At 47.3% G+C, this 144,179-nt stretch overlaps 1 protein-coding gene across 1 annotated transcript; it reads left to right on the top strand.

The window, feature by feature from the left end:
- Window positions 1–63,258: 63,258 nt before the first annotated feature.
- Window positions 63,259–132,061, top strand: TCEA2 (transcription elongation factor A2). Its single transcript, XM_082271556.1, has 10 exons — window positions 63,259–63,471; window positions 75,575–75,637; window positions 76,820–76,925; window positions 79,091–79,151; window positions 79,274–79,413; window positions 87,213–87,269; window positions 91,525–91,679; window positions 93,690–93,836; window positions 95,117–95,188; window positions 131,741–132,061. The coding sequence occupies exons 1-10, from the start codon at window positions 63,397–63,399 to the stop codon at window positions 131,747–131,749; spliced, it is 885 nt and encodes a 294-aa protein (XP_082127682.1). The 5' UTR covers window positions 63,259–63,396; the 3' UTR covers window positions 131,750–132,061.
- The last annotated feature ends 12,118 nt before the right edge of the window (window positions 132,062–144,179 follow it).

The raw sequence follows: 144,179 nt of genomic DNA, 5'->3' as shown, positions 1-144,179 counted from the left end.
ACACTTAAAGCGGTAGTTCCAGTCTTTCTTTTATTTTTTTTCTAAAACACACCCTCACAATGGTCACAGCTTACATAATCCATTCCGACTTATGTAGTAAATGTGGTCTTTTTTTGGTATATAATTATGAAATTTACTCACAGTATTCTCTCTAACAAGCATTGTTCCATCTTTAGTATGGGCATCTGAAGCCTGCTTGTAGCTCCTTTCCGGAATACAGTGCTGCTGGCTACCCAGCATGCACCTCCGGATCTTACGCATGGGCAGCCCGTACAAAGTGCGGCTCTCTCATTGAAATACCGCAGTGCTAGGCTGCCCATTGAAGCTGCTCCTGGGATTGATGACACTTACATCCCAGGAGCCAGCGGGTGGAGGGATATGACGTACCTCGCCACGGCGCAGTACAGCGGAGGTGGACCTATTTATGTGCAAAAAAAGTAACATGCTTTGTAAAAAAAAATAAAAAATTCTGATCATTAATGTCACTGTGATCAGCAAAGCCGGGGGGGTTGGGCGAACTTTAAAAATTGGGTGGAACTCCGCTTTAAATTCCCAACTTATCCTTTCCATCACTGGTATATGGTAATAGAGAATAAGTTGGATGGTCCTACCCAGGGCTTTTTTTCTTACAAAATAGGTAATAGGTGCAGGAACTCAACCACAAACCCCAAACCCCCCCCCCCCCCACACACACACACAAAAACTGCATCAAAAAGTTGGTGTGGTCATATTTCATTAACCTCCCTGGCGGTATGATTCTTTTGGATTTTAGGTGCTGAAAGCGGTACCATTATTTTGCATGTAATTCTTGTGAATGAGCAGCCCAAACATACGTGTATATATATATATATATATATATATATATAATGTATACAGTTGGTTTGGGCTGCTCATTCACAAGAATTACGTATATATATATATATAGGTATATATATATATATATATATATATATATATATACGTATATACGTATATATATATATATATATACTGTATATATATATATATATATATATATATACATATATTTACATAAAAAGTACAGTAAAACTGCAGGAAAGGGCACTGGGGGGCAATGTAATGTGATTTTATTTTATTTTGAATGGTATCAGTGTGTTTGGTGTGTTTTACATTTGAATTTGCCGCCGGTTCCACCCCCCGGCGGACGCCACGTCGCCGGAGATGGAAGCCGAGGCTCGCAGACGATCGGGAAGAAGCTCCGCCGCCGCATACCGCCCGCATTCTTCGCTGGATCCCGGAGAAAAGGTAAGTAAAACCTCTTCCAGGATCCAGCGATCTTCCTAGCGGTACCCCGAGTGTGGCTCGGGGTTACCGCTTTTGGCTCTAAAATCTAACCCCGAGTCACGCTCGGGAATACCGCTAGGAAGGTTAACAGTGGATGGGTCTTAAAAGGGCATTAAATACCAGTAGTGGAATACATACATAGTGCGGAGTTCAGAGGTGCTCTACGTATAGAGTTCGGGGGTGCATCGCACACAGAGTGTAGAGTTCGGGGGTGCGCTATGTACAGATTGTAGAGTTCAGGGGTGCACTACACACAGAGTGCAGAGTTCGGGGGTGCGCTATGAACAGAGTGTAGAGTTCAGAGGCGCACTACACACAGAGTGCAGAGTTCGGGGTGCGCTATGTACAGAGTGTAGAGTTCAGAGGTGCGCTATACACAGAGTGCAGAGTTCGGGGGTGCGCTATGTACAGACTGTAGATTTCAGAGGTGCACTACGCACAGAGTGCAGAGTTCGGGGGTGCGCTATGTACAGAGTGTAGAGTTTGGGGGGTGCGCTATGTACAGAGTGTAGAGTTCAGAGGTGCTCTACACACAGAGTGCAGAGTTTGGGGGTGCGCTATGTACAGAGTGTAGAGTTCGGGGTTGTGCTATATACAGAGTGTAGAGTTCAGAGGTGCTCTACACACAGAGTGCAGAGCTCGGGTGTGCGCTATGTACAGAGTGTAGAGTTCAGGGGTGCACTACACACAGAGTGCAGAGTTCAGCCTTCTTCCACAGCTACTTACTTCTGCATCCCCCATCCACATCTCACTTTCACCCCTCTTCTTCAGCTCTAACCTCTGCATGCAACCACTCCTCATCTTCTCCCCACCTCCTTAAAAGGGAAGTATGGGTATTTTTTTTTATTGTAGAAACATACTTTCCTAGGTTGATACAGCATTGTTCCCATGCTGCATCTGTCCCCTTCCGGCTCTAACACTGAGAACTGAGTGATCAAACACCGCGGATCGCTCGGTTCTGACAGCTCCCTGAGCAGAGAGCTGGTGACTGTCAGTCATCTGCTCTCTGCTCTGCCCCCACACACACGCTGGGCTGTGGAGGGGGCAGGAGCAAGCGGCTCGCTGGGAGGCTGAGCCGGGAGCCAGTCCAGGCATGTGGGCAGATCCCCACCATATGGTCGCAATCTTTTCTGAGCCTGGACTGGCTCAGTGACGTCAGCCGACAGTGGGCTTCAGCCCTCTGTCCGTTGAAAACGGGTCACAGGAGTGCAGCAGCTGGGACTTTTTACTTTTCTTCACCAGGAATCATTAATGCATGTCTGTGGCTGGAGCAGTGCAGCCTTTTTACAGGACATCAGAGCGCCCCAGGGGGCAATTGCCCCTCTGCCCCCTGTCCCAGTCCTCCTCTTACCTTGATGGGAAAGAGGGTACGGAGGGCTGCAAAAGCAACCCAAGTCTATATGTTGAGGACAGAAAACAGAATGTTGTAAGTAGAGAGTAGGCCACAATCTGTATAGTCGCCTTGTCCTATGGTGTTGTGGGTGTGAAGCCACAATCCATTATATGCTTCCATGAAGCCCAAGGAAAAGGCTTTTATCCATAACCTCTAATTAGCAAGCATTCTATGATAACTAATCAGAATTGTGCATTTTTATTTTTTTCCTGACTAGCTGTTTCCGTTGTGAGGCAGCCAATCCCAAATCAGTCAAAAAAGTTAAAACAAAAGACAAGGGGGTGATCTGCACCCTTGTTGAGCGTTAACTCAACTGGAAGCATGAGAAGCCTATGGCAAGGTGTGGCTTCATCCCATACACACATTGTGGGATGCGATTTAGCTGCGCAGTAAATTATTTCCCAGCGCTCCTATTTAGTTTATGTAGAAGAAGCTAGAAGGCTCTTCCCTACTTTTAACACATCGGAGGACAACAACAAAAACTTGATTTTTCTAAGCCATCTGATCACTATTAACTGATGGTAGGCAGGGTGTGCCGCAGGGGAGCCAGACCATCAAATTGTAGACCAATATAATTAGATACAGTCACTGCCTTATGTGTCTGTGACATCAAATAGTTACCCGTTACTTAGTGCCCCAAAAATATTTTAAGGGGACCAAACTTTGAAATGATTTCTGCTACAATATACTGTACATAGATTCCATTTAAAATTGACAATCAGATTTTAGCCAGTAGAGGGTGCAACAAAGTCAATGTACCCGATTCCACTAAAGGAGATGTTAACCAGGGCTGATTGTACTTGTTACAGATTTTGTAGCTCGTAAGGGATGCTGGGGGTCATAGTTCCTCAACAGATTCTGGCTCATAGTTTGCCACGGCCTCACAATAATCATCTTGTGAAGAAAAGCCAGAAAGCCAATGCTAAAGTAGACCTAGAAAATGGGAAATTCACTTATGTATTTCTTGGAAAGTCCTCACATCATTTTAACCACTTAAGCCCCGGAAGATTTTACCCCCTTCCTGACCAGGGGGTTTTTTGCGATTTTTTACTGCGTGACTTTAACGGACAATTGTGCGGTCGTGCGACGCTGTACCTAAACTAATTTGACGTCCTTTTTTCCCACAAACAGAGCTTTCTTTTGGTGGTATTTGATCACCTGTGCGATTTTTTGATCATGCGCTATAAACAAAAAAAGAGCGTAAATTTTGCAAAAATAACAATATTTTTTATATGAAATTCCCCCAAAAAAAATGTAAAAATCAACATTTTTTAACATTTTCGGCCAATTTGTTTTATGCTACATATGTTTGGTAAAAAAAATCGCAAAAAGCGTGTTTTGATTGGTTTGCGCAAAAGTTATCGCGTTTATTTACAAAGGGAAAGATTTTTGTCATTTTTGGCGTTTTTTTTAAACGAGTAATGGTGGCGATCTGCGATTTTTTTTGCGGGACTGCGACATTGCGGGACAGATCAGACCCTTGACTGACATTTTTGACACTTTTGGGGTTACCAGTGACATTACTGCAGTAATCAGTGCTATACATATGCACCGTTACTGTAAAAATGACACTGGCAGGGAAGGGGTTAACTGTATTGGAGAGGGAGGGGTTAAGTGTGTCCTAGGGGCGTGCTTCTAACTGTGATTGGACATGGCTACTGGTGTAAGAACAGAGATCAACGGTCCTACATAGTAGAACCGTCTGATCTCCATTTTTACACATGGGAGAATGACAGGCGGCTTTGTTTACATTAGCCGCCTGCCTTTCTCCCTTCCCGGCGAACGATCGCGAGTGACCAGCGGACATCGGGTCCGCCGGTCACACGCACGGACTTCTTAGGGAACGAGCCGGGGCGGCCGCTCGCTCGCCCGCTATTGGCTCACAAGCCGGTGACAGGCTAGTGACGTATATATACGTCACTTTGCCTGCCCGGGGCTGACCACCGCAGTATATGTACTTGCGACGGTCGGCAAGTGGTTAAAATTCAACTGCCATTTTTCCAATGTCACGCACTGTGTGAAAACTAAAATCAGGCTTACAGGTGATGTGCTAGCTTTGTGAATTGATGGATGGAGGAAAGATGGACTCAGGTGGGTTTAGAGGTTGGAGAGACAGCTCAGGGTGGCATGGCCAATGTCACGTTGGCTACTAACTACTATAGGCAGCAGGTAGAGTAATGGCACAGAGTCTGCATTATTACAGTGCCTTGAAAAAGTATTCATACCCCTTGAATATTTCCACATTTTGTCATGTTACAACCAAAACATAAATGTATTTTATTGGGATTTTATGTGATAGACCAACACAAAAGTGGCACATAATTGTGAAGTGGAAGGAGAATGATCAATATTTTCAAAATGTTTTACAAATAAATATGTGAAAAGTGTGGCATGTATTTGTATTCCCCCCCCCTGGAGTCAATACTTTGTAGAACTCCCTTTCCCTGCAATTACAGCTGCAAGTCTTTTTGGGGATGTCTCTACCAGCTTTGCACATCTAGAGAGTGAAATTTTTGCCCATTCTTCTTTGCAAAATATCACAAGCTCTGTCAGATTGGATGGAGAGCGTCTGTGAACAGCAATTTTCAAGTCTTGCCACAGATTCTCAATTGGATTTAGGTCTGAACTTTGACTGGGCCATTCTAACACATGAATATGCTTTGATCTAAACCAGGGGTCTCCAAACTATGGCCCTCCAGTTGTTTAGGAACTACAATTCCCATCATGCTCAGTCGTATCTGTGAATGTCAGAGTTTTACAGTGCCTTATGGGACATGAAGTTCCGCAACAGCTAGAGGACCGTAGTTTGGAGATCCCTGATCTAAACCATTCCATTGTAGCTCTGGCTGTATGTTTCGGGTCGTTGTCCTGCTGGAAGGTGAACCTACGCCCCAGTTTCAAGTCTTTTGCAGACTCCAACAGGTTTTCTTCTAAGATTGCCCTGTATTTGGCTCTATCCATCTTCCCATCAACTCTGACCAGATTCCCTGTCCCTGCTGAAGAAAATCATCCCCATAACATGGCGCTGCCACCACCATGTTTCACAGTGAGGATGGTGTGTTCAGGGTGATGTGCAGTGTTAGTTTTCCACCACACATAGCGTTTTGCTTTTAGGCCAAAAAGTTACATTTCGGTGTCATCTGACCAGAGCACCTTCTTCCACGTTTGCTGTGTCCCCCACATGGCTTCTCGCAAACTGAAAAACAGGACTTCTTATGGCTTTCTTTCAACAATGGCTTTCTTCTTGTCACTCTTCCATAAAGGGCAGATTTGTGGAGCGCACGACTAATAGTTGTCCTGTGGACAGATTCTCCCACCTGAGCTGTGGATCTCTGCAGCTCCTCCAGAGTTACCATGGGCCTCTTGGCTGCTTCTCTGATGAATGCTCTCCTTGCCCGGCCGGTCAGTTTAGGTGGACGGCCATGTCTTGGTAGGTTGGCAGTAGTGCCATACTCTTTCCATTCTCAGATGATGGATTGAACAGCACTCCGTGAGATGTTCAAAGCTTGGGATATTTTTTTTATAACCTAATCCTGCTTTAAACTTCTCCACAACTTTATCCCTGACCTGTCTGGTGTGTTTCTTGGCCTTCATGATGCTGTTTGGTCACTAAGGATCTCTAACAAACCTCTGGGGGCTTTGCAGAACAGTTGTATTTATACCAAGAATAAATTAAATACATTTACGTTTTTTTGGTTGTAACATGAAAAAATAGATGAATCACAAGCACATGGATATTACTAGGAAAAACGTTTTGACTGTTTATTTAGCTGTTTGGCTAAATGACCATTTGAAATAAATACACATTATCTTTCTTCCTGCAAAACAACAGGCTACAATTGCCAAATATGCTCCAGACAGTGCGAAACGCATTGACAGTGTACAAAGGATAGTGATCCATGGCAGCCAATGGGGTTAGAGTACAATTCTGTCTGGTCGCTATGAGTTATTACACTTGGCCTTACTATATTTGCATGCATGAACCCATTAGCATGGAGCCGAGTTTTTTTGCATGTGGCAGTGACAGATCCTGTACACATAATAACATGAGGAAGGGTGAGTCATGAAACGGGGGGTGGTAAAGGGAGGGGTGGGGGATTATAAAAAATTAACCTCACAATCTGGAATCAATTTTTTTAGGGAAAGAAAGAAATTTAGAAGGAACCAAAAATAAAAACACACTAAAGAATGGCACAATTCAACACATATATGTAAAATATAGACAGTGATGCGAACTGCAGTCACCCCTAGGACTTCATCCTTCACTGACCTAAAGCTTAATTGGTTGCTGCCATTTACAGTGCTGGGCTAATCATTATTGCCCTATCATAATGTCCAATGTGACCTTTATCTCTTATGACCAATTTCTTGTGCTGTTTTGGAATGGTGAGGATGTTGGAGGTGTCACAAGCAACATATTTAAACCTCCCAACACTTGCGGATTCTGGATGATAAGGTGAGGCTAGTTTTCTCATGTAGGCAGGGCCAGTGCTACCTATAGGCAAGGTAGGCACCAGCCTAGAGTGCACATCAGTTGGGGGTGCCGCCGCCTTCTGTGCCCTGCAGCAGGCTGTGCTCCCGGTAGCTGCTGGCAGAGCAAGAAAAAAGAAGTAGGCAGGTGGGTGGTCTTCAGGAGGGCGGAGCGGTGGGTGGATGCAGATGTGCTGGGATCGGTCGGGGCCCACTGTCATGCAGGCTCCAGCTACAATTAGGTTTGACAGAGTGCACCCGGCCGTGTGGGGGGTCAGGCGGGGGGGGGGGGGGGGGGGTGACAGCAGAGGGTTTATGGAAGAGAAGGAAGAAGAGGAGGAGGTCAGGGTGAAAGATCCCCCTCTCCCGCTCTGTACTGCATGTGCCCCCAGAGATCTTCTGCATGCCTGGGTCATAGCTTACCCTCCTGGCACCAGATACACATTTACAATATCTGGTGGAGCAACTGCATGACTGGTGCCCCCCTCCTTTCCCGCTGCCCCCCTCCTGTGCTGCTGCCTCCCTTATGTGACACTGCTCCCCTCCTGTCCTGCTGCCTCCTCTTGTCCTGCTGTCCCCTCCTGTCACACTGCCCCCCTTGTGCCACACTGCCCCCCTCCTGTCCCATTGCCCCCTCCTGTCATGTTGCCCCCCTCTTGTGCCGCTGCCATCTCATGTCCCACTGCCCCCTCTTGTGCCGTTGCCCCCTCCTGTCACACTGCCCCCCTCCTGTCCCACTGCCCCCTTTTTGTGCCACTCCCCCCTCCTTTCACACTGCTGAAATACCCCTCTCCTGTCAAACTGCCCTCCTGTAACAATGCATGACTTGTGCCCCCTCCTGTCCCGCTGACCTCTCCTGTCCCGGTGCCCCCCCTCCTGTCCCACTGCCTCCCTCCTGTCCTGCTGCTTCTCTTATGTGACACTGCTCCCCTCCTGTCCTGCTGCCTCCCTCTTGTCCTGCTGCCCCCTCCTGTCACACTGCCCCCCTCATGTCACATTGCCCACCTTGTGTCCCACTGCCCCCTCCTGTCATGCTGCCCCCCTCCTGTGCCCCCTCATGTCCCACTGCCCGCTTCTTTTGCCACTGCCCCCTCCTGTCCCACTGCCCCCCTCCTGTGCTTCTGCCCCCTCCTGTCTTACTGCCCCTCCTGTCCTGCTGCCCCCTCTTGTGCCGCTGCCCCCTCCTGTCACACTGCCCCCCTCCTGTCCTACTGCCCCTCCTGTCCCACTGCCCCCTCCTGTCCCACTGTCCCCTCTTGTCCCACAGCCCCCCTTTTGTCCCACTCCCCCCCTCCTTTCACACTGCCCAGATACCCCTCTCCTGTCAAACTGCTCTCCTGTAACAATGGTGGGTGTGGTAGAAGTATGGTGTGGGGGGGTGCTGGATGGACATGGGGTGAGGGCAGCAAAAAGCACTTTCGCCTAAGTAAAACAATCCTTGCACCCGTCCTGCATGTAGTTATTTTTATGTTAGAGCCATCCTTTTTTTTTTAACAGAACACAGGTAAACTTTGATGTTTGTATTAAGGTTTAGATGCTACAATGAAACTTGTTATCAGGGTTTCTCAACCAGAATTCCATGGAGCCCTAGGGTTCCTCCAGAGGTTGCTAGGGGTTCCTGGAGCAATGAGCACTCACTGAGTTCCCACTGACACCATTGATCTTTCTCACTATCTGTATTCTTCCCAATGACCACAAGCGTAAGGAGCATTCTTCCCGTTATTAGCAGGGGTTCCCCGAGACCAGAAATTTATTTCAAAGGTTCTTCTATGTTGAAAAGGTTGAGAAAGACTGCTTTATATATACATCCCTGCATCTGCGTTCATGGGTGGATTTTTGGTGTCTAATTATTTTCTTATACAAATAGAACCTGCATGATGGTGCGCACCGTGTCATTGTTAATGCCCACTTTCTCCACCATCAATTGTAGTGTCAGACGCCGATCTCGTGCCAGCATTTGTCGCACTCGCTCGTTCTTGTCTGGGAATCTGCTTGTCGGTGGCTGACCTGAACATGGCTCATCCTCAGTCACTTCCTTCCCATTGCAAAAGCATTTGAAGCAGTCGTAAACACATTTTCTGCTCACAGTTTCCGTCCCGTACACTTGCACCAACATTTCATGCGTCTTCGTCGCTGTTTTCCCCAATTTGTAGCAGGACGTGATGTTCATTCAATGCTCCATTGCACTGTGACCCTACCTCCCACACTGACTACCAGGGCTGTCTTTAATATCGATTGGAACCTGGGCAAATATTTTCTTGGGCTGTCCCAAATTCACTAAACAACTATTTGCAGGCAATGCGGGCTCAAAGGGCAGCTGCTTTGGGTCCCACAACAATGACTGGGCCCCAGGCAGCTGCCCCTTTTACCCTGTGTTAAAGATGGCCATGCTGACTACGTTCGACTGCCCACAACGGGTTTACCCTGGTGGTCATGTGTGCCGCTAGGTGGTGCTTCTTGAGGTGTCTCTGGATAGCCATGCGCATGCGCACGCACCTGGCCCATGTTGCCGTTAAGATATCGGGCCATTCACCAAAAGTTTTAGACACATCCCATATGGAAGAAAAATATATTTACAATATATTTAGGGAAAAAATGTTCAAAATATATTGAATATGGCAAAAATTGTAGCATTTCAAATATATTTCCAATATATTTGAGAAAAATAAATTAAGAATGTTTTTTTAAAATATATTTTAAATATATTTTTCTTCCATGTGGGATTAGCCATATGCTATTGGGATGGTCTGGGAATACATCAGCCCATTGTTTGAATCTCATGCTTTTCCCCCATTCCAGCACAGCTTTTGGAATTAAATACCACTTGATAGGTGGGGGTTTTTAATCCTATGCCCCCTTTAAAGAGGAAGTAAACCCTCCTCTGACACTTTTACCTATAGTTAAGCCTATGATAAGGCTTACCTATAGGTACTGTAAATATCTCCTAAACATGTACCGTTTAGGAGATATTTACCTCACATGCAGTCAGTGACGTCACTGGCGCATGCGCTCTGAAGGAACGGCCGCTGGTGCCGTTTCTTCAGAGACCCGTGCCGTGACTGTCGGCTCCCGCGCGCGCGTGCACGGGAGTGACATCACCGCGGCTCCGGCCAATCAGATGGCCGGATGCCGCGATCCCGGAAGACGGGCGACTGGACATGTCGCCCGTCATAGAGGTGAGCGGACGGCACGGCGGGGGCTCGTTCTAAGGTAAGTATTTCATAATGAGCTAGTATGCGATGCATACTAGCTCATTATGTGTTTCTCTTTCAGCTTGTAAAAAAAAAAAAAAAAAATTAACAGAGTTTACAACCTCTTTAAGTTTATTTTTCATTATGTTCTCCCTTATATCTGTAGCACCGTCCTAGGTAGGTGCTAGTGAGTAAGTAAAGTTTTGAGCTCTGTCTGCTTACCAGAGGAGCTGCAGGTAAATCTATATTGTCCTCTGCCTACCAGAGAGCAGGGTCTATTAGGGAGGTCTGCTCACTGTGCTCAGTATGCGATTCATTCAGTCTGAAGAGTGTTTCACACTGGTCCAATAGGGAGGCATGTTAGAAAGTGGGAGGAAACCTGACGAATGGGTGCATAGGCTGTTGATACAGTCCTGATGATTGGCAGAGGGCAGGTCGCCTCGGTGCATGCTGGGATACTGTATAAAAAGCCAGGAGCACATGTCTCTCTCCTTTATGATTTTGTATTTGAAATACCTTTAATAAACGTTTTATACAAAAAAAAAAAAGACCGTAAATCTATCTCATAGATTGTAGACGCTATAACTTTTGCGCAAACCAATCAATATACGCTTATTAGGATTTTTTTTTTTACCCAAAATATGTAGCAGAATACATATTGGCCTAAATTAATGAAAAAATTTGATTAAAAAAATAAATAAATAATTGGGGGGTATGTTATGTTTTATAGCAGAAAGTAAAAAAAATATATATTTTTTTTTTTTTTCAAAATTGTCGCTCTTTTTTTGTTTATAGCGCAAAAAAATAAAAACCACTGAGGTGATCAAATACCACCAAAAGAAAGCTCTATTTGTTGTAAAAAAAGGACATCAATTTTTTTTGGGTACAGCGTCGCAATTGTCAGTTAAAGTAACGCAGTGCCGTAGCACAAAAAATGGCCTGGTCACGAAGGGGGGTAAAACCTTCCGGAGCTGAAGTGGTTAAAGTGTACGTCCAATCAAAACTTTTTTTTTTTTTTTTAGTAGGAGAGTTTAAAATGCTTATCAGCTATTTATTGCTGTTTCTGTCCCTGTTGCTGATTTTCCCTCACCTTCTGCCTGATAAAATCGCTGACACTAAAGAGAAGAAATCTCCAGAACAAAACTTGGCAGGGGGTCTAATCCTTCCTTTGAAAAAAAAAAAAAGTTTTGGCTTGTCATACTCGTTGATATCACCCAGTGCTTCCAAGGACAAATCCCCACCAAGTGGGGCTCTCCCTGGCAGTTGGGCGCAGTTGGCAGGCTACAAGGTCCATGTGTCGTGGGATATAAATACGACTTCGGACGCCTTTGAGGACACAATAGTAACAGTTGCAGAGAGAATGGACGGATCTGCGTTCCCCTCCTCCCCCATTGTGGCTACAAATAGCTGTTAGTATCGGTGTCATGTGTACATGTGCCTAGAGTGTAGTGTATACCTGATGTAAGTGTCTCTTATCTTACACATACCTCTCCAGCCTTCCTTCCATACCATTCAGCTTTTGTGTCTAGAATGCCTCTAAAAAAAGATCCCATAAGTGCCTGTCCATTTTCCTGCTGCCCCCCCTATTGTGAGCTGCTGGCTATTGTGTCTCTGTATTACTCCGTCTTTTAATAGTCCACCGTGTCCACGGCTCCTACAAGAGCTACCGCTCATAGACATGAATGTAAACCGTTTATTGCCTGCTTGAGCAATGATCTCATGCCCATAGCTGGCCATGCAAGCTTACAATCTGATTGTAGAAAACTAATGAAAAATGACAGTGTAACACTCAGTAGCGCTGTGAAAAACAACAATTATTTAACAATAAAAACAAATGTGCCATAGAATAAAGTCCATATAATATGAAAACACCCGGTGCTGTCCTTGGTATTGATAATGTGCCAAAAACCCTCTTTAAACCATAAAAATAGTGAAGTCTTCCTTATGCAAAGTCCACTTCCAACACCGTCTCACGTGCAAAAAGTGATCCCACTCCCCTTGGATGTGAACTCACCAGCTACTAATGCCTTCCACTCTCATGATCGCCAAACCAGCTATAATCAAACAGCTCCGAGGTAGATGCTCCATACAATATAATGGGTCAGAAAGCACACCAAACCCCTAGGATATAATAGAAATCTGTTGTTAAAGTGCAGTTAACCCACAGAAAAACTGCAAGAACACTGCACTGCACCCACAGCGTATCAGTATTAAAGCAGCCTAATAGTTGTTAGCCCTGTTATAGGGGCTAATTTGCCCATATAGATGTTATTGTACCCATTCAGATACTACTGTATCCATATAGGTACTATTGTACCCATATAGATATATCTGTACCAATGTAGATGCTATTGTACCCATATAGATACTACTGTACCCATATAGATACGATTGTACCCATATAGATACTTCTGTACTCATATAGATGCTATTCTACCCATATAGATACTACTGTACCCATATAGATACTATTGTACCCATTTAGATACTACTTTACCCATATAGATGCTGTTGTACCCATATAGATACTTCTGTACCCATATAGATGCTATTGTACCCATATAGATACTTCTGTACCCATATAGATGCTATTGTACCCATATAGATACTACTGTACCCATATAGATGCTATTGTACCCATTTAGATACTACTGTACCCATATAGATGCTATTGTACCCATATAGATACTACTGTACCCATATAGATGCTATTGTACCCATGTAGATACTACTGTACCCATATAGATGCTATTGTACCCATATAGATACTTCTGTACTCATATAGATGCTATTGTACATATATAGATACGGTACTACTGTACCCATATAGATGCTATTGTACCCATATAGATACTTCTATACCCATATAGATGCTATTGTACCCATATAGATACTACTGTACCCATATAGATGCTATTGTACCCATATAGATACTTCTGTACCCATATAAATGCTATTGTACCCATAAAGATACTTCTGTACCCATATAGATGCTATTGTACCCATATAGATACTTCTGTACCCATATAGATATTTTTGTACCCATATAGATACTATAGTACCCATATAGATGCTATTGTGCATTTACTGTATATGGGCACAATAGCATCTTTATGGGCAGAATAGCATTTATAAGGGTACAATAGCATCTATATGGGTACAATAGCATCCATATGGGCACAATAGTATCTATATGGGTACATTGGTATCTATTTGGGCACAATAGCATCTATATGGGCAGAATAGCATCTATAAGGGTACAATAGCATCTATATGGGTACAACACCCTCTACATGGGCAAAATAGCATATATATATATATATGAGTACATTAGTATCTATATGGGTACAATAGTATCTTTATGAGCACAACAGCATCTATTTGGGCATAAAAGCAGCTTTACGGGCGCAATGGCATCTTTGTGCTATTGTGCCCATATAGCTGCTGTTGTGCTCATATAGATGCTATTGTACCCATATAGATAGATACTAATATACCCATATAGATACTATTGTACCCATATAGATAGATACTAATGTACCCATATAGATACTATTTGTACCCATATAGATGCTATGGTGCTCATATAGATACAAACCCAATTCCAAAAAAGTTGGGACACTGTACAAATTGTGAGTAAGAAAGGAATGGACTAATTTACAAATCTCATAATCTTATATTTTATTCACAATATAATATAGATAACATATCAAATGTTGAAAGTGAGACATTTTGAAATGTCATGCCAAATATTGGCTCATTTTGGATTTCATGAGAGCTACACATTCCAAAAAAGTTGGGACAGGTAGCAATAAGAGGCCTGGAAAAGTTAAATGTACATATAAGGAACAACTGGAGGACCAATTTGCAACTTATTAGATCAATTGGCAACATGATTGGGTATAAAAAGAGCCTCTCAGGGTGGCAGTGTCTTTCAGAAGTCAAGATGGGCAGAGGATCACCAATTCCCCCAATGCTGCAGTGAAAAATAGTGGAGCAATATCAGAAAGGGGTTTCTCAGAGAAAAATTGCAAAGAGTTTGAAGTTATCATCATCTACAGTGCATAATATCATCCAAAGATTCTGAGAATCTGGAACAATCTCTGTGCGTAAGGGTCAAGGCCAGAAAACCATACTGGATGGCGGTGATCTTCGGGCCCTTAGACGGCACTGCATCACATACAGGAATGCTACTGTAATGGAAATCACAACATGGGCTCAGGAATACTTCCAGAAAACATTGTCGGTGAACACAATCCACTGTGCCATTCGCCGTTGCCGGCTAAAACTCTATAGGCCAAAAAAGAAGCAATATCTAAATATGATCCAGAAGCGCAGGCATTTTCTCTGGACCAAGGCTCATTTAAAATGGACTGCGGCAAAGTGGAAAACTGTTCTGTGGCCAGACGAATCAAAATTTGAAGTTCTTTTTGGAAAACTGGGAAGCCATATCATCCGGACTAAAGAGGACAAGGACAAGCCAAGTTGTTCTCAGCGCTCAGTTCAGAAGCCTGCATCTCTGATGGTATGGGGTTGCATGAGTGCGTGTGGCATGGGCAGCTTACACATCTGGAAAGGCACCATCAATGCTGAAAGGTTTATCCAAGTTCTAGAACAACATATGCTCCCATCCGTCGTCTCTTTCAGGGACGACCTTGCATTTTCCAACATGACAATGCCAGCCCACATACTGCATCAATTACATCATCATGGCTGCGTAGAAGAAGGATCCTGGTACTGAAATGGCCAGCCTGCAGTCCAGATCTTTCACCCATAGAAAACATTTAAAGTAAAGAGGAAGATGCAACAAAGAAGACCTAAGACAGTTGAGCATCTAGAAGCCTGTATGGGACAACATTCCTATTCCTAAACTTGAGCAACTTGCCCATATACAGTAGATAGTTAGTGTATCCATATAGATGCTGTTGTGCCCATATTGATACTAGTGTATCCATATAGATGCTGCTGTGCCCATATAGATGCTCTTGTACCCATATAGATGATGTTGTTCCCATATAGATACTAGTTTATCCATATAGATGATGTTGTTCCCATATTGAAACTAGTTTATCCATATAGATGCCGTTGTGCCCAAATTGATACTAGTGTATCCATGTAGATGCTGTTGTGCTCATATAGATACTATTGTACCCATATAGATGATGTTGTGCCCCTATTGATACTAATGTATCCATATAGATGCCGCTGTGCCCCTATTGATACTAGTGTACCCATATAGATGATGTTGTGCCCATATAGCTACTATTGTGCACTTAAAATGCTATTGTGTCCAGTGTCCAGAGTACTTATGCCAAGTGACACTGACCTTGCAGTGGTACTACATGCTGTGGATCCCAGGAATAAGAGGCGGAGTGCTGTTGGCATCACTCCACCTGACATTCCTGCCAAAACGTTAACTGCTGCCTTAGAGGCACTCCTACCTCCACAGCGGGCATTACACGCCTGGAAGTAATTCCTCGACTTCCCCTGCACCTCCATCTATGTAACAGCAGGTCAGAAAGCCCAGGCTGTCTACCAGTATCTGGCCGTAATCGACTGGTAGATGGCGGTCCATGGGTTGCCAACCCAGGTTTTATACAAAGTCACAGTTTGCCAACTCCACTGTAATCAGGCAGCCACAGGTGCTGTGGTTGCCTGAGCACAATAGTCCAAGCACAAGAATAAACGGGGCGCTGGATTCAGATTTTCTATGGGTCACTGAAATTGTCACTGGGAACACTGGCTCTGGTTTGGCAGCACTCGACAAAACAGGGATTTCTTTCAGAAACAGGGAAAGGACCCAGAATTGAGAATACACATGCAGTGGCAAGAAAAGCTATTTGAACCCCTTGGAATTCACAGTTTGTCTGAAAAAAAAGTGCTGGAGGAAAATGTAAGTGAACCCATAGACTAATTACTTCAATGGAAACTATCTGGAGTCAGTAGTTTGCACACCTCGAGTCCAATAATAAAATGAGTTTGGAGGTGTGGTTGGTTTAGAGTTACTTTGATTGCTAAAAGACACTCAAACATTTTAAGATTACTGTTCATAAGAAGCATCAGCTGATGGGAACTATGCCTCCCAAAAAAGGAGCTCTCTGAAGACATATGAGCAAGAGTAGTTGATCTGCATTAGGCTTGAAAGGGATATGAAGCAATCTCAAATATTTTGGCATCTCTCAGTCGACAGTTAGACAAATTGTCAATAAATGGAGGCAGTTTAGTCCTGTGGCTAACCTTTCTAGAAGTCGGCGCCCAGCCAAGATAACTCCCAAGGCACAACGCAGAATCCTGAGAGGTAAAGAAGAACCCACAAATGAAAGCTATAGGCTTGAAGACATTATTTGAACTGGCAAACATCCACCATACGTAAGTCTTTGATCAGGCAGGGTTTCCATGGCAGAACACCACAGGGGAAGTCATCTAAAAAAAACCCAGTGCTGCAAACCTGAAGATTGGCAAAGGGCACCTTGGCAAACTGCAACGAAACTGAGAAAATGTAAAAATGTATTGTAGACTGATGAAACAAAAATTGAATTGTTTTGAAGGAACACTCAGCAGTAGGGTGGGATCAGCGTGACAGATCACTTCCGCCATCTTGGAATGCAGGCAGGGGCCGACTGGCAACTTTCGGCCCAGGGGGCAAATACAAACCAGAGGCCCATGGTGCAACGATTCGGCCCCCCTCCCACTCTCCCTCTTCCTGGCCTCCTCCTGACCCTCAATCCAGGCTGAAGCTCCGCTCCAGGTACTCTCTACTCACGGGAGAATCCGGGTTCCCGTCGTGACCAGCAGGGGGCAGTTGGGGGGAGCTGTGACAGCTTAGTTGGGGCTGGACAGGGGAGGAGAGTCTCCAGTGGGGCATGGCACCGGCCTCTGCTCAGACACAGTTTACACAAGGGATCCTCAAACTACGGCCCTCCAGCTGTTGCGGGAATACACATCCCATGAGGCATTGTAAAACTCTGACATTTACAGACATGACTATGCATGATGGGAATTGTAGTTCCTGAACAACTGGAGGGCCATAGTTTGAAGACCCTTGGTTTAAACCATCCATGCTGGGGTGGAGGCCTGCGCTCTGTCCTTATTTTCAACCTGCACTCAGCGGTGGGGAATAGGTCAGTGGTGTCAACTAGGTCAGCGTTGGGGACTAGGTCAGCAATAGGGACTAGGTCAGCGGTGGGGACTTGGCCAGCGGTGGGGACAAGGTCAGCGGTGGGGACTTGACCAACGGTGGGGACTAGGTCAGTGGTGGGGACTAGGTCAGTGGTGGGGACTAGGTCAGCGGTGGGAACTAGGCCAGCGGTGGGGACTAGGTCAGCGGTGCGAACTAGGTCAGCGGTGGGGACTTTTTACTTCTCTTCACCAGAAATTCTTTAGGCGTGTCTGTGGCAGAAGGGCGGCCCAGGGGGCAATTGCCCCTCTGCCCCCTCGCCCAGTCCTCCCCTGAACGCAGGTGGAACGCAAACCAGTGTCCCTGCAATACAAGACGAGCTTGTTTAACTGCAACATCTGCAAGTGTTTTTTATTTATGCGCAAGAAATAAAAATGTCAAAGTACTACACTATGAAGGGCCTTTGCCTTTCCTGTACTTTATACCTCACCTCATTGGAGTTAAGTACCTGATTGGATTGGATCGCTAGTGGGGAGCTTGATCTACATGAGAGACTATCTCCTAATAATCCTATGAGCTTTACATGTTTGTATCTGGTGAGTAGGAAATGTACCTGATGGTGGTGGAAGAGAGCACAAACCACGAATTATTGTGTAGAGGAACCAGAGAAGATCTCTGCAACTCCGGTTTTTGCACTATTTTGAGCACTTTGGTGTAATATGGACAATTTGTATCATTGTCAATTTTAACTCACAAAGGTAACACTGTTTTTCATATTGTTCATTTTAACGTTTCAGGCTTATATTGCCTTACAACCAGCTGCTTCACATTTAAATATTTTTAATTAATTTTTATGTTTATTACTCTGCATATATAATTTTTTCACAAATATTTGACACTGTTTGAGTTTGCACACATTGTGAGATAATTTGTCAAATTTATCTGGAGTGGGCAGGTACAGGTTAAAAACTACACCTTTTTTGTCGCGTTCATTTTCACTCAGCACTGTGTCTGGTGAAAAAAAGGCACAGCTTACCAACATCAAAACATCATCCCAACTGTGAAATATGGTGGGAGCTTACTTTGCTGCCTCCGGGGCTGAACCACTTGCCATCATCGAAAGGAAGAAAAAATTCCAAAGTTTACCAAAATATCCTACGGGTTTACATATTTTGTCTTGTCACTGTACTTGAGGATCATAAAACCTTCGCTGCATTTACTTACACCGGTGTAACCTGCCTTCCTGAAACTGTTTCATGCAGTAAATCACAGTGCAGATTTACTTATCTGGCATCTGCTTACCTGAGTCTGTTTAAGCAAAGTTCCTAAACCCTGATAAATTGCTTTGGATTTTTTAAAATTCTTTGAATCAATTTTATCATTAAAAATCGTGGACATTTGTTTGGTATTTTCGTTCCACTGTATGTATATGAGTGTGATAGCTGGTGTTCTGCCGAAAAACTCCAACTTGCCAAGATCTCCAACTACGTCACTTCCGGTGACTTTCCAGCAGCAATAATTGGAGATTTCGGCGAGTTGGTGTTTTTCAGAACACCGGCGGCGTATAGACTACGGTACACGCTATAATGAGTGGACATTATTACTCCGCCAGCTAGTAGCCAACAACATGGCTGCCTCCAAGGCGGCGACAACTTTTTTCTGCTTACCCATTGTTCTGTCAAAACAGCCAACTCATCGTGTACCATAGTGCAGTGGTGTAAAATTGGGCGCCCCCCTCCTAGGTAAATTTGCCCCACCCTTTCCTGTTTAATGGTAGTGACTCCTTCCAAAATTGACGGACTACAAGTCCCAGCATGAACCCCTGAGATCTCATGAGAGAGGGGGTTGAGAGAGAGAGAGAGGGGGTGAGAGAGAGAAAGAGAGAGGGGGGGTTAGAGAGAGAGAGGGGGGGGTGAGAGAGAGAAAGAGAGAGGGGGTTAGAGAGAAAGAGAGGTGGTAGGAGAGAGAGAGAGGGGGAGGGAGAGAGAGAGGGGGGTGGGGGACAGAGGGGTGAGAGAGGGAGAGAGAGGGAGAGGGGGGAGGTGGGAGAGAGAAAGGATGGGGAGAGAATGAGAGGGTGGTGGGGGAGAGGGGGTGAGAGAGAGAGAGAGAGAGAGGGGGGGTGAGAGAGAGAAAGAGAGAGGGGGTTAGAGAGAGAGAGAGGTGGTAGGAGAGAGAGGGGGAGGGAGAGAGAGAGGGGGGTGGGGGACAGAGGGATGAGAGAGGGAGAGGGGGGAGGTGGGAGAGAGAAAGGATGGGGAGAGAATGAGAGGGTGGTGGGGGAGAGGGGGTGAGAGAGAGAGGGGGGGTGAGAGAGAGAAAGAGAGAGGGGGGGTGGGAGAGAGAGAGATAAGGGGTGGGGGAGAGAGGGGTGAGAGAGGGGTGAGAGAGGGAGAGGGGGTGGGAGAGAGAAAGGATGGTGAGAGAATGAGAGGGTGGTGGGAGAGAGGGGGGTGAGAGAGAGGAGGGGAGAGGGGGGTGGGAGAGAGAGAGAGGGGGGAGAGAGGGGGGAGAGAGAGGGGGGAGGGAGTGAGGGGGTGGTAGAGAGAGAGTGGTGGGTAAGGGGAGTTGAGAGAGAGAGAGAGTGGGGTGGGAGAAAGGGGGGGTGAGTGAGGGAGGGCTGGAAGAAAGAGAGGGGGTGGGAGACCCCTCAGCCCTGCCTGCAGTCCCTCCTGTGCCCTCTTTGTGACAAGGGGCCCAACTTGGCAGCTGCTTTGGGCCCCACGATCACTAAGCACGAGTTTTTCTGTGAAAACACCAACTGGTCGAAATCTCTAATTATTGCTGCTGGAGAGTCACCGGCAGTGACGTGGTTGGAGATTTTGGCGAGTTGGGTTTTTTGGCAGAACACTGTCAGTTGATATTCCTCCATGCACGCTGTTAGAGAGGATGGGTAGATTTGCCTTCATTCAGCAATAGAGCTGTGTCATTTCAGGCGGTCCGTTCTCATCCGATCTCCCCATAGAGGACAGCGGGGATCTGACAGCTCCATCTCTGCACACAGAGCGTAGATGGAGCTGTCATCCGCTTGCTAAGTGGGGATTGGCGGATCGATCACCCGCTGAGCAGAATGGACTCCGTCGGGCGGTGCGCTGTGTAAAACAGGCCTTATTTAATTTTTGGTGCAATGACTATGAATATTATTATTATACAGGATTTATATAGCGCGAACAGTTTGCGCAGCGCTTTACAATACAAGGGAAGACCATACAGTTACAATACAATTCAATACAGAAGGAATTAGCAGGCCCTGCTCCTTAGAGCTTACAATCTAGAAGGGATGACTAGGATACTTTGTGACCCTGATTGATCACAGTGTAATAGGAACTGCTAGATATTTGCAGTAATAGCTGATTCACTGTTTCGGACTGTGACATTATTAGACATAGACAGCCTGGGGTCATGTGAACGACAGATAGGTCAGCGGTCCTGGCACGGCCTAGCCAGGATGCTGCAGCCACAATGGCCCCCCACAAAAGGGAGAAAACGTCCCTTTCAGGCCGGTTCCTGGAACTGTCCCTCTTCTTGGCCCGTGTCCCCTCTGTCCCCTCTCCTCCCGGCTTTTCCTGACTTCCTGCGATATCAGTGAGAGTTAGCTGGGAATGTCAGGGACGTGTGCCTGGGAGGGGGGTGCCGACTAGTAAAATTAATAAATGGAGCCCACTCCCCCCCCCCCATTCCTCCTCTGGCGTCTCCGGCCCCAGGAGTGCAATTGGTGTCCCCGCTGGCGGCCAGGGAGGCTTGTATAATGTCCCTGCGTGTGATGGAGACAGGGCAGGAAGTGTGGGAGCCTCGTGTGAGATCTGGGGGGTTCCCAGCTTCCCACAGACCCCCCTCCAGACAGAGGACTGGCCGCAGGAAACGTAGACACACACACCAAGCACATGTCAGGCAGAGGGGGACGCCTTCCTGACAGGGAGAGGGGAGGATGTAGGGAGGGAGAGATGGCAAAAAGCTGAGATAGAGAGCCGTTAAAGTGTACCTGTCATATATACTGTATATATGCTGGCCTACTTCACACAGCTACCATCCGTTCCAATTTCTTTAACATAAATCTACACAGATATAGTGCTACACCCGCAGGAGCCACTTCTTCCTCATAGACAGTGCAGAGGCAGCCAGGCACACAGCAACTGTCCATTCACTCTGGCTCAATGATCACTCAAGGCACTGGTCTCCAAACTGCAGCCCGTGGGCCGGATGAGATCTTTTGCTTGCCTTAGCCCTTGGGGCACCATGCCATCCACTGACACTGGTGATGAGGCACTATTCCTCCCACTGATACCAAGGATGGGGCACCATTCCTTCCACATACACCAATGATGGGACTCCATTCCTCCCACTGACACCAATGATGGGGCACTATTCCTTCCACATACACCAATGATGGGACTCCATTCCTCCCACTGACACCAATGATGGGGCACTATTCCTCCCACAGATACCATTGATGGGGCACTATTCCTTCCACAGATACCATTGATGGGGCACTATTCCTCCCACTGACACCAATGATGGGGCACTATTCCTCCCACTGACACCAATGATGGGGCACTATTCCTCCCACTGACACCAATGATGGGGCACTATTCCTCCCACTGACACCAATGATGGGGCACTATTCCTCCCACTGACACCAGTGATGGGGCACTATTCCTCCCACTGACACCAATAATGGGGCACTATTCCTCCCACAGATACCATTGATGGGGCACTATTCCTTCCACAGATACCATTGATGGGGCACTATTCCTCCCACTGACACCAATGATAGGGCACTATTCCTCCCACTGACACCAGTGATGGGGCACTATTCCTCCCACTGACACCAATGATGGGGCACTATTCCTCCCACTGACACCAATGATGGGGCACTATTCCTCCCACTGACACCAATGATGGGGCACTATTCCTCCCACTGACACCAGTGATGGGGCACTATTCCTCCCACTGACACCAGTGATGGGGCACTATTCCTCCCACTGACATCCATGATGGGGCACTATTCCTCCCACTGACACCAGTGATGGGGCACTATTTCTTCCACTGAAACCAATGATGGGGCACTATTCCTCCCACTGACACCAATGATGGGGCACTATTCCTCCCACTGACACCAATGATGGGGCACTATTCCTCCCACTGACACCAGTGATGGGGCACTATTCCTCCCACTGACACCAGTGATGGGGCACTATTCCTCCCACTGACACCAGTGATGGGGCACTATTCCTTCCACTGAAACCAATGATGGGGCACTATTCCTCCCACTGACACCAATGATGGGGCACTATTCCTCCCACTGACACCAATGATGGGGCACTATTCCTCCCACTGACACCAATGATGGGGCACTATTCCTCCCACTGACACCAGTGATGGGGCACTATTGATCTTTTATTGAAAAGAATCAAGCAACATATTTTATACAAAAGTAAAAAACATAACTATAGTACAATATTCCAACAGAAAACAAAGGAATACACATCCATGTGCAGAATATATACAATATATACATAATCCACTTCCAACATTTTTAGAAAACTATTTACATAAAGCAGCAGAGAGGGCCTAAGAGGCACAACCCATCACCTATGTATGCAGCCATTTATCAAAAACTGAGCATTAAGAAAAAATCTAGGGTGATAAGAGACAGAAAGCCACACCCGGGAAAGAGACTCCTGGCAGTCAGGGAGGCTTGAAACCCCTCCACGCCTTCAGCCAAGCCCTCTGACCCCACTTGTCTCTCTCAAGCGCCCGAATCTTCCCCACCTCATGCAGAATGTCACACACCACCACCTGAACAGGAAGGATTTTACGCCGAAGGGTGACCTGACACCGTGCGTTCCATGTGTAATAACGGACTACTAAACTAACTAAAAAAAGTGTATCCAAACAAAAGCCCCCACCAGTATTGAATGCTCCGTACACCCACTCAGCATAACCCAGCCTGGAGAGGAAAGGAACACCGAGGGCCCGCCCCACCTGTTTGTATACCTCTATGTTAAAAGGGCAACGAAGCAGAAAATGGTCCATAGTCTCCTCCTCACCTGTACATTCCTCCCGAGGACAACCACGATCCATCCCACTGCGGAATTTCAAATTGCCCCGAACATAGAGCCTCCCGTGGAAGCACAACCAGGCCAGATCCCTGAATTTAAGGGGGACTCTAGCCAAATTAATCAGTCTTAACCCTTCCCTCAAAATTGGGCCTGGGCAATCCCTTAAGGCCAGTGGGTCATGAAAGACTTCGCTCAAGACTCGGCTCATAAGGACTTTCCTCGGAGCGGATCTGAGATCTTCAGCCGACAGTCGCCACTGCCGCAGTAACTTCAGACACGGAGCGACATAGGCTGGGAGCTGACCACGATGACCCCTGAGATTCTTCACTTGGCCACCTTCTTCCCAAAGTCGCAGAAAAGGCCTAAACCAAGATCTAAACATGCCTGCCCATCCAGGAGGTTCCACTGCAAGCATACTACCAATGTTAAACTTGATAAATAGCAGTGAAAAGAAAAGAACGGGGTTGACCATACCTAAGCCACCCTCCCTCCTGGATAGATAGGTGACATTCCTCTTGATGGGGTTCAGTCTGTTCCCCCACAGCATCTGGAAGAACACACTATAGATCCTAGCATAGAGAGACACTGGCAAGATGCAGACAGGGCTGACATACAAGAAGATCGGTATCAGGTAAGTCTTAATCAGATCAACCCTTTCCCTCAGAGATAACTTCCATCTCTTCCAGCTGACCACTTTAGTATTGGCAACTTCCAGCCTGCCTTCCCAGTTTTTGAGGCCATAATCGCCAGGTCCAAATTCAATGCCTAATATCTTAATTTTTTCCTGGGGCACTGGAAAGGTGTCCGGGAGATCAAACCCCTCACCTTCCTTTCCCATCCAAAAAACTTCACTCTTGTCCTGATTGATCTTGGACCCTGATGCTTCAGAGTATCGTGATGTCAGAGAGACCACCTCCTCCGCTTCATCTGTCCCAGTGACAATCACTGACACATCATCCGCATAGGCAACAACCCTCAAAGGCGGCTCACCCGGGATTCCCACTGGTACCCCGCACAACATGCTGCTCTCTAGCCTCCTGATGAAGGGGTCGATTGCAAACACATAGAGCAGGGGACTCAGGGGGCAACCCTGGCGCACCCCAGAACCAACCTCAAAGGACTGTCCAACCCAACCATTAACAAGAGGGAAGCTTTCTGCCCCCTTATACAAGACTTTTAACCAATCGACAAAACCACCCGGCAGACCGTACTTACTAAAGAGCAACCACAGGTACTCATGGTTGACACGATCGAAAGCCTTTGCCTGATCCAATGCCAGTAAATACTTTCCCCAGCCTGCAGCCCTGCACTGCTCCAAGGCCTCCCGGACAGCTAAAACCGCTGTGAAGGTGCTCCTACCCTGGATCGAACAGTGCTGATGGCGAGAAAGCAAAGACTCTGCTACTGCCGATAGGCGCCAGAAAAGTATCTTCGCCAGCACCTTTCTATCGACATTGAGAAGGCTGATGGGGCGCCAATTCTCAATCATCGAAGGATCTTTACCTTTTGAAAGAAGAATCACAGCTGAGAGTCTCATGGAAGGGGGAAGCACCCCCTCAGCAAGACAACTGTTAAAAACCTCTACCAAATGTGGGGCCAGAATAGACTTAAAGGCTTTGTAAAACTCAGCCGTCAGACCATCCTGTCCAGGTGACTTTTTGATGGCAAGCTGTTCAATTGCCCTCGTCACCTCTTCAACTGTGATCTCTTCTGTCAAATTCATCAAAGGGACATCTCCACCATTTAGACCTGGAGTAGAGTCCAAAAAGCTTTCCATCTTGTCTCGGTCAAGCTCTTTCCTCCCAAGAAGTTCAGCATAAAAAGACCTCACAACCTCCAGGATCCCTGACCTGGACTTTGTCAAGGAACCTGTACTATCCTTAAGGCCAATGACCATCTTAACAGCTACACCCTGTTTGCAGTTCTGGTAAGGGTCAGGCGAGTGGTATTTCCCATAGTCCCGCTCCAGAACCAAAGAGGTATGCCGGTCATATTGACACTTCCTGAGGAGGATTTTCACTTCAGAGATTGCCCCAGGATCTCCTCCTCTCGAGACAAGAATATCCAGCTTCCTCTGCAAACGTTGGTAGGTCATGTATCTATTAAACTGTTTTTTATTGGCTAGGCCCCTGAAGAATCCAGCAATCCTCTTTTTGGTCAGCTCCCACCACTCAGCCTTGCTGCTACAAAAGTCCAGGATGGTCACCTGTGCCTGAAAGAATTCCTCAAAGGATTGTCTAATGTGTTCTTCCTCAAGGAGAGTCGAATTTAATCTCCAGATGCCTTTGCCCCTCTGAGGGAAGTCTGAAGCATTCAAGACCACAGATAGCATACAGTGATCAGAGAACTCCACTGCCTGCACCACTGGGGGTGAGAAAGCAGAGGCCTCCTTCAAAAAAAACCTATCTATCCTACTCTGACTATTACCTCGATGAAAGGTGAACCCTGTGTCATCCGGAAGGTGCTTAATGTGCACATCCACAAGACCAGCATCCCTAACCATACTATTTAAAAAAACGCTATCATATCCCAGCCTGTCATTGAAGTCCTTCCTGTCCTTGGGCCTAGTCACAGTATTAAAGTCACCTCCAAAAACCACTTGCCGGGATGTAAAAAGAAATGGCTTGATCCTTGTAAAAAGGCATTTCCTGTCCCACTTTGTGTGCGGCCCATAAACATTAATTAGGCGCAGGTCCTGCCCTCCCACAAGAACGTCTAAGACCATACATCTCCCAATCTCCACCTCAATAACCCGCCGGACAGTTACCATGCCGGTTTTAAACAACACCGCCACCCCGCCGTAAGGCTCGGCCGCAAGAGACCAGTAAGATGGACCATACCTCCACTCTCTCTTGGCCATATGAATATCTGCCAAGGAGGTGAGCCTAGTCTCCTGCAAAAATAAAATTTCAGCATCTAATTGGCTGAACAAAAAGAAGGCCATAGAACGAGCTCTTACCGACTTAATGCTGGCGACATTTATTGTCACCACTTTTAACGGAGGGGGAACCGCCATTTGGGTTATTGGGTGGATTGCTTCTTAGCTCCCCTCTGCTGCTCATCACCAGAAGCCTCTCTCTTTCTTGAGGCCTCCTCCAATTCCATTTCTGAATCAGAATTTTGCTCAGAAGAAGCTCCAGATGAGGATATATCCCATGCAGAAGCCCTAGAACGGTCGGGGACAGACACTGGGGCTTCCTGTCCCTGTTCCGTCCTCACTGCCTGTCTCTTCCGCCTCACAACCTTCCTTCTCTCCTCCAGGTACTGCAGGTCAGATTCAGAGATGTTATCTCTTGTTTTCTTCTTTTTTGAAGTCTTCACAGAAGACTTCTTTACAGAGGAAGCCGCAGCACCCTTTTTGGTACCTTCTACCACTCTTGGTGGGGGGGGACCTTCCCTTAAGTCAGACCTAGGAGGGGAAGACTCATGGGGCAAGACTGACTCGGGGGGCACGGACTTAGAAGGTTCTGACACAAGAGGAGCGGGTACAGTAGGCTGGGGGGACACAGAGACAGCCACAGAAGGAATACCTACAGACACAGGAGGGTTGGCCACAGAAACTGGGGAGGTATCCTGAACAGGACCAGGGGGGTCCGTCACCACAGAGGAGGATGATACACCAGGGGCCTCATCCTCCATCCTGTCCAGCCTCAACAGTTCATCTACTACCTCCTTCTCCATATTGTGCCAGGCCTCCGGACATCGGCTGTAGGGGTGGCCAAGGCGCAGGCACAGGTTGCACCTTATCGCCTGGGTACAGTCCCTGGCCACATGACCCTGTCCCCGACATACTGAACATATTACGGCTGAACAGGAGGAGCTAAAATGCCCCTTTTCTCCACAGCGGTGACATAGCTTTGGCTGACCAGGATAAAAAATAGTCATCCTATCCCTCCCTATGAAAGCCGAGGAGGGCAGGTGACGGACAACATTCCCATCCCTGGCCAACCTGACCGTTACTGACCAACCCCCAGTCCAGATGTCACGTTCATCAAGGATTTTTTCTAGCCTTGTCAAAACCTCACCATAGTTTCTTAACCAGACCTCTAGGTCCCGAGCAGGAACACTCTCATTATTGAGGATGATGGTTATTTTTTTAACCGTTGATCTCTGCGAAACAGCAACTGGTGCCAGATCTTCCCATTCGGGTCTTGACCTGCACCGAGCCTCATATCGTTCCCAGAACAGGTCAAGACCCTCTGGCCTGGTGAAGCTGATTGTGTACTCCCGGCTCCCAGCTACGTGTATTAGGGCATAAAGGTCATTCGCCCCAAAGCCCATCTCCAAAATCATATCCACCACCACACGCCGTGCTGGAGAGACTGCACCACCTTCCCATTTAAGTATAACAACATTACGTCTTGGACCCCCAGCAGAAGCCAGAGACCCAAGACCGGAACCAGGGGTGCTCAAAGTGGCAGTTTGTGGTGTAAATCTCTGCCTGGAAGCAGGGTTCCTCATTGGCTGCAGCCCTGGCTTAATAACATTACCAGGCGCAGAGCGTACCACCTGAGCAAAAGAAGGCTTATCAGGGCCAAGACCCCACACCGATGTAACTTTAGCTGGTACATTATTATTATTATCCTTATTATTAATTGCTTGTACTGAGCCAGCAGGATTTCCCATTACACAAACATTAGTATGATTATTCAGAACAGCTGTGTTGGAAGAAATGTCACAACAATCAGTATTCACTATCACAGTTTCTGCTGTAGTACCACAGGTGGCCTGATGCTGCAGTATAGAGTCCTGAACAACAGCTGTGACTGGACAAACAGCCTTGGGCTCAGCAAAAGGGGGGTTAATGGGTTGTTCAGGCTCTTGTAGTTCCTTTGCTGCAATGTCATTTTTTAAACACAGTTTTTCCTGCAAGGAAACATCAGCAGCTGAAATATTGCTGGATATAATATTACCAGCCTGGGTGTCATTGGGCAAAACATCCGCATTAACCAAGGTGTTAAATGGCACAAAAATAGTTTTATCAGTCACTTTTGACTTGCTTGGCTTTACCTTATCAGGCACATTATCAGGAAAGTTCTCCTCACCAAACACCAGCTGATCTCCCCGTACTGGAGACTCCACTGCCTGGATCACTGTCAGCATGCCTCCTGAGCCCTGAGAAGGCAACGGGCTGCTCACCTCACCTTGGGGGGGCAGGGGGTCAGAACTTGGGGTCCCCTCCTCCACCTCCATCTTTGCCATCCTTGCAAATCTGCGGTCATTGCAGAACTTTTCTTTAAAGGGCCCCTCTTTACCTTCCATCATGGCCACAATGGTTTCCTGGTGTTGAACCCGGACCTTTGCCAACTGGATTTCCGGATCCATAGATCCACGGTTGCGGCTGTGCAAACCTTCACGTTGCTTTCGCAGGCGTTTCAACTCTGCTCTCAGTTTGTAGAGCTGGTCTCTCTCCCTATTCAGGACCTTGATCCCGGCCACCACTCGCTCCCGAATGGACTCGGCATCCTCATCCTCACCAGGGGCAGAGAGATCCCCAGCCATGGCTTGTCCAGGAGCAGGTATGTCATCCATCAGCCCAGGGGATGGTTCAGAGCTTCCAGCAGGAGAGGCCCTGCTAGCCTGCATGGCCTCCCCAGATAGGGGCCAGCAGGGCTGGGAGAGATTTTACCGAACTCCCCTCTCACAGAAATCACCTGGAGCAGCTCCAGACACACAGCCAGAGAACCTTCCTGCAGCCACACCCGAAGCTGAATGTGGAAAACTACTCCTCCCACTGACACCAATGATGGGGCACTATTCCTCCCACTGACACCAATGATGGGGCACTATTCCTCCCACTGACACCAGTGATGGGGCACTATTCCTCCCACTGACACCAGTGATGGGGCACTATTCCTCCCACTGACACCAATGATGGGGCACTATTCCTCCCACTGACACCAGTGATGGGGCACTATTCCTTCCACTGAAACCAATGATGGGGCACTATTCCTCCCACTGACACCAATGATGGGGCACCATTCCTTCCACTATTATATAGCAGAATGTGAAAAATATTGTTTTTTTTTTTTTTCAGAATTGTCGCTCTTTTTTTTGTCTATAGCGCAAAAAATAAAAATCGCACAGGTGATCAAATTCCACCAAAAGCGTACAGCGCCGCACGACCGCACAAATTGTCCTTTAAAGTATCGCAGTGCAGAATCACAAAATATGGCCTGGTCAGGAAGGGGGAAAATCTTCCGGTCCAGAAGTGGTTAAGCTTCGACAAAAAAAGACAAAAACTAGAAGCTGATTGGTTTCTATGCAGAGCTGCGCCAGATTTTGCATTCTCCAGCTTTAGTAAATCAACCCCACTGTTTTGTGTTATAACCATATTTAGGGTGTAACATGAAACATGGTCGGATTTCCCAACCACACACGGATCTGTGAAGGGAAAGACTACAAGTCCCATCTGTCCCTGCAATAGGGGGACTCGCATATCTCGTCAGCACAGGTGCAGTGATACCACCACACTTGTAGTTCACTTTTTACTTCCTCCAGCCCCATAACAAAAGATTTATACCCCCTATACAGGTCTGGGGATAAACAATGCAGGAACCTGGGTACTGCACCCATGACGCATTCATTATCGTTGCAATGCTCTGCAGTTTTCATGGCAGCATTTTATAGAAAAAAATGTTTTTTGTAATAATTAATTGTTGGTGCATTTTACATGGTGCATTGGTGCATCAACCCTGCAAGGACTGCAGGGTTGATTTACTAAAACTGGAGAATGCAAAATTTGGCGCAGCTCTGCATAGAAACCAATCAGCTTCCAGGTTTTAACCCTCGTTCACATTGAACGCAGCTTTGAAATCATGCGACTTCATCACAATTTCAAAGCCACATTTCAGTCTGACTTTGGGGGGCGACTTAAACGTCATCTGTGCGGGTTCATGCACAGATGTCTATTGAAGTCGCCCCCGAAGTCCCCAAAAGTAGTGCAGGAACTACTTTTGGAAATCGGTGCGGCGCCAGAAAGTTGCCGTTGCACCGATTGGGACACTCCCATTGCATTGCAATTGACTGCGATTTGTCAAATCGCGCCAATGTAAATGGGGGCTTATTGTCAAAGCCTAACCACCTACCGACCGGTTGCCATGTATTTAATGCGGCAAAGGGGCGTTATTGCGCGAAATCACATACCTGTACGTCGTTTTATTCAATAGCCACTAGATGGCGCAATCAAGCCTCTGGAGGTGCGATCGCTCCGTGATTGGCTAGCGGGGATGTCAATCAGTGGGTCCGACAGACCCAATGTCCCCCAACCACCCTCAGTCATCCCCGGGAGAGGCAGAACAGCGCTCTGCCTATGTAAACAAGGCAGATCGACGTCCTGCAAGGGGACAAGATGGAGATTTTGTGTTCCTGCTAAGCAGGAACCCGATCTTTGTCTTCCCCCAGTCAGTGTAATCCCCCCCACAGTTAGTAAGCACCCTCTAGGGACACAGGTAACCCTTGATCACTCCTGATGTTACCCCATCCCTGCCAGTGACAGTGCATTTTTTTTAGCAACGATCACTGTATTGATATCACTGGTCCCCAAAAAGTGTCAAAAGTGTCAGTTAGGTGTCCGATTTGTCTGCCGCATGATCTCCGCCCTTACTAAATAAAATAAATAAAAATAAAAAAAATACAAATTCAATAAAAATATTGCATCGTTTGTAGACGCGGTATCTTTTACGAAAACCAATCAATATACACTTAATGGAATTTTTTTTACCAAAAATATGTAGCAAAACACAAATTGGCCTAAATTGATGAAAAAAAAAAAATTTTTTTAAATGTTTTTATTGGATATGTTTTATAGCAGAAAGTAAAAAATATTGTTTTTTTTTCTCAAAATTGTGGTCCTTTTTTTATTTATAGCGCAATTAAATAAAAAACGCAGAGGTGATCGAATACCGCCGAAAGAAAGCTCTATTTGTGGGGAAAAAAGGACGTGTCACTGGTCTGTCCGCTGCAATGTCGCAGTCCCGATAAAAATCGCAGATCGCCGCCATTACTAGTAAAAAAAAAATAAAGAAATAAAAATGACATAAATCTTTCCCGTAGTTTGTAGACGTGAATACTTTTGTGCAAGCCAATCAAAATACGTTTATTTATTTTTTTTTACCAAAAATATGTAGCAGAATACAAATTGGCCTAAAATGATGATAAAATTTGACTTTTACATTTTTTTTTTTTGGTAATGTTATATAGCAGAATAAACCAAATACAAAGTCACTGCCCTATGGATGCATAAAACCTAAAGTGCCGCTGTTCAAAAATTCTAGTAATTTTGCCCAAAAATATAGCGAAATAGGTGTGCTAAATAAAGTGCAAAAAAATGTATATAAAGTGTGTATTGTGCAAAAGTGCAAAACTTATACCAACTTTGCCATTTAAAGTGTGTATAGCAGAATGTGAAAAATATTGGTTTTTTTTTCCAGAATTGTCGCTCTTTTTTGTGATCAGAGGTGATCAAATACCACCAAAAAAAAAGATCTATTTGTGGGAAAAACAAGGACGTCAATTTTATTTGGGTACAGCGTTGCACGACCGCGCAATTGTCCGTTAAAATAACGCAGTGCCGAATCGCAAAAAATGGCCTGGTCATTAAGGGGGGAAATCTTCCAGGGCCAAAGTGGTTAATTGAACAAGCTGAAGATAGAAGCTGATTGGCTCCCATGCAGAGTTGCACCGCATTTTTCACTCTCCAGGTTTAGTAAATCCCCTCCAATGCCTTTAGGTGAGTTTTCTCCCACAATCCAGATTCATGCTGGTAGAATATCTCTTTCATATTGGCCTGTGTGTGTCTGTACATAGGTTGCGGGGACTGTAGAGTGTAAGCTCCTTGGGGGACACACACTGAACATGTCAGCATAGTATGAGCGGATGAAAGAAGATGCTCTGGGTTTGCATTGAACCATTATTCTATAACTGTACAGTATTATTAGGGGACAGATGTGGATTTCTCTCTTGTTAGCTAACAAAACTGAACATAGTGATTCCTTGTTTTAATAATCCCTTTCTGCACATAATTATAGAGACATAAGGGTCCCCCTCCACCTCCCCAGGGGCTTCTCCTTGGTGGGGGTAAGGGGGGGGGGGAGGATAAGCGCTGAAAGAGTCTCTCCGGGATCAGTCTGGGAGCCGCCTGACTCCGCTGGAGGTGCGGTTTCCTTAATATGAACCCCACCCAAGCCAGAGACGGCAGAAGAGAGGAGGGTGGCGGCTTTTCCCCCCTCTCTGCGTTTAACTCTTCCTCTGTGTCGCTGCAGTCCTTCACACTGAAAAATTTACTCAATACACTTATCATCATCTTGCTGATCCTTTCTCCTGCTGGTCATTGGCAGTCCTTATGTTTGCTTTTTCACAGAACTGTAAAAAAAAATGGCAGTTGGTTGTGTCTCTGACATGAAAATGACTGCTTACCCTCAGGGACCCTTTAGACCTCGCTGTCCTGGAGCATTTTTTGCACATTACCGTGCGTTGTATTCGTTTATAATGTGTTGGATTTAGCACAGTACATAAGAGTTCAGAGCCATTGGCCTTGCAGAGTTGGGGTCCTGGGGGTCCGTTCCCAGCAGGGACAATATTTGCATGGAGTTTGTTCTCCTGCATTTAAAGGCATACTCCATAGTTTGGAGCACGGAGTTGATTTACTAAAATTGGAGCGTGCAATATCTGGTGCAGCTGTGCATGGTAGCCAATCAGCTTCTAACTTCAGCCTGTTCAATTAACCAGTTCGCCTCCTGAAAGGTTTACCCCCAGGGGTGTTGCTAGGTGGGAAAAAGACCAGTGGCTTCAGCCTGAAGGTAAATTTGATAACCCCCTCCCACATTTTAAAGTAAGGCCAGCCCACGCTCCACCCAATGCCCCCCCTCACCCCTGCCCAATGCCCCACCATGCACAATGTCCAGTGCCCATCAATGCAGCCTCACCAATGCCCATCAGCTCAGCCTCACCAATCCCCATGAATGCAGCCTCACTAGTGCCATCAATGCAGCCCCAATAGTGCCCATCAATGCAGCCCCACCAGTGCCCATCAGCTCAGCCTCACCAGTGCCCATCAGCTCAGCCTCACCTGTGCCCATCAATGAAGCCTCATCAGTGCCCATAAATGCAGCCTCATCAGTGCCCATCAGTGCAGCCTTACCTGTGCCCATCAATGCAGCCTGGTCAATGTCCATCAGCTTAGCCTTGCCAGTGCCCATCAATGCATCCTCACTAGTGCTCATCTGCTCAGCCTCATCAATGCCCATCAATGCAGCCTCATCAGTGCCCATCAGCTTAGCCTCCCCAGTGCCCATCAATGCAGCATTATCAGTGTCCATCAGCTCAGCCTCACCAATGCCCATTAGTGCAGCCTCACCAGTGCCCATAAAATCATCAGTGCAGCCCGATCAGTGCCCATCAATGCAGCCTGATCAGTGCCCATCAGCTCAGCCTTACCTGTGCCCATCAATGCAGCCTGATCAGACAGTGCCCATTAGCTCAGCCTCACCAGTGCCCATCAGTGCAGCCTTGCCAGTGCCCATCAATGCAGCCTTGCCGATGCCCATCAATGCAGCCTGATCAGATAGTGCCCATCAGCTTAGCCTCACCCGTGCCCATCAGCACAGCCTTGCCAGTGCCCATTGAAGCAGCCATGCCAGTGCCCATCAGCGCAGCCTTGCCAGTACCAATCAGCGCAGCCTTGTCAGTGTCCATTAACGCAGCATTGCCAGTGCCTATTAGCGAAGCCTTGGCATTATATGGGGAGAGGAGAGCAGCCAGTTTACACTGAGCGGGGATCTTTCGCTTACCCGGCGCCATGCGGCCGTTGGCACACTAAGTCCCACCTCCTGGACCGGCTCCTATGATGGACGTTACATATCCTGGCATTGGACAAGTGAGACGTCCATCATAGGAGCCAGTCCAAGAGGCGGGACTTGGTATGACACTTGGCTGCACCGGGTAAGCGGGAAATCCCCGCTCTGTGTAAACCGGCAGTGGTGCTTGCCTTCCTCTTCAGAAGCAGCCCCAGGGCAGGCAGCCAATCCCCGGGTTCCCGGCCAACCCCAGGCCTTGGGACTCAGGGCTAATAATTGTCATTAGGGATAGAAGACCCGGGGCTTTTTGAGGGCTCACTCGGGGCTGTTGCCGGGTCAGCCCCCCCTACCGATGCCACTGTTTACCTCCCTTCATAACCAGGCCATTTTTTGCGATACGGCACTGTGATATGGTACTTTAACTGACAATTGTACGGCCGTGCGACGCTGAACATAAATAAAATTGATAAAAAATTAATAAAATTGATGTCCTTTTTCCCCCACAAATAGAGCGTCCTTTTGGTGGTATTTGATCACCTCTGCGGTTTTTATTTTTTGTACTATAAACAAAAAAAGACAATTTTGAAAAAAAAAAAAAAAAAATATTTTTTTTAATTTCTGCTATAAAACAAATTGAATAAAATAATTAAAAAATCTAATTCCTTCATCAATTTGCGCTGAAGAATGTATTCAATACACGGATCATCTTGCTGTCCCTCTAACCTGCTGGTCATTGGCAGTCCCTATGTTTGCTTTTCAGAGAGCGGGATAAAAAAATGTCAGTTGGTTGTGTCTCCGACGTGAAAATGGCTACTTACCCTTAGGGACCGTTGAGACCTCGCCGTCCTGATGCATTTTTTTTTTTTTTTTTTTTTTACATTAACGCACAGTGGTGTAGTGGTTAGCACTTTCACCTAGCAGCAAGAGGGTCGCTGGTTCGAATCCCAACCACGACACTACCTGCCTGGAGTTTGCATGTTCTCCCTGTGCCTGCGTGGGTTTCCTCCGGGTACTCCGGTTTCCTCCCACACTCCAAAGACATGCTGGTAGGTTAATTGGATCCTGTATAAAATTGACCCTACTATGTATGTATGTATGTATGTGAGTTAGGGACCTTAGATTGTACGCTCCTTGAGGGCAGGGAATGTACAATGCATATGTAAAGCACTGCGTAAATTGACAGCGCTATATAAGAACCTGAAATAAATAAATAAAAAACGTACATTGTAATAAAGCGGAGTTCCACCCAAAAGTGAAAACTCCACTTATCTGACTCCTCCCCCCCTCTGGTGCCACATTTGGCACCTTTCAGGGGGTGCGGATACCTGTTTTTGACTAAAAGTTCTGCCCTCCTCCTTTCCCTGCCACCGGGCCATTCAGAAAGTGCAGTGCGCTTCTCCCATGTGCAGTAGGGGAGCCGCTGAAAATGGCGGTGGCAGCACCTGAGAGCCGATGGAAACATCAGCTGGGGTGCCGACATCGCTGGATTCCAGGACAGGGAAGTATTTGTAGCTGCTGACTTTAAATTTTTTGCTGGGGGGGGGGGCGGAACTCTGCTTTAAAGTGGAGCTTTCGTCCTGCTAGATCACTTCAGGCTGGCCCCTTTTGCAGTCATAGTGATGTAAAACATTAACCACTTCAACTCCGGAAGATTTACCCCCCTTCCTGACCAGGCCATTTCTTTTTTTTGCGGCACTGCATTGCTTTAACTGACAATTGCGCGGTCGTGCGACGCTGTACCCAAAAGAAATGTACGTTCTTTTTTTCCCACAAATAGAGCTTTCTTTTGATGTTATTTGATCACCTCTGCAGTTTTTATTTTTTGCACTATAAACAAAAAAAGAGCAACATTGTTTAAAAAAAAAAAAAACAATATTTTTTACTTTCTGCTATAAAACACATCCAATAAAAAAATGTAAAACAACAAATTTCTTTATAAATTTAGGCCAATATATATTCTGCTACATAATTTTGGTAAAAAAAAAAAATCCCAATAAGCATATATTGATTGGCAAAAGTTATCGAGTATACAAACTATGGGAGATATATATTTTTTTATTGATTTTTACTAGTAATGGCGGCGATCAGCCACTTATAGCGGGACTGCGATATCGCGGCGGACAAATCGAACACCTATCTTACAACTTTAACACTTTTTTGGGGACCAGTGACATTAATACAGTGATCGGTGCTAAAAATATTCACTGTCACTGTACTAATGACACTGGCTGGGAAGGGGTTAAACATCAGGGAGCGATCAAAGGGTTAAATGTGTGCCTAGGGAGTGATTACTAATTGTGGGGGAGGTGCTTTTAATACTTGAAGACATGGATCGGAGTTCCTGCTTCACAGGATCCATGTCTTCTGTACTCACAGAATCACAGCGGGAGAGAGCCGCTGGCAGCGCGCTCGCGTCCAGATCCCAAAAGTGCAGAATCAGGTATATATATATATATATATATATATATATATATATACGTGATTCTGCACAGAGCGGCCACCCCGTAGCAGTAAATCTGCTATGAGGCGGTCGTATAGAGGTTAAAAATAACTGCTTATACTGCGTAAAATCCAGTAATACAATGGGGTTGATTTCCCACAGGTACTTTTGCTTGCACATGATTGGATAATAGAAATCAGCAGAGCTTCCCCTCAGATCTGGAGCAACTGCATTTGCAGTGCACAATATATTTTCTTTTAGTAAATCACCCTCCTTGTCTCACCTCGCTCTGCACATGCTCAGTTGCTCTCTATTTTTCGACACTGTGTCAAAAATCGGAGCCACTAGAGGCCGATCTGCTGACAGCCCAAAGATTTACTGCTGCTCAGGGGCTCTGGGCTTCATCAAAATGGCAGCCTCCGACAAGAAGAAGCAGGAACAATGCTTGAGGCTATTTGCAGCACACACTAATTATGGTAGTGTAATTATTAATGTGGAATGTATGCTCCTTGCTAAAGAACATTATTTTTTATCAAGCTGTTATGGGTAAAGTTTTGCTTTAACCAACTCCCGCCCGTTGTATAGTAAAATGACGGTGGACGGGATCCCCTCTTGTTCTGGGACGAGGTCATTTGACGTTGCCCCAGTGTCACCACTCTCGTGCGCTTGTGGGGGCATGCAGCGCAGCGACTTCGATCTTGGTAAGGAGCCGGTGACGCGGCTCTTTACCCATGTGATCAGCTGTGTCCAATCACAGCGGGTCACATGTAAACATGGAAGTGCCGTTTATCAGCTCTCCTTGCCTCACATTGACAGAGTGTGTAGCGAGGAGAGCCGATCAGCAGCAGGGGAGACCTGTACAGGTAATCAGGGCATCGATCATCAGTGCAACCCCAGAAGTGCCCATCAGTGACAACAATCAGTGCCCATCAGTGACACCAATCAGTGCCCATCAATGACGCCAGTCAGTGCTGCCTTTCAGTGCCCATCAGTGACACCAATTTGTGCCCATCAGTTATACCAATCAGTGACCATCAGTGATGTCAGTCAGTGCTGCCTTTCAGTGCCCATCAGTGCCTGCTCATCAATGACCATCAGTCCTGCCTATCTGTGCCGCCTATCAGTGTCCATCAGCTCCTTCCATTAGTGCTCATCAGTGCCGCATATCAGTCCCACCTATCAGTGTGGCATATTAGTGCCTCCCCACCAGAACCCTTCAGTGCCGCCTCATCAGTGCCTATCAGTGCAGCCTCATCAGTGCCTTCCTTAGTGCTCATCAGTGCCGCATATCAGGCCCACCTATCAGTGCGGCATATTAGTTCCTCCTCACCAGTGCCACCTCATCAGTGCCTATCAGTGCAGCCTCATAAGTGTCTTCTATTAGTGCTCATCAGTGCCGCATATCAGGCTTACCTATCAGTGCGGCATATTAGTGCCTCCTCACCAGTGCCACCTCATCAGTGCAGCCTCATCAGTGCCTTCTATTAGTGCTCATCAGTGCCGCATATCACTCCCACCTATCGGTGCGGCATATTAGTGCCTCCTCGCCAGTGCCCTTCAGTGCCGCCTCATCAGTGCCTATCAGTGCAGCCTCATCAGTGTCTTCTATTAGTGCTCATCAGTGCCGCATTTCAGGCCCACCTATCAGTGCGGCATATTAGTGCCTCCTCGCCAGGGCCACCTCATCAGTGCCTATCAGTGCAGCCTCATCAGTGTCTTCTATTAGTGCTCATCAGTGCCGCATATCAGGCCCACCTATCAGTGCGGCATATTAGTGCCTCCTCACCAGTGCCACCTAATCAGTGCCCTTTAGTGCCACCTCATCAGTGCCTATTAGTGCAGCCTCATCAGTGCACATCAGTAAAGGAGAAAAATTACTTATTTACGAAATCTACTGACAAAACCCGGCTGAGGCCGAGTCCAGAGTCAGACCCAGATAGTCCAGTTTTTGTGGACAGAACGAAAGCAGACTCCTGAATGTCCAGGATCCAACAGAACTCCCTCAGAGTTCGCAGAGCATTCTCCAGTAGTCCATCAAAGCAGTCGGAGACTCCGCTCGCAGAAGAAGATTGTCCAGGTACCGAGAAATCCCCCTGAAGCAGGGACACCACTACCATGAATGGACTCCATGAAGAACTTCTGTACTCGTACAAAGCAGCTTACGCCTTGAGGTCCAGAATTGGACGTACCTTGCCCTCCTTCCTGGGGACTGTAAAGAGATTTGAATAAAAACCCCTGAAAATGTTCCGAAGTCGGAACCGGAACAATCACCCTTTGATACCTAATGGTTAAGAAGAATCAGGAGCTAAATAGAGAAGAGGGGGACCTCACCACGGGCCACATCCGGGTATTGTACGAAAAGAATATATGCAGGCACCAAGTCCTGCTGATGATGGATTTTAAAGGAACTTACATACTCAGATATAGATAAAATGCCATTTATTGTACAAGTATATAAAAAAGACATACTCAACATCAAATGGTTAAAAACACATACACCACACATGTGTGTCACGTGTGGATTAATTGCAAACAGTGGCATACACACAAGACCTCTACAGATAGATATTACATAAGAGGTATACGATGGCATAGTGGTCGACGCGTTTCGCTTCATGCTTCCTCAAGACCAGCCACATAGTATGCCATATATAAGAATTATAAAACAAAATGTATTAATTTCGCATAAGAAAAACATACTTTATTTCCATTACTTATTTTAGTGATGTGCTATTTACAAACTACAATCAAAAAATCAACCTCCACATACCACATAAATCCAATGCGGTCATATACGCCTGGGGGGCACATGTGTGGTGTATGTGGTTTTTACCCATTTGATGTTGAGTATGTCTTTTTTATATATTTTGTACAATAAATGGAATTTTATTCATGTCTGAAGTATATGTAAGAATCAGGAGCTGTGTCCGTCAATGAACATCAGAGAAATTGATTTGACGGTAAGTCAAAAATCCCATTATCTACAAAATTTACTGACAAAAACTAAGAAAAAGGTTTTTTTTTTGTTTTTTTTTTACATTTTGGTGTTTTTTTTTTGCAAAAAAAAAAAAAAAACAGCAGTGATTAAAGCGGAGTTCCAGCCTAACCGCCCACTCACCTGTCCCACGGTCCAGCGATGCGCCGTCTTCTCCCTCTCTGCTCCGCGGCGCCGGCATCACTGATGTGGGCACCCGGCTGTGACAGTTTTCGGCTTCACAGCCGGGTACGCACTGCGCATGCGCGAGTTGCGCTATGCGTCGTGATTGGCCGGCAATCTTCTGGGACCTCTGACATGTCCCAGAAGATTGCAGGGAGGGAGGGGGAGAGGAGAACTTCCGCTCAGGGCGCCGCGGCGCTCCGAGCGGAAGTGGGAGCGGGTACCTGTCAGAACTAGGTACCCGCTCCCCCCCCCCCCCAAAAATGACATGCCAAATGTGGCATGTCAGGGGGTTAGGACTATTTAAAGCGGAAGTTCCACTTTTGGGTGGAACTCCGCTTTAAATACCACCAAAAGGAAGCTCTATTTGTGTGAAAACAATTGATAAAAGTTTAATTTGGGTACAGTGTAGCATGACCGCATTATTGTCATTCAAAGTGTGACAGCGCTGAAAGTTTGGCCTGGGTAGGAAGGGGGTAAAAGTGCCCGGTAATGAAGTGGTTATGGTGGTTGTAAACCGCAGTGTAAAAGAGAAAAATAGAGCAGCGCTGGCCATTCCTATTCCCAACAGTGACTGTCTATTGTCTCAGGGATAATGTGGTCTCATATACCATCTGTGTCAGAAAGCACACCTACACAGCCGTATACTGCTGAAGTACCTAAAAATATATATACAATGTGGAAATGACTGCAACGCGCTGGAATGTAAAGTTTAGACTTACCGTTGGCGGGAGGGGGCGCTAAAAACGCGTAGTTGAGACGCATTTGTAGCACCCACCATGCTGCAAAAGCAACAGACAGGGGTGTTCACATGCCCCGCATGAGATGCATCTCACCCACGGCAAACATTGTCTGGCATGCCAAGATTGAGGAAATGCATGTGTGGCAATTATGCAGGTAATACAGGAGGGAAGGGGGCATCACATCGCCTCCTCACCGCCTGTCAAATGGACCTGAAAAGCAGTGTGAGAGCAGATCACTTTTTATAGGTGCAGTGATTTAAACACAGGTCAGCTCTATACCAGTCCAAGGTATATTTTAGGGACCACGCTCTGAACTGTTGTAGCAGTGTTGTATCGCAGCACCGTGCTGTTTTTTTTTTTATTATGATAAAGCAGTGCAGAGAGGATGGTCCACAAAGCCCATTCACGCCACTCCGGTCTGTTACTGGGGGCTAGATCCATGGGATGTAAGCAGGGCTGCTGTTAGAAATCACAGGGCCCCGTACAGTAGGATGACCAGACGTCCCCGGTTTCCAGGGACATTCCCCGGATTGAGGACACTGTCCCCGGACCAAGTCTGTCCCCGGTTTTGTCCCCGGATTCAGGGCTGGATTAATGTAGACAGGGCATCCCATGCTGGCTGAGAAACAGCCTGGTGGCTCAGATGCAGACGCCCCCTGCTGGACGATAACACCTTCCTGTATGTTATGCAGTCCTGGGCCCAGGCTCTGTGTAATATGCAGTCCTGTGCCCAGGCTCTGTGTATTATGTAGTCCTGTGCCCAGTGCTCTGTGTATTATGTAGTCCTGTGCCCAGGCTCTGTGTATTATGTAGTCCTGTGCCCAGCGTTCTGTGTATTATGCAGTCCTGTGCCCAGCGCTCTGTTTATTATGCAGTCCTTTGCCCAGCGTTCTGTGTATTATGCAGTCCTGTGCCCAGTGCTCTGTGTATTATGTAGTCCTGTGCCCAGCGCTCTGTGTATTATGCAGTTCTGTGCCCAGCGCTCTGTGTATTATGCAGTCCTGTGCCCATTGCTCTGTGTAATATGCAGTCCTGTGCCCAGTGCTCTGTGTATTATGCAGTCCTGTGCCCAGCGCTCTGTGTATTATGAAGTCCTGTGCCCAGCGCTCTGTGTATTATGCAGTTCTGTGCTCAGCACTCTGTGTATTATGCAGACCTGTGTCCAGCGCTCTGTGTATTATGTAGTCCTGTGCCCAGTGCTCTGTGTATTATGCAGTCCTGTGCCCAGCGCTCTGTGTATTATGTAGTCCTGTGCCCAGGCTCTGTGTATTATGTAGTCCTGTGCCCAGTGCTCTGTGTATTATGTAGTCCTGTGCCCAGTGCTCTTTGTATTATGCAGTCCTGTGCCCAGCGCTCTGTGTATTATGCAGTCCTGTGCCCAGCGCTCTTTGTATTATGCAGTCCTGTACCCAGCGCTCTGTGTATTATGCAGTCCTGTTTCCAGCGCTCTGTGTATTATGTAGTCCTGTGCCCAGTGCTCTGTGTATTATGCAGTCCTGTGCCCAGCGCTCTGTGTATTATGCAGTCCTGTGCCCAGCGCTCTGTGTATTATGCAGTCCTGTGCCCAGGCTCTGTGTATTATGCAGTCCTGTGCCCAGCGCTCTGTGTATTATGCAGTCCTGTGCCCAGCGTTCTGTGTATTATGCAGTCCTGTGCCCAGCGTTCTGTGTATTATGCAGTCCTGTGCACAGTGCTCTGTGTATTATGTAGTCCTGTGCCCAGCGCTCTGTGTATTATGCAGTCCTGTGCCCAGCGTTCTGTGTATTATGCAGTCCTGTGCCCAGCGCTCTGTGTATTATGCAGTCCTGTGCCCAGCGCTCTGTGTATTATGCAGTCCTGTACCCAGCGCTCTGTGTATTATGCAGTCCTGTTTCCAGCGCTCTGTGTATTATGTAGTCCTGTGCCCAGTGCTCTGTGTATTATGCAGTCCTGTGCTCAGCGCTCTGTGTATTATGCAGTCCTGTGCCCAGCGCTCTGTGTTTTATGTAGTCCTGTGCCCAGGCTCTGTGTATTATGTAGTCCTGTGCCCAGTGCTCTGTGTATTATGCAGTCCTGTGCCCAGCGCTCTGTGTATTATGCAGTCCTGTGCCCAGCGTTCTGTGTATTATGCAGTCCTGTGCCCAGCGTTCTGTGTATTATGCAGTCCTGTGCCCAGCGCTCTGTGTATTATGAAGTCCTGTGCCCAGCGCTCTGTGTATTATGTAGTCCTGTGCCCAGCGCTCTGTGTATTATGCAGTTCTGTGCTCAGCGCTCTGTGTATTATGCAGACCTGTGCCCAGCGCTCTGTGTATTATGCAGTCCTGTACCCAGCTCTCTGTGTATTATGCAGTCCTGTTTCCAGCACTCTGTGTATTATGTAGTCCTGTGCCCAGTTCTCTGTGTATTATGCAGTCCTGTGCCCAGCGCTCTGTGTATTATGCAGTCCTGTGCCCAGCGCTCTGTGTATTATGCAGTCCTGTGCCCAGCGCTCTGTGTATTATGTAGTCCTGTGCCCAGGCTCTGTGTATTATGTAGTCCTGTGCCCAGTGCTCTGTGTATTATGTAGTCCTGTGCCCAGGCTCTGTGTATTATGTAGTCCTGTGCCCAGCGTTCTGTGTATTATGCAGTCCTGTGCCCAGCGCTCTGTTTATTATGCAGTCCTTTGCCCAGCGTTCTGTGTATTATGCAGTCCTGTGCCCAGTGCTCTGTGTATTATGTAGTCCTGTGCCCAGCGCTCTGTGTATTATGCAGTTCTGTGCCCAGCGCTCTGTGTATTATGCAGTCCTGTGCCCATTGCTCTGTGTAATATGCAGTCCTGTGCCCAGTGCTCTGTGTATTATGCAGTCCTGTGCCCAGCGCTCTGTGTATTATGAAGTCCTGTGCCCAGCGCTCTGTGTATTATGCAGTTCTGTGCTCAGCGCTCTGTGTATTATGCAGACCTGTGTCCAGCGCTCTGTGTATTATGTAGTCCTGTGCCCAGTGCTCTGTGTATTATGCAGTCCTGTGCCCAGCGCTCTGTGTATTATGTAGTCCTGTGCCCAGGCTCTGTGTATTATGTAGTCCTGTGCCCAGTGCTCTGTGTATTATGTAGTCCTGTGCCCAGTGCTCTTTGTATTATGCAGTCCTGTGCCCAGCGCTCTGTGTATTATGCAGTCCTGTGCCCAGCGCTCTTTGTATTATGCAGTCCTGTACCCAGCGCTCTGTGTATTATGCAGTCCTGTTTCCAGCGCTCTGTGTATTATGTAGTCCTGTGCCCAGTGCTCTGTGTATTATGCAGTCCTGTGCCCAGCGCTCTGTGTATTATGCAGTCCTGTGCCCAGCGCTCTGTGTATTATGCAGTCCTGTGCCCAGCGCTCTGTGTATTATGCAGTCCTGTGCCCAGCGCTCTGTGTATTATGCAGTCCTGTGCCCAGCGTTCTGTGTATTATGCAGTCCTGTGCCCAGCGTTCTGTGTATTATGCAGTCCTGTGCACAGTGCTCTGTGTATTATGTAGTCCTGTGCCCAGCGCTCTGTGTATTATGCAGTCCTGTGCCCAGCGTTCTGTGTATTATGCAGTCCTGTGCCCAGCGCTCTGTGTATTATGCAGTCCTGTGCCCAGCGCTCTGTGTATTATGCAGTCCTGTACCCAGCGCTCTGTGTATTATGCAATCCTGTTTCCAGCGCTCTGTGTATTATGTAGTCCTGTGCCCAGTGCTCTGTGTATTATGCAGTCCTGTGCTCAGCGCTCTGTGTATTATGCAGTCCTGTGCCCAGCGCTCTGTGTTTTATGTAGTCCTGTGCCCAGGCTCTGTGTATTATGTAGTCCTGTGCCCAGTGCTCTGTGTATTATGCAGTCCTGTGCCCAGCGCTCTGTGTATTATGCAGTCCTGTGCCCAGCGTTCTGTGTATTATGCAGTCCTGTGCCCAGCGTTCTGTGTATTATGCAGTCCTGTGCCCAGCGCTCTGTGTATTATGAAGTCCTGTGCCCAGCGCTCTGTGTATTATGTAGTCCTGTGCCCAGCGCTCTGTGTATTATGCAGTTCTGTGCTCAGCGCTCTGTGTATTATGCAGACCTGTGCCCAGCGCTCTGTGTATTATGCAGTCCTGTACCCAGCTCTCTGTGTATTATGCAGTCCTGTTTCCAGCACTCTGTGTATTATGTAGTCCTGTGCCCAGTTCTCTGTGTATTATGCAGTCCTGTGCCCAGCGCTCTGTGTATTATGCAGTCCTGTGCCCAGTGCTCTGTGTATTATGTAGTCCTGTGCCCAGGCTCTGTGCATTATGTAGTCCTGTACCCAGTGCTATGTGTATTATGTAGTCCTGTGCCCAGTGCTCTGTGTATTATGCAGTCCTGTGCCCAGGGCTCTGAGTATTATGCAGTCCTGTGCCCAGCGTTCTGTGTATTATGCAGTCCTGTGCCCAGCGCTCTGTGTATTATGAAGCCCTGTGCCCAGCGCTCTATGTATTATGTAGTCCTGTGCCCATCACTCTGTGTATTATGCAGTCCTGTACCCAGCGCTCTGTGTATTATGCAGTCCGGTTTCCAGCGCTCTGTGTATTATGTAGTCCTGTGCCCAGTGCTCTGTGTATTATGCAGTCCTGTGCCCAGTGCTCTGTGTACTATGCAGTCCTGTGCCCAGCGCTCTGTGTATTATGTAGTCCTGTGCCCAGGGTCTGTGTATTATGTAGTCCTGTGCCCAGTGCTCTGTGTATTATGCAGTCCTGTGCCCAGCGCTCTGTGTATTATGCAGTCCTGTGCCCAGCGCTATGTGTATTATGCAGTCCTGTGCCCAGCGCTCTGTGTATTATGTAGTCCTGTGCCCAGGCTCTGTGTATTATGTAGTCCTGTGCCTAACGCTCTGTGTATTATGCAGTCCTGTGCCCAGCGCTCTGTGTATTATGCAGTCCTGTTTCCAGCGCTCTGTGTATTATGTAGTCCTGTGCCCAGCGCTCTGTGTATTATGAAGTCCTGTGCCCAGCTCTCTGTGTATTATGTAGTCCTGTGCCCAGGCTCCGTGTATTATGTAGTCCTGTGCCCAGGCTCTGTGCATTATGTAGTCCTGTACCCAGCGCTCTGTGTATTATGCAGTCCTGTACCCAGCGCTCTGTGTATTATGCAGTCCGGTTTCCAGTGCTCTGTGTATTATGTAGTCCTGTGCCCAGTGCTCTGTGTATTATGCAGTCCTGTGCCCAGCACTCTGTGTATTATGCAGTCCTGTGCCCAGCGCTCTGTGTATTATGTCGTCCTGTGCCCAGCGCTCTGTGTATTATGCAGTCCTGTGCCCAGGCTCTGTGTATTAAGTAGTTCTGTGCCCAGTGCTCTGTGTATTATGCAGTCCTGTGCCCAGCGCTCTGTGTATTATGCAGTCCTGTGCCCAGCACTCTTTGTATTATGCAGTCCTGTACCCAGCGCTCTGTGTATTATGCAGTCCTGTTTGCAGCGCTCTGTGTATTATGTAGTCCTGTGCCCAGTGCTCTGTGTATTATGCAGTCCTGTGCCCAGCGCTCTGTGTATTATGCAGTCCAGTGCCCAGCGCTCTGTGTATTATGTAGTCCTGTGCCCAGGCTCTGTGTATTATGTAGTCCTGTGCCCAGCGCTCTGTGTATTATGCAGTCCTGTGACCAGCGCTCTGTGTATTATGCAGTCCTGTGACCAGCACTCTGTGTATTATGCAGTCCTGTTCCCAGCGCTCTGTGTATTATGCAGTCCTGTGCCCAGCGCTCTGTGTATTATGCAGTCCTGAGCCCAGCGCTCTGTGTATAATGCAGTCCTGTACCCAGCGCTCTGTGTATTATGAAGTCCTGTGCCCAGCGCTCTGTGTATTATGTAGTCCTGTGCCCAGCGCTCTGTGTATTATGTCCCTGGATTTCATTTTAAGCACTTCCTGCAGAATGACGGCGGGAAGGTGGTTGTGCTATCCTGACTCACTCACTCTGACACACCGCATCTCAGATCCCGGTAAAGAACCTGCTGAGGTGTCCAACCACAGCTGGTCACATAGTAAATAGGAAGTGCCATTGTGAGTAGAGGAGAGCCGATCGGCGGCTCTCCTGACGCGGGGGGGGTCTGTGCTGGTAATCAGAGCATTGATTACCAGTGCAGACCCTTGGGGGGTGCCACTAGAGCCACCAGGGATACTCACCCATGGCCACCAGGGATGCCAATCAGTGATTAGGGAGCCTGCCAGTGCCCTCCCCATCAGTGTTGCCCACCATTGCCATCTATCAGTGCCGCCCACTTATGCTCATCAGTGCCGCCTATCAGTGCCCATCAGTGCCGCCTATTAGTGCCCATCAGTGCCCCATATCAGTGCCCATCAGTGCCCCATATCAGTGCCCATCAGTGCCGCCTATCAGTGCCCATCAGTGCCACCTATCAGTGCCCACCAATGCTGCATATTAGTGCTACCTATCAGTGCTACATATCAGTGCTGCATATCAGTGCCGCCTAGCTATCAGTGCCCATCAGTGCTGCATATTATTGCCACCCCATTAGTGCCGCCCCATCAGTGCCTTATCATCAGTGCCACCCCATCAGTGCCTGTCAGTGCGGCCTCATCAGTGCTCATCAGTGCAGGGAAAAAAAGTATTTATTTACAAAATTTTATAACATAAACAAAAAAACGTTTTTTTTTTTCAAACTGTTCAGTCTTTTTTTATTTGTTTAGCAAAAAAATAAAAAACCTTGCGGTGATCAAATACCACCAAAAGAAAGCTCTATTTGTGGGGAAAGAAATTACACAAATTTGGTTTAGGTACAGTGTAGCATGACCGCACAATTGTCATTCAAATTGCAACAGCGCTAAAAGCTGAAAATTGGCCTGGGCAGGAAGGGGGTGAAAGTGCCCGGTATTGAAGTGGTTAAAAATCTGGTCACCTTACCTTAGGGCATAGCTCCCACCTGTCCCTGATTTGGAACAAAGTGCCCCTGTCCCCCTTTCCCCCTCATTTGTCCCTCATTTTGAGCTGATCTATAAAGTTGTACAAAAAAAGCACTTTTTATTTTTCAAAAAGTGTTTCTCAGCGCTAAACCTTTCAAACAATTTCTAAATGTCTACATTTGTACATTTCAAACCCCAATATAAAGGAATGATAGTGGTAAAAAAAAAAAAAAATACTGTATAGGTTTAACTAATCTTTTTTTTTTTTTTTTTTAATAATTCTCTTTTAAGGGGGCGTGGCAGGGGGTGTGTCCTATGCCTACATACTTTTGTTAATAGGTATCCCTCATTCTCATTTCAAAAAGTTGCCTTAGGGACCGCTTACTATGTTCAGCACCTTGGAATGTTCTGTATCTAAAGCCACAGCTTACTTTTAGTTGTTGAGAAGTTAGAACCCCTGTCAGGTTTTTATTGCAATCCGTGTGCCCACTGAGATGTGCCCTATCTGTCCTGGTGACCATTGTACCCGGGAGAGCGGGTGATGGGCGACCCACATTGTATTGCAGTAATGATAGAGTTGGGCTTTAAAGGGTCCATGGAGAATTGTGAGCGATTGGCGGCGTTCTCCTATTTCTGTGCGGTGTGTTTAGATATATCCCGTGTCCTCCCCAGGGATTCATGGTGCCACCTGCACCCTGTGCTGTACTGGCATTGCATTCTGAAACCCCCCGGAACCCAGGAAGGTCACTTTGTCTTGGAAATGTTATACATCATGCATATTCATTCCATACACTAATAAAACAAGAAAAATATTGGTCATTAGCAGCAAGGTTCAAAAGCAAAAATGTAACCAAATAACACAAAGCACCCTATAAAGAATGAGCAGAGCTTTGTCTGTCCCTGGCTGCTGCCCAGTATTATTCTCTGCACTTTTTTGGGAACCAAATATCGCCCCCTGCAGGATATGCAGATTAATTATTGTCCTCAAACTACAAGCCTCTCTGTAGTAATATGGATCACAGGTGTAAGAGGGGATACAGGCAGGGCCCTGATAGTGGGGGGACCACCGGTACTCCTGTAGGGGGCTCGGGCACACAGGGGGGCCCCAACAGCACAGGGAATCAGTGCGGTCCAGCAGGGGGGCAAGCCCTGTGCGGCTCTCTGCAGCAGCTAAAAGACAGTTTCTCCCCCTCCTGCCAGCTTTCAGCTGCTGCTGGGAGAGACACAGACACAGGGCATCGTTCCTGTAATTATTTCTCCGACACCGATCCCCCTCCCTGTTCTGCCTGCTTCTGATCCCCCCCTCCCTGTGTGCCCCCCCTTTCATTGTGCTGCCCCCCCCATCATTCCTGTATTTGCTTCTCAGACACCGATCCCCCTCCCTGTTCTGCCTGCTTCTGACCCCCCCTCCCTGTGTGCCCCCTTTCACTGTGCTGCCCCCCATCATTCCTGGATTTGCTTCTCCGACTCCGATCCCCCTCCATGTTCTGCCTGCTTCTAAACCCCCCCTCCCTGTGTGCCCCCCTTTCACTGTGCCACCCCGCCACCCATCATTCCTGTATTTGCTTCTCAGACATTGACCCCCTCCCTGTTCTGCCTGCTTCTGACCCCCCCCCTCCCTGTGTGCCCCCCTTTCACTGTGCCGCCCCCCATCATTCCTGTAATTATTTCTCCAACACCGATCCCCCTCCCTGTTCTGCCTGCTTCTGATTCCCCCCCCCCTCCCTGTGGGCCCCCCTCTCACTGTGCTGCCCCCCATCATTCCTGTATTTGCTTCTCTGACTCCGATCCCCCTCCCTGTTCTGCCTGCTTCTAAACCCCCCCTCCCTGTGTGCCCCCCTTTCACTGTGCCACCCCGCCACCCATCATTCCTGTATTTGCTTTTCAGACATTGACCCCCTCCCTGTTCTGCCTGCTTCTGACCCCCCCCCCTCCCTGTGTGCCCCCCTTTCACTGTGCCGCCCCCCATCATTCCTGTAATTATTTCTCCAACACCGATCCCCCTCCCTGTTCTGCCTGCTTCTGATTCCCCCCCCCCCTCCCTGTGGGCCCCCCTCTCACTGTGCTGCCCCCCATCATTCCTGTATTTGCTTCTCTGACTCCGATCCCCCTCCCTGTTCTGCCTGCTTCTAAACCCCCCCTCCCTGTGTGCCCCCCTTTCACTGTGCCACCCCGCCACCCATCATTCCTGTATTTGCTTCTCAGACATTGACCCCCTCCCTGTTCTGCCTGCTTCTGACCCCCCCCCTCCCTGTGTGCCCCCCTTTCACTGTGCCGCCCCCCATCATTCCTGTAATTATTTCTCCAACACCGATCCCCCTCCCTGTTCTGCCTGCTTCTGATCCCCCCCCCTCCCTGTGGGCCCCCCTCTCACTGTGCTGCCCCCCATCATTCCTGTAATTGCTTCTCTGACTCCGATCCCCCTCCCTGTTCTGCCTGCTTCTGATCCCCCCCTGTGTGCCCCCCTTTCACTGTGCCGCCCCCCATCATTCCTGTATTTGCTTCTCTGACTCCGATCCCCCTCCCTGTTCTGCCTGCTTCTGATCCCCTCCCCCTCCCTGTGTGCCCCCCTTTCACTGTGCCGCCCCCCATCATTCCTGTATTTGCTTCTCCGACACTGATCCCCTTCCTTGTTCTGCCTGCTTCTGATCCCCCCCCTTCCTGTGTGCCCCCCTTTCACTGTGCCGCCCCCCATCCTTTCTGTAATTATTTCTCCAACACTGATCCCCCCTCCCTGTTCTGCCTGCTTTTGACCCCCCCTCCCTGTGTGCCCCCCTTTCACTGTGCCGCCCCCCCCCATCATTCCTGTATTTGCTTCTCCGACACCGATCCCCCTCCCTGTTCTGCCTGCTTTTGACCCCCCCCCCCCGTGTGCCCCCCTTTCACTGTGCCGCCCCCCCCCCCCCATTCCTGCAGCGCTGCAGGCTTCCCTGTTCTGTAAAAAATAGATTGTAAAAAAAAAAAAGAATTAAACATTGTAATAAAAAAAAAAAAGTTTTTAAAACGTTTTTAAAAAAATTGTAAAATAAAATAATTATAAACATTTTTTAACATTTTTAAAATGATATAATTTTTCTTTTTAAAATGTAAAAAAAAACAATTAAAGAGGACTAATTCACACGAGTTCTCTGTTATGTTTGTGTCCACTAATAATGATTTTAGTGTATTTTTAGTGAAAATATTGTCTTGATATATTCGGGGGGGGGGGGGGGGGCAGGTAGGCTCTATGGGGCCCCGTGATTTCTAACAGCAGCCCTGGATACAGGGCTTTAGGGTACCAAGTAACAGAAGAGAGTAACAAAGAATGTAATAAAAATACAATATTCTATTTGATAATCTAACAGTAAAAGTCTATTGAAGCTCCATTCACCAGACACTTTATTGGGTGCACCTTGCTAGTATGGGGTTGGACCCCCTTTTGTCTTCAGAACTGCCTTCATTCTTCCTGTCCTGCTATAGATTCAACAAGGCAAGATTTTGCTCCATATTGACATGATAGTATCACGTTGTTGCTATAGATTTGTCGGCTGCACATCCATGATGTGAATCTCCCATTCCACCACATCCCAAAGGTGCTCTATTGGATGAGATGTGGTGAGTGCCAGTAGAGCAGTGGATGGTGTCAGTAGAGCAGTGGATGGTGTCAGTAGAGCAGTGGACGGTGTCAGTAGAGCAGTGGATGGTGTCAGTAGGGCAGTGGATGGTGTCAGTAGAGCAGTGGACGGTGTCAGTAGAGCAGTGGACGGTGTCAGTAGGGCAGTGGATGGTGTCAGTAGAGCAGTGGACGGTGTCAGTAGAGCAGTGGACGGTGTCAGTAGGGCAGTGGATGGTGTCAGTAGAGCAGTGGGCGGTGTCAGTAGAGCAGTGGACGGTGTCAGTAGGGCAGTGGATGGTGTCAGTAGAGCAGTGGACGGTGTCAGTAGAGCAGTGGACGGTGTCAGTAGAGCAGTAGATGGTGTCAGTAGGGCAGTGGATGGTGTCAGTAGAGCAGTGGATGCTGTCAGTAGAGCAGTGGACAGTGTCAGTACTGCAGTGGGCGGTGTCAGTAGAGCAGTGGACGGTGTCAGTAGGGCAGTGGATGGTGTCAGTAGGGCAGTGGACAGTGTCAGTAGAGCAGTGGACGGTGTCAGTACTGCAGTGGGCGGTGTCAGTAAAGCAGTGGACGGTGTCAGTAGGGCAGTGGATGGTGTCAGTAGAGCAGTGTATGGTGTCAGTAGAGCAGTGGATGGTGTCAGTAGAACAGTGGACGGTGTCAGTACTGCAGTGGACGGTGTCAGTAGAGCAGTGGATGGTGTCAGTAGAGCAGTGTATGGTGTCAGTAGAGCAGTGGATGGTGTCAGTAGAGCAGTGGAAGGTGTCAGTAGGGCAGTGGACAGTGTCAGTAGGGCAGTGGATGTGTCAGTAGGGCAGTGGACGGTGTCAGTAGGGCAGTGGATGGTGTCAGTAGGGCAGTGGATGAGTCAGTAGGGCAGTGGAGGGTGTCAGTAGGGCAGTGGACGGTGTCAGTAGGGCAGTGGATGTGTCAGTAGGGCAGTGGACGGTGTCAGTATGGCAGTGGAGGTGTAAGTAGGGCAGTGGACGGTGTCAGTAGGGCAGTGGACGGTGTCAGTAGGGCAGTGGACGGTGTCAGTAGGGCAGTGTATGGTGTCAGTAGGGCAGTGGATGGTGTCATTAGGGCAGTGGACCGTGTCAGTAGGGCAGTGAATGTGTCAGTAGGGCAGTGAATGTGTCAGTAGGGCAGTGGACGGTGTCAGTAGGGCAGTGGAGGTGTCAGTAGGGCAGTGGACGGTGTCAGTATGGCTGTGGAGGTGTCAGTAGGGCAGTGGACGATGTCAGTATGGCAGTGGACGGTGTCAGTAGAGCAGTGGAGGTGTCAGTAGGGCAGTGGATGGTGTCAGTAGAGCAGTGGATGGTGTCAGTAGTGCAGTGGATGGTGTCAGTAGAGCAGTGGACGGTGTCAGTATGGCAGTGGAGGTGTCATTAGGGCAGTGGATGAGTCAGTAGGGCAGTGGACGGTGTCAGTATGGCAGTGGAGGTGTCAGTAGGGCAGTGGATAAGTCAGTAGGGCAGTGGACGGTGTCAGTATGGCAGTGGAGGTGTCAGTAGGGCAGTGGATGGTGTCAGTAGTGCAGTGGATGTGTCAGTAGAGCAGTGGACGGTGTCAGTAGGGCAGTGGATGGTGTCAGTAGAGCAGTGGACGGTGTCAGTAGAGCAGTGGACGGTGTCAGTAGGGCAGTGGACGGTGTTAGTATAGCAGTGGCCGGTGTCAGTATGGCAGTGGAGGTGTCAGTAGGGCAGTGGACGGTGTCAGTAGTATTTTATTTTTATTATTTTGTTTTTTACTATTTTTTACAATTTTTTAGGAGCCCTGTTGGAGAGCTTTGGTGAAATATCAGGAAGGGGAATCTGTGCTACACAAGGAGATTAGGGTGTGCCCAGGCACACCCAGCACATCCCCAATTGATGCCTATGACCAGGGGAGACTAAGATGCCAAACACATAGCTCCCAACTGTCCCTAATTTTGAAGGACTGTCCCTGATCTGGAACAAAGTCAGGGAGAGTCCCTTGAAATGAGGGACAGCTGGGAGCTATGTGTTTGGCACCATAGTCTCCCCTGGTATTGGTTTATATTGGCATGTGATCTGGATCTGTTGTGGCAGAGCATTGCCCTGCCAGGGGCTAGGAGGATGTCACCCAGAATTCTCAACCAGACAGGTTGAGGGGCTCCAGGGGGGTTGCTCTAATGCAGAGGAAACTGGCTTTTATGTTTCCTTATTGTTTTCTAAAGTCCAGTTGGAAAACGGAGCCTGGAGATTTCGCAGCAATCTGGGTGGGAGAAAATCTCCATTCTTGGGACCAGGGTTTAGGAGTAGCCAGGACACTGATGGTGCAGGAGTGTTTGGGTCTTTTAGAAAGACAAGATCAAGGTTCTGGGCAAACAGGAGGTCTGGCCCAGGAGTCAGCGCAGTGTGTCATTGTTCTGGGACCCCCAGATGTCAGTGTGTCATTGTTCTGGGACCCCCAAGTGTCAGTGTGTCATTGTTCTGGGACCCCCAGATGTCAGTGTGTCATTGTTCTGGGACCCCCAGATGTCAGTGTGTCATTGTTCTGGGGTCCCCAAGTGTCAGTGTGTCATTGTTCTGGGGCCCCAAGTGTCAGTGTGTCATTGTTCTGGGACCCCAAGTGTCAGTGTGTCATTGTTCTGGGACCCCCAGATGTCAGTGTGTCATTGTTCTGGGGTCCCCAAGTGTCAGTGTGTCATTGTTCCAGACCCCCAAGTGTCAGTGTGTCATTGTTCTGGGACCCCCAAGTGTCAGTGTGTCATTGTCCTGGGGGCCCCAAGTGTCAGTGTGTCATTGTTCTGGGACCCCCAAGTGTCAGTGTGTCATTGTCCTGGGGGCCCCAAGTGTCAGTGTGTCATTGTTCTGGGACCCCCAAGTGTCAGTGTGTCATTGTTCTGGGACCCCCAAGTATCAGTGTGTCATTGTTCTGGGGTCCCCAAGTGTCAGTGTGTCATTGTTCTGGGGCCCCAAGTGTCAGTGTGTCATTGTTCCAGACCCCCAAGTGTCAGTGTGTCATTGTTCTGGGGTCCCCAAGTGTCAGTGTGTCATTGTTCCAGACCTCCAAGTGTCAGTGTGTCATTGTTCTGGGACCCCCAAGTGTCAGTGTGTCATTGTTCTGGGACCCCCAAGTGTCAGAGTGTCATTGTTCTGGGGTCCCCAAGTGTCAGTGTGTCATTGTTCTGGGACCCCCAGGTGTCAGTGTGTCATTGTTATGGACCCCCAGGTGTCAGTATGTCATTGCTCTGGGCCCCCAAGTGTCAGTGTGTCATTGTTCTGGGACCCCAAGTGTCAGTGTGTCATTGTTCTGGGACCCCCAAGTGTCAGTGTGTCATTGTTCTGGACCCCCAAGTGTCAGTGTGTCATTGTTCTTGGGCCCCAAGTGTCAGTGTGTCATTGTTCTGGGACCCCCAAGTGTCAGTGTGTCATTGTTCTGTTACCCCCAAGTGTCAGTGTGTCATTGTTCTGGGACCCCCAGGTGTCAGTGTGTCATTGTTCTGGGCCCCCAAGTGTCAGTGTGTCATTGTTCTGGACCCCCAGGTGTCAGTATGTCATTGCTCTGGGCCCCCAAGTGTCAGTGTGTCATTGTTCTGGGACCCCCAAGTGTCAGTGTGTCATTGTTCTGGGACCCCCAAGTGTCAGTGTGTCATTGTTCTGGACCCCCAAGTGTCAGTGTGTCATTGTTCTGGGACCCCCACGTGTCAGTGTGTCATTGTTCTGGACCCCCAATTGTCAGTGTGTCATTGTTCTGGGACCCCCAAGTGTCAGTGTGTCATTGTTCTGGGACCCCCAGGTGTCAGTGTGTCATTGTTCTGGACCCCCAGGTGTCAGTGTGTCATTGTTCTGGGACCCCAAGTGTCAGTGTGTCATTGTTCTGGGAACCCCAGGTGTCCGTGTGTCATTGTCCTGGGACCCCCAAGTGTCAGTGTGTCATTGTTCTGGACCCCCAAGTGTCAGTGTGTTATTGTTCTGGACCCCCAAGTGTCAGTGTGTTATTGTTCTGGACCCCCAAGTGTCAGTGTTTTATTGTTCTGGACCCCCAAGTGTCAGTGTGTCATTGTTCTGGGCCCCCAAGTGTCAGTGTGTCATTGTTCTGGGACCCCCAAGTGTCGGTGTGTCATTGTTCTGGGACCCCCAAGTGTCAGTGTGTCATTGTTCTGGGACCCCCAGATGTCAGTGTGTCATTGTTCTGGGGCCCCCAAGTGTCAGTGTGTCATTGTTCTGGGACCCCCAAGTGTCAGTGTGTCATTGTTCTGGGGCCCCCAAGTGTCAGTGTGTCATTGTTCCAGACCCCCAAGTGTCAGTGTGTCATTGTTCTGGGACCCCCAGGTGTCAGTGTGTCATTGTTCTGGGGTCCCCAAGTGTCAGTGTGTCATTGTTCTGGGGTCCCCAAGTGTCAGTGTGTCATTGTTCTGGGGCCCCAAGTGTCAGTGTGTCATTGTTCTGGGACCCCAAGTGTCAGTGTGTCATTGTTCTGGGACCCCCAAGTGTCAGTGTGTCATTGTTCTGGACCCTCAAGTGTCAGTGTGTCATTGTTCTGGACCCCCAAGTGTCAGTGTGTCATTGTTCTGGACCCCCAGGTGTCAGTGTGTCATTGTCCTGGGACCCCCAAGTGTCAGTGTGTCATTGTTCTGGACCCCCAGGTGTCAGTGTGTCATTGTCCTGGGACCCCCAAGTGTCAGTGTGTCATTGTCCTGGGACCCCCAAGTGTCAGTGTGTCATTGTTCTGGACCCCCAAGTGTCAGTGTGTTATTGTTCTGGACCCCCAAGTGTCAGTGTTTTATTGTTCTGGACCCCCAAGTGTCAGTGTCATTGTTCTGGGCCCCCAAGTGTCAGTGTGTCATTGTTCTGGGCCCCCCAAGTGTCAGTGTGTCATTGTTCTGGGACCCCCAAGTGTCAGTGTGGCATTGTCCTGGGACCCCCAAGTGTCAGTGTGTCATTGTTCTGGGCCCCCAAGTGTCAGTGTGTCATTGTTCTGGGACCCCCAAGTGTCAGTGTGTCATTGTCCTGGGACCCCCAGGTGTCAGTGTGTCATTGTTCTGGACCCCCAGGTGTCAGTGTGTCATTGTCCTGGGACCCCCAAGTGTCAGTGTGTCATTGTCCTGGGACCCCCAAGTGTCAGTGTGTCATTGTTCTGGACCCCCAAGTGTCAGTGTGTTATTGTTCTGGACCCCCAAGTGTCAGTGTTTTATTGTTCTGGACCCCCAAGTGTCAGTGTCATTGTTCTGGGCCCCCAAGTGTCAGTGTGTCATTGTTCTGGGCCCCCCAAGTGTCAGTGTGTCATTGTTCTGGGACCCCCAAGTGTCAGTGTGTCATTGTCCTGGGACCCCCAAGTGTCAGTGTGTCATTGTTCTGGGCCCCCATGTGTCAGTGTGTCATTGTTCTGGGACCCCCAAGTGTCAGTGTGTCATTGTTCTGGACCCCCAGGTGTCAGTGTGTCATTGTTCTGGGATCCCCAAGTGTCAGTGTGTCATTGTTCTGGGATCCCCAAGTGTCAGTGTGTCATTGTTCTGGGACCCCCAAGTGTCAGTGTGTCATTGTTCTGGGATCCCCAAGTGTCAGTGTGTCATTGTTCTGGACCCCCAGGTGTCAGTGTGTCATTGTTCTGGGACCCCCAAGTGTCAGTGTGTCATTGTTCTGGACCCCCAAGTGTCAGTGTGTCATTGTTCTGGGATCCCCAAGTGTCAGTGTGTCATTGTTCTGGGACCCCCAAGTGTCAGTGTGTCATTGTTCTGGACCCCCAGGTGTCAGTGTGTCATTGTTCTGGACCCCCAGGTGTCAGTGTGTCATTGTTCTGGGATCCCCAAATGTCAGTGTGTCATTGTTCTGCACCCCCAAGTGTCAGTGTGTCATTGTTCTGGGACCCCCAGGTGTCAGTGTGTCATTGTTCTGGGATCCCCAAGTGTCAGTGTGTCATTGTTCTGGGATCCCCAAGTGTCAGTGTGTCATTGTTCTGGGACCCCCAAGTGTCAGTGTGTCATTGTTCTGGACCCCCAGGTGTCAGTGTGTCATTGTTCTGGACCCCCAGGTGTCAGTGTGTCATTGTTCTGGGATCCCCAAATGTCAGTGTGTCATTGTTCTGCACCCCCAAGTGTCAGTGTGTCATTGTTCTGGGACCCCCAGGTGTCAGTGTGTCATTGTTCTGGGACCCCCAAGTGTCAGTGTGTCATTGTTCTGGACCCTCAAGTGTCAGTGTGTCATTGTTCTGGACCCCCAAGTGTCAGTGTGTCATTGTTCTGGACCCCCAGGTGTCAGTGTGTCATTGTCCTGGGACCCCCAAGTGTCAGTGTGTCATTGTTCTGGGACCCCCAGGTGTCAGTGTGTCATTGTTCTGGACCCCCAGGTGTCAGTGTGTCATTGTCCTGGGACCCCCAAGTGTCAGTGTGTCATTGTCCTGGGACCCCCAAGTGTCAGTGTGTCATTGTTCTGGACCCCCAAGTGTCAGTGTGTTATTGTTCTGGACCCCCAAGTGTCAGTGTTTTATTGTTCTGGACCCCCAAATGTCAGTGTCATTGTTCTGGGCCCCCAAGTGTCAGTGTGTCATTGTTCTGGGCCCCCCAAGTGTCAGTGTGTCATTGTTCTGGACCCCCAGGTGTCAGTGTGTCATTGTTCTGGGATCCCCAAATGTCAGTGTGTCATTGTTCTGCACCCCCAAGTGTCAGTGTGTCATTGTTCTGGGACCCCCAGGTGTCAGTGTGTCATTGTTCTGGGACCCCCAGGTGTCAGTGTGTCATTGTTCTGGGATCCCCAAGTGTCAGTGTGTCATTGTTCTGCACCCCCAAGTGTCAGTGTGTCATTGTTCTGGGACCCCCAAGTGTCAGTATGTCATTGTTCTGGACCCCCAGGTGTCAGTGTGTCATTGTCCTGGGACCCCCAAGTGTCAGTGTGTCATTGTTCTGGGACCCCCAGGTGTCAGTGTGTCATTGTTCTGGACCCCCAGGTGTCAGTGTGTCATTGTCCTGGGACCCCCACGTATCAGTGTGTCATTGTCCTGGGACCCCCAAGTGTCAGTGTGTCATTGTTCTGGACCCCCAAGTGTCAGTGTGTTATTGTTCTGGACCCCCAAGTGTCAGTGTTTTATTGTTCTGGACCCCCAAGTGTCAGTGTCATTGTTCTGGGCCCCCAAGTGTCAGTGTGTCATTGTTCTGGGCCCCCCAAGTGTCAGTGTGTCATTGTTCTGGGACCCCCAAGTGTCAGTGTGTCATTGTCCTGGGACCCCCAAGTGTCAGTGTGTCATTGTTCTGGGCCCCCAAGTGTCAGTGTGTCATTGTTCTGGGACCCCCAAGTGTCAGTGTGTCATTGTTCTGGGACCCCCAAGTGTCAGTGTGTCATTGTTCTGGACCCCCAGGTGTCAGTGTGTCATTGTTCTGGGATCCCCAAGTGTCAGTGTGTCATTGTTCTGGGATCCCCAAGTGTCAGTGTGTCATTGTTCTGGGACCCCCAAGTGTCAGTGTGTCATTGTTCTGGGCCCCCAAGTATCAGTGTGTCATTGTTCTGGGACCCCCAAGTGTCAGTGTGTCATTGTTCTGGACCCCCAAGTGTCAGTGTGTCATTGTTCTGGGATCCCCAAGTGTCAGTGTGTCATTGTTCTGGGATCCCCAAGTGTCAGTGTGTCATTGTTCTGGGACCCCCAAGTGTCAGTGTGTCATTGTTCTGGACCCCCAGGTGTCAGTGTGTCATTGTTCTGGACCCCCAGGTGTCAGTGTGTCATTGTTCTGGGATCCCCAAGTGTCAGTGTGTCATTGTTCTGCACCCCCAAGTGTCAGTGTGTCATTGTTCTGGGACCCCCAGGTGTCAGTGTGTCATTGTTCTGGGATCCCCAAGTGTCAGTGTGTCATTGTTCTGGGGCCCCAAGTGTCAGTGTGTCATTGTTCTGGGGCCCCAAGTGTCAGTGTGTCATTGTTCTGGGATCCCCAAGTGTCAGTGTGTCATTGTTCTGGGATCCCCAAGTGTCAGTGTGTCATTGTTCTGGGATCCCCAAGTGTCAGTGTGTCATTGTTCTGGGACCCCCAAGTGTCAGTGTGTCATTGTTCTGGACCCCCAGGTGTCAGTGTGTCATTGTTCTGGACCCCCAGGTGTCAGTGTGTCATTGTTCTGGGATCCCCAAATGTCAGTGTGTCATTGTTCTGCACCCCCAAGTGTCAGTGTGTCATTGTTCTGGGACCCCCAGGTGTCAGTGTGTCATTGTTCTGGGACCCCCAGGTGTCAGTGTGTCATTGTTCTGGGATCCCCAAGTGTCAGTGTGTCATTGTTCTGCACCCCCAAGTGTCAATGTGTCATTGTTCTGGGACCCCCAAGTGTCAGTGTGTCATTGTTCTGGACCCCCAGGTGTCAGTGTGTCATTGTTCTGGGACCCCCAGGTGTCAGTGTGTCATTGTTCTGGGATCCCCAAGTGTCAGTGTGTCATTGTTCTGCACCCCCAAGTGTCAGTGTGTCATTGTTCTGGGACCCCCAAGTGTCAGTATGTCATTGTTATGGACCCCCAGGTGTCAGTGTGTCATTGTTCTGGACCCCCAGGTGTCAGTGTGTCATTGTTCTGGGATCCCCAAGTGTCAGTGTGTCATTGTTCTGGGATCCCCAAGTGTCAGTGTGTCATTGTTCTGGGATCCCCAAGTGTCAGTGTGTCATTGTTCTGGGACCCCCAAGTGTCAGTGTGTCATTGTTCTGGACCCCCAGGTGTCAGTGTGTCATTGTTCTGGGATCCCCAAATGTCAGTGTGTCATTGTTCTGCACCCCCAAGTGTCAGTGTGTCATTGTTCTGGGACCCCCAGGTGTCAGTGTGTCATTGTTCTGGGATCCCCAAGTGTCAGTGTGTCATTGTTCTGCACCCCCAAGTGTCAGTATGTCATTGTTCTGGACCCCCAGGTGTCAGTGTGTCATTGTTCTGGACCCCCAGGTGTCAGTGTGTCATTGTTCTGGGATCCCCAAGTGTCAGTGTGTCATTGTTCTGGGATCCCCAAGTGTCAGTGTGTCATTGTTCTGGGACCCCCAAGTGTCAGTGTGTCATTGTTCTGGACCCCCAGGTGTCAGTGTGTCATTGTTCTGGACCCCCAGGTGTCAGTGTGTCATTGTTCTGGGATCCCCAAATGTCAGTGTGTCATTGTTCTGCACCCCCAAGTGTCAGTGTGTCATTGTTCTGGGACCCCCAGGTGTCAGTGTGTCATTGTTCTGGGATCCCCAAGTGTCAGTGTGTCATTGTTCTGCACCCCCAAGTGTCAGTGTGTCATTGTTCTGGGACCCCCAAGTGTCAGTGTGTCATTGTTCTGGACCCCCAGGTGTCAGTGTGTCATTGTTCTGGGACCCCCAGGTGTCAGTGTGTCATTGTTCTGGGATCCCCAAGTGTCAGTGTGTCATTGTTCTGCACCCCCAAGTGTCAGTGTGTCATTGTTCTGGGACCCCCAAGTGTCAGTATGTCATTGTTCTGGACCCCCAGGTGTCAGTGTGTCATTGTTCTGGACCCCCAGGTGTCAGTGTGTCATTGTTCTGGGATCCCCAAGTGTCAGTGTGTCATTGTTCTGGGATCCCCAAGTGTCAGTGTGGCATTATTCTGGACCCCCAGATATCAGTGTTCTCCTATGTAAAGCTGGGTGTCAGTGTGCCATTGTTCTGTTCCTCTAATCCCGGATCCTATAATAGGTTCCGGCTCCGGCTTGCGAGTACAAACAGCGGTAATAACTCGGAGTCACTGGGTGTGACCGGAACCATCCGCCTGGCTGTCACTCCGACATTCTACCTCCAATACTTCCCTGACCTGGAGCAGGAATACAGATGAGGAAAGTCGGGGTGGGGGGGGGGGGGGCTGACTTTCCTCATCTGTATTCCTGCTCCAGGTCAGGGAAGTATTGGAGGTAGAATGTCAGTGTGACAGCCAGGCGGATGGTATTTTCAGAGCAGACAGCCCTCAGATATCTCTTCTGAGAGTATAGTGTGGGAGCAGTGCGGGGGCTGGGGGACCCTCTGTGTCTCCTCCCCCCCCCCCCCCCCATCCACACTCTGCAATCTTCTATACAAGATGATGGCAGCTCTGTGCTAATGTTCTGCTTCCTCCGAGCATGGAGCAATGCTCTGCAGTGTGATGGGTGGGATACTCTGCATTGTATTATACCATGGAGCAATGCTCTGCAGTGTGATGGGTGGGATACTCTGCATTGTATTATACCATGGAGCAATGCTCTGCAGTGTGATGGGTGGGATACTCTGCATTGTATTATACCATGGAGCAATGCTCTGCAGTGTGATGGGTGGGATACTCTGCATTGTATTATACCATGGAGGAATGCTCTGCAGTGTGATAGTTGGAATACTCTGCATTGCATTATACCATAGAGCAATGCTCTGCAGTGTGATAGATGGAATACTCTGCATTAGATTAGGGTGGGTGGAACGCTCTGCAGTGTATCATGGGATGGGTGAAATGTTCTGCAGTGTATCATTGGATGGGTGGAATGCTCTGCAGTGTATCATGGGATAGTGGAACGCTCTGCAGTGTATCATTGGATGGGTGGAATGCTCTGAGGTATCATGGGATGGGTGGAATGCTCTGCAGTGTATCATGGGGTTGGTGGAATGCTCTGCAGAGTATCATGGGGTCGGTGGAATGCTCTGCAGTGTATCATGGGATGGGTGGAATACTCTGCAGAGTATCATGGGATGGGTGGAATACTCTGCAGCGTATCACATGATGGGTGGAATGCTCTGCAGGGTATCATGGGATGGGTGGAATGCTCTGCAGGGTATCATGGGATGGGATGGGTGGAATGCTCTGCAGTAAATCACATGATGGGTGGAATGCTCTGCAGTGTATCATGGGATGGGTGGAATGCTATGCAGTGTATCATGGGATGGGAGGGAAACTCTGCAGTGTATCATGGGATGGGTGGAATGCTCTGCAGATTATCATTAGATGGGTGGAATGCTCTGCAGTGTATCATGGGATGGGTCGAATACTCTGCAGTATAACATGGGGTGGGTGTAATGCTCTGCAATGCATCATGGGATGGGTGGAATGCTCTGCAGTGTATCATGGGATGGGTGGAATGCTCTGCAGTGTATCATGGGATGGGTGGAATACTCTGCAGTGTATCATGGGGTGGGTGGAATGCTCTGCAGTGTATCATGGGATTGGTGGAATGCTCTGCAGTGCATCATGGGATGGGTGGAATGCTCTGCAGTGTATCATGGGATGGGTGGAATGCTCTGCAGTGTATCATGGGATGGGTGGAATACTCTGCAGTGTATCATGGGGTGGGTGGAATGCTCTGCAGTGTATCATGGGGTGGGTGGAATACTGTGCAGTGTATCATAGGATGGGTGGAATGCTCTGCAGTGTATCATGGGATGGGTGGAATACTCTGCAGTGTATCATGGGATGGGTGGAATGCTCTGCAGTGTATCATGGGATGGGTCGAATGCTCTGCAGTATAACATGGGGTAGGTGGAATGCTCTGCAGTGTATCATGGGATGGGTGGAATGCTCTGCAGTGTATCATGGGATGGGTGGAATGCTCTGCAGTGTATCATGGGATGGGTGGAATGCTCTGCAGTGTATAATGGGATGGGTGGGATGTTCTGCAGTGTATCATGGATGGGTGGAATGATCTGCAGTGTATCATGGGATGGGTGGAATGCTCTGCAGTGTATCATGGGATGGGTGGAATGCTCTGCAGTGTATCATGGGATGGGTGGAATAATCTGCAGTGTATCATGGGATGGGTGGAATGCTCTGCAGTGTATCATGGGATGGGTGGAATACTCTGCAGTGTATCATGGGATGGGTGGAATGCTCTGCAGTGTATCATGGGATGGGTGGAATACTCTGCAGTGTATCATGGGATGGGTGGAATACTCTGCAGTGTGTCATGGGATGGGCGGAATACTCTGCAGGGTTTTCTTACACACATGGATTGCTCGGCGGTGTATTATGTGAACGATGTAATGCTCTGTAGTGGGATGAATGCGCTGCAGTGGGGTGGAATGCTCTGCAGTGTTGCCATGGCAGCAGCGACGCTCCCCCTTCCAGGTCTCCGCTCTCATAGCGGTGAATGGGGCCGCGGTGCTCTCTGGGAGTTGTAGTCCGCTGCCTGCTCCTCGCTTTAATCCACTTACCTGTACAGACTCCACCTCCCAGCATCCCTCGCGCTGGGGATCCGCCGGCCGCGTCCGATGCACTCTGGGATTTGTAGTCCCGCTTGGCGGCGCTTCCATAAGAAGACAGCGAAGAGCGAATGATGGGGAACTACAAACCCGAGGGGGGCGGGGTCCGGCTGGTCGGTGCAGTGGGGTATCAGGGCTCGGTACTGACAGCCCGGCGGGTGAGGAAACATGGCGGCCCCGGAGGTGGAGGAGGTGCTGCGTATCGCCAGAAAACTGGATAAGATGGTGACCAAGAAGAGCACGGCGAGTCCCCCGATATTACACGGGGGGAGGGGAGGGGGAGGAGGGGCTCATGACGTCATATTGGGCTCCATCACTGAGGACAGGGATTGTAGAACTACAAGTACCAGCACACCCCTTCAGTCTTGTGGCCCTGCAGGGCACAGGGAAGATGCAATGTCCTGCAGGGCACAGGGAAGGTGCAATGTCCTGCAGGGCACAGGGAAGATGCAATGTCCTGCAGGGCACAGGGAAGGTGCAATGTCCTGCAGGGCATAGGGAAGGTGCAATGTCCTGCAGGGTACAGGGAAGGTGCGATGTCTTGCAGGACACAGGGAAGATGCGATGTCCTGCAGGGCATAGGGAAGGTGCGATGTCCTGCAGGGCATAGGGAAGGTGCGATGTCCTGCAGGGCACAGGGAAGGTGCGATGTCCTGCAGGGCACAGGGAAGGTGCGATGTCCTGCAGGGCACAGGGAAGGTGCGATGTCCTGCAGGGCACAGGGAAGATGCGATGTCCTGCAGGGCACAGGGAAGGTGCGATGTCCTGCAGGGCACAGGGAAGATGCGATGTCCTGCAGGGCACAGGGAAGATGCGATTTCCTGCAGGGCACAGGGAAGATGCGATGTCCTGCAGGGCATAGGGAAGGTGCAATGTCCTGCAGGGCACAGGGAAGATGCGATGTCCTGCAGGGCACAGAAAAGGTGCGATGTCCTGCAGGGCACAGGGAAAGTGCGATGTCCTGCGAGGCACAGAGAAGGTGCGATATCCTGCAGGGCACAGGGAGGTGCGATGTACTGCAGGGCACAGGGAAGGTGTGATGTCCTGCAGTGCACAGCGAAGGTGCAGGGTACAGTGAAGGTGCGATGTCCTGGAGGGCACAGAGAAGATGCAATGTCTTGCAGGGCACAGGGAAGGTGCAATGTCCTGCAGGGCACCGGGAAGGTGTGATGTCCTGCAGGGCACCGGGAAGGTGCGATGTCCTGCAGAACACAGGGAAAGTGCGATGTCCTGCAGGGCATACAGTAAGTGCGATGTCCTGCAGGGCATAGAGGAGGTGTGATGTCCTGCAAGGCATAGGGAAGGTGCAATGTCCTGCAGTGCACAGCGAAGATGCAAGGTCCTGCAGGGTACAGTGAAGATGCGATGTCCTGCAGGGCACAGAGAAGATGCGATGTCTTGCAGGGCACAGGGAAGGTGCGATGTCCTGCAGGGCACCAGGAAGGTGCGATGTCCTGCAGGGCACCGGGAAGGTGCGATGTCCTGCAGAACACAGGGAAAGTGCGATGTCCTGCAGGGCATACAGTAAGTGCGATGTCCTGCTGGGCATAGGGAAGGTGCGATGTCCTGCAGTGCACAGCGAAGATGCAAGGTCCTGCAGGGTACAGTGAAGGTGCAATGGCCTGTAAGGTAAAGTATGGGTGCACTGTTTCTCCCAGGCAAACTTGAGGGTGCAATGTTCTGCACGGAAAGGTGCGATGTCCCGCATGGCACAAGGGAAGATGTGATGTCTTGCAGTGCACAGGGAAGATGCAATGTCCTGCAGGGCACAGGGAAGGAGCGATGACCTACAATGCAAAGTATGGGTGCACTGTTCCTCCCAGGGAAAGTTGAGGGAGCAATGTTCTGCAAGGCACAATAAAGGTACAATGACCTGCAGAGTAAAGTATGGGTGCAGTGTTCCTGCAGGGCACAGTGAGGGTGCAATACTCCTGCTGGGTGCAAAGATCTGCCGTGTAGAGTGGGGGTACGGTGTAGTGCAGAGCACAGTGAGGGTGCAATAATCTACAGTGGAACTGCAATGATCTGCAGGGTACAGTATGGGTGCAGTGTTTCTGCAAGGTAAAGTGATCTGCAGGGCACAGTGTGTGGGGTGGAGGGGTGTTCTCTGGGGCACAGTGGAGGTGCAATGTTCTGCAGGGCACAGTGTGTGGGAGGGGTATTCTCTGGGGCACGTGAGGATGCAATATTCTGTAGTGTACACTGTGTGTGTAGGAGGGGGTGTTCTCTGGGGCACAGTGAAGGTGCGATGTTCTGTAGGGCACAGTGGGGGTGCGATGTTCTGCAGGACATAGTGAAGGTGCGATGTTCTGCAGGGCACAGTGAAGGTGCAATGTTCTGCAGGGCACAATGTGTGTGGGAGGGGTGTTCTCTAGGGTATAGTAAAGGTGCAATGTTCTGCAGGGCACAGTGTGTGTGGGAGGGGTGTTCTCTGGGGTATAGTAAAGGTGCAATGTTCTGCAGGGCACAGTGTGTGTGGGAGAGGTGTTCTCTGGGTCACAGTGAAGGTGTGATGTTCTGCAGAGCAAAGTTAGGGTGCAATGTTCTGCAGGGAACAGTGTGCGTGGGAGGGGTGTTCTCTGGGGAACCGTGAAGGTGCAATGTTCTGCAAGGCACAGTGCATGGGAGAGGTGTTCTCTTTGGAACAGTAAAGGTGCGATGTTTTGCAGAGTAAAGTGAGGGTGCAATGTTCTGCAAGGCACAGTGCATGGGAGAGGTGTTCTCTCTGGAACAGTGAGGGTGCAATGTTCTGTAGGGTAAAGTGTGTGTGTAGGAGGGGTGTTCCCTGGGGCATTGTAAAGGTGCGATGTGGTGCGGGTCACCATGAGGGTGCTAGTTCTGCAGGGTACAGTGTGTGGGGGAGGGGTGTTCTCTGAGGCACAGTGAAGGTGCGATGATCTGCAGGGCACAGTGAGGGTGCAATGTTCTACAGGGCACAGTGTATGTGGGAGGGGTATTCTCTGGGGCATAGCGAAGGTGCGATGTTCTGCAGGGTGCAGTGTTCTGCAGGCCACAGTGTGTGTGGGAGGGGTGTTCTCTGGGGTTCAGTGAGGGTGCGATGTTCTGCAGGCCACAGTGTGTGTGGGAGCGGTGTTCTCTGGGGCTCAGTGAAGGTGCGATGTTCTGCAGGGCATAGAGAGGGTGCCGTGTTGTGCTATGAAAATACGAGAGGGGGAGGGGCAGTGCTCCCCAGGGTGCAGCCCACACCATAGGAACCACACTCACAGGCATAATGTAATGTTTAAAATTTTATTGAGTATAATCTGATGGAGCAATGCTCTGCAGCTATTCTGGGAAGGGGAAGTGTTCTGTAGGGAATATTGGGAAGGTGCAAGGCTCTGCAGGTGCATTAAGGGTGAAATATTCTGCATAGTATAGTTTCAGGGTGCTGTGCCCAGATAAAGTTTTCCTTTTTTATTATGGGGAAGCGATGTTCAGCAGAATATATTATAAAGGAGCAATGTTCTGCACAGTCTGTTCTTTTGTTAGGGCACCTTGCTTTAAGTACAACCCAATGCTGCAATGCTCTGCGGGAGATATTGTGATGCTGAAATCCTCTGTAGGGAATATTGTGATGTTGTCTTGGTCTGCAGGAAATACTGTGATGCTGCAATACTCTGCAAGGTATATTGCAATGCTCTGCAAGGGATCTGTAAGGAGAAGAGTCTGATCAAGCATATTCTCACACAGCTTCGGGATCTGGTAGGCCTTGCTGGATCTTGTAGTTCTGGTCTGGCAGCAATGGATGTGATGGAGTGTCAATCTAGCCCAGGGCTTCTCATCCAGGGTTCCTCCTGAGGTTGCTGGGGGTTCCTTGAGCAATGGGCAATTTCTGCCTCTCAGATAAGTTCCCAATGACACCATTGTTTCTTTTAGCTATCTGTAAGGGGGGTAATTCTTCCCAATGATGACAAGAGTAAGGAGCATTCTTCTCACTGACTGTCACACTAATGTGGCATGAGTTGTAGATTTATAGCAGGGGTTCCCTGAGACCAGAAATGTATTTCAAGGGTTCCTCTGTGTTAAAAAGGCTGAGAAAAGCTGATCTAGAAGGTCATTCCCTTTGGAACTACAAGAGCCAGCATTTCCCGAAGACCCTGTCATGTACACTGGCAGAAGGTTAGAGAACTCTGAGCTGACTGGCTGCTGTGGCCCTGGCATACCCTGACCACTTCTTGTGTGGCATACTAGGACTTGTGGTTCCTTGGCAGATGCAGCCTTCTCTAAACCAAAGGACATGTCAGGATCTGGATAGGCATCGGTGTTTGGCTCTTCAGATTTAGAGGGATAGTTTTTCATTCTCAGTGATCCAGTCTGAATAGAGCTGGCCTTTACTGATAGGTGGCGCCACACGTGTGGACACAGGTGGAGCCACGTCTGAGGACACAATACTATATTTAGTGTCCTCCTTGGGGAGTATACTGATAGATGGCGCTACGTCCGAGGACACAGGTGGCGCTACATCTGAGGACACTGGTGGCACCACATTTGAGGACACAATACTATATGTAGTGTCCTCCATACTACTTGGGAAGTATACCGATAGGTGGAGCCGTGTCTGAGGACACCGGTGAAGACACGTCTGAGGACACAATACTATATGTAGTGTCCTCCATACTACTTGGGAAGTATACCGATAGGTGGAGCCGTGTCTGAGGACACTGGTGAAGACACGTCTGAAGACACAATACTATATGTAGTGTCCTCCATACTCCTTGGGAAGTATACCGATAGGTGGAGCCGTGTCTGAGGACACTGGTGAAGACACGTCTGAGGACACAATACTATATGTAGTGTCGTCCATACTCCTTGGGAAGTATACTGATAGGTGGAGCCACGTTTGAGGACACAGGTGAAGACACGTCTAAGGAAACAATACTATATATAGTTTTCTACATACTCCTTGGGAAGTATACTGATAAATGGAGCTACGTCTGATGACACAGGTCAGGGCACATCTGAGGACACAATACTATATGTAGTGTCCTCCATACTCATTGGGAAGTATACTGATAGGTAGAGCCACGTTTGAGGACACAATACTATATGTTGTGTTCTCCATACTCCTTGGGAGTATACTGATAGGTGAAGCTACGTCTGAGGACACCGGTGGGGGCAAGTCTGAGGACACAGGTGGAGCAACATCTAAGGACACAATACTATATTTAGTGTTTTCCATACTCGATGTTGAGTATACTGATAGTTGAAGCTATGTTTGAGGACACAGGTGAAGGTACGTCTGAGGACACAATACTATATGTAGTGTCCTTCATACTCCTTGGGAAGTATACTAATAAATGGAGCCACGTCTGAGGAAATAGGTGAAGACACGTCTGAGGACACAATACTATATGTAGTGTCCTCCATACTCCTTGGGAAGTATACTGATAGGTTGAGCCGTGTCTGAGGCCACCGGTGAAGACACGTCTAAAGACATAATACTATATGGTGTGTTCTCCATATTCCTTGGGGGGGGGGGGGGTATACTGATAGGTGAAGCTACGTCTGAGGACACAGGTGGGGTCACGTCTGAGGACACAGGTGAAGCCACATCTGAGGACACAATACTATAGGAAGTATACCGATAGGTGGAGCCAGGTTTGAGGACACAGGTGAAGACATGTCTAAGGACACAATACTATATATAGTGTTCTCCATACTCCTTGGGAAGTACGGTATACTGATAGGTGGAGCCACATCTGAGGACGCAGGTGACGACACGTCTGAGGACACAATACTATGTGTAATGTTCTCCATACTCCTCGGGGAGTATACTGATAGGTGGAGCCACATCTGAGGACACAATACTATATGTTGTGTTCTCCATACTCTTTAGGGAGTATACTGATGGGTAAAGCTACGTCTGAGGACACAGGTGGAGCAACATCTAAGGACACAATACTATATTTAGTGTTTTCCATACTCGTTGGGGAGTATACTGATAGTTGAAGCTACGTCTGAGGACACAGGTGAAGGTACGTCTGAGGACACAATACTATATGTAGTGTCCTTCATACTCCTTGGGAGGTATACTGATAAATGGAGCCACGTCTGAGGAAATAGGTGAAGATACGTCTAAGGACACAATACTATATGTAGTGTCCTCCATACTCCTTGGGAAGTATACTGATAGGTGGAGCCATGTCTGAGGACACCGGTGAAGACATGTCTAAAGACATAATACTATATGGTGTGTTCTACATTCTCCTTGGGGGGGGGGGGGGGTATACTGATAGGTGAAGCTACGTCTGAGGACACAGGTGGGGGCACGTCTGAGGAGACAGGTGGAGCCACATCTGAGGACACAATACTATATGTAGTGTCCTCCATACTCCTTGGGAAGTATACTGATAGGTAGAGCCACGTTTGAGGACACAGGTGAAGACATGTCTAAGGACACAATACTATATGTAGTGTTCTCCATACTCCTTGGGAAGTACGGTATACTGATAGGTGGAGCCACATCTGAGTACGCTGGTGACGACACGTCTTGAGGACACAATACTATGTGTAGTGTTCTCCATACTCCTTGGGGAGTATACTGATAGGTGGAGGCATGTCTGAGGATACAGGTGGAGCCACATCTGAGGACACAAAACTATATGTTGTGTTCTCCATACTCCTTAGGGAGTATACGGATAGGTGAAGCTACGTCTGAGGACACCGGTGGGGGCAAGTCTGAGGACACAGGTGGAGCAACATCTAAGGACTCAATACTATATTTAGTGTTCTCCATACTCGTTGGGGAGTATACTGATAGTTGAAGCTACGTTTGAGGACACAGGTGGAGCCAAATCTGAGGACACAATACTATATGTAGTGTCCTTCATACTCTTTGGGGAGTACACTGATAGGAAGAGCCACATCTGAGGACATAGGTGGAGCTATTTCTGAGGACACAATACTACAGGTGCATCTCACAAAATTAGATCATTAAAAAGTTAATTTATTTCAGTAATTCAATTCAAAAAGTGAAACTCATATTTTATATAGATACGTTACACACAGAGTGATATATTTCAAGCATTTTTTTCTTTTTTTTTCTAATTGTGATGAATATGGCTTCCAGCTAGTGACACCCAAAATTCAGTATCTCAGAAAATTAGAATATTACATAAGACCAATAAAAAAGAAGATTTTTGATACAGAAATGTTGGCTTACTGAAAATTGTGTCCATGTACAGTATAGTATGCACTCAATATTTGGTCCGGGCTCCTTTTGCATGAATTACTGCATCAATGCGGCGTGGCATGGAGGCGATCAGCCTGTGGCAGTGCTGAGGTGTTATGGAGGTTGCTTTGATAGCAGTCTTCAGCTCGTCTGCATTGTTGAGTCTGGTGTTTCTCATTTTCCTCTTGACAATAGCCCACAGATTCTCTATGGGGCTTAGGTCAGGTGAATTTTCTGGCCAATTAAGCACCGTGATACCAGTGGCGACTCTAGAAATAATATATAGGGGGCACATAAGATACCACAGTCAAAACTGGGGGGGGGGGGCACTCATCATTTTCACCACTATATCATACCACTGAAAAAAAAACGAAATATATATATATATATATATATATATATATATATATATATATATTTCGTTTTTATATATATATTATCAATTCCAGTTTACACAGTAATAAAGCCTAGAATTGGTGCCAGTTTACACAGTAATAAAGCCTAGTATTAGTTCCAGTTTACCCGGTTATAAAGCCTAGAATTGGTGCCGGTGTTCTATCAGAAAACCCTACCCCATCAGATTTCCCTACCTACGTAATTTCTGGTGCGGGTTCGTCATGCACCAGCTGTAGACTAGCCGCGTCACACGTCCTACTGCGCATGCCTAGAATAGGTAGGGAATTTTGATATCGTAAGGGATGAGGCAAAAGTCCTACTGCGCATGAGCGGGCGCATGCGCACCAACGGATCGGGCAGCGGCATCTCTTATAACAAACATACATGCAATCTCCATGGCACACACTGCGCCAAGCTGACAATGGGACAATCTTATTCCCTACCCACACGCGCACGCCCACTTTCTCATTGTCGGGTCGGCTCGGTGCAGTGTGGGCCATGGAGATCGGATGGATGTTTGTTATAAGAGATCCCGCTGCCCGACCTGTTGGTGCGCATGCACACTAGGGCTTTTGCCTGACCCCTTACGATGTTGTCAAAATTCCCTACCTATTCTGCGCATGCCCAATAGGACATGTGATGCGGCTACAAGCTGCTGCATGAGGAATCCACAGCTGATCTCAACCGGAAATGATGTAGGTAGGCAAATCTGATGGGGTAGGGAAATCTGATAGAACACCGGCATATGCAGTAATAAGGCATAGTATTGGTGCCAGTTACGGAGTAATACAGCCTAGTATTGAAGCCAGTTTACGCAGTAATACAGCCTAGAATTGGTGCCAGTTTACGCAGTAATAAAGCCTAGCATTGGTGCCAGTTTCTGCAGTAATAAAGTCTAGTATTGAAGCCAGTTTACGCAGTAATACAGCCTAGAATTGGTGCAAGTTTAGGCAGTAATAGTCCCTAGTGTTGGTGCCAGTTTACGCAGTAATAAAGCCTAGTATTGGTGCCAGTTTATGCAGTAGTAAAGCCTAGTATTGGTGCCAGTTTACGCAGTAATAAAGCCTAGTATTGGTGCCAGTTTATGCAGTAGTAAAGCCTAGTATTGGTGCCAGTTTATGCAGTAGTAAAGCCTAGTATTGGTGCCAGTTTACGCAGTAATAAAGCCTAGTATTAGTGCCAGTTTATGCAGTAATAAAGCCTAGCATTGGTGCCAGTTTATGCAGTAATAAAGACTAGAATTCATGCCATGCTCTCAGCGTAGAGGAGGTAGGGGAGAATGAGACCTGCCAACCACAGTGATGAAAGTGTAAAGGCCAGCCGCGACGGCGGCGGTCTTAACACTTTTATCAACTTCATGGGAGATCGTTATGATTTCCCCACGGGTCTCCTGATACGCTACGGTACAGCGAACCTCTCTATCCGGGACTCCTTCCCTCCGCCACACACTGTGGCAAAACTAAAAGGGAAGGCTGCTACAGCGCACCTCTCCATTCGGGACTCATGCCCCTACAGCAGAGGTTCCCAAAGTTTTGAGGTGTGAGGGCCCTTGGTAACTGGTCGTGGGCCACCATGAGTGGAGCAGATGACAAGTCTGTGTCCACTCAGCATATGCAGAGCAGACACGGACACAGCCCACTTAACTCTATGGGCCCACCAATTAGGCCCAGACAGAAGAAACCCTTATGTTTCTTAAGTGGATCAGATTGGAGATAGGCAGGTGTAAATGGATGCGTAAAAGTCAGTTTACATCTGCTTCTGTATAGAGATTAATGGAGGGTCCTATAGGATCCACCCGAAAAACAGACAGGCAGACCCGATCGGATCGATTGTGTGAAAGGGGCCTAAGGCTTCTTTCACACGGATGCACTGCAGTTTACCTGCACCTCAATCTTTACTTCTTCCTCAGGATTCCTGCAGTTATCACTGGCTGCTGCTGTCCCCAAGGTGAGTATAGCTGGTGGCTGCTGCTGACCCCCAGGTGGGTATAGCTGGTGGCTGCTTCTGGCTGGTACTGCTGGTGGGTGCTGCTGCCTGGTGGGTGCTGCTGGTGTTGCTGGCAGGTACTGCTGGTGGTTACTGCTGGCGGTTACTGCTGGCTGGTACTGCTGATGGGTACTGCTGGCTCCTCTGAGACACCAATGGAGTGTGACAGGAGTGGCACTGGAGGAAGCATGCAGCTGCAGTAGAGAGCAGAGCCAATGCTTCCTGTACCACTCCTGTCACAGGCGGAGTTCATTTGGTATCACTCAGCCAGTGACAGGAGCATGAAACTATACAAGAAGCATCGGCTCTGCATCCTCTAGTGCCAGCTCCGTTCGCCACAGTAAGGTTGGCGGGTTGGGATCCCGCAATCTGGGCTTACAGACCCGCCATCCCAGAGCAGGAGTTGGGATCCTGTTGGGGGGGCACAGCATAATGTTGGGGGGGCCATGGCCTCCCCATTAGTGATGCCACTGAGTGATACCATGATCAATAATCCAGGTATTGGTCGTTTTGGCAGTGTGGGCAGGTGCCAAGTCCTACTGGAAAATGAACTGCTCATCTCCATAAAGCTGGTCAGCAGAGGGAAGCATGAAGTTCTCTAGAATTTACTGCTAGAGGGCTGCGCTGACTTTGGACTTGATAAAACACAGTGGACCAACACCAGCAGATGACATGGTTCCCCAAATCATCACGGACTGTGGAAACTTCACACTGGACCTCATGCAACTTGGATTCTGTGGCTCTCCACTCCTCCTCCAGACTCTGGGACATTGATTTCTAAATGAAATGCAAAATTTACTATCATCCGAAAGAGGACTTTGGACCATTGAGCAACAGTCCAGTCCTTTTTATCCTTAACCCAGGTAAGACGCTTCTGACGTCTCTGGTTTAGGAGTGGCTTGACACAAGGAATGCGACAGTTGTAGCCCACGTCCTGGATAAGTCTGTGTGTGGTGGCTCTTGAAGCACTGACACCAGCCGTAGTCCACTCGATGTGAATCTCCCCCCGAATTCATGAATGGCCTTTGCTTCACAATCCTCTCAAGGCTGCGGTTATCCCTGTTGCTTGTGCAATTTTTTCTATCACACTTTTTCCTTCCACTCAACTTTCCATTAATATGCTTGGATACAGCACTCTGTGAACAGCCAGCTTCTTTAGCAATGCCCTTTTGTGACTTAACCTTCTTGTGGAGGGTGCCAATGACTGTCTTCTGGACAACTGTCAAGTCAGCAGTCTTCCCCATGATTGTATAACCTACTGAACCAGACTGAGAGACCTTTAAAAGGCTCCGAAAACCTTTACAGGTGTTTTGAGTTAATTAGCTGATTAGGTTGTGACACCATGAGTCTACAATATTGAACTTTTTCACAATTTTCTAATTTTCTGAGATACTGAATCTTAGGTTGTCTCTAGCTGTAAGCCATTATCATTTAAAATGAAAAGAAAGAAATGCTTGAAATCTATCACTCTGTGGGTAGTGAATCTCTATAATATGAGTTTCACTTTTTGAATTGAATTACTGAAATAATTTAGCCTTTTGATGATTATCAATTTTTTTTACATTCCCCTGTATGTGTCCTCCATTATCTTTTGGCAGGGCTTTTTTTTCTCAGAGAATAGGTTCAGGAACTCTTCTCTTTATAGTCACCCTTCGCCTCTGCCCCTTACCCACCTCGAAGAACCGTTCCTTGGTTCCGCCCCTTACCCACCTCCCAAACACCGCCCCTTTTAGAGAATAGAGACCCAAGTATTATTTTGTGGTGCTGAGTATTTTGTATGGAATTTGTTAATGATAACAAGAAAGACAGTAAAATAGATCTAGCAACAATGGACACTCCAACGACAATATATCCACCCCAGCAACAATAGACTCCCAACAGCCAACATTAATAGACCCTCTAGCAGCCAGCAACAAAGACCTCTCCCTCAACAGTATATCCCTCCCAGCAACAATAGACCACCCCCCCCCTGCAAAAATAGATCCCTTCCAGCAACAAAAGTTTCCTCAGTAGCCAGCATCAATAGACCCCTTTCTCTAAAGTACCTCCCTCCCAGCAACAACTGACCCCCAGCAACATACATACATTCAGTTCTGGAGGTGCCGGAACTGCATTCCCCCGCGTTCCCGCTGAAAAAAAGCCCTGATCTTTGGAGAGTTTACTGATAGGTGGCGCCACACCTGAGGACACGGTACTCAATGTAGTGTCCTCCATACTCCTTGGGGATGGGCTGCCCTTCCAGGACAGTAAGAGAATGTCTTTATTGACATTGGAAAGATATTTTTGGGTCCACAGCCACAGTGCTTGCCCATGGCGGGACGTTTTTGGACACGGCTTCTTGTTGGCTGGTCAGTTCACACCCCAGTCCTCGTCTGTACTGGTTTATTGAAGGTGTCATACTTTGGCTGATCCTTATAGAGGTGCCATGTGAGGTCCTGTGGTCATCTGAAGCTGGTCATACTTGTCAGTCTCCTTTAGATTTGTCCAAACCATGTGAGCATCTAAACATAACCATTCATTCAGCTAATGCCCAGTTAGGCAGTCCCCCCCGCTAAAGATATTAACGGTGTCAATGGGAACTTATCTGAGAGGCAGAAGTTTCTCATTGCCCAATAAACCCCTAGCACCCTTCTGGGGTGTACTGGAACCCTAGTTGAGAAACTCTGCTTCAGACATAAGCAGTGGATAATTGCCCCTGGTTGCTCAGGGTAGTACAGACTGTCTGAGATCCTTTGGACAGTGAAGCTAGCTGCCTCCTACAGAAGTATCACCAGTCTCTCTTTTCTCTTGCAGGATGGGGCGTTGGATCTGCTCAATCAGCTGAAGAACATGTCCATGTCTCTGGACATGCTGCAGGTACAAGACCAAATTGGCAAGTCGTGGGGTTGCCTGTTTTAGAGGGCCACCCATTGTGGTTTTTAAGGAGGTAGGCCAGAGTCTAGGGAGCCTGTAACACTCGTGGTGGCGGTCACCCTCCATATTGGTTGGAAGACAGAAGAACCTCAGAACTTTAGTCTAATGGCGTAGACTGCACAGTGCGTATAGGGTGGCTGTGTGCTCCATTGGACACTGTGGAGAAGACAATGGGCTCAATTCACAATTCATATGGATTCTTATTTTTAGATGTCAGAATTCGATTTGAAAATGTCTGAAAATCAAGATCCTTATTGTAACAAGACCCTTGCTCGCTCGCTTCCGCTCTCCCAACACTCCTCTACTACTAGTGAGTCAGCTTGCAGATCGCAACGTCTGATTGTTCGCTCAACCAAAGCTCCGGGATCCGAACTACAGCTATGTGCCGTCGGAATCCATTAGAACAAACACCAGGCAGGCTGTATGCAAGTTCAAACAAGAAGACATTTATTGGAAGTACACAACACACTTAAATACAGAATTTGGAACATCCCGCCCCCAACAACCGCTTTCCTATTGGTCAATTGTAAAGTACATGTAGTCCTCCTTCAGGTCCTCCTTAGCCATGCAAATGAGGACTTGAAAATTAGTCAGCAGGGATTGGTCCGATAGCTTGATTAGAAGGACTGTTATGTGTAATGAGACAGAAGCCCCCAGGGGGCAATCAATGTACACAATAGCCAGACACAGAACAATGGGAGGTCATTAGCACTTAACAATGAGAGGGCAATCCACATTCCCTCCCAGATACACAACAAAAGGAAAACCTTTCTGACATTGAAAGATATGTAATATACACAGCATTTAGGAATTACAGATTTCATGGCAAATGGGAATAAATCTTAATATTTCTATATGGAGATATTGCTGACAAATATGAAGCAATCCAAACCATTACTTATCTGTCTTTAAATTCCAGTGACGGTGAATACTGTCACACTTATCCTTGTGTAAAGCTTTGTGAATTGTGCTGGGTCTATTTGGTATTGCTATTTTGAATGGATGTTGGTGGGGTATTTGGTCACTTTGAGTCAATGGTGGAGCCAAGTTTGTCAAATAGTGACCTATAGGACCCAAGCTCTGCTGTATTTCACCTTAGTGACCATCGTGATTGCTCTATTTCAGTCCACCCGGATCGGCATGTCGGTGAACGCCCTGAGGAAACAAACCGATGAAGAAGAGGTGATCACTCTGTCCAAAACCCTGATAAAGTCTTGGAAGAAGCTGCTGGGTAAGACAGGTCTTCATTCTTATCTCCCGTATCCTATCTATTTTTCTGTCACGTTCATAGCTTGGGGTTAAAACCACCAAACTCCCCAAATAAAATATCTTATTTTTTTATGTGGTGGCTGCATTTTTTTTTTTTTTTTTCATTTCTTACCTGGTCTTCCTGCCAGTAACACACCATGTTTTAGGGTGACAACGCTCTGTATCTATGGAGGAGCAAAATTGTCACCCTAGGCTTCTCTCCTCATTGTTTTGTAGTTAACAGAAGATAGCTGGGAAGGCTGATAACATGATTTCGGTTCAGTGCACATGAAGTTACAAAGACACAGGATTTCTGGCAGGATCAACAGGTATTTTTCTGTACTTGCGAAAAATGTACTTAGCCTGGAAGAAAAAAAAAAGAAACCAAATGCAGCCACCATATCTGATGACCAGCAAGCTGCAATATAATACATTTTTGTTCTTGAGTTTAGTTATGCTTTCAGTCACTCTCACTATGCTAGATATGCGCTACATGAGGCCTCGCCCTTTATGAGGAAAGGATTTGTGGAGCCCCACCCCTTTATACCTCAGGGGAGAGGCTGTGCAGAGCTCCTCCCACTCATTATTTACAGCACAGGTTATTTAGAGGTCCACCTCCACTCATTGCTCATGGGACAGAGTATTCAGGGACCCTTTTAGGCTCGGTCCACACTAGTGCGGGCCGTGTTTTCCAGTTGCGGGTGCGGGAATCGCATCAATGTGTTTTAACCACTTCATGCCCTTAGGACGTACCTGTATATCCTCAGTGGTTATAGTGAGATCATGGCCTACCGACCTGCAGCTCGACCATGATCCCGGTACCAAAATGTTCAGCTGGCGATGGGCTTAATGTAGAAGTGATCCGAGCGGCTCTACAGCCGCCCATTCATTTCTATAATGCGTGTGATCAGAGAGCCTGGGACTGCTGCCTTTGGGTGTCCTGAAGAGCGCAGAGGGGAGGAAGATCCATCAGTACCTGCCCCCTTCCCCCCTGAATTAGGAAAATAGAAGCAACGAGGATTTCGTTACTTCTGGTTTCGGTTTGATGTTTCCAAGCCATTACCGGCTTGTGAAGCATCCGATCAAACGGATCTTAGCTAGATCAGATGTTTTTGAGGGCAGATGAGAGATCTGGGGTCTAGTAGACCTCAGATCTCTCAGTAAAAAAGTACCTGTCACAGGCCATGCTATCACAGGAAATATTATTCAATAAAAAAAAATTAAATAAAATAAAAAAATATATATTGTTTTATTGCAACCCACCACCCCACCACCCCACCACCCCACCACCCCACACACACACACACACACACACACACACACACACACACACACACACACACACACACACACACACACACACACACACACACACACACACACACACACACACACACACACACTGCTCACGCGCAAATGTGAGAATGCATGCGCATACCCACATGCTTATATAAGTAGAGATTGCACCAAACACGTGAGTTATTCTTGTGAATGTTAGAGCGAGAACAATAATTCTAACAGCAGACCTCCTGTGTAACTCCAAACTGGTACCACGTGAGGGCTTTTAAAGCATCGCCTATGGAGATTTTTAGGTACCGTAGTTTATCGCCGTTCCATGGGCGTGTGCAATTTTAAAGTGTGACATGTTAGATATCTATTTATTCAACATCTCATCATCTTTTTATAATTCACTTGAAAGTGGACACTTTATTGTTTTTGTGTGCACTAAAATTCATTAAGTGTACTTTCTCCTGAAAATTTGTGCAAATATCGTGTGACCAAAAAAATTAGCAACAACCAACATTTTCTTCTCCAGGGTCTCTGCTTTCAAAACATTAAAAATACTTGGGGGTTCTTAGTAATTTTTTTTTTTTTTTTTTTTTAGCAAACAAATGCAGATTTTAACATGTATGTGAGAAATATTAGAATTGTCCTGTTGTTTTTTAAGTGATGAAGGTACATTTAACCAAAGACCGGAACTTTTGGTTAATAAGAACGGTCTGCATTGGCCCATAGGCAAATGTCATGATATCTGCCAGTCAGAAAGTGCGAATTTGGTTGGCTGCTTTGTGGCAATACAGACAGTTTTTATCATAAGGCTCATTATTAATCATGACCCACCACAACCTTTTCTGTTTTCTCCTGTAGACAGCTCAGACCAGCGGGGGAAGGACAAGAATCAGAGCTCCTCCTCCTCGAAGGAGCCCAGGTACCGGTGTTTCTCCTCCTGTGAATCTTGGTTGTGCATTGTCATTTGTTTTTAGATGGGGCTGAGAACCTTGCCATTGGACAGGGAGAACCTGATGACCCTCTGTGCTCATTTTTTTTTAGTTCGAAGAAGCCCGAATCTCCAAAATCTCCAAAAACACCGACCACTCCAAAGATGACCCGATTCCCCCCTCTTCCCGTCACCTCTGACTCCGTGCGGACCAAGTGCAGAGAGATGTTAACTGCAGCCCTGCAGACCGATGGTAATGCAAGCCAGTATTCATCCCATGTGTTTGCTTCTGTGTGCAGCCAGCCATGTGATTGACAGGCAATGAGAAATATTGGGACAGATCTCTCTAAATCCCCTAAACGTATCCTCTGATTATTGAAAATCAGGTCATCAGAACATACGTAAAACCACATTTTTATTAGTTTGAGATAGAGAGGGGAATGTTCCTTTTCTGTCTCTTTCCTGTTGGGGGGATTTTTCCTTTACACCCTGTCCTGGAGACACAACATGGAGTAGAACTGGAACCACCTTGAATGTGTTGTATTGCCAGCAGATTAAAAGTGGATCCAGCTCTTCTTCCTAGTCCCCTTCAATGGAGGAATGCAGGCCTATTTCCTTCAAGAAGGATTATGAATGGATACACGAATGCTCACACTCAGGTACAGGTAAATGGTGATCAGTGGTAAGCACTGTTTCACTTACTGGCATTTAGTGGCTACTTTCTCTGATGCTACACTGGCTCTGTATTGTCTACCTCCTCTTTAGTTTTTGTCTGTATAGTGAACTAGAAGGTGTTGGGGACATATAAACTAGGTGTAGAGACGTGATCAATATAGATGTTTGTCACACTTGAGGTTAGTATTAAAAAGGTTTATGGAATTTGACAGTTCACAGGTGGTGAGTAAAGCCAACGCATTTCGTGGGTAGTGCCTCCCCTTTTGTCAGGGTTGTGAGGGTGAGTATTGTCAAAACTGAGCTGTAACCAAAAGTCAACTCTGATAGGTGGAGAATGGACATGACGGTCCTTGCCGACTTCTATATGGGAGGCCTAGTGTTGTCTCTGCTTTTTGACTGCAACTGAAAGGCTCTATCAGAGTTGACTATCAGTTCCAGGTCAGGTCCCAAACATAATCACCATCACAGTCCTGACGAAGGGGGAGACACTTCCCCTGAAACACACTGGCTTTACTCACCACCTGTGAACTTTTAATATTAACCTCAAGTGTGACAAAAGTCTATATCAGGGATCCTCAAACTACGGCCCTCCAGCTTTTGTGGAACTACACATCCCATGAGGCCTTGTAAAACTCTGACATTCACAGATATGACTAGGCATGATGGGATGTGTAGTTCCTGAACAACTGGAGGGCCATAGTTTGAAGACCCCTGGTCTATACCGAGCGTGCTTCTACACCCATTCAGATCTACTTTGTAGAGTCTGGATGGGTGTAGAGGCACTCTGTATAGATGCTCGTCACAATTAAAGTTAGTATTTATTTATTTCTTTTTTTGGGGGGGTTTTTATTTTTTTTTTTTATTTTTTTTTTCCTGCACTTTTGTGTCTACCATGGAGGAGATTAAGGTACTATCACTGAATACCAAAGGACTCAACCAACCAGAAAAAAGACGTATGCTTTGGGAGGATTTGAGACGTATGAAAGTGGATATAGCTCTGATTCAAGAGACTAATTTTAGAACTAATAAATACCCAATTTTACAATCTAGACATTTTCCTCATGTGTACCATTCTACTAATGAGGAATCTAAGTCTAGGGGAGCATCTATTCTTATTACAAACAGATTACCCTGGATATACCGAGACTCTATTGTGGACCCTAGAGGTCAGTTTGTTTTTGTAAAGGGCATGGTAGGGGAAGCCTTGATTACAGTAGTATCCCTATTTGCACCAAACTATCAGCAAGATTCATATTTGTCTCAGATTCTGGACAAATTGTCAGATTTTGTTGAGGGACAATTGATAATGGGTGGAGAACTAAATATCTCGCTGGTCCCCTCGATGGATGTTTCTTCGGGATCATCCACGACGGCACCTAGGGTGCATAAGGAAGTGTCCCGCGCCCTTAATCGGGCGCAACTAATGGATGTGTGGCGGCTCTTTCACCCGTCCGAACGGGATTTCACTTTTTTTTCTCCACCACACCAGGTCTATTCTAGACTGGATTATTTCCTGATTCCACATGCAAAACTCCACTCAGTAATTGATACCTCTATAGGCAATATCACGTGGTCAGACCATGCCCCCGTGTTCCTTAGATATTCACTAGGGAGGATGTCATCAAACTCCTCAAAGGTATGGAAATTGAATGAAAGTATACTAGAAAGTCCTGGGGTGATAGCGGAAGTAACAGAGGCCCTTAGGGAATACTTTAGAATTAATGATACGGACGATTGCAATATCGGCCTACTATGGGAAGCCCACAAACCTGTTGTACGCGGCATACTGATCAAACATGGGGCACGCATTAAAAGGGAGAGAGAGAGAGAGACCGCCCTCCAGTCGTTGCTGGCTAGGCTACAAAAAGCGGAAGCATGCCATAAACATGCCCAAACACCAAACAACACGCAGGAACTGGTTACTATCCGCCGACAAATTACGGACATACTCCATGATAGAGCAAAAAAGGCTATCCAAAGAGGAAGGAAAATAGGATGCGAGGTTGGAGACAAATGTGGGAAGGCATTAGCAAATGCAGTACGGGACCTCAGGACTTCATCATATATTACGCAGGTGAAGAATAAGCAGGGTAAGAAACTAGTGATGCCAACTCAGATGACGCAGGTCTTTCGTGAGTTCTTTAACCACTTAAGCCCCGGAGGATTTGGCTGCTAAAGGACCAGGGTTTTTTTTGCGATTTTTTTTTACTGCGTGACTTTAACGGACAATTGCGCGGTCGTGCGACGCTGTACCTAAACGAATTTGACGTCCTTTTTTTCCCACAAACAGAGCTTTCTTTTGGTGGTATTTGATCACCTGTGCGATTTTTTGATCACGCGCTATAAACAAAAAAAGAGCGTAAATTTTGCAAAAATAACAATATTTTTCACATTTTTTATATGAAATTCCCCAAAAAAAAAAGTAAAAATCAAAATTTTTTAACATTTTTCGGCCAATTTGTTTTATGCTACCTATGTTTGGTAAAAAAAATCGCAAAAAGCGTATTTTGATTGGTTTGCGCAAAAGTTATCGCGTTTACTAACAAAGGGAAAGATTTTCGTCATTTTTGGTGGTTTTTTTTTTAACGCGTAATGGCGGCGATCTGCGATTTTTTTTTCGGTACTGCGAAATTGCGGCGGACAGATCGGACCCTTGACTGACATTTTTGACACTTTTGGGGGTACCAGTGACATTACTGCAGTAATCAGTGCTATACATATGCACTGTTACTGCAAAAATGACACTGGCAGGGAAGGGGTTAACTTTATTGGACAGGGAGGGGTTAAGTGTGTCCTAGGGGCGTGATTCTAACTGTGTAGGGACATTCCTATTGGTGTAAAAGCAAAGATCAACCGTTCTACATAGTAGAACGGACAGATCTTCACTTTTGCACAGGGAGAACTGACAGGCAGCTTGTTTACACAAGCTGCTCTGTCTTTCTCCCTTCACAGGAGCGATCGCAGTGTGACTGGCGGACATCGAGTCCGCCGGTCACACGCACTGACTTGTCTGTGAACGAGCCGCGGCGGGCGCGCGCCTCGGCGGGCGCGCGCCCGCCCGCGATAGGCTCGCAAGTCAGTGACAGGCGAGTGACGTACCAATACGTCACTCTGCCTGGCCGGGGCTGACCGCCGCAGTATATAGTCGTGCGGCGGTCGGCAACCGGTTAAAGACCTGTATAATCTCCCAGTTGCTACCCCGGACCTGGCCCAGGTGAAGGAATATATTGCGAACTCAGGGATGCCTCGGCTATCCTTAGAGGTGACGGAAAAACTCGAGACACCCATAATACAATCAGAAATATTCCAAATTATTAAATCGATGAAACCGGGCAAGGCGCCTGGACCGGATGGGTTCACTCAGTTTTATTATACCTCTTTTTTTTCAGAATTAGGCCCTCATTTGGAAAAGCTTTTTAACTCCACCAGAGAAGGACCAGCCTTTCTTAAAGAAACTCTGAAAGTACACATCACTTTAATCCATAAGGAGGATAAGGACCCAGCAGATTGTAGTAGCTACAGACCGATCTCCCTTTTAAATTTTGACTTAAAATTTTTTACAAAGTTACTGGCAGCACGATTGTCCCAACATATACAACCGCTGATACATTTAGACCAGGTTGGGTTTATACCTAATAGAGAGGCGAGGGACAACACAATCAAGGCCCTTAACCTAATTCATATTGCCTCCAATGCCCGCAAACCGGGAATTTTTTTAAGTACAGATGCCGAGAAGGCATTCGATCGGGTCAATTGGGATTTTATGTTCGCTGTACTGAGGCATGTGGGCTTAGGAAATAATATGCGGAATTGGATTTCGGCATCCTATTCCATGCCATCTGCACAGGTTAAGGTAAACAGTTTTCTTTCAGATCCCTTCCCCATTAGCAATGGGACACGGCAAGGTTGCCCCCTGTCACCCCTCTTATTCGCGTTGGTTTTAGAACCCTTTTTATGTAAAATACGCAGCCACCCGGATATTTGGGGTATTCCGGTGGGTGGGGTACAACACAAGATTTCGACATACGCAGACGATCTGCTGTTTTCACTAGCTAACCCGATGATATCACTACCTAACTTATTGCAGGAATTTGACATATATGGGAAACACTCAAATTTTAAAATTAATTTTACAAAGTCTGCGGTGATGGGAGTACATTTAACTATACCTATGCGAGAGTCGATTCAAAAGAACTTTAAATTTAAATGGCCGGAGCAAGCTATTCACTATCTAGGAACTAATATACCAACTAAATTAAGTCAACTATTTACTTTGAATTTTCCCCCACTTATGGTTATGACACGGATACTGTTAGAAAAATGGCAGAAGGGACTACACTCATGGTTTGGGAGGTGTAATCTTCTCAAAATGTGTATCCTCCCAAAGTTCCTATATTTATTTCAAACTCTACCATCTCAGATCCCATTGAAGTTTTTTAATCAGGTAAATACTTTATTTTTAAAGTTTATCTGGCCAAATGGGAAACCACGGATATCAAAAAATTGGTTGAGCCTTCCGAAGAGAATGGGAGGGATCGCTTTACCTGATATTAGGAAGCACTACCAAGCCGTTCACCTAGGTAGAGTGGTAGACTGGGGCTGCCACTTTAACGCCAAAATCTCAGTTCAGATAGAGCAAGCACAGACCCCTGTGGCGTTGAGTAGGACCCCCTGGATATGGAGGGAATGCCCTTCGGCATTGAAGACACATCCTCTGATAGGCGGGACACTGAGATCGTGTGAGGCAATTCGACTTAAACAGAGGTTATTTTCAAGAGACTCCCCACTCTACCCAATTTCAGGTAACCCTAACTTTGAGCCAGGACTATGTACTAGTCGTTTTTTGAATCTGCATAGAACCGGTTTATTCCAGGTAACAGATTTCCTGATAGAGGATAGATGGCCAACGTTATTAGAACTGATAGAAGCACAGGGTCCATACACTCTAGCGGTATGGCAGGCTTTACAATTGCGCCACTTTCTAGGTTCGCTCTAACCACCAAGTACTTATATCAGATCTCTTACGGAGTTTGAGGATTACTGTTCTGGTCAAGGCCAGAAGAAGGGCACTTTGTCATATATGTATGGCCTATTGGTTACTCCACAGAATCAACCGGCTTTACCCTGGATTCGTAAGTGGGAGATTGAGATGAGTAGAACATTCTCACCTGCCCAAATTAAGAAGATGCTCGCACTAACACTAAAGTCCTCCAGATGCACTAAATTGCAGGAAACAAGTTATAAGATTATGTCAAGGTGGTACTATACACCAGCTAAACTGCATAAATGTTACCCGGAAGTGTCAGAGGCATGTTGGCGCTGTAACAGTGCAGAGGGAACTATGCTCCATATTTTTTGGGCTTGCCCCCGATTAATACATTTCTGGTCGGAAATCCGTAGGATTATTCAGAAATTTACTTTACACACGATTCCAAATGATCCTGCTCTCTTTTTATTGAATATGTCGGATCTTCCGATGTCAGTATTTCAAGAAGGCATTATTGGCCATCTCCTTAGCGCAGCTAGGGCTTGCATACCCTCAAAATGGAAGCAAAGCTCACCCCCTACGGTTTCGAGTTGGATACTTAAAGTGGAAGCAATCAGGAGGATGGAGGAGTTAGTCTGGGCATCTAAATACAAGCAGGAGAAATTCACCTTACTATAGGGAGGCTGGGACGGATTTGTGACATCTGCGGAAGGAGCCTTACTACAAGGTAGTTGGTAGAGTGTGGTGTTCGGCTGGTAGACTGGTCCCCTCCATGGTGATCACAGTGTTGGATTTTTTTTTTTTTTTATATTATTTTATTATTACAGGTAAGGGGGGGCGGGGGGGTTATAGCAGATATGGTATTAACATGATTTTTCTAGTTGAATACATTTAAGATTAGGAAGATGTTGATAACTGTATCTGTGTTGCCGGAATGTGCTTTTTTTTCTTTTTTGGGTGATATTTTGTAACACAGTGTTTGTAACTTTCAGCAACGATAAAATAAAAAAAGATTTAAATTAAAAAAATAAAATAAAATAATATTATAAAAAAAAAAAAAAAAAGTTAGTATTTATAAAGTTTATTACAATTGACAGTTCAAAGTTGGTGAATAAACCACCGTGCCAACACTTTCATCAGGACTGTGATGGTGAGTATGGTCAGGACAGAACATGCCAGTTCTCTGCTACCTGGCAGCACCTAAAGGACCCTATTAAAGTTGGCTTTCACTTCCAGGTCAGTCCTGACCATACTCCCCATCACAGCCTTGACGAAGTGGGAGGTACCTCCCCCGAAACACGTTGGCTTTACTCACCGCCTGTGTACTGGCAATTTCAATAGACTTTTTATCAGTAAAGGCTGGTTCTCCATGGGCCGGGGGGGGGCGGCAGACGGACCACACTGGCCCCTACAGCATACCCCCTCCCACGGGTCGCCGGCTCGCTCACCATATGAAGGGCAGGCAGGCAGGCAGCAGCGGCGGCGGCTTCTGCATTTCTGCATTTCCTCCCTCCTCCTTAACCAGTGGCATGGCTTCTCCTTTCGGCCAATCGTGAAACGGGTCTCAGGACCCACTTCCTGATTGGCCAGGAGGAGAATCCGTGTGACAATGGCGAATATTCATTCGCTGTTGTCACACAACTGGGTGGGCTCGGGGCGCAGTGCTCTGCGCCCCAAGCCCATCCTTTTTTGAAGCCTATTAGAGCCTCTGGCATGTGTCCGGCACCCTGCATGTAGATAAGGGGCCGGACGCATGGATGGGGGGGGCGGCGCCCCTGCGCCACCAATGGACGGGCCACCACTGCTTTTTATATTAACTTCAAGTGTGACCAATTTCTATACCAAGTGCTCCTCTACATCCACCCAAGTCTACATTGCAGAGCACTTTTATATTGCCACCATAGAGGCAGCAGCCAAGACCCAAACCAGGCCCACCTACATCTTCATTGATGACAAACCCCCTTAAAGGAACACGCATCCCAGATCACCCTCAGTGATCTAGTCCAGCAATGTCACACATACTCCTATAAACTAGTGTGGAATCATTGTTATACTGTATATTTGGTTCTTTCTGGACAGCAGTTACAATTCACCGGTGAGCGCAGAGATCTCCTAACTGTTCTATTGTTTTTTTCTACTGCATGATAATAAGGGTTATTCTTTCTAGAAATGATTGCAGTTGCCATTTTTACAATACATATTCAGACTATGGTGTTCGCTGTCCCTGTTTTTAAGCTACTTCCAGCAAGCTGGAACAAAACGTTTTGCAGGGGACCTTTCAGACTTCTATATTGGAAGCCTAGTGTTGTCTCAGGAAAGTTGACAGTTTATTGTGCGTGAAGTTACATGTACCCCCGTTTTCTGACTTCATCTTTATTTTATCTTTCCAGGAGATCACATTGCGATCGGTTCAGATTGTGAGCTGTTGGCAGCACAGATCGAGGAGGATATCCTTTTTAATGCTGTGCTCTTGCTTGGGGCAAAGTTAGGCTGAATACACTTAATTTCATCGCACACCGGAAGCGGAAGTGCGTCATCACGCACCGGAAGAGGCCACGTTCCAAACAATTGGGGGTTTCCTTTAAAAGCGTGCTGCATGAGGGGAGCTTTTGCCTTTGAAAACGCCTTTTGCAGGACGAAACGCGTCAGGCACGCTAAGCCCCCATGCAGTCACGCTATTTGAGCCGCGGCCAATGACTTTTAACATGCCTGTGTCAAGCAGCTAAATTGTGAGTTTTTTACCTTTTAATTCAATAAAAGACTTGAATGTACTTCACTATGTGCGCCCCCATTTGTCTCATTGGAGGTCATCCCCTGTGTGCACCTGGGGTTCAGTGAGGTTCGCCGAATCCATGGTCTATGGTTACCCGGAGTGTCTATGATTGATAGGAGAGGAATTCTGTTGCAGTTTTGTCCCTGGTGGTGGATATCGCATGCCTGTTTGACCTTCCGTAACAGGGGGTCCAACTGTCCGGTAAGGTTACATCCTTATTGTTTATGTGATCTATGCCTGAAACTCTACTTGCAAGATTGATGTGGGATTCACGGTCACATTCCCAACATCTGAAATCTCCCTCCTATGGACTTATGGACTTTGGTTCACCTTCATATTAGTTAGTTATCTATTTAGTGGCGCTGTACCATCTTTACATTTTTCTGGGTTTGATATACTTTGTACTAGCAGCCTTTAACTTCACCTTTTTTGTGCGCAGCTTTCTTTCCCTTTATTATAACACTTAAGTTCTGGCTAGCTCACTAGATTTTTTTTTTAATGCCGATGCCAATTTTTTGGTCATCGGATATCGGTATCTGCTGATATTTTCGGACATATAAAAAAAATATTTTTCCAGGTACTCCTTCTGGAGGGATCTGGGGGTCTAAAAGACCCCAAACCCCTCCTCGGCACCGAAAAGCATTCAAAACGCCAAGTTTGGCTGTTTTGAATGCTGTCCGTTTTGTGAATGTGGCGCCGAATACCCGGAAGTGATGTCATGACATCACTTCCGGGTTTTTTACATGGAGAGCCGAATGCAGCTTTGATCGGATCCTCGGCGTCCGTGCAGGTAGGATGCCCCGGTCTCCCGGTGGGATGGGAGACTCGGGCGAGCCGCGGAAGGAGGCGGGAGGGGGGGGGGCTCTCCTTTCTGGATTGATCCATACACAGAGCCAGTAGACAGCCCCTACAGGGGGCACGCATGGAATACTGCCTGGACCACCGTGCAGAGACTTCCCTCAGCAGGACTATCCCGACATGCTTGTTGAACTTACCTCTATGTAAGTGTTCCAATAAATTTCATACAGTCTACACTTAGAAGGCGCTTCTATTTCTGCTTTTTTATATCGCTGCGCATGCCGGAATGAGAGCAATAATTCTAGCACCAGACCTCCTTCGTAACTCTAAACTGATGACTTATAGGGGGCTTTTAAAGTGTTGCCTATGGAAAATCTACAGTACTGTCATGTTTAAGGTTTGACGTGTTCGGTATCTATTTACTCGGGGCAACCTCAGCTTTTATATTTTACCAAAAAAGTTGGGTAATTTATTGCGTTTTTGTGACCACTAAAATTAACTTTTTTTTTTTTTTTTAACTGAAATGTTTTGCTTCCTAGATCTTTGCGCTAATATAGTGTAACCTAAAAAATTGAAACTACCGCTATTTTATTCTCTAGGCTGTCTGCTTTCAGAAACATTATAATATTTGGGGGTTTTATGTAATCTTCAGGCCTAAAATGATTTTTTTATACGTGTGCGAAAAACGCATATATCGTTTTGGCGGCGAAAATGTTAAAGGAGAAGTTCACCTTTAGGAATATGTTACATGTTCCACCTGTAAAATTCTTTTCGTTTAAAAAAAAAAAAAAAAAAAAAAAAAGCTGGCTCCTAGATTCAAAGCAAATTGAGGTAAGTAGTATGGGGCCCGTAATTTCTAACAGCAGCCCTGGCAGGGACTCGGGGCAATTTCACACGGACACTCTGATCAGTTCCATCTATCAGTTTTTCTGGCGGACCTGATGGGATGCTCTATTCAGCCGTATGGACAAGTGGATTTAAACAGACTTGTGTCCATTTACACCCGTCCACCTCCAAGTCCATCCGAGTCCAGAAAAAAAATGGAAAAGGACTGTGACCTTTTTCCGGACCAAAGTGTGACAGGTCAGAGGTAGCCTGATGTAAATGGACCGAGTCGCTTTACATTCGGGGCACCCATAGTGCTGTGTCCGCTGGGCGCAAACTGAACAGGTTGAAAATAGTGATCGACCGATATAATTTTTCCATCGCCGATACCAATATTTTGGTCATCTCGTATCAGTATCGGCCGAATATTTTCGGACATTTAAAATTTTTTTTTTTTTTTTCAATTGACCCGTTACTCTTGTGGAGGGACCCCAAACCCCTCCTCTGTACTTAAAAGCATTCAAGACATCAAGTTTGGCAGTTTTGAATGCTGTAGTTTTTTTTTAACCTGGCTCCAGTACCTGGATGTGATGTCATGACATCCCTTCCGGGTTTTTGCATGGAGACCCGATCAGAGCCGAATGCGGCTTTGATCGGGTCTTCGGTGGCACTGCAGGCTGAATGCCCGGGTCTCCCGGTGGGACGGGAGATCCTTGCGAGTCGCGGGAGTGGGGGGGGGGGGGGACGTCCCGCTCCCCCTCCTTGTAATGACAGCCAATCGGCTTCTCAGCCGCATCGGTTGTCATTAAAAGACAGCCGACCGTCGGCTATGGACGCCGGTACTGGGGTGATGTCTCTAGCTGCAGCCATTATTTCGGTACAGCACTTTCCCAAAATATCGGCAATATCAGTAACCTCAGGGGCCGATTCTGATATATCGGGGAAAGTGCAGATCGGCCCTCGATATATCGCCTTTGCCGATAATCGGTCGATCCCTAGTTAAAATATTGACACCCGTCCCATTCTGCTTACTGATCTCCTGCTGATCATTGTGGACTCCGCTCCTTGTGAAAGGGTCCTTAGGGCTTGTGAATGATCCAGCTGTGCCTGTCCCCCAAAGCCGCAATTATTTTTCACCTAAAGCAGTAGTAAAACATGCTTTTGTGATTTTTTTTTTTTTTTTTTTTTTTTTCTTTCTTTTTACCTACAGGTAAGCCTATAATAAGGCTTACCTGTAAGTAAAATGATTAAATGATAAAAGGATTTCTTTAAGCCAGTGGTTGTCAACCTATGAGCTCAAGGGGGCTTCAAATACTCCCCTGACAACACCAAATGGCCGCACATAACGTTCAATATATGTAATGCTTGAGAAGACTGTCAGATATTGCAGACCTAATATAGGAGATGAGGGTCAGAGAGTGTGGACAGGATACATTGTTGGCGGGGTATATGCTGCAGAAGACAATATGAAACTGGGAAAATGTGACATGAGGCTAGAGATCAATGCTTTTACCATAATCAATGTTCTTACTACAGACTGCTGAGGTCCAAGGGCCACATACCATATACCAAAGGGCCACAGGCTGGGCACCAGGGCTGTAAGTTGCATCAGTGCTGCCAAGAAGTAAGAATGGCGCTTTGCCTTCGTATAAGGAGAAGTACAGCCAAAGCTTGTTTGGCTGTACTTCTGTGGATCACAGGAACGTAGTTCGTTCTGCACTTCTGTGACCCGTTTTCAGCAGACAGCGGGCTGAAGCCCACTGTCAGCTGACGTCGCACAGCTGGTCCAGGATCGTGACAATAAAGTCGGGATCCGCCCATAGCTCTGGACCGGCACCTGACTCAGCCTCTCAGCCTGAGCCAGCCGCTCCCGCCCCTCCACAGCCCAGCGCTCCAGTGAGCGTGGAGAAGAACAGAGCTGGTAACTGACAGTCCCCGGCTCTCTGCTCACAGAGCTCTGAGAACCGAGCAATCAGCGGTGTTTGATCGATCAGTTTCTCAGTCTTGGAGCCGGCGTGCGACAGATGTGAGTATGATTCCAAAAAAATACCAAATTCCCAATTCTTATTTAATATTTTTTTGGCCATAATAAAGAAAGACAATATGTCCAAATAAACTCAGTCACCAGCTCTCTGATCAGGGAGAACTGAGCGATCGGTGGTGTTTGATCCATCAGTTTTAGAACCGGCGGGGGACAGATGCTGCATCTACCTAGGTAAGTATGATTTAAAAAAAAAAAAAGCCGAACTTCTTCTCTTTTTAGTTACATAATTTATCAATGTTTTCGGACCCTTGACTATTCTCACTAGTATATGGGGAGGTGCAAAACACCGACATGAAATACAAGAACCGGATCCGAAGCCGAATCGCCAATTTGAAGGACTCCAAGAATCCAGATTTAAGAAAGAACGTGCTGTGTGGCGCCATCACCCCGGAGCAGATTGCCAACATGAGCTGTGAGGTGGGTTTGCGCTGACTTGGCGGTTAATAATGATCGTACTTTGACATTTATTTTCCATGTGTTTCCTTGGAAGGGAAGTATGGATTTAAAGGGGTTGGTTTAGTTTTAGGGTTAAGGCTAAGTTTTTTTAGGGGGTTTAAGGGTTAGGTTGCAACCAAGGATTAGGATAGTAGATGTTTTTCAGTGCTACTGATCTCTTGTAGCCTCTTTGCAGCCACTTCCTGTCTACATGCACTCTAGCTTATAATTGCATGCAATTTCTAAGTACAGGTTTCCCAATGGTGACAACAGTGGACCATGCCTGCGGAATGTGTGCTTGAAATGGCCATTTGTAGTCTCTATCACAGGCCTGTATGACAGGGTGAGAATGCAGGAGCACAGTTGTCAGACGGGGGACAGAGCAATGTCACCCAATAACAGGAAATATCTGAACAAGGACCCTCATGGCAGCATTTTTCTAGGTATTACTTTAACCACTTGCCAACCGGCCGTTGTAGTTTTACACCGGCAGGGCGGCTCTGTCTCGCAGAATGACGTACCTGAAGGGCGCTTAACGGGACCGCTAGTGGGGGTGCACAGGGGGAGCCAATTAGGGGGTCTGGCGGCCGTGATGTCCACCGGCACCCACGATCGCTCCCCATGTAGACAGAACGGCGGTTCTGTCACTGATGAACAGGGATCCTGTGTTCCTCTTATTTAGGAACACGTGTCTGTGTTCATGCAGCAAGCCCACCCCCCCACAGCTAGAAAACACCCCCTAGGGACACATTTAACCCTTTGATCGTCCCTGGTGTTAACCCCTTCCCAGCCAGTTTCATTAGTACAGTGACAGTGCATATTTTTAGCAATTATCCCTGTATTAGTGTCACTGCTTCCCAAAAAAGTGTCAGTTAGTGTCCCAGCTGTCCACCGCAATATCGCAGTCCCGCTAGAAGTCACTGCTCGCTAGGGCTGAACGATATTCGATGTAACATCGAATATCGTGCTGCGGGCGTGGGCGATAGTCACATCGCCGGATCATGCAATATTGGGGACTCACAGTGAAGGTAGAAGAATACAGCCCGACATCCGTCCCACATGTTAAGTGCGGCGTCCTGCAGCTCTCCTGACTGAGCGGTGAGCAGCGCGATGTGAGCAGCGGCACAGGGAACCAATCACGCATGCCTGCACACCTGATTGGTTCGCTATGCCGCTACTCACGACGTGATTGGTTCGTGGGGCGGAAGTGTATTGTGGGGGACTGGAGTGTGCTTCCAGTGCGAAGGAGCTGCCTGGTGGAGAGGACTACAACTCCCAGTGTTACCCCCACTTCCCGCCACCATTACTTGTTAAACAAAATAAATAAACTTACATAAAAATATCCCATAATTTGTAGACGCTAAAACTTTTGTGCGAAACAATTCAAATTCACTTATTGGGATTTTTTTTTTTACCAAAAATATGTAACCGAATACATATTGGCCTAAGTTGATGATTTATTGATTTTTTTTTTTATTGGATATGTTTCATAGCAGAAAGTAAAAATTTTTTTTTTTCCTCCCAAAACTGTCGGTCTTTTTTTGTTTATAGCGCAAAAAAAAACCTAAAACTTGCGGAGATGATCAAATATAGGAAAATAAAACTGGAAAATTTGTGGGGAAAAAAGGACCTACATTTTATTTAGGTACAGCATTGCATGACCGCGCAGTTGTCAGTTAAAGTAACGCAGTGCCGTATCGCAAAAAATGGCCTGGTCTTAAAGGGGGGCAAATCTTCCAGAGCTGAAATGATTATTTAAAATCTGCAGATTTAAAAATTATTGATTTTTTAAATTAAAATGATATCATCATAAAGTTTACATCAGGTTTTAGCTTTGAGTTTACATCTAGGGACTACTGCAAGGTGATGGTGGGGTGTAGAGACATTTTGGGGAAGCTGAACATGATGGGGTGGGGGGGTTTAGTTCCCCCAACAACTACCATCCTACCTGTTTGCCAGTTGCATTGTCTTTTTCTTGTCCTTTACTTCCAGGAAATGGCAAGCAATGAGCTAAAGGAGATGAGGAAAGCCATGACTAAGGCGGCCATTCAGGAGCATCAGATGGCCAGGACTGGAGGAACGCAGACCGATCTGTTCTCCTGCGGCAAATGCAAGAAGAAAAACTGCACTTATACCCAGGTAAGTGCTGGGTGCACCTGGCCTGGAGAACCACTAGAGGGCTCTGCTGGATGCGACTTCAAAACAAAGGGCCTGACAGATGGGAGCTTGTGACCTTCGTCTGTCATTATTTTTTTCACATATGATTTTGCTTTCAGCTGGGAGGAAAGGGTGTTTTTTATTTGTTTTTTTTTTTTAGTTTTTTCTTTTTTTTTTGGGGCTTTTTGACAAAGTGCTGCAAAAGTGACAGCACCTCAAAAGTAGTTTGTAGCGGGTTGTAGAAATATTTTTTATACAGATAAAATGCTGATTCCTGGCACTTCATTCGTTGCTTTCTACTTCCATCATGTATTTTTGTTCTTTTAATTGTGTACTATTCCTATATTGGCCAATATAATAGGTTCCCTTTACTTCGTGGCGTAAAAGCACTGTGTACTTTTTCGGTTTACTGATGCTCTTGTCTTCCACCAACCCACCTAGTGGCTCTTTAGGGATGGAGATCGCACTGTTTGTAGGTAGGTGATGGTGTGGGTGGGTAGGAGAAATTCCCTTCCAAAGATTTGTGCCCAACTTGAAAGGAGGTGGCAGTGAGTCCTACCAGGACCTTAGCTGCTGCCTCAGGGTACGGCCTTACGGTTTCCGCATGTAACCTTGGAAAGCAGATAAAGGAAGGAAGAAAGGCGCCGCTGAGTGTAGCAGATGTACCTTTTAATCCATAACAAACACATAAACTTACGTGGAGGCTAATGTATATCCTGGTAGCTCCGGGGTCCCTTCCTGGTCCACGGTGATCCCGTCCTCAAGCTGACCAGCAGCCAGGAGATGACACTGCAGGGAGGACCAATCAGAGGGACTGAATCAGACCGAGGCAGTGGTGGAACGCATGCCTCACTGATGAACCGCACGAGCGTGATGGCATGGAGGGGGCGGTAACGCGTTTCGGAGCATGGAAGTGACAGCTGGTGGGAAACCTAAGTGGCCGGCGGGCCAAATGGCAGTGTTCAGAGCTGAATGGCCACTGAGACGCCAAGTGATGCATTGTGGGAAGGCAGGGGGCGTGTCATCACCCTTCCCTTGGTTGGACTAGGAGAGGAGTGTTGAGGAATTAGGTGTTGCCAGTATGGGCTAACTACAGGTTCTCTTAGATATAAAGTCACATGTGCCTGGGGCTATTTATTGAATGTTTATTATAATGTGCAGGGACTGAATATAAACTAAAAAAAATCACCACCTTTTGTATATGTAAATAAATTGTAAAAAGTTCAGTATTATATGTTGAAAAATGTGTATCTCTTTTTTAGGTGCAGACACGCAGCGCTGATGAACCGATGACTACATTTGTTGTGTGCAATGAGTGCGGAAACCGCTGGAAAGTAAGCTTCATTGCTAATCTCTACATTGCTTTCAAATGTTTAAATCTGACTCCAGAACAGTCCAGGAAACAGGATTGTATTCATAGACTACTGGTCATATTCTGATACCATACCTTCAGGTGATTGGCACTGGCAGGGTCGCCCCCTAGAGTGTACCTATATACCCCCTGCCCATGCCCTAGAGCATACCCATATAACCCCGCCAATACCCCTAGAGCATACTCATTTAACCCCACTAATACCCCTAGAGCATACCCATATAACCCCGCCAATACCCCTAGAGCATACTCATTTAACCCCACTAATACCCCTAGAGCATACCCATATAAGCCCGCCAATACCCCTAGAGCATACTCATTTAACCCCACTAATACCCCTAGAGCATACCCATATAATCCAGCCCATGCTCCTCGAGCGTACCCATAAAATTCTGCCCATGCCCCTAGAGCGTACCCATTTAACCCTGCCCATGCCCCTAGAGTGTACCCAAACAACCCTTCTCATGCCCCTAGAGTGTACCTATATAACCCTGCCCAGGCCTCTTGAGTGTACCCATATAATCCTGCCTATGCCCCTAGAGCAGCCTTTCTCAACCGGTGTGCCCCGGCACACTAGTGTGCCGCCAGAGGTCCTCAGGTGTGCCGTGGGATCATGGAAGAGAAGGGCTGTCAGATGAGCCCGATCTCCCATTTCTCTGCTGTACATCGGAACTGTGAAGAAGCTCTGTCAGCCTCAGCAAAGTGAAAGTAAAGGGAGGGGGAGTGTGTTGTGCTCTCTGCTTCCCCCTACAGTGCAGTACGTGGCTGTGAGGAAAGGTATTGTAATAGAACTTTTAAAGTTTGTGTATATGTGTGTTTGCACATGTGTTTGTCTGTCTGTGTGTGTGTGTGTACATGTGTCTGTATGTGTGCATGTATACATGTGTTTGTATTTGTACATGTGTTTGTATTTGTACATGTGTTTGTGTGTGTGTGTGTGTGTTTGTACATGTGTTTGTATGTGTGTTCATGTATACATGTGTATGCGTGTGTGTGTGTGTGTGTTTGTACATGTGTCTGTGTGTGTTCATGTATACATGTGTATGTATGTGTGTGCATTTGTATGTGTGTGTGTGTGCGCATGTGTCTGTATGTGTGCATGTGTCTGTATGTGTGCATGTATACATGTGTATGCATGTGTGTGCATTTGTGTTTGTGTGTTTGTACATGTGTTGTGTGTGCACATGTGTCTGTATGTGTGCATGTATACATGTGTATGCATGTGTTTGTGTGTTTGTATATGTGTTGTGTGTGTGTGTGTGTGCACATGTCTGTATGTGTGCATGTATACATGTGTATGCATGTGTTTGTGTGTTTGTACATGTGTTGTGTGTGTGTGTGTGTGTGTGCACATGTGTCTGTATGTGTGCATGTATACATGTGTATGCATGTGTGTTTGTACATTTTTTTGCATGTGTGTGTACGTGTATGTGTGTTTTGTGTGTGTATATATATATATATATATATATATATATATATATATATATATATATATATATATATATATATATATGTGTGTGTGTGTGTGTGTGTGTGTGTGTGTGTGTGTGTGTGTATGTATGTATGTTACTTTTAATCCTGACCCCCATTCCTGTACTGTCAGAACTGCTTTTTAGGGCTTGTTTCTGATAGCAGCAAGGGCTGCTGCTCCTTTGAAAATCAATCCTTGTTTAGATCACTTTTCAGAGGCATTTGGCAGGCGGTAAAGAGGCAATATGTTGCTGCTCACCTCGTGTTTTAGGCCCGGAAATGCAGCACCACCACACCACAACCATGCACACAGTTGCAGGGTGGTTGCAGTGCAGCCCCATTCACCCTGGGTATACCTCCAGCTGCAGCCACCACATGTATACATCCTCAGATGCTGCCTCTGCAGCTAAAGAGGGAGCAGATGAGGGTAGTAAAGACAGCTCAACCGTGTGGTTTTACTGCCCCTCCAACCTGACATGTGAACAAGCCCTGTGTGGATGTGTGCTGTGTGTAGGGCTTCAATGGGGATCCCTACCAGCAGAAATGCAGGGAAAGAAGTCCCTGACCCTTTTTTTAAACTTGTGCCGCACCCAAAGCATCCCATGTTTGCCAAAGTGTGGGGTGCCATTAAGAATTAATGGCACCATTAAAGAGCAGAGCATTTGTCTGTGTGTCAGTAACGAGCACGATTCTGCGCGTGTTCTGCGATACACAGTAACGTGAATCAAACCTTGGGCAGGGGTGCCTCAAGACTGAAAATACTTTTCAAGGGCGCCCCGACTGAAAAAAGGTTAAGAAACACTGCCCTAGAGTGTACCCATATAATCCAGCCCATGCCCCTAGAGCGTAACCATATAACCCTGCCTATTTGGCAAAGCTTAATTTCTCTTACGTCCTCCGACAGTCGCCGCCACCTCTAAGTCATCACTATTGGGTATTGACTTCCGCTCCGCAGGAGTAGCTAGGCATAAGACTTAGTCAAAAGAACAAAGACATTTGCATATACACACCCATGGGGGCTGTCCCACTGGTCAATACCCCCCTCAGTGAACACTCCCAACTCAGTTTTTTTCTGCCTAGCGTCAGGAGTAGTTAGGCTTTCCCTGTGCTGGGGCTCCGGTCTCAGCCTTCTGATCTTTTTTATTTGATTTTCTTTCAAAAATGTCAGTTTTTTCTTTGTTATACTAGCTGTTTCTTTTGTCAGCTTTAGTTTTTAGTCGACTCTTCGGATGAAGATGGATTCATGCGGAGCTGGGAATCGGACTGGCCGCCCTGGTTCTCCAGGGCAGAGGGTCAGAGGGACCCCCAGCCCGCCATCGAGCGTTCAGCCATGGTTCGTCCTGGCATTATGAACGACCCATCCCTGCTCGCAGCAGGGATGCAGCTGTGAGGTGGCTAACTTACTGGACACATCTGCGATATTGCAGTGTAATGTCCTTGGCAAAACAGCATTCCCTGTCAGCTGAAGACAGCGGCTTTCCGTTCTGAGAGGCACCCCACGCTATCTGGTAAGTACTTCTGTCTGGGGTGGCAGTCCTGTGTTGCTGTGTGTCCCCCATGTCTGTGCCGGTGTGGGGCTCCCTGTTGCGATCCCTGTGGGGGTCTTCTCTATACATGCGCTGCGGTGCGGTGTATATATTTGGGGGCCCCTTCCCCTGTGTCACTTCGGTGTGTGTTTGGGGGTGCAGACGTTGTGTGTGTGTGTGTGTGTGTGTGTGTGTGTGTGTGTGGCGGCCGCAGCGGGGAAAAAACGCGCGGTCCACCTTCTTTACTTTGGGCAAGCATGTTGGCTTCACTGTGGGCTGATTTACATGCTGTTTTGGCGCCATTTTGCGTGTGGCAGAACGATCGTTCCATGCACATGTCGGTGGCCATTTTCCCGAAGTCTCCCATTCAGTTCTATGGGCAGCCATTTTTCCTGGGTCATTTGCAGCTTATAGTTCAGCCTCTCATGACCTAACTTCCTTTTCCTCTGAAGCAGCGATCTAGGTGGTAACACTCTGTGGGACTCTGCAGACTGTCTCTTCCATAACCTTCTGTGGTGTCATTTCTGGCTCAGTTTTCTTCTCCTATTGGGGGTCTTTGGTCACTGTACATATAGCGGTGGGCTGCGCACTCCGCAGCGGTTTTAAAGGGACAGTACCCTTTTATTGCACTGTTATTTTCACCTTGGGCAATGGAATCTCAGGACAGCAAATTCCCTCCAGCCCTGGTGGGGGACCCCAGTCCTGCTGTGGCCCCTGTTATGCCTGATTTGACCGCTGTAGTGGCGTCTTTAGTGTCCAAAATGGAGGTGCTGATGGCTGAACGTGCTGCTAGGAAGAGGCCCAGATTATCTCTCTCCTCTGATTCAGATGGTGATGGGGCTGCTGCGGCGGGCGTGCCCTTTTCAGGGTCTCGCTCATCCTTAGACCCGCGGAGGTGGTTGATGTTTCTCCCCCGGGGTCGCCTGAAGAACGCGCCACCATGGATGAGTTGATTGTTTCTGTAAAAGAAACACTACATTTGGAGGATGAGCCCAGTCCTCCGGGCATTGTGTCCTCTTTTGGTACTCACAGGACCCGCAAGTCGGTGCAGGTTTTTCCCTGCCCCGCTGAGATTCATTACACTGTAAATGAACTGTGGCGCACTTTAAAACGTCCATTCATGGTACCTAGTCGGTTTAAGTAAATTTATCCCTTTGCACCGGCTACGGAATCGCGATGGTGTGTGCCTCCACAGGTGGATCACACTGTGGCAGTATTGAACAAGGCTACCTTGATTCCTACTGAGGAGACCCCGGTTTTTCGGGATCCCACGGACAGGAGGTTGGAGTCTCTGGCCCGCCACTCCTACACGGTGGCGGGTTCCTTGCTCAAACCTGCTTTCGCGTCCATTCTGGTGGCTCAGGCGGTGGCTGATTGGACTAAGGTGCTTAGGAGCAACCTCGTGTCTGATTCTGTCCCACCTGCCAGGCTGGATATGGTGGATCAAATTCACCAAGGAGTCATGTATTTGTGCGATGCGGCCTTAAAGCGGAGTTCCGGGCACAGAAATTTTTTTTCAGTGAACATACCCCCGGGACAGTCAGGGCTAGTACATTCCACAATGGCTAGCCTCTGATCTGTCCCGGTTCGCACTTACCTGCAAAAAGAAATACTCACTTATAAAATTTCTTCCACAGCGTTGCCATCTCTCTTGTGGGCAGCTGAAGCCAGCGCGATCCTCTTCCGTGTCTTCTTCCGCGTCCTCTTCTCCCAGAATGCGCCTGCACCGGCCCCTCTCGTCACTTCCGGTGCGGCGCCGCATTCCTCCACAGCTTCTGGGCATGCCCAGAAGCTGTTTAGCAGGGAATGCAGCGTCGCCCCGGAAGTGACGAGCGGGGCCGGTGCCGTCGCATTAATTCCTGGGAGCGATGACGTTCAGCTCCCAGGAATCATTGCAAGCCAGGAAGTGACGGCGGAGCCGCGGCGCAGAGGGAGGAAGTGAAGAATAGGTGAGTATATTCGATCTACAATTACAAGGTGAGTACAAAAAAAAAAAAAACCTAACTATCCAATTCTGTTTCAGGTGAAGGAGAACAAGCGGACGGGCACAAAAAAAAAAGATCGATTTTGTGCCCGGAACTCCGCTTTAAATGAGGCCCCTTTGGTAGCACGCCTATCTAGTGTTGCGGTGCTTAACCGTTGACTGATCTGGCTGAAGAGCTGGTCGGCTGACTAGACATCACGGAAAACAGTTGCGGATTTTCCCTATGCTGGTTCTCGCCTTTTTGGCGAGGCGTTGGATACCTTGGTAAAAGGCGTCAGGGGGGGCAAGAGCACCATGCTGCCCCAGAACCCGAAGCACAAGTCCTTTCGTGGCAAGCGGGGTTCCGCCTCTCGACCCAACCAGGGGTCCTTTCGTGCCTTTCGGAATCAAACCAAGGGCAAGCCCTTCAAGGGCCAAGGTAGCCAGAAGAAGCCCTGGACAGGCAAACAGAAGTCCGGCAGTGCCGGTGCGGCGGGTCAATCCGCCTCTTCCTGAAGGGGCGCCCTCACCCGTTTCAGGGGTGGGGGGACGTTTGCGCGGTTTCCTCCAACCTTGGCTGCTCCGAATTCTGGACAGGTGGGTTCAGGAAATCATTCGATCAGGGTACAAGATCGAATTCCTTTCCCGGCCGGCGGACAGATTTTTTCCCTCAAATCTTCATTTGTCCCCAGGGCGCCTGCAGGACCTGCATCAAGCGGTGCAGGACCTCCTTGCCCAGGGGGTGATTGTCCCGGTGCCTCATCGGGACAGGTTTCGGGGGTTTTATTCCAATCTGTTCACTGTGCCCAGAAAGGAGGGCAAGGTGCGTCCTATTCTGGACCTGAAAGCACTGAACCGCTTCGTGCGCGTTCGAAAGTTCCGTATGGAATCTCTCCGCTCGGTGGTGGCCTCCCTGAGTCCAGGGGAATTCCTGGCCTCTATAGACCTGAAGGATGCGTACCTGCACATCCCCATTTTCGAGGGTCACCAGCGGTACCTTCGGTTCGCAATAGCGGAGGACCACTATCAGTTTGTGGCATTACCTTTCGCGTCGGCTCCAAGGGTCTCTACCAAAGTATTGGCGCCTGTTCTGGGCCTGCTAAGGGCTCAGGGCATTGCGGTCTTGGGATACCTGGACGATCTCCTTTTAAGATCGAGTGTCAGTCAGGACTTATTGCGCGATCTGTCCACCACGGTACAGATGCTTCAGGAGTTCGGATGAACCATCCAACGTGCAGAAGTTGACCTTGTCTCCTTCGGTTTGTCTTCCCTATCTGGGAATGGTTCTGGACTCTGCTCAATCAAAGGTGTTCTTGCCGGAGGTCAAGCTCCGGACTTTACAGGACGAGATCAGGTCCCTCAGGGACAGGCCGTCCTCGTCACTCAGGACCTGCATGTGGTCCCTGGGGTTGATGGTGTCAGCCTTCGAGGCAATACCTTTTGCTCAGTTCCACACACGATCTCTTCAAGCGGAGATCCTGGCCAGGTGGGACAGACTACCTCAGTCCTTGGATCTGAGTATCTCATTGAGTCGCCGGACCAGAATGGATCTTCTGTGGTGGCTCCGGTCCCCGGCTGTGTCAGAAGGGAAGTCCTTCCATCCGCTGCTGTGGACGGTGATTACCACGGATGCCAGTCTGTCGGGCTGGGGTGGAGTCCTGGGCACCCTGTCTGCCCAGGGCACTTGGTCGGGGGAGGAATCCTCCCTTCCGATCAACATATTGGAATTGAGAGCGATCAAACTCTGTCTCTTCCAGTGGTCGGATCGACTTCGGGGCCGTCCGGTTCGGGTACAGACGGACAATGCTACCGCGGTGGCTTACATCAACCACCAAGGGGGCACCAGGAGTGCCCGGGCGGCCCGGGAGGTGACAGACATTCTGTCTTGGGCCGAGACTCATGTCCCGGCGATTTCAGCGGTTAACATTCCGGGTGTGGAGAATTGGCAGGCCGACTATCTGAGCCGCCAGACCCTGGACCAGGGGGAATGGTCCCTACACCCGGAGGTCTTCCAAATGCTGTGCGCGAAGTGGGGATCCCCGGACGTGGATCTGTTTGCGCCTCGGCTAAACCACGAAGTGGAAAGGTTCGTGGCAAGAACGCGCGATCCTTTGGCAGAGGCCTCGGATGCGTTGGTGGCCCCTTGGCATCAGTATCGTCTGATGTATGCCTTCGATTCAGTTGTTGTCCAGGTTCCTTCGCAGGTTAGCCTCGGAACCGCACCTGGTGATTCTGGTGGCGCCGGACTGGCCACGCCGGTCCTGGTACGCTGACATTGTTCACCTGGCAGTGGCGCCTCCTTGGCGGCTGCCAATGCGGGAAGATCTACTGTCTCAGGGACCGATCTTCCATCCTGCTTTACAGTCGCTGGCTTTAACGGCCTGGCTGTTGAGACCCAGGTCCTGAGAGACAGGGGTCTCTCCCCTGAGGTCATTCCTACCCTGAACAAGGCTAGGAAATCCTCCTCTGGTAAAATCTATTACCGTATCTGGAAAGCTTATTTCGCCTGGTGTGAGTCCAGGGGGTTCTCCCCTCGCTCGTACTCTGTGTCGAGAGTGTTGGCTTTCCTCCAGTCGGGGATGGACCAGTGCCTGGCGCTGGCCACGATAAAGGGCCAGGCGTCTGCACTGGCTATTCTTTAGGGTCAGGATGCCCCCATCCCTCTAATAGAACAATGCGGCTAGGGCTGATGTCCCTCCTGCCCACCCCTTGTCCCGGCCCTGTTCCAACGACCTGTGGCGTCTCATTCCTTAATTCGCACCTTCATTCAAGATGTGCGACATTTGGCTCCTCCCAGGAGGGAGCCTTTACCTCCATGGGACTTGAGCCTGTCCGTATTAAAGCGTTCTCCCTTTGAGAACATCCGGGAGATATCGTTTCCTCTGCTGTCTAAGAAGGTTGCCTTTTTAGTGGCGATCATTTCGGCTCGCAGAGTATCGGAGCTGGCGGCGTTGTCTTGCCGCTCTCCTTACTTGGTAATTCACAAGGATAAGGTGGTCTTGCGACCACCCCCGTCTTTTCTTCCACAGGTGGTCTCTGAGTTCCACCTTAATGAGGACATTGTCCTGCCTTCGCTTTGTACAAAGCCTAAGCATCCCAAGGAGGTTGCATTGCATTCCTTGGATGTTGTCAGGGCGATCAGGGTTTACCTGTCGTCCACTGAATCCTTTCGGAAGATGGATTTCCTCTTTGTCCTTCCTGAGGGACCTTGGAAGGGCATGGCTGCGTCTGCAGCGACCATTGCCAAATGGATCAGACAGACCATTGAACAGGCCTATGCTTTGAAGGAACGGGTTCCACCCTTCCCTGTTAAGGTGCACTCTACCAGATCTTTGAGTGCGTCCTGGGCCTACTGGCATCGAGCCTCGGTGGCCCAGGTGTGCAAGGCTGCGACTTGGTCGTCAGTGCACACCTTTTCAAAATTCTATAAGGTGGATGTTCTAGCATCAGCTGGTGCCTCCTTTGGCCGCAATGTTCTCAGTGCGGCAGTGTCATGAGGGACCCTTGTTTTGTTGTGGGTCCTTGACGTTTGGGGTTGTTTATTCCCTGGGTTATTTGCTTTCCTGGGTTGTTGCTCCTGTTGAGCCTTTTCTGTTGACCAGAAGGTTCTCTTACTGTGCGTGTAAGGTTCCTTTCTCTGATGTGGGTACTGCGTTGCCTTTTCTACGGTTGCGTCTCCCACCCCTCATGTCTACACTGCTTTGGGACATCCCAATAATGATGACTTAGAGGTGGCGGTGACTGTCGGAGGACGTAAGAGAAAACTGAATTTTTGTAAAATCTTACCTGTAAAATTCCTTTCTCTGAGTCCTCCGACATTCGCCGCCCCGCCCCTCTTTTGGGGTTTTTTCTTGTACACTTACTGCTATGCTACCAAACTGAGTTTGGAGTGTTCACTGGAGGGGGGTATTGACCAGTGGGACAGCCCCCATGGGTGTGTATATGCAAATGTCTTTGTTCTTTTGACTAAGTCTTATGCCTAGCTACTCCTGCGGAGCGGAAGTCAATACCCAATAGTGATGACTTAGAGGTGGCGGTGACTGTCGGAGGACTCAGAGAAAGGAATTTTACAGGTAAGATTTTACAAAAATTCAGTTTTTTCTTTTCATTTGCTAGTGGCCCTAGGACGGTGATGGACCTGTTCTCCTCTGGAGAAATCATTTTTCTCTTCTAAACCATTTGAAATGTTTTTTTCATTTGAAGCTTCTGTTAACATCCAACTGCATATTACCTTATGATGCCTAGCAGTTTACAGATCGGTTGTACCTTGGGGACCGTACCCTGAGACCCTGAAGACCCTTTCAGGGATATACCCATCATTTTGACCTTTGATATACCTGGCAGCATTGATAAAGTTTCCCCTGTCTGCAGTTTAATGGGCAGAGGATTTGGCAGTTATTCACTTTAGGGTGGTAACCCCGGCCATTTTGTCTTTTATATTTCTTGGAGCACGTTTGAATTTGGAGGTTTTTCCCTCCTATCTGAACTTTGTCTCAGAAGGGTGAGGTAAATGGGTCACTCCTCTTAGATAGCATCCACTTGATCCACCAAGAATGCACATTGCTGCATTCTGGCTGACTCAGGAACTCTGCTCCTGGGTTATAGCAGCAACTTCCCCAGACACCCAAACCCCCATCCAATCTGCACTCCTGAACCATAAGTACCCCACAGGTGATCCCCTCACTATCTATAGCAGACCATAGAAGCAAGGGAGCTGGGACTAAAGTAGTGAGGGGTTAGAAGCAGTGGTGTATTTAGGTTTTGTGCTGCCCTAGGCCTGACTAAATTTGTGCACCCCATAATTAAAATATTACCCACCCCTTCCTGTAAAGGCCACACCCCTTCCTGTTTATGACTCGCCTTGTCATCTGTACACCACAGACCACAACCACAGTCTATCTGTGCCCATCAGCATAGCCTTATCAGTTCCCATCAGTGCTACCTCATTACTGCCCATCAGTGCAGCCTTATCAGTGCAGCATATCAGTGTGGCCCCATCAGTGGCCATCAGTACAGCCCCATCAGTGGCCACCAGTGTAGCCTATCAGTGCCCATTAGTGCAGCCTATCATACTGGCAGGTAGCAGTGTGAATGCTTTATTGGGGTGCCAGACTGATTTGCCTCCTGGACCCTGCCCTCTGGCCCAATTCACCCCATAATAGTGGCACTAAATTAAAAGTGTAGCGCAAGCCGGCGGGGACCCTTTTCGTGTGGGAGCCAGGAGTAGGCTGTTTTTTTTTATTGCAGTGTGCAGCTTTTTTGCTGCCCTCCTGTTAAGTGCCGCCCTAGGACAGGGCCTTGTCAGCCTATGCCAAGATACAGCACTAGTTAGAAGTAAGGTTTTATTGTTGTCTATATCCCCGCTGGGGAGATTTCTTTTCACTTCCTGTGTAATCACTTTGACAGGAACTGGAACTGGACAGGAGTGGAAATATTGCACAGGCAGCAGTTAGGTTAAAACTTTGTCACATTCTATCGCAATCTGACATCTGTTGGTTAGCAGGCAACAAGGTGGAGAAAAATGCCAGGAGGGAACGTATTACCTTGGCTGATAGACCATGTCAGTTTAAAGAGGACCTGTCCTGATTGTCAAACTAATGTAGTATGAATGTTTGCAATATCAATCATTCGTATGTTTGCTTTTGTGCAGTGTGATGCAGTGCCATCCATCCCCACTGTCACTGTTCACCTTTAGACATGTTACATTTTTCACCAATTTTTAGGGTGGATTATGGAACATCTTTCAGCTCCGGCATCTTCTCCTCCAGATTCCCCCCTCTGAAACAGTGGACGGAGGTTCTTCTCTGCCCACACAGTCACGTCATTCATTCATAGTTTCCTGTGCATGAATAAACTACAAGTACTGCCAGCCACCGCAGCAAATGTACTTTTTGTTTGAATGAACTGTGGGCGCGCTGATGCATTGACAGACCATCCACAGGTATGGAGTACAGAGCTGTAGGCAGTGTGTGCAGGAGTCTGTGCACACCACGATCTTCTGATTGTGAGTGAAATGCATTCCAGGCTCCTGTTTATTAAAATAATAAATGCACATTTTTTTACCTGCAAAAAAGATATGCATTTATTATAATTTTATATTAAATATTATATTTTTTAACCATTTTACCCCGGAGGAACCCTAGAAATAGTATTTCAGTCTCACAGAGCCATTTTCAAAATCAAATTAATGGGGGTCAGAGCAAAGAATGTCCCTTACCTCAGTGGTCAGTGGGAAGAATGTCCTTTACATTGGTGTTCAGTGGGAAGAATGTCCCTTACATTGGAGGTCCGTGGGAGAATGTCCCTTACATTGGAGGTCAGTGGGAAGAATGTCCCTTACATTGGTGGTCGGTGGGAAGAATGTCCCTTACATTGGAGGTCAGTGGGAAGAATGTCCCTTACATTGGAGTGGGTGGATGGAATGTCCCTTACATTGGAGGTCAGTGGGAAGAGTGTCCCTTACATTGGAGGTCAGTAGGAAGAATGTCCCTTACATTGGAGGTCAGTGGGAAGAATGTCCCTTACATTGGTGGTCGGTGGGAAGAATGTCCCTTACATTGGTGGTCGGTGGGAAGAATGTCCCTTACATTGGAGATCAGTGGGAAGAATATTCCTTACATTGGAGGTCAGTGGGAAGAGTGTCCCTTACATTGGAGGTCAGTGGGAAGAGTGTCCCTTACATTGGAGGTCAGTGAGAAGAATGTCCCTTACATTGGAGGTCAGTAGGAAGAATGTCCCTTACATTGGTGGTCAGTGGGAAGAATGTCCCTTACATTGGAGGTCCGTGGGAGAATGTCCCTTACATTGGAGGTCAGTGGGAAGAATGTCCCTTACATTGGTGGTCGGTGGGAAGAGTGTCCCTTACATTGGAGGTCAGTGAGAAGAATGTCCCTTACATTGGAGTGGGTGGATGGAATGTCCCTTACATTGGAGGTCAGTGGGAAGAGTGTCCCTTACATTGGAGGTCAGTGGGAAGAGTGTCCCTTACATTGGAGGTCAGTGGGAAGAGTGTCCCTTACATTGGAGGTCAGTGAGAAGAATGTCCCTTACATTGGAGGTCAGTAGGAAGAATGTCCCTTACATTGGTGGTCAGTGGGAAGAATGTCCCTTACATTGGAGGTCCGTGGGAGAATGTCCCTTACATTGGAGGTCAGTGGGAAGAATGTCCCTTACATTGGTGGTCGGTGGGAAGAATGTCCCTTACATTGGAGGTCAGTGGGAAGAATGTCCCTTACATTGGTGGTCGGTGGGAAGAATGTCCCTTACATTGGTGGTCGGTGGGAAGAATGTCCCTTACATTGGAGATCAGTGGGAAGAATGTCCCTTACATTGGAGGTCAGTGGGAAGAGTGTCCCTTACATTGGAGGTCAGTGGGAAGAGTGTCCCTTACATTGGAGGTCAGTGGGAAGAGTGTCCCTTACATTGGAGGTCAGTGAGAAGAATGTCCCTTACATTGGAGGTCAGTAGGAAGAATGTCCCTTACATTGGTGGTCAGTGGGAAGAATGTCCCTTACATTGGAGGTCCGTGGGAGAATGTCCCTTACATTGGAGGTCAGTGGGAAGAATGTCCCTTACATTGGTGGTCAGTGGGAAGAATGTCCCTTACATTGGAGGTCAGTGGGAAGAATGTCCCTTACATTGGTGGTCAGTGGGAAGAATGTCCCTTACATTGACTGTGGGTCCAGATCCTGGTGAGGATGTGGATGACTACAGACAGAAGATTATTGTTCGTTTTCGAGCAATTGGAAGAGCTGAAAAGAAACTTAAATGTTTAAAAGCTGAACATAAAGACTTCAGAGCCAAGTACTGCCAGGACTGGAGTAAGAATCGTTTGGCCATGAAGCCGGAGTTACAGCAAATTTAGGAGAAAGTGAAGAAACCAATCTTTATTATTGGAAAAGCTGAAAGACCAAAGTGGAGCTTTTGCAGAAAAGTTTGAGCACAAGAGGAGATTTGCCAGCCAAACATCAGCAAGTTCCATGGATCAGCAGCCTTTAGGTAATGGATGACCCGGCTCCATCTGCCTCTGTACCTCTCCCCTCCCCCCCCATGTCAGGGCTGGGAATCGCCAATGGCAACCAGCCAGGGGCTGGAGAATGACCATGGCACCCTGACTTTCATCCAGCAGATGGAATCACCCCTGAGAGCAGACAAGTTTGCCTTTACTGATAACCCTTCAGAAGTCCCTGAGGATGGGCAGAGGAGGTACAGACCTGCGAAGCCAGTACTGGTGGAGATATCGCAGTACACCATGCTGCCTTCTAACATGTCTGCCCCACTGGCTAAGGTGGATGGTGTCCCAGGTGAGAATCAGAAACAGAAGCAGCTCTGCAAACAGATGCATGTTGAATTTTCTGCTGTGGAAGATCCCTCTACAGACATGGAAGGAAAACCACTGACAGAGATGCCTTTGGACCATCAGGTGGAGGCAGATGGAACTGCAGCAAGCACCCTGGACAAGGTTTTTTCTGCTCCTGTGTCTGCTGAGACCAGGTGTGCCTGTACACTTGCATGTGGCAAGATGGCTGCCAGCTCCAAAGAGTCTACATCACTTTTACCTGAGCCTCCCTGTGTTCCAGAGCTGATTGCTGGTGGGGGAGGGGATAAGCACAGTGCACCATGTGCAGTTAAGGCAGCCATGGAAGTCTCCTCTGTCAGTAATGTTTCACCTGTTGATGTTTTAGAGCAGCCTTCACTATCCTCAACAAAAAGCCCCGTCCTGGTGGAGGAGAAGATACCTGTTGGAGGTGAAACAATTATGAGTACAGCAGTTAATATGGACACTGTTGTGAAGACAGCAGGAACTATGAATGTGCCAGAAAATGACAGCAGTAGTATTGATAAAGCAATGGATGTGTTGGTGGTGGGTGGTAAAAGGGTTAATGTTGCTGGCATAGGCAAAAAATGAAATTTCTCTCCCTACTCAGCAGAGGAAGGATTCATTTAATTCAAACCAAACATGGATCCTCTGCAGGGAGAAATGTTGGCAGCTATGATTCGGGTTTGGGGAGTTGCAGCACGTTGGGTGGTGGGAATTTTGTTAATTATAATAATTAGTTCAGGGGGGATTTTGGTGGGGGGGCTGGTTAGTGGGTACAGGCGGAGGAATGTGGTTCAGTTGAGGTGGAATGGGCCAAGAACCCCACCAGTAAGGGGGAGGGCGGCCGAGCTGGTTTTGGAAATGGGGTTTAAAGCCAATTATATTTTTGCTTTAATTTTTCCAGTGGGCAGTTATGAATTTGATTTGTCTTTTGTGAAACCTGAGGGTTTGGATCTCTTTTGGGAGTGATAAATGGATGTGTAAGGGCCTTCAGCAGTGGAGTGGTTTGGTACCAAAGGTGATTTCAAGGCAGCCTTTGATAAAGCCGGTGACAATCTTGGTACGTAACAAATCAATACCAGAGGCTGATTTGATAGTGTAGCTATGCCAATTAAGCGAGGTCCTCACTCCACTGGGGAAGGTCCTTGATTAGCATGGGATATGGACAGGGGGCTGGACAGTGTCAATAAAATTGAGGGTGCTGGTCAATGTAGTTCAGTACCTGCCCTGCTCAGCCTTTCTGGAAATAGATAGGCTGTGCTTTTTTATACCAGGGTCAGCCTAAGGTTTGTAAAAGATATGGTGATAAAGGCCACTTTGCATCGTCCTGCACCATCAAGAAGTGGTCACTGTGCTAGGATATAGGCCATTTGGCCAGAGAATGCACACTGGTTCAGTGCAATTTGTGCCAGCAGCTGGGTCATCCGTATAGCCACTACATAACTTGCCAGAATTGGAGGCTGAGCTGCAGAGGCTTGATAAAGAGGATGAAGCAGCTGAAGCTAGGGCAGAAACTGTTGTTGTCCCTCCTGTGTCAGATTCTGTTTCCCCTGGTGATGTGGTCCCTGAGTCTGTCCCTCCAGTGGTTGTTCCTACATCTGCTGTGTGTAGATCTTCCAGACTAGCAGAAGCTGCTGGGGGGGGGGGGGGGGGGTGTTAGCAGATCTTCCCTCTCAGCCTACTCCAACTCCAGTCCCTGTCCCTCTACAGCGCAAACCTGGCCAAGAGCGTGCAGGGGTGCTGGATGGTGGTGGGGTTGAAGGAGGGGTGTCCATATCCCATGTCTCACCCTGTGTTGAAGAGGATTCAGATGATGAGGGGTGGGAGAAGATAAGGAGGAAGAAAAAGAAGAGGAGGAAGACAAGTAAAGCGGTCATTTCTTCCTTACAGTCGAACCCAGGAGGGGTTCCTCTTGGCAACACATTTTCTGTTTTAATATGGGATGAGTTAGTATCAGATTTGTCTATTTCTTTATCATTTAATGATAAGGGGGAGTCACATAATCTGAAGAGAGCTGTGGTAGAGGGTAGAGACTACCGCCTCCGATAAAGGTGGCGACCATTATTGTCGCCTTTCTTAAATCTGCAAGACCTCGTGATATTGCCTTATTTTTGCTCAGTTTGGAGAGTGTGCTAAAGACCTAGAGCCTATTGTGCCACATCCCTAATACATATGCGAAAATTTAAGGTTCCCCTAAATTGGGACTTTTTAGGCACAAAAGATTAGAAGAATAAATAGATAATATTTATATAGATATAAAAATAGAAAATAGAAAATAAAAATAGATATTTTTGCTCAGTGAGTTTGGTGCTGAGATTTTATTTTTGCAAGAGACCTGGCTCAATACTTTGGCCGATGTCCATCTAGCAAAAAGGGAGTGGAGGTGCGGTCCCTCCTTTTGGTCTCTTGCGGCTGAGCCTTGCAGCGGAGTTGCGGTCCCTCCTTTTTGTCTCTTGCGGCTGAGCCTTGCAGCGGAGTTGCGGTCCCTCCTTTTTGTCTCTTGCGGCTGAGCCTTGCAGCGGAGTTGCGGTGCTTTTTAAAACCGATATGGTAACGTGCCGGCAGGTAATTGAGGTAGAAATGGGGAGATGCATGGTCTTGGACATCTCTGTTAGGGGGCAGGACCTGCGCCTGATCATTATCTATGGACAGCAGTCAAAATGGGACAGGAATTACCTCCTCACAAAGATCAAGCGCTCCCATTTTACATCCCAGCAGGTTGTCTTTGGAGATAACTGTAACACCATAATTAGGCCTGAAGACAGGAGAAGCTCCATAGACAGGCTGGGTTACGATATCGTTTTTTTTAGAGATATGGTTAGACAAGCAGGCCTGATAGATGTGCACTGCCCTGGCAGCACGGGATTCATGTTTCAGAGAAGGAATAGTCCGAGTAGGATAGATGTTTTTTTTTTTTAAATGAGAACTTTCTCGGCTCCTGAGTTGAGGGCGGTGGAGTTCTCGAACCACTGTCTGCTGTCTGTGATTCTGAATGCCTTGGACACTCCACCCAGGGGAAGGGGTACCTGGAAACTGAATTCGGCTCTCCTGGAAGATAAGAGGTAAGACAATCCTTTTGAGGATTTTTTTCAGGCACAGGTTTCTATACTGGAATTTACAGCAGTAAGTCAGAGTGGTGGGAGCTTGTGAAACAAAGGGCGATTGGACTTTTTAAGGCCGTAAGTAAGAAGAAGTAGCTTGGTATGTATATTGCCTACCAGCATTTGCGGAGGAAGCTTGATCGTCTTGTCTTGTATGGAGGAGATCCAGGGGAGATCTCTGAAGCTTCTTCCTAGGAAGTGTCAATACGACCGGCATGCTTCCTTGGTTCTGGAGAGAGATTACGGGAAATATCACTCGCCTGATCCTTACCAGAACTGTAAGTAAGGCATAGCCGTTAAGATGGTCATAGGCCTGAGGGATAGTACGGGTTCCCTGGAGAAGTCCAAATCAGGGATCCTGGAGAACTTCAGTTTATATTACGCAGACCTTCTGGGAAGAAAGGATCTTAGTTGGGACAGGAAAAAGTTTTTTGGATTCAACTCCAGGATTGGGAAACGGTACATTGCCTTTGATTCATTTGACAGAAGCAATTTCAGTGGGTGAGGTAGTTTGTGCTATAGAGAAGCTGGCTACCAAAAAATCACCTGGGCCAGATAGGTTGACAGCTGAATTTTCTAAGTGTTTTTTAAGTCCATTCTGGCTGCCTTTTTTTCGGAGGTTTATAACCGCTGTCTAGAAGAGGGTTTGCTCCCTCCCTCCCATGAGACAATCCGCTGTGATTCTTCTATCAAAAGATAAAGACCCCTCAATGATTGAGAACTGGCGCCCCATCAGTCTTCTCAATGTTGATAGAAAGATCTTGGCGAAGATTCTTATTTGGCGCTTGTCGTAGCAGGCAATTTGTTGTCCAATCATCAGCACTGCTCGGTCCAAGGTAGAAGTACCTTTTCAGCAGTTTTAGCTGTCTGGGAGGCTTTGAAGCGATGCAGGGCTGCTGGATGGAGAAAGTACTTGCTGGCATTGGATTAGGGAAAGGCTTTTGATCGAGTCAATCATGAGTACCTGTATTTGATACTTGGTAGATACAGCCTGCTAGGGAGGTGATAGATTGGCTGAAAACATTATATAAAGGGGCTGAGAGCTTCCCACTTGTTAATGGTTGGCTTGGACGGCCTTTTGAGGTTGGCTGTGGTGTGCGCCAGGGGTGTCCTTTGAGCCCCCTGCTTATATGCATTTGCAATTGACCCCTTCATAAGAAGGTTAGAGGGTGGATCATTGTGTGGGGTGCCTTTTGGCATTGCTGGTGTGCTGCCTTTTAAAGGTCGTGGCTTATGCCGATGATGTGTCTGTTATTATCTCTGGGATGGAGGAGGAGCAGGAGGTGGTATTTGTGATAGAGCAGTACACGGAGGCTTCTGGCTCTATAGTCAACCATGAAAAGGGTGACGTTTTTTGGATGGACGAGGAGGGTGAAGGTTTCGAACTTCTGGATGCCTTCCCAGAGCCCCAGCAGGAAAATTAAAGTGTTGGGCATCAAATTTGGTCCTGGTGACTATGGTCATCGAAAATGGGAAAGCAGATTGGTGGATGCCAATGCCAAAGTAGCAAGCTGGAAGAAATTGAAACTTTCCTTGAGGGAGAGGGTTGATTTGATCATAACGTACCTGATCCAGATCTTTTTATAGGTCGGCTTTGTTTGTATCTTGCCGGAATCTCTCTATGCAAGGGTGTACAGCTGCTTTTTCCAACTTTTATGGGGAAATGAGGGTGGCCTAGGAATGGTCAACCCTATAGTTTTCTTTTCTCTGCTCTTTTTTAAGTACAATCTTGGTAATATGTTATCAGGGACCGCGCTGGCATGGGTGGGTATTTTTCAATCTTGGTTTAGGCCTTTTCTACGATGTTGGGAAGATGGCGGGCCAGTGAAAATTCTGAGAGTCCGACATGGCAAGCTTCCGGCTTATGTTTCCCCGTGTCTGAAAATACTTCTGCAGTGGCAGGTGACAGTGGAGGATATCAAGTCCCTCCCCAGGAAGCTTCTAGAGAAGAGGATTTTGGGCTCTGCTTTCAATGTGTCACTGGCCTTAAGAGATTGCCCGGGCTTCGTAATGAGGGAGGGGTTGTGTTTAATCAATTTGGGAAGAATCCCTTTAAAGTTAAGGGATCAAGCCTGGCTTGCTTTCCATGGAAGGCTCTGTGTGATCGGGATTGTCCTGGAGCAGAGTGTTTTAGTAAAGTGGAGTCTATATACCACTTTTTGCTCCAGTGTTCCTTTAACATAGAGGTGTATAAAAGGGTGGGGAGGGCTCTAAGAATCCCCTTTCTCTATCACATGAGTTATGCGGATTGGGTGTATGGGGCAATTCCCAACTCGGTGGAATTTTGATATGGATATACTTTTTCTAGATAGTATAGTTGTCCGTTACTTCACATGGAATGCACGGTGCCAGATTACACTGCGGAAGAAAGTCCTCCCTGTTGAGGTTGTTAAGATTTGGGGTTTTGAGAAGGGAAGGGAGCCTCGAGCGGTCTGGATAAGGGCATGGAGGAATATCAGACCGCCTTTGGTGAACTCTCCATCTCTGGGTGAGGAGCTCTTTTCCTATACTATTTCTTTCACGCCCTTGGATTTTGTTGGTTAATATCTTCTTTTTGTAGAAGGGCTGCATGCATAATGGGGATGGTTTTTTTTCTTGACCTCGCAGTTTTGATGTCTGGAGCAGTGGTGTGAGTCTTACTAATTTTATTTTCCCCAGTAATGACATGTTCATGATGTGAGTTTTGCTTTTGCTGTAAAACCAATCTTTGTTTGAGAGCAGACTTTGCTATATATTTTTTTTCCCTTTTCATGTAAATATGTACAGTATCTCACAAAAGTGAGTACACCCCCTCACATTTTTGTAAATATTTTTTTATATCTTTTCATGTGACAACACTGAAAAAATTACACTTTGCTACAATGTAAAGTAGTGAGTGTACAGCTTGTATAACAGTGTAAATTTGCTGTCCCCTCAAAATACCTCAACACACAGCCATTGATGTCTAAACTGCTGCAACAAAAGTGAGTACACCCCTGAATGAAAATATTCAAATTGGGCCCAATTAGCCATTTTCCCTCCCTGGTGTCATGCGACTCGTGTTACACAGTCTCAGGTGTGAATGGGGAGCAGGTGTGTCAAATGTTGGTGTTCTCGCTCTCACTCTCTCATACTGGTCACTGGAAGTTCAACATAGCACCTCATGGCAAAGAACTCTGAGGATCTGAAAAAAAGAATTGTTGCTCTACATAAAGATGACCTAGGCTATAAGAAGATTGCCAAGACCCTGAAACTGAGCTGCAGCACGGTGGCCAGGACCATACAGCGGTTTAACAGGAGAGGTTCCACTCAGAACAGGCCTCGTCTTGGTCGACCAAAGATGTTGAGTGCACGTGCTCCGCATTCTATCCAGAGGTTGTCTTTGGGAAATAGACATATGAGTGCTGCTAGCATTGCTGCATAGGTTGAAGGGGTGGGGGGTCAGCCTGTCAGTGCTCAGACCATACGCCGCACACTGCATCAAATCGGTCTGCATGGCTGTCGTCCTCTTCTAAAGATAATGCACAAGAAAGCCCGCAGTTTGCTGAAGACAAGCAGACTAAGGACGTGGATTACTGGAACCATGTCCTGTGGTCTGATGAGATCAAGATAAAGTTATTTGGTTCTGATGGTGTCAAGCGTGTGTCAGCAACCAGGTGAGGAGTACAAAGACAAGTGTGTCTTGCCTACAGTCAAGCATGGTGGTGGGAGTGTCATGGCCAGGGGCTGCATGAGTTCTGCCGGCACTGGGGAGCTATAGTTCATTGAGGGGACCATGAATGCCAACATGTACTGTGACATACTGAAGCAGGACATAATCCCCTCCCTTCGGAGACTGGACTGCCTTGCTAAAGAAGCTGAAGGTAAAGGGGATGGACTGGCCAAGCTTGTCTCCAGACCTAAACCCTACTGAGCATCTGTGGGGCATCCTTAAACAGAAGGTGGAGGAGCACAAGGTCTCTAACATCCACCAGCTCCATGATATCGTCATGGAGGTGTGGAAGAGGACTCCAGTGGCAACCTGTGAAGCTCTGGTGAACTCCATGCCCGAGAGGGTTAAGACAGTGCTGGAAAATAATGGTGGCCATACAAAATATTGACACTTTGGGCCCAATTTGGACATCTTCTTTTTAGGGGTGTACTCGCTTTTTGTTGCCAGCAGTTTAGACATTAATGGCTGTATGTTATTTTGAGGGGACAGCAAATTTACACATTATACAAGCTGTACACTCACTACTTTACATTGTAGCAAAGTGTCATTTCTTCAGTGTTGTCACATGAAAAGGTATAATACAATATTTACAAAAATGTGAGAGGTGTAGTCCCTTTTGTGAGATACTGTATATATGAAAAATTGGAAAGAATATCCCTTACATTGGTGGTCAGTGGGAAGAGTGTTCCTTACATTGGTGGTCAGTGGGAAGAATGCCCCTTACATTGGTGGTCAGTGGGAAGAATGCCCCTTACATTGGAGGTCATTGGGAAGAATGCCCCTTACATTGGTGGTCAGTGGGAAGAAGGAGGAGGACACACCCAAGGAGCTCTCTGTGAGAACCAGCCCTTTTCAAGCCTGGGCCTTGCTTGCTAGCTTGGCCCAGGAACAATGCCTGATCCTGGGGGAGGCCCTGGGAGGGATCCCCCTGATGACACGGGGCCTAGTGAGGAGGAGGTGGAGGACCTGTCTGTGGGTCCAGGCCCTGGTGAGAATGCGGATGTCTTCAGCCAGAAGGTTATCAACCGTTTTAGGGCGATTGGGAGAGCGGAAGAAAAACTTAAAGTTTTGAAGGCTGAACACAAATCCTTCAAAACTAAGTATTTCCAGGCCTGGAGTAAAAATCGCACAGCCATGAAGCCTGAGTTACAGGAATTGGAAGAAAAGGTAAAGGAACAATCTTTATTATTGGAAAGGCTGAAAGACCGAAGTGGAGCATTTAAAGAAAAGTTTGACAATGAGAGGCGTTTTACCAGCCAAGCATCAGCAAGTTCTGTGGATCAGCAGCCTCAGTTAATGGATGACCAGGCTCCATCTGCCTCTGCACCTCTCCCCCCATGCCAGAACTGGGAATCACCAGCGGCAACCAGCCAGGGGGTTGAGAGTGGACATGGATCCCTGACATTCATCCAGCAGATGGAGTCACCCCTGAAAGCAGACAAGTTTGTCTTTTCTGATGATCCATCAGAAATCCCTGAGGATGGGCAGAGGAGATTCAAGTCAGCAAAGTCAGTAATGGTGGAGAAATCCCAGTACATCATTATGCCTTCCAGCATGTCTGCCCCACCTGCTGTAGTGGATGGTGTCCCAGGTGAGAAGGAGCTCTGCATACAGCTACCTATTGGAGATTCTGCTGTGGAGAAACCGAGTGCAGACATGCAAGGAAAATCCCTGACCAATGAATTCCCGGACCATCAGATGAATGTGGATGGACCTGCATCTAACACCCCAGGCATGGATTTTGCTGGTCTGGCTGAGACCAGTAGTCCCACAGCAAGCAAAATGGCTGCCAGCTCCAAAGAGCATGCTTCATGTTCACCTGAGCCTCCCAGTCTTCCAGTGCTGATTGACCAGCTGATTTCTGATGGGGGAGGGGATCAACATAGTGCTGGAAGTGAAGCAGCTATGGAAGTCTCCTGCAATGTTTCACCTGTTGCTGTGTTAAAACAGAATGCTATATCCACAGCTGAAAACCCTGTCCTAGTGGAAGAGAAGATGACAGCTGGAGTTCTTACCAGTGCAGCACCAACTATGGATTCTGCTGTGAAGACAACAGCAATAATAAATATCCCAGCAAGTATAAAAAATGACATTAATGTTAAAGCAATGAATGTGGTGGGTGGTGGTGAAGGGGTTAGTAATGCTGGGAAAAATAAAAATGACATTTCTCCTCCTGCTCAGCAGAGGAAAGATTCGATTGCACAGATCAATCCCGAATCTGTGCAATCATTATCTGCTAAGTGTGTGTCAGATAATTAAAAAAAAACCGATGGATTTTCTGCTGGGAGGAATGTTGGAAGCTATGCTTCAGCTTTGGGGAGTCACACCAGGGTGGGTGGTGGGAATTCTGTTATTAGTCAAAATTCAGGGAGGTTTGGTGGGTATAGGAGGAGGAATGTGGTACAGTTGAGGTGGGTGGGGGATGGAACTCCACCAGTAAGGGGGAGGGTGGCTGAGTTGATTTTGGAAATGGGGTTTAAAGCCTGTGATATTTTTGCTTTAATTTGCCCGGTGGGGAGTTATGAATTTGATTTGTCGTTTGTAAAACCTGAAAGTTTGGATCTCTTCTGGGAGAGATTTAGGAGGTGCAAGGGCCTTCAGCAGTGGAGTGGTTTGGTGCCAAAAGTGATCTCAAGGCAGCCTCTTATAAAATCAGTGACCATCTTGGTGCGTAACGAATCCATACCAGAGGCTGATTTATTAGTATGGCTACGCCGATATGGCGAGGTCCTCACTCCACTGCGGAAGGTCCTTGATGAGCATGGGATATGGACAGGGGCCTGGACAGTGTCACTAAAATTGGGGGTGCTGGGCGATGTAGTTCAGCACCTTCCCTGCTCAGCCTTTCTGGGTAGGGATAGGCTGACCATTTTCTACCAAGGTCAGCCTAAGGTGTGCAATAAATGTGGTGATAAAGGCCACTTTGCATCGTCCTGCACCCACAAGAAGTGCTCACTGTGCCAGGATTTAGGCCATTTGGCCAGAGAATGCACCCAGATTCGGTGCAATTTGTGCCAGCAGCTGGGTCATCCATATAGCCAGTGCCCAGAGGCACTGCATAACTTGCCAGGATTGGAGACTGAGCTGCAGAGGCTTGATAAGATGAAGCAGCTGAAGTTAGAGAGGAAATTGTTGTTGCCCCTCCTGTGTCTGTTGTGTCAGATTCTGTTTCCCCTAGTGATGTGGTCCCTGAGTCTGTCCTTCCTGTGTCTGTTGTGTCAGATTTTGTTTCCCCTGGTGATGTGGTCCCTGAGTCTGTCCCTCCTGTTGTTCCTACATCTACTGTGCGTAGATCCTCCAGACTAGCGGAAGCTGCTGGGGGGGCGGGTATAGTGGATCTTCCCCCTCGGCCTACTCCACCTCCAGTCCCTGTCTCTCGACACCGCAAACGTGGCCAAGAGGGTGCAGGGGTGCTGGATGGTGGTGGGGTCGATGGGGTTGAGGGAGGGGTGTCCATGTCCCATGTCTCACCCTCTGTTGTGGAGGATTCGGATGAGGAGGGGTGGGAGAGGACAAAGAGGAAGAAAAAGAAGAAGAGGAAGACCAGTAAAGCGGTCGTTTCTTCCTTACAGTTAGAGCCAGGAGGGGTTCCTCTTGGCAACACATTTTCGGTTTTATCAGGGGAGGAGTTGGTGTCGGATTTATCTATTTGTTTATCATCTATGGATGAGGGGGAGTCACATAGTGTAAAGAGAGCTGTTTCGGGTGATGAGAGTGTGGTGGAGGTTAAGAAACGACTACCCCAATCATCCTGATGGCAGTGCCCGCTCTGATAAAGGTGGCGACCATTAATGTCGCCAGCGTGAAATCTGCAAGAGCTCGTGATATTGCCTTATTTTTGCTCAGTGAGTTTGATGCTGAGATTTTATTTTTGCAAGAGACCTGGCTCAATACTTTGGCCGATGTCCATCTAGCAAAAAGGGAGTGGAGATGCGGTCCCTCCTTTTGGTCTCTTGCGGCTGAGCCTTGCAGCGGAGTTGCGGTTCTTTTTAAAACCGATATGGTAACGTGCCGGCGGATAATTGAGGTAGAAATGGGGAGATGCATGGTCTTAGACGTCTCTGTTAGGGGGCAGGACCTGCGCCTGATCAATATCTATGGACCGCAGTCAAAATGGGACAGGAAATGCCTCTTCACAAAGATCAAGCCCTTCCTTTTTACATCCCAGCAGGTTGTCTTTGGAGGTGACTTTAACACCATAATTAGGCCTGAAGACAGGAGGGTCTCCATAGACAGGCTGGGTTATGATAGCGTTTTTCTTAGAGATATGGTTAGACAAGCAGGCCTGGTAGATGTGCACATTAAGCACTGCCCTGGCAGCACGGGATTCACGTTTCAGAGAGGGAATAGTCAGAGTAGGATAGATAGGTTTTTTTTAAAGGAGAACTCTGCTTTCTCGGCTCCTGAGTTGAGGGCGGTGGAGTTCTCTGACCACTGTATGCTGTCTGTGACTCTGAATGCTTCGGACACTCCACCCAGGGGAAGGGGTACCTGGAAACTGAATTCGGCTCTCCTGGAAGATGTAGAGGTAAGACAATCCTTTGAGGATTTTTTTCAGGCACAGGTTTCTATTCTGGACTTTTGCAGCAGTAAGTCAGAGTGGTGGGAGCTTGTGAAACAAAGGGCGATTGGACTTTTCAAGGCCATAAGTAAGAAGAAGCAGCTTGGTATGTATATTGCCTACCAGCATTTGCGGAGGAAGCTTGATCGTCTTGTCTCGTATGGAGGAGATCCAGGGGAGATCTCGGAGGTAAAGCTTCTTCTTAGGAAGTGTCAATACGACCGGCATGCCTCCTTGGTTCTGGAGAGAGATTATGGGAAATATCACTCGCCTGATCCTTACCAGAACTGTAAGCAAGGCATAGCAGTTAAGACGGTCATAGGTCTGAGGGATAGTACGGGTTCCCTGGTGAAGTCCAGATCAGGGATCCTGGAGATCTTCAGGTCATATTACGCAGACCTTCTGGGAAGAAAGGACCTTAGTCGGGACAGGATGGAAAGCTTTCTGGATTCTACTCCAGGATTGGGAAACGATACATTGCCTTTGATGGATTTGACAGAACCAATTTCAGCGGATGAGGTAGTTCGTGCTATAGAGAAGCTGGCTACCAAAAAGTCGCCTGGGCCAGATGGGTTGACAGCTGAATTTTACAAGTGTTTTAAGTCCATTCTGGCTCCCTTTTTAGCGGAGGTTTATAACAGCTGTTTAGAAGAGGGTTCTCTCCCTCCCTCCATGAGGCAATCCACTGTGATTCTTCTGTCAAAAGGTAAAGACCCCTCAATAATTGAGAACTGGCGCCCCATCAGTCTTCTCAATGTTGATAGAAAGATCTTGGCGAAGATTCTTTTTTGGCGCTTGTCGTCAGTAGCAGGCGATTTGTTGTCCAATCATCAGCACTGCTCGGTCCAGGGCAGAAGTACCTTTTCAGCAATTTTAGCTGTCCGGGAGGCTTTGGAGCGATGCAGGGCTGCTGGATGGAGAAAGTACTTGCTGGCATTGGATCAGGCGAAGGCTTTTGATCGAGTCAATCATGAGTACCTGTATTTGCTACTTGGTAGATACGGCCTGCAGGGGAGGTTTATTGATTGGCTGAAAACATTATATAAAGGGGCTGAGAGCTTCCCACTTGTTAATGGTTGGGTCGGACGGCCTTTTGAGGTTGGCTCTGGGGTGCGCCAGGGGTGTCCTTTGAGCCCCCTGCTATATGTATTCGCAATCGACCCCTTCATAAGAAGGTTAGAGAGTGGATCGTTGTGTGGGGTGCCTTTGGGCATTGCTGGTGTGCCGCCTTTGAAGGTCGTGGCCTATGCCGATGATGTGTCTGTTATTATCTCTGGGATGGAGGAGGCGCAGGAGGTGGTCTCTGTGATAGAGCAGTACACTGAGGCTTCTGGCTCTAAAATCAATCATGAAAAGAGTGAAGTTTTCTGGATGGGTGAGGAGGGTGAAAGCTTCGAACTTCCGGATGCCTTCCCAGAGCCCCAGCAGGAAATTAAAGTGTTGGGCATCAAATTTGGTCCTGGTGACTATGGTCATCGAAATTGGGAAAGCAGGTTGTTGAATGCCAATGCCAAGGTGGCAAGCTGGAAGAAATGGAAAATTTCCTTGAGGGAAAGGGTTGACTTGATTAAAACTTACCTGATCCCAATCTTTTTATATGTCAGCTTTGTCTGTATCTTGCCGGAATCTCTCTATGCAAGGGTGTACAGCTGCTTTTTCCAACTGTTATGGGGAAATAGGCTGAACCTGATCAAACGCAATGTAACTTACCTGTCCAGGCGGGAGGGTGGTCTAGGAATGGTCAACCCTATAGTTTTCTTTTCTCTGCTTTTTTTAAAGTATAATCTTGGTAATATGTTAGCAGAGACCCCGCCGGGATGGGTGGGTATTTTTCAATCTTGGTTTAGGCCTTTTCTGCGATGCTGGGAAGATGGCGGGCCAGTGAAAAGTCTGAGAGTCCGACATGGCAAGCTTCCGGCTTATGTTGCCCCGTGTCTGAAAATACTTAGGCAGTGGCAGGTGACAGTGGGGGATATCAAGTCCCTCCCCAGAAAGCTTCTGGAGAAGAGGATTTTGGGCTCTGCTTTCAGTGTGTCGCTGACCTTAAGGGATTGCCCAGGCCCCGTAATGAGGGAGGGGTTGCGTTTAATTAACTTAGGAAGAATCCCTTTGAAGTTTAGGGATCAAGCCTGGCTCGCTTTCCATGGAAGGCTCTATGTGAGAGGGAACCTGAAGCATCGCCCTGTGGATGATCGGGATTGTCCTAGAGCGGAGTGTGTTGGTAAAGTGGAGTCTATGGACCACTTTTTGCTCCAGTGTCCCTTTAACATAGAGGTGTATAAAAGGGTGGGGAGGGCTCTAGACATCCCCTTTCTCTATCGCATGAGTTATGCGGAGTGGGTGTACGGGGCATTCCCGACTCGCTGGGATTTTGATTTGGATACACTTTTTCTAGTTAGTATAGTTGTCCGTTACTTCACGTGGAATGCACGGTGCCAGATTACCCTGCGGAAGAAAGTCCTCCCTGTCGAGGTGGTGGTGTATGATATTCGGGGTCTTGAGAAGGGCAGGGAGCCTCGAGCGGTCTGGATAAGGGCGTGGAGGAATATCAGACCTGCTTTTGGTGAACTGTCCATCTCTGGGTGAAAAGCTTTTTTCCTATGCTATTTCTTTCACACCCTTAGCTTTTGTTGGTTAATATCTTCATTTTTGAAGAAGGGCTGCATGCATAATGGGAGTGGTTTTTGTTTCTTGACCTCGCAGGTTTGATGTCTGGTGTGGTGGTGTGAGTCTAATTAAGATTATTTTTCCCGGTAATGATGTGTTTCATGATGTGAGTTTTGTTTTTGCTGTAAAGCCATTCTTTATTTGAGAGCAGAACTTGCTATGTATTTTTTTCCCTTTTCATGTAAATATGTATATATTTATTTATGTATATTGATTTTATGATTATTGATTGCAAGACTTTTAATAAACAAAAATTGGGAAGAATGCCCCTTACATTGGAGGTCATTGGGAAGAATGTCCCTTACATTGGCGGTCAGTGGGAAGAATGTCCCTTACATTGGCGGTCAGTGGGAAGAATGTCCCTTATATTGGAGGTCGTGAGAAAGATGTTCCTTATATTGGAGGTCGGTGCGAAAGATGTTCCTTACATTGGTGGTCAGTGGGAGGAATGTCCCTTACATTGGTGGTCAGTGGGAGGAATGTCCCGTACATTGGAGGTCAGTGAGAAGAATGTCCCTTACATTGGAGGTCAGTGAGAAGAATGTCCCTTACATTGGTGGTCAGTGAGAAGAATGTCCCTTACATTGGTGGTCAGTGAGAAGAATGTCCTTTACATTGGTGGTCAGTGAGAAGAATGTCCCTTACATTGGTGGTCAGTGAGAAGAATGTCCCTTACATTGGCGGTCAGTGGGAAGAATGTCCCTTACATTGGTGGTCAGTGGGAAGAATGTCCCTTATATTGGAGGTCGGTGAGAAAGATGTTCCTTATATTGGAGGTCGGTGAGAAAGATGTTCCTTACATTGGTGGTCAGTGGGAGGAATGTCCCGTACATTGGAGGTCAGTGAAAAGAATGTCCCTTACATTGGAGGTCAGTGAGAAGAATGTCCCTTACATTGGAGGTCAGTGAGAAGAATGTCCCTTACATTGGTGGTCAGTGAAAGAATGTCCCTTTACAGACAGCTAAAATACAGACAGCTAAAATGATCTGTTGGCACCAGAACTGCAGGCATAAACAAATGGGAGGTGAAAGAACCCCTAGCAACCTCTACAGCAGGGATCCTCAAACTACGGTCCTCCAGCTGTTGCAGAACTACACATCCCATGAGGCATTGTAAAACTCTGACATTCACAGACATGACTAGGCATGATGGGAATTGTAGTTCCTGAACAACTGGAGGGCCATAGTTTGGAGACAACTGCTCTACAGGAACCTTAGGGTTCCCCATTCTGCTTGAGAATGGTTGGTTTAAGGCATGCCTTTTGTGACTGTACAGCCGCGGCCAAAAGTTTTGAGAATGGCCACAAATCAGTCTGCTGCTTCGGTGTTTTTAGATCTTTTTTGCCAGATGTTACTATGGGATTCTGAAGTATAATTACAAGCATTTCATAAGTGTCAAAGGCTTTTATTGACAATCCCATGAAATGTATGCAAATAGTCAATATTTGCAGTGTTGACCCTTCTTTTTCAAGACCTCTGCAATTCCCCCTGCCTGGCATGCTGTCAATTAACTTCTGGGCCACATCCTGACTGATGGGAGCCCATTCTTGCATAATCAATGCTTGAAGTTTGTCAGAATTTGTGGTTTTTTTTTTGTTCACCCGCCTCTTGAGAATTGACCACAAGTTCTCAATAAGATTAGGGTCTAGGGAGTTTCCTGGCCATGGACCCAAAAATGTGATGTTTTGTTCCCCAAGCCACTTGGGTATCACTTTGCCTTATGGCAAGGTGTTCCATCATGCTGGAAAAGGCATTGTTCCTCACCAATCTATTCTTGGATGGCTGGCAGAGGTTGCTCTCGGAGGATGTTTTTGTACCATTCTTTATCCTTGGCTGTGTTCTTGGACTAAATTGTAAGTGAGCCAACTCCCTTGTCTGAGGAAACAACCCCACACATGATGGTCTCAGGATGCTTTACTGTTGGCATGACACAGGACTGATGGTAGCGCTCACCTTTTCTTCTCCGGACAAGGTTTTCTCCGGATGCCCCAAACAATCGGAAAGGGGATTCATCAGACAAAATGACTTGCCCCCAGTCCTCAGCAGTCCAATCTCTGTACCTTTTGCAGAGTATCAGTCTGTCCCTGATGTTTTTCCTGGAGAGAAGGGGCTTCTTTGCTGCCATTCTTGACACCAGGCCATCCTCCAAAAGTCTTCTCCTCACTGTATGTGCAGATGTACTCACACCTGCCTGCTGCCATTCCTGAGCAAGCTCTGCACTAGTGGTGCCCCGATCCCGCAGCTGAATCAACTGTAGGAGACAATCCTGGTACTTGCTGGACTTTCTTGGGCACCCCGAAGCCCTCTTTACAACATTTGAACCTCTCTCCTTGAAGTTCTTGATGATCCAATAAATGGTTGATTTGGGTGCAATCTTAGTAGCAGAAAAATCCTTGCCTGTGAATACCTTTTTGTGCAAAGCAATGATGACTGGACGTGTTTCTTTGCAGGTAACAGAGGAAGAACAATGATTTCAAGCACCACCCTCCTTTTAATGCTTTCAGTCTGTTTTTTTTTTTTTTTACTCAATCAGCATTACAGAGTGATTTCCAGCCTTGTCAACACTGACACCTTCGTTAATGAGAGAATCACTGACCTAATGTCAGCTGGTCCTTTTATGGTAGGGCTGAAATGCAGTGGAAATGTTTCTTTATGGGATTAAGTCCATCTGGCTCAACCAATAGGAAAAAAAAAAACAGTAAAAAAAACCCAACCATACAATGCCATATACACAATCCTATATCCGCAGTTGATCCAGAGGAAGGTGAAAAACCCCAGCAAAGCATGATCCAATCTGCTACAGCAGGAGAAAAAAATTCCTTCCTGATCCCCCAAGAGGCAATCAGATATTCCCTAGATCAACTTTACCTATAAATATTAGTACCCATTTATATTATGTACACCCAGGAAAGAATCCAGGCCTTTTTTAAATCAATCTAGTGAGCTGGCCAGAACCACCTCTGGAGGGAGTCTATTCCACATTTTCACAGCTCTTACGGTGAAGAAGCCTTTCCGTATTTGGAGACGAAATATGTTTTCCTCTAGACATAAAGAGTGCCCCCTTGTCCTCTGTATTGACCCTAAAGTCAATAGGTAAAGTTGATCCAACACCAAGTTCACTATATGGACCCCTTATGTATGTATACATGTTGATCATATCCCCCCTTAATCTCCTCTTCTCAAGAGAAAATAAATTCAGTTCCTCTAATCTTTCCTCATAGCTGAGCTCCTCCATGCCTCTTATCAGTTTGGTTGCCCTTCTGTGCACTTTCTCCAGTTCCCCGATATCCTTTTTGAGAACTGGTGCCCAAAACTGAACTGCCATTTCCAGATGAGTTCTTACTAATGCTCTGTACAGGGGCAAAATGATATCTCGCTCTCTGCAGTCCATGCCTCTGTTAATACAAGAAAGGACTTTGCTTGCTTTGGAAACCTCAGTTTGGCATTGCATGCTATTATTAAGCTTACGATCTACCAGAACACTCAGATCCTTCCCCACTGTGGTTTCCCCCAGATCTACTCCACCTAGTATGTATGATGCATGCATATTCTTAGCCCCCAAGTGCATAACTTTACATTTATCAACATTAAACCTCATTTGCCACATAGATGCCCAAATGTAACAGTGCACTGAGGTTGGCTTGTAAGTTGGAGACATCCTGTAAAGAAGTTATTCCACTGCAAAGCTTGGTGTCATCTGCAAAGACTGAAATGCTACTTTTAATCCCAGACCCGATATCATTTATGAAGATATTAAAAAGTAAGGGTCCCAACACTGAACCTTAGGGTACACCACTGATAACCTTAGACCATTCACAGTAAGAATCATTAACCACTACTCTCTGAATTCTATCTTTTAGCCAATTTTCTATCCATTTACAAACTGATCTTTCCAAGCCTGTAGACTTTACCTTACACATTAGCCGTGTGTGGGGGACTGTGTCAAACGCTTTTGCAAAATCCAAGTACGTCCACAGCCCCCCCTCTGTCCAAGGTTTTACTTACCTCCTCATAAAAAGAAATCGGGTTTGTCTGACTTTCATGAATCCATGCTGTCTGTTGCTTAGTTTTTTTTTTTACTTACTTTACTGGTCTTAAACTCTCCCGACTATAGAAGTTAAACTAACAGTTCTATAGTTACTTGGCAAAGACTTTGATCCCTTTTTAAATATAGGCACTACATTGGCCCTACGCCAATCCAGTGGTACTATTCCAGTCCTTAACGATTCCCTAAAAATTGGAAATGAAGGCTTTGAAATTACAGCGCTCAATTCTTTTAGGATGCGTGGGTGGATGCCATCTGGTCCAGGTGCTTTATCCACCCCTTATTCTGTCTAAATATTTTTGGACCATATCACTTTTGAGCCATTGTGGATCATTTGGAGCTGCATCAATAACATCCTTATTATGGTTATGAGCTCCCCCATGCTCCTTTGTATACACAGAGCTGAAGAAAGTATTTAATAGATTTGCCTTCTCTTTGTCCCCAGTCACCCACTCCTGATTATTATGTAAAGGGCCTACATGCTCAGACCTAACCTTTTTACTATTCATATATTTGAAGAATTTTTGGGGGTTTGTCCTACTGTCTTTTGCAATCTGTCGTTCATTTTGAATTTTTGCGTCCTTGATTTCCTTTTTACATATTCTGTTATATTCTTTGTAACAATTAAACGATGATAGTGTTCCTTCATTTTTATCATTTTTAAAAGCTCTTATTATATATAGCTTTTTTAACTTTGGCCGTGAGCCTCATAGGTTTTTTTTTTAGCCTTTTAAACTTATTGCCCATGGGAATACACTTTGCAGTGAGTTTGCATAAAGTCTTTTTGAAGAATTCCCATTTCTGTTCTGTGCTCATTGATGCCAATATTCCCTCCCAGTCTAAATCCTGGAGAGCAGCCCTCATCCTTGGAAAATGTGCTCTCTTAAAGTTAAGTGTTTTTATATTTTCTTTATGCATTTTTTGCTTACAACAAACATTAAATGAAATGATATTATGGTCACTGCTACCCAGATGTTAACATTGTTAATAAGCTCTGCATGGTTTGAGATTACCAGGTCCAACAGAGCATCATTTCTAGTCGGGGCCTCAATAAACTGAACCATAAAATTGTCTTGTAATAGGTTTATACATGTTTGCCCTTTAACTGTTCCAGCAGTGCCATTACTCCAGTTAATATCTGGGTAGTTAAAATTAGTGATCGACCGATATCGTTTTTTTAATGCTGATACCGATATTTTGGTCATCGGATATCGGTTATTATTTTTGTTTTTTTCCTAAAGGTACTCCTTGTTGAGGGATCTGGGGGTCTAAAAGACCCCAAACCCCTCCTTGGCACTAAAAAGCATTCAAAACGCCAAGTTTGGCTGTTTTGAATGCTGTCAGTTTTTTTAATTTGGGGCCGAGTACCCTGGAAGTGATGTCATGACATCAGCTATGGACGCCGGTCATGACATCACTTCCGGGTTTTTTACATGGAGACCGGCGCATGCGCACTTGCGGCAGGGATACCAGCTTTCACGGGGACACATCTTCATGCTACACCGGGTCTTCTCTTCGGTGGCGGCGGTGGAGGTAGGATGCCCGGGTCTCCCGGTGGGACGGGAGACCCGGGAAGGTGGCGGGAGGGGGGGGACGTCCCCTCCCGCTCCTTGTAATGACAGCCAATCGGCTTCTCAGCCGCATCGGTTGTCATCACAAGTTAGCCGACCGTCGGCTATGGACACACCGGTCCAGGGGTGATGCCGCTAGCTGCAGGCATCACTCCGGTGCACTTTCCCTAAACATCGGCAATATCGGTAACCTCAGGGGCCGATTCCGATATATCAGGGAAAGTGCATATTGGCCCCTGATATATCGGTGTTGCCGATAATCGGTCGATCTCTAGTTAAAATCCCCCATTATTATCACTGTCCCAGCCCTTGCAGCCCTTTCTATCTGTGCCAGGAGCTGAGTCCCCACCTCCTCATTAATACTGGGAGGTCTATAAAAAAAACCCAAAGATAATCTTTGTATTACGCACACCCATGTACATTTCCACCCATACTGCTTTAGACTCATCACACTCTCCATCAACTAGGTCCTCTTTCACACTCACTTTGAGATCACTTCTCTCATAGAGACAGACACCACCACCCCTCCGTTTTACCCTGTCTTTCAAAAAGAGAGCATAGCCAGGAATATTAATAGCCCAGTCCTGTGAAGAATAAAGCCAAGATTCAGCAATACCAATTAACTCATAGTCCTCCTCGTGCACCAGAGCTTCCAACTCACCTATTTTGCTTGGCAGACTTCTGCCAATCCATCTGATCACTCTACATAACATCTCGGAGTATAATACAAATTGCCATTATAAAAACCGAGGCAGCAGACTTTGAAAAAATGTAATATTTGTGTCATTCTCAAAACTTTTGGCCACGGCTGTAGAATGGAAGAGCTAAAAGAGGATCATTATCTCAGCAACTGAAGTGTGTGTTGCAACTCATGGCTATGAAGTTGGGAAAGATGACAAGAGAATGGCTCCGCAAGAAACCAAATCCTAGGCAAGGAGTAAAACTATAAATACATTTTTTATGTTTAAAAAGCAGTTAGCAAGTGCCTCAGAAAGCATTGAAAGCAGAGGATCAGGATGACAGACAAACCACTAGCATTTTAGGAAGAAGAGGTCACCAGTGGTGCCCGGGTATTTTCAGAACCAGTTTTCTTCAGAGACCCAATTTGGTAAAAAAAAAATGGTAGATAACAAATATTTTAATTTCTTTATTTGCAGCGCTTTTCCTTTCCATAAATTATTTTTTTCTTCCCTTGTAATGTGCCTCTGAACTTGCTAGAAAATGAGACTACTTCTCCAGGAAGAAAATTCACAGAAAAATTTAAAGTAAAGTATGGTTTAAAAGAAAACCCATCATGCTCACCTACAGTGCCTTGAAAAAGTATTCATACCCCTTGACATTTTCCACATTTTGTCATGTTACAACCTAAAAACGTAAATGTATTTTATTGGGATTTTATGTGATAGACCGACATTAAGTGGCACATAATTGTGGAGTGGAAGGAAAATTATAAATGTTTTTTAAAATATTTTACAAATAAATGCGTGAAAAGTGTGGTGTGCATTTGCATTCAGTCCCCTCTGATACCCCTAACTAAAATCTATTGGAACCAATTGCCTTTGGAAATCACCTAATTAGTAAATAGAGTCCACCTGTGTGTAATTTATTCTCAGTAAAAATACAGCTGTTCTGTGAAGCCCTCAGAGGTTTGTTAGAGAACCTTAGTGAACAAACAGCATCATGAAGGCCAAGGAACGCACCAGACAGGTCAGGGATAAAGTTGTGGAGAAGTTTAAAGCAGGGTTAGGTTATAAAAAAAATATCCCAAACTTTAAACATCTCACAGAGCGCTGTTCAATCCATCATCCGAAAATGGAAAGAGTATGGCACAACTGCAAATCTACCAAGACATGGCCGTCCACCTAAACTGACAGGCTGGGCAAGGAGAGCATTAATCAGAGAAGCAGCCAAGAGGCCCATTGTAACTCTGGAGGAGCTGCAGAGATCCACAGCTCAGGTGGGAGAATCTGTCCACAGGACAACTATTTGTCGTGCACTCCACAAATCTGACCTTTATAGAAGAGTGGTAAGAAGAAAGCCATTGTTGAAAGAAAGCCATAAGAAGTCCCGTTTTCAGTTTGCGAGAAGCCATGTGGGGGACACAGCAAACGTGTGGAAGAAGGTGCTCTGGTCAGATTACACCGAAATGTAACTTTTTGGCCCAAAAGCAAAACACCATGTGTGGGGGAAAACTAACACTGCACATCACCCTGAACACATCATCCTCACTGTGAAACATGGCGGTGGGAGCATCATGTTGTGGGGATGCTTTTCTTCAGCAGGCACAGGGAAGCTGGTCAGAGTTGATGGGAAGATGGATGGAGCCAAATACAGGGAAATCTTAGAAGAAAACCTGTTAGAGTCTGCAAAAGACTTGAGACTGGGGCGGAGGTTCACCTTCCAGCAGGACAACGACCCGAAACATACAGCCAGAGCTACAATGGAATGGTTTAGATCAAAGCATATTTATGTGTTAGAATGGCCCAGTGAAAGTCCAGATCTAAATCCAAATGAGAATCTGTGGCAAGACTTGAAAATTGCTGTTCACAGACGCTCTCCATCAATCTGACAGAGCTTGAGATATTTTGCACAGAAGAATGGGCAGAAATGTCACTCTCTAGATGTGCAAAGCTGGTAGAGACATCCCCAAAAAGACTTGCAGCTGTAATTGCAGGGAAAGGGTTCTACAAAGTATTGACTCCAGGGGGGGGTGAATACAAATGCACACCTCACTTTTCACATATTTGGTTGAAAACCATTGATCATTTTCCTTCCACTTCACAATTATGAGCCTCTTTGTGTCGGTCTGTCATAAAAAATTCCAATAAAATATATTTATGTTTTTGGTTGTAACATGACAAAATGTGGAAAATTTCAAGGGGTGTGAATACTTTTTCAAGGCACTGTAGATGGCTGCAGCACTGATCCCATGTCCCCCGCTAGCTCTAATGCTGGCCATACACGCACAGAATTTCGGCCGTTTGCAGACTGAACAATTATTCTTGGGTCGAAAGCGAGTTGGCCACTAACTTACAGAATAAACTCTTTTACATAATCGTTTTCATGATCATAATGATCGTTCAATAACATGCACAATATGAGTCAGAATATTATTTTCGTTTCAATTTTACCATACACATAAAAACTTTTGTAGGAACGATAAATGTTTATTGCTATGGATCCATCGACATTAGCCGGGCACATGATCGAAATCGTCGGTAAACTTGTGTTCACTAACGGCCCGATTTTCGAACGATCTTTCCTAAAACAACCAATTTCGGCCGAAATTCTGTGTGTGTATGGCCAGCATTAGACTGAGAACTGAGCAATCAAAAACCGCTTCAGCCTCAGAGATCTGGTGACCGTCAGTCACTGGCTCTGTGGTCTGAGTATGCTGAGATCACATCCAAGATGGCGGTGCCCTGCAGCAGTCTCATGGCTTTTGGATGTCTACACAGGAGAGGCTTGTACAGAAACTTTACATGGACATATCATTTTATGGAGAGATTGCTGTTGACATAATAAATCTAGTGCCAGGATCTCTTTTCATAGGTTCCTTTAATCCTGTTATTCACTTTTCTGCATTCTCTTCCTTTGCAGTTTTGTTAAGGACTCTACAAGTGGCTTGTCTCATCTTCTTCATCCCTTCACTGCGCCGCATGCGAAGACGCCAATTTGACACCAAGCCTGCCATTATTGTTATATATACTTATATATAGAACTATATATATATATATCTTTTTTTTTTTTTTTTTTTTTTTTTTTTTTTTTTTATTACTCGTTTTTCCATTGGTGGAGAGAACACGTGATTATGTTGAAGACTTGTTTTGCTGTTTGCATTCCATGAAGAGGACCAGTGGCAAACTGGGGTTTGCCCCTTTGTAAAATCGTTACCTGATTGTATAAAGTAAAGTTGACATTTGTCTCGACCTTGTCCTAATCTGTACATACAAATCCTCTGCTTCCTGCTCCACCCAATGGTTGTGGCCTTACTGCTCCACTTCTTGTAGGTCACATGACACACTGGACGCAACTTCTTCTTCACCTCTTCTCAGGTGCTTGGGCAGTCCTCAATGGTGAGCCGCTCTATGCATCATTGTATGGGGTTCAATGGTAATGCCCCCCTGGGGGAAGGGGTCCGTGATGCCCCGTACTCACAGTACGTCCTTAGTCTTCCGGGTTTAGGTATACAGTAAACCCCCCTCCATTGCGGGGGTTACGTTCCGGACCCAGCCGCGAAAAGTGAAATTCTGCGAAATAGAAAAACCCTATTAAAATGCATTGTAGGCATATTTATTTTACTGTCACTGTACGTGTAGAAGCATTTTAAGGTCTTTAAACACACTTTTAAAACAATAGAAACTCATTTAAACACATAAAAGATACTAAGAGACAGAGCAAGAGCTATGGAAAACACAAAAATATTTCATTTTTAATGATTTATATAGTAAAATAACATTACAAAAAAAAACGCGAATTACAGGGACCGCAAAAACTGAACCGCGATGGAGCGGGGGATTACTGTACTGGGTGTGAAAGACTGAGGACATCTGGTGGTGAAAAATAATATTAAAAATGAAAAATGCTAGCCTGGAGTTGAAGAAAACCTTTTGTGAGAGGCACATAGGGACTGTCATAACCATAATAGGCTAGGTGGGACTTTGAGTGAGACCCCAGCAGGTAATGCCCGGCGTCTCCATCCCTATAACAAGAAAAAAATGAGGTTGAAGGATTCTAAGAGGTGCATGAAAGTCAGCCAGCCCCCAGTCTGATGTACTCAACCTCCAGTCTGTCACCAACCAAGTAGACCTGTCTCTTGATACAAAGAACAGGGGTTTAGTTGACACACATTTGCAAACGCATGTGAAAGCTGCAGAGCCACTTCACGGCACCCTGTTAAATCTGCAGTCCTAACACTCCTAATTTAGTGTCTCCACACTGGAAGCACATGGCTGCTAATGGATGGATGGGGGAACAGGTGAGAGGGAGACAGCCCAACCTCCCCCAACCCACCCCCATCCACGACTGGTCTGTTGTCTCAAAACTCAAATAACGAAATTGTAACGATAGTACAAACTGGAAAGGATCACCTGTTCCCCCATCCATCCATTAGCAGCCATGTGGTTCCAGTGTGAAGACACTAAATTAGGAGTGTTAGGACTGCAGATAAAACAGGGTGCCGTGTAGTGGCTCTGCAGCTTTCACATGCGTTTGCAAATGTGTGTCAACTAAACCCCTGTTCTTTGTATCAAGAGACAGGTCTACTTGGTTGGTGACAGACTGGAGGGTGAGTACATCAGACTGGGGGCTGGCTGACTTTCATGCACCTCTTAGAATCCTTCAACCTCATTTTTTTTCATAGGGACTGTCATTACCAACCCCCCCCCTTTTTTTTTATGAGTAATGGGCCATACACACTATAAGATTTTCTGAAGACTTTGTCCTTTAGACTTACCAAAACCATATAATATGAGGTCAAACCTAAACACTTTCAATTTGTATGCAATCTGGCAGGCCCTTGCACTACATAGAAAAGGTAAATCTGAAGGAAATCTAACCACAAAAGTTGGATAGTGTGTATCCAGATTAAGGCTGGGTTCACACATGTCCGGCTGCGGTTTGCAGTCCGGGGTCCGGTTTTGTTCACCGGTTCGTTCAGATGCAAATTTTTACTTGAAGTCACACCTCAACCAGACCCAAAATCGCACAGGACAGTTTTCAGAAACAGACCGCGGCCGCCCCGGACATGTGTGAACCGGCTCCTTTGAAAGACGGTCCGATTCACAGGTTATGTGGTTAAAGACGCGTCCAATTCGCATACATGTAAACTGAGCCTCAGAAGAGTTTCATTGCTAAAATAGAATTCTATGAAAAGGTCTGCCATGCTGCCAGTCATTTTGTGACCTGCATTAAAGGGTTACTCCACCCTAACCAAAGAGAGATGGCAGACTTTGTGAATGGTGTATGTTAGATGTTTTCATCTGTTCCAACTGTACAGGCTCTTGAGTTAGCCAATGTACTCAGTGTTAAGGGTAAAGGAATTGGTAGGCACACTTCTCCACAGCAGTCTATGAAATATTCACATATACACTATGTTACCAAAAGTATTGGGACGCCTGCCTTTACACACACATGAACTTTAATGGCATCCCAGTCTTAGTCCGTAGAGTTCAATATTGAGTTGGCCCAACCCTTTGCAGCTATAACAGCTTTAACTCTTCTGGGAAGGCTGTCCACAAGGTTTAGGAGTGTGTCTATGGGAATGTTTGACCATTCTTCCAGAAGCACAATGGTGGTCAGGCACAGATGTTGGACGAGAAGACCTGGCTTGCTGTCTCCACTCTAATTTATTCCAAAGGTGTTCTATCGGGTTGAGGTCAGGACTCTGTGCAGGCCAGTCAAGTTCCTCCACCCCAAACTTGCTCATCCATGTCTTTATGGACCTTGCTTTGTGCACTGGTCCAAATCATTTGGTGGAGGGGGGATTATGGTGTGGGGTTGTTTTTCAGGAGTTGGGCTTGGCCTCTTTGTTCCAGCGAAGGGAACTCTTAAGGTGTCAGCATACCAAGACATATTGGACAATTTCATGCTCCTAACTGTGTGGGAACAGTTTGGGGATGGCCCCTTCATGTTACACCATGACTGCGCACCAGTGCACAAAGCAAGGTCCATAAAGACATGGATGAGCCTCTGAGTTACAGTTTTTTTTTTGGGTGGGGGAGGGGAGGGGGGGTTACTAGTACCGATTTATTTTGATTAATTTTTCTTTTTTTGGCCCCTCATCTCTTGCTTTCCCAAGAGACTGCCATACCATTCACAAAGCACCATGCAAGCTCACGCATGTGCAGTGGGATTTCAGATGTGGTTCCTCAGGAAGCCTGTGCTGACCCCTGTGCCCAGGATGGCGGGGCCGGGGACCTGCAGTGGTAAGGGGAATCGGCTGCAGGAACGCAGCACTGGACCCAAAGTACTGGTAAGCATCTGATTTTTAAAAGTCAGCAGCTGAAGTATTATTTAGTAAAACAAAAAAAAGCAGCTGAAGCTCCCCTTTAACCACTTAACCTCAAGAAGATTTACCCCCTTCCTGACCAGGCCATTTTTTTGCTATACAGCACTGTGTTACTTTAACTGACAATTGCACGGTTATGCGATGCTGTACCCAAATATAATTTATGTACATTTTTATTTTCTTACAAATAGAGCTTTCTTTTGGTGGTATTTGATCACCTCTGCGTTTTTTTTTTTTTTTATGTGCTATGAACAAAAATAGACCAACAGAAAAAAAAAAACTATATTTTTTACTTTCTGCTATAAACATATTAAGTGTCAAAAATGTAAAAAATCGAATTGCTTCATCAAATTAGGCCAATTCGTCTACATATTTTTAGTAAAAATTTCAGTAAACGTATATTAATTGGTTAGATTAATAGAGTTTTTAATTTACTAGTAATGGAGGCAATCAGCGACTGATAGTGGGACTGCAATATTGCGGCGGACAGTTGAGACACTGAGGCTGGGTTTACACTGATGCGAATCGGATGCAGGTTTCCCTGCATCAAATGTTTTTTTTTTCTTTTATTGATAAAGGTCAACGGAGCAATTTTTTTTCATTTTGGATAGCGTAAGGGAGGGTTATAACCCCTGTCAGTTTTTATTTTTCTGCCATCTGTGCCTCCATTGGAAGATTTCTCCTCTGTTACTTTTCTGGGGACGTCCCAAAATTTGGGAATTTCTTTTACTTTCACTTTCAATGATTATAGTAAACAGGACAAATAGAGAGTGTGAATCTCCCTAAGGCCCCTTTCACACAGGTCAGTTTTTTTTGGCGGATCTGAATGGTCACCCCATGCATGTCTATGGGGCATCGGATGTCAGCGGAGACACGCCCGCTGACATCCGATCCGTCAAATCTGGACGGATGGAAACCCTATTTTCCATCCGTCCAGCGGCTTGGATGAGAATGAACCGACAGTCCGCTCCCATTTGATTCACCCATAGAGATGCATGGGGACCTGACTGCTGTGTCTCCGCACACAGCGCAGAGACACAGCTGTCATCCTGCTCAGCGGGGGATCGGCGGATCGAATTCCCCGCTGAGAAACGGAGTCCGTCCGACGGACCGAACTGTGTGAAAGAGCCCTAATAGGGCCATAGACAACAATAAAAACCCCACAGGGGTTCTATTCCATCTCCACTCCAAAACTAAAAAGAAAAAAGTTTTGCCCTTAGTGTTTAATTGGGAATGAATGCTGCAGTGTTGGTCTGATTGAAGGAAGCTGTTTCTGTTCATTTGTATTGTTCCACTTTGGGCAGTAGACAAGGTTGCATGTCTATCTGGCCGGGATCGCATACACTATGTAGCACCCTCCTAGGTAGGTGCTAGAAGAGAGTATAGTTTTTGGGTCGTTCTGCTTACCAGGAAGATTGCCAGGTAAATTTATAGTGCTCTCAGCCTACCAGAGAGCAGGATCCATTGGTAAGGTCTGCTCATGGTGCTCAGGTGCCGCCTAGCTTGTCTGAATGTTTCACACTGGTCCAGTAGGAGGCCATATTGGACAGTGTGAGGAAACCTGACAAGTGAGGGCACAGGCATTGTTACAGCCCTGACGATTGGCAGGGGAAGGTGCCTCATTGCATGCTGGGTGACTGTATAAATGCCAGGGGCACATGTGCTTGGGGGATCTTCAGCTGGAGAGCGGGGTCCCAGAGGGAGGGGGCGGCTGCCCCACCTCTGTAGAAGCTGCCACGTGGCCTTGGGTGGTTGACTTAAGCCTAAGTCGGAGAGAAGCTGAACCCAGAGGTCCTGCAGAGCTGACTGGAAGGGAGACATTGAAAAGGATCTGAATTTGCCAAGAGTGAGTACAGATCTGTGTCATGGGGCCTGTCATGTGAGGGCCATCCCTTCATGTAATAGAGTCAGTGGATGGGTGTCAGTAAAGGGGATGCTAGAGAGTGTGCTGAAGATTAAGTAGTTGCATCAAGTCTGCTGCTAGAGAGAGCAAGAGGACTTAAATCTTCCATACAATTGGCAGTATGGTCAAAGCAGTGTGTCTGCTTCCATAAGTATTCTGGGCCAAGTGAGAGTTGGCCTTACCTACTGTGAATAGTTCTGTTGGAGTATCCCACTATTCCCTTCTCCCATCCAAGTTCCACAAAAAAAAAATAAAAAACCAAACACCCCTGTTTATTGAGTAACGAGAAAGCAGGGATATGTGGAAAAAAACCCCCCAGAAACTATGTGCAGGTAATCAGAGAAGACCTGAGACGTCAACACACAGCAAGCCCTACGGGGACAGTTCTACATTTGGGGGCATCATCCGGGATTTTCCTCTGATTTACGGCAGTGGTTGCTACCGGCAATGACCGGATAGATACCCAAGGTACGCCATATCTTCTTAGGTAAATTGCTGGAGTGTCGGTGGAGAAAGGATGTGCTGTACTGTGGAAGAAAGTAGTGTCTGCTTCACAATCAATGCAAATGTGCTTTCAAGTTATGGTCAAGAAAGCAGTAACCTGGGATGCAGGGATCGGCGTGTCAGGGGTTGTGTCAGTACAAGAAAATGTCTGCCGTGCAGTCGGTAACAGCAGGACAGTTTCCAGCAGCAGTGGGGGAGTTTGGCTGACATGTGAACGAAAAGGTGTAACCAGAGCTCAAGTACAGATAGAAGAGGCGGATGTACGTATGTGTGTCTGTGGCAGGGAACATTATCTGCATTTCAGTACCATTCGGGGCAGGCTGTGCAGCAAAGGGATTACTGCACGGCTTGGGAGAGAGAGCACCAAAGAGATCTGCCTTGCAGGAGGAGCCACCACCGGAGAGCTAGTCTGGGGACATGGGCGGAGTCGCCGTCTGCGGGCCGCCAGCTGGAGTGGAGTAAGGGAGCTGAGATGTCCCTTCCGCCGTTGTGTGTAGCTGAGTAGCAGACACGTGTATGGAGGAGCAAGATGGCGGATGCCGGAGCACGGAGGCTATCCTACGAGTTGGCAGAGAGCCTGTAAAGCACACTGAGTCATAGAATCCAACCTTGTTGGACACAGGAGTCCAATTGATGCCCAAAGGAAGTCTGACATTGTGCAGGACATGAAGCTTTTTGGACTGGTATGTTGCAGATGCCTAAATGTTTTCGTGCAGCTGCGAGCGTGGGCCCAGCGTGGGCATTGTGGTGACATGTTGCTGAAGTTGGAGCAGAGAGATTGCCAGCCCAGAAGGCTAAATGTAGAATGGGAGGTAGGGACCACCTCTGAACTGCTAACACCTGTAGTGGCTATTCCTTTTGAAAGAGGACGGGGAGTGCTGAGAACACCACTGGGGCTTGGACCAGTGGTGCAGACCTGCATAACCATCTGCCAAACCAGGGAGACCCACATTTCAGAGGTGCAATACACACAAGTCATGAGGGCTGGGCAGCGGCCACAGGGTACATTCGTTCAAGTCGCAGCAACAGGAGGTCCAGCTCCTAAAGAGGCAGAGGGGCTTCTATGGATCCAGAAGCTGAGGTCCTCCAGTTTGTCCAGTAAGGAGGAAGCAGGAATCATTGATGTGGGGTCACCCAGTTTTGAGTACCAATTCGTATCCTTGGAAGAGAGAATCAGTGAATGGGGATCAGATGTGGAGACTGAGTGGGACTGGGGAACTGAGGGAAGAAGAAGTCCTCCAAGTTCCAGTTCACTTAGTGAAGAGACAGAGGCAGCGGTCGTACGCATGAGGTGTGTGAGCAATCTCGAGTTCTGTGAGGCCTATGCCACAAAGGTCCCAGACTTATCCCCCACCCCGCACCTATGCTCATGCTTGAGCACAAAATGACTCGTATTTCAGACAGATCTCTAAAGAGGCAACCCTGTATGCTCCTCCTGGGAGAGGAGATAGGCAGAAACTTCCCAGGTTCTCTCGTTTGCAAAGGCTCATTCAGAGGTAGCCATAGAATACAGATACAATTATTTATATGCTCCATGAAAGGTAATGGAGGAGATCGAAAGCAAGAAGGAGGCTTGGTGTCAAGAAGCTGTCTGGGACTTTCTCTATGTCCCAAAACCACATCAGAATCTGTCCAGGCCTCAGCTGTGGGAAACCTTCCTATCCATCCAAGAGAATTGGAATCTGAGCAGTCGAGTTGATCGAGTGGAAGTCAACCGTCCAGACAGGAACGGCCAAGCTTGGGCCATCAGCATGAGTCCTGAAGGCAAGATGGATCGTATACCACATCCTGATTATTACTACTGAGGTACACCGAGTTCTTGGTCTGCTTAAAGGGCTGTATGTTACAAAGGGGCTGGTGTGCCTAAAAAATTATCAACGTTGAAATGTTGCTATTACGCCTAGAGGCCCTTTTCCCTAATCCCCTTCCCTTCTATCCTTGCACATGAAGGAGGGGACCACTGAAACTGCCAGTGTTTTATGACCTGGGAGAAAAGAACTTCTGCTACAGAGGACTTCTCCTGATAAAGGTCAGGGGCTGCTACCTGGAGGGGGTAAACCCCAAGTTCACAGAGACACTTCGTGAAGATCCTTTGGGCCATGGGCCATTACCATTGCTAAAGCAATACTTCATTTCAGGACACTTTGCAAAGATACTTCATTAAGCACACTTTGCAAAGACTCCTTTGGACCAGTGGGCTAGTGTTATGTTGAAGGAACATTTGTGTGAGTTGCTACCTTTTGAAAAAAAAAGGGGTAGCGGCTCATTGTCTCTTCAGAGAAAGGGGTGCCAGAGAGAAAGGACCCCTTGAGGAGTTCTTACAGACACTCACAAGTAGGCCAGCTATTGCTAAGGCTCCAGCAATGACAGCATGCCGTCAGGAGAAGATGTGTTGCCTCATTGCTGCAGAGGGAAGGATACTGCGAGCATCAGTCAGATATACCCTGCATTTCTTCATCCATAAAGACATGGACAAGTGAGTTTGGGGTGGAGGAACTTGACTGGCCTGCACAGAGTCCTGACCTCAACCCCATAGAAGACCTTTGGGAAAAATTAGAGCGGAGACTGTGAGCTAGGTTTTCTCGTCGAACATCAGTGCCTGACCTCACAAATGCACTTCTGGAAGAATGGTCAAACATTCCCATAGACACATTCCTAAACCTTGTGGACAGCCTTCCCAGAGGAGTTTAATCTGTTCTAGCTGCAAAGGGTGGGCCAACTCAATATTGAACCCTACGGACTAAAGCCTCGTACCCTACCTCCCAACTTTTTGAGATGGGAATGATGGGCACCTATTTGCAAAACTATGTAAGAATAGGACACCCCCCCGCCACATTCCCCTTAAAGGAGAATAATACAAAAAAAAAAGATTAGTTAAGCCCACAAGTGCTTTTTTTTACCACTACTATTCCTTTATTTTGGCTTTTGAAATTTACAAATGCAGCAATTTAGAAATTGGATGAAATGTTTAGCACTGGGGAACACGTTTTGAAAGATAAATAGTGCATTATATATGCAACAATATAGATCAGACCCAAATGATGGACAGATGAGGAGGAAAGAGAGACACAGGGACTTTGTTCCAAATTAGGGACAGTCCCTCCAAATCAGGGACAGTTGGGAGCCATGTCATACCAGTGCAATCTTAAGCGCATTATAGGCCCCTGGGCAATGCAGTGCACTGGGGCCCCCTGCCTACACAATCACCCACGAGAATATAAATGCAAATTATCGATAAGACGATATTTATTTTTATTGGTACCTCAAACAAGAGTGTCTTGTAGTATATAGTGTTCCCTGTAATATGTATATAGTTAGGTATATACTCCATGTAGTTAGTTGTACTCTCCTGTAGTATATATTGGTCCCTGTAATGTGTATATAGTAAGGTATATACTCCAGGTAGTTGTACTCTCTTGTAGTATATATTGGTCCCTGTAATATGTATATAGTAAGGCATATACTCCAGGTAGTAGTTGTACTCTCTTGTAGTATATAGTGTTCCCTGTAATATGTATATAGACTATATACACATTACAGGGAACACTATATACTACAAGAGAGTACAACTACTACCTGGAGGATATATACCTTACTATATACATATTACAGGGACCAATATATAGTAAGGTATATCCTCCAAGACAGGTAGTTGTCTCTTGTGTCGATCATGGAGAGAGTTAAAAAAAGAAAGAAAATCAAGCAGCCTGGCAGCTGGGCTGGCTACCTTACCTTTCACAACGGCTGCACATGGGAGGAGGTGGGTGGAGGCGGAGCCAGTCTTCTAGGCGCGGAGACGGAGAGGAGGACGAGCCGACGAGAAGGATCCTCCTCCGCTGTGCATCATGGGTCTGCTCTCAGAACGTCACTGGTTGCTAGATGCCAATCGGGCTGGCCTTAGCAACCAGTGTCTGTGCAGTGCAGACTCGAGCCACGGCCACCGGCAGACAACGATGGGGGGGCCCGGCGGACAACGACGGGGGGGCCCGGCGGACAACGGGGGGGCCCTAGACCACCAGGTAAACTAAGTAATTTGGATTCTGGAGGACAGTAATTGCCACCATCCATGCATGTGGGGCCCCTCGGCAAGTGGGGCCCCCGGGCAACCGCCGGGCATGCCCATTGGAAAAGACGGCCCTGTGGCATACACACGATCAGATTATCGGACAAATTTTCGTCAGTTTTTTGTTGCATGCTAGTCTTATATTGAAAGTGAAGAGGTTAATTTCATACGAAAATTCTCATAGGACAGAATTCAACTTCAGAAGTGATGTAATGTTGAATGTAGTGTTGAATTGTTTTGTATGTATTCTTTCATTTTCAAGCATGCGTAGTCTTGCTCTTACGATTTTTTTCGGACGAAAACTATACTAATTAAACGAAAATCAGACGTTGTGTTCCCAGACGATAAAAATGTTATAGTCTGCACATTCAGTTTTTGTCATCCCAAAATTCTCAATCGGCTGTTAAAAGCACTATACTAACGATCCGAAAATTGGCAGATTGTTCGTCGGATGAAATTTTACTTCTGATTTTCTTATTGTGTGTACGGGCCTTAAGACTGGGATGCCATTAACCACTTGCTGACCGTAGATATACTGCGGCAAGCTGGCTCGGCAGCGCTAAGGTTCCGGGGAGTGCTTCGGGGGGGGGGGGGGGGCGCAAGCGTGCTGCTGGGGGCACAGGCCCGCCCCCATTAGGAAGCATGTAAACCGATCCACAGGACCAGCACCCGCGATTGCCGCCGGGCACCCGCCATCACTCCCCGCTGAGAGATAACGACGGTCTGCTGTTGTAAACAAAGCAGCCCGTTGTTCTCTCTGGAATGAACACAGAGAGCCTGTGATCCCCCTATTTATGATTATGATCACAGGTCTCTGTGTTGATTCCACAAATCCCGCCCCCATACAGTTAGAAGACACCCCCTAGACATACAATTAACCCTTTGATCACCCCTGGGTTAACCCCTTCCCTGTCAGTGTCAGTACAGTAACAGTGCATATTTTTAGCACTGATTACTGTAGTAATGTCACTGGTCCCCCCAAAAGTGTCAGGTGTATGATTTGTCCGCCATAATGTCGCGTTCCTACTAAAAATCGCAGTTAGCCGCCATTACTACTAGTAAAAAAAAAAAAACAATAAAAATGATATAAATCTATCCCCTAGTTTGTAGACGCGATAAATTTTGCTCCAGGTGACGTCAGAGTGACGAAACACGTAGGGCGGAGCCAAGCATCATTACGTCACTTCCAGTTTTTCGCCCGTGGAACACAGAAAGTTTCCCGGATGTCCGCATTTAGACACAATAGCGCTGATCATCCATTTCCTTGATGTAAGTGAGATATTTTATACATAATAAAGGAGTTATGAATTTATTACACTAGGGGGACTCTTTTCATGTATTCCTGAGGAACCACCCACCCAAGGTCCAGTGCGGGGAGAGGAGCCGCTTACGGGCCACTACCACTGTGCTATGGCTTATCACCCCTACCTAGGGGCCTGACTTCTGGTGAGTGTTTACCCAGAGGGGGGAGGCACGAGTGGAGGCACTGACCAATGCACACCAGGGGGTTGTGTTCCGGGAATTTGGGTCCATACAAGTTTTTCACCACCGGACCAATTGGATTCACTACCAAGCAGGAGTTCTGCTTGTGGGCACTTACCTCATCATTCAATGAGTATTATCGGGCAGCACTGCCCCCATTATATGATCAAAGGGATCCCTGCGCTAGGGGTCCCCCTGTGGACATATTCAGAGACTGGGCATAAGGAAACGGCTACCTGTATCTTGCACTTTGTTGTCAACTGATTTCACTTTTTTGCACTTTGCACAATTGCACTGATTTGCACATTGGTTATGGTTGTAGCACTGTAGCAACTTTTACAATAGGGTTTTTGTGTGCACAGCAGCACTTGAAGCACTGCAGCCTTATGGAAATCAGCTATTATTTGTGTGCATAGTAGCACGTATACCATAATTATATTTATTATATGCATTTGGTATTTATGTTGGCACTAGTTACCATCACACACACTTCCACCATATACATATTATTGGGTTTAGTGGGCTAGTCCCCAAGCCCACTTATAGGTAATAGTGACACTGAGTTTGCCACAAACTCTTTTTATTTAGTTTTATTTTGATCACATGCAGCACCATTTCTCACTTGAACACTAGCACTTTTTCAGTTGGGACACCACCACCACCTGGTGGTAGTTTTAGTGAGGGCAGCAGCCTTAATATTTAATATTTATTCATCACTTAACTTGGTCCATAGCGCGGGGAACCCCACATTGCTTGCGATAACTTTTGCGCAAACCAATCAAGATACACTTATTGGGATTTTGTTTACGAAAAATATGTGGCAGAATACAAATTGGCCTAAAAGAATGAAAAACAAATAGATTTCTATTTTTTTTTTATTGGGAATGATATAGCAGAATGTGAAAAATATTGTTTTTTCTATTTCAGAATTGTCGCATTTTTTTGTTTATAGCACAAAAAATAAAAATCGCACAGGTGGGCAAATATCACCAAAAGAAAGCTCTATTTGTGGGAAAAAAAGAACATCAATTGTATGTAGGTACAGCATCACACGGCTGCGCAATTTTCCGTTAAAATA

The sequence above is a fragment of the Pelophylax lessonae genome, assembly GCF_965119305.1.
Source record: "Pelophylax lessonae genome assembly, chromosome: 11".
Lineage (NCBI taxonomy): Eukaryota > Metazoa > Chordata > Amphibia > Anura > Ranidae > Pelophylax > Pelophylax lessonae.
The sequence above is the reverse complement of the archived record's forward strand: the minus strand, read 5'-3'. Positions and strand labels throughout refer to the sequence as shown.

Bases quoted from the DNA above. Each gene is read 5' to 3' on its own strand.
- TCEA2 (XM_082271556.1), top strand. From the start codon at position 63,397: ATGGCGGCCCCGGAGGTGGAGGAGGTGCTGCGTATCGCCAGAAAACTG. The intron at 87,270-91,524 runs ATATCCTTTTTA...GACTATTCTCAC, and splicing joins GGCAGCACAGATCGAGGAGG to TAGTATATGGGGAGGTGCAA. The intron at 93,837-95,116 runs GTAAGTGCTGGG...TCTCTTTTTTAG, and splicing joins AAAACTGCACTTATACCCAG to GTGCAGACACGCAGCGCTGA.